At 38.0% G+C, this 138,008-nt stretch overlaps 15 protein-coding genes, 4 long non-coding RNA genes and 1 pseudogene across 43 annotated transcripts; 8 read left to right on the top strand and 12 right to left on the bottom strand.

Moving 5' to 3' along the window:
• Positions 1-3,546: 3,546 nt before the first annotated feature.
• On the bottom strand, positions 3,547-8,735 carry LOC112285703 (protein RETICULATA-RELATED 5, chloroplastic). The gene is made up of 10 exons (XM_024526714.3): positions 7,516-8,735; positions 7,212-7,339; positions 6,804-6,933; positions 6,460-6,669; positions 5,931-6,242; positions 5,673-5,780; positions 5,231-5,458; positions 4,786-5,103; positions 4,483-4,599; positions 3,547-4,333 (listed from the first exon to the last, which is right to left on the bottom strand). Exons 1-10 carry the CDS (start codon positions 8,272-8,274, stop codon positions 4,127-4,129), a joined length of 2,517 nt encoding a protein of 838 aa, XP_024382482.1. The 5' UTR covers positions 8,275-8,735; the 3' UTR covers positions 3,547-4,126.
• On the bottom strand, positions 8,466-11,103 carry LOC141045695 (uncharacterized). Of its 2 annotated transcripts, none has more exons than XR_012218040.2 (3): positions 10,980-11,103; positions 9,644-10,685; positions 8,466-8,882 (listed from the first exon to the last, which is right to left on the bottom strand). It is a non-coding gene; the product is annotated as an uncharacterized LOC141045695 (long non-coding RNA). The 2 variants fall into 2 exon arrangements; XR_016504355.1 differs by lacking the exon at positions 8,466-8,882 and adding an exon at positions 9,439-9,480.
• Positions 11,104-11,372: 269 nt separating this feature from the next.
• LOC112285706 (galactan beta-1,4-galactosyltransferase GALS1) lies at positions 11,373-13,248 on the top strand. 2 transcript variants are annotated; one of them, XM_024526722.3, is made up of 3 exons: positions 11,373-11,693; positions 11,773-12,683; positions 12,801-13,248. In XM_024526722.3, exons 1-3 carry the CDS (start codon positions 11,373-11,375, stop codon positions 13,150-13,152), a joined length of 1,584 nt encoding a protein of 527 aa, XP_024382490.1. In that variant the 3' UTR covers positions 13,153-13,248. The 2 variants fall into 2 exon arrangements, with proteins under 2 accessions (XP_024382490.1, XP_024382489.1); XM_024526721.3 differs by having other exon boundaries at positions 12,792-13,248.
• A 4,919-nt stretch (positions 13,249-18,167) lies between these two features.
• Positions 18,168-21,245, top strand: LOC112285705 (3-ketoacyl-CoA synthase 11). The gene is made up of 3 exons (XM_024526720.3): positions 18,168-19,776; positions 19,912-20,225; positions 20,379-21,245. The coding sequence occupies exons 1-3, from the start codon at positions 18,751-18,753 to the stop codon at positions 20,647-20,649; spliced, it is 1,611 nt and encodes a 536-aa protein (XP_024382488.1). The 5' UTR covers positions 18,168-18,750; the 3' UTR covers positions 20,650-21,245.
• A 233-nt stretch (positions 21,246-21,478) lies between these two features.
• On the bottom strand, positions 21,479-24,900 carry LOC112285704 (putative pectinesterase 14). The gene is made up of 7 exons (XM_024526719.3): positions 23,610-24,900; positions 23,428-23,476; positions 23,011-23,182; positions 22,629-22,835; positions 22,077-22,318; positions 21,836-21,868; positions 21,479-21,719 (listed from the first exon to the last, which is right to left on the bottom strand). Exons 1-7 carry the CDS (start codon positions 24,391-24,393, stop codon positions 21,566-21,568), a joined length of 1,641 nt encoding a protein of 546 aa, XP_024382487.1. The 5' UTR covers positions 24,394-24,900; the 3' UTR covers positions 21,479-21,565.
• A 149-nt stretch (positions 24,901-25,049) lies between these two features.
• LOC112285950 (uncharacterized) lies at positions 25,050-27,704 on the bottom strand. Its single transcript, XM_024527371.3, has 5 exons — positions 27,504-27,704; positions 26,744-26,892; positions 26,263-26,361; positions 25,791-25,916; positions 25,050-25,669 (listed from the first exon to the last, which is right to left on the bottom strand). The coding sequence occupies exons 1-5, from the start codon at positions 27,641-27,643 to the stop codon at positions 25,527-25,529; spliced, it is 657 nt and encodes a 218-aa protein (XP_024383139.2). The 5' UTR covers positions 27,644-27,704; the 3' UTR covers positions 25,050-25,526.
• A 2,122-nt stretch (positions 27,705-29,826) lies between these two features.
• LOC149988409 (uncharacterized) lies at positions 29,827-30,494 on the bottom strand. The gene is made up of 3 exons (XR_016504354.1): positions 30,437-30,494; positions 30,103-30,216; positions 29,827-29,959 (listed from the first exon to the last, which is right to left on the bottom strand). It is a non-coding gene; the product is annotated as an uncharacterized LOC149988409 (long non-coding RNA).
• A 157-nt stretch (positions 30,495-30,651) lies between these two features.
• On the bottom strand, positions 30,652-36,206 carry LOC112285318 (ATP-dependent (S)-NAD(P)H-hydrate dehydratase). Of its 7 annotated transcripts, none has more exons than XR_016504353.1 (13): positions 35,917-36,206; positions 34,434-34,822; positions 33,983-34,059; positions 33,589-33,698; positions 33,226-33,349; positions 32,892-32,954; positions 32,478-32,668; positions 32,199-32,320; positions 31,983-32,044; positions 31,751-31,817; positions 31,530-31,607; positions 31,228-31,359; positions 30,652-31,030 (listed from the first exon to the last, which is right to left on the bottom strand). XR_016504353.1 is itself a non-coding variant. In XM_090252277.1 (13 exons), the coding sequence occupies exons 3-13, from the start codon at positions 34,813-34,815 to the stop codon at positions 31,000-31,002; spliced, it is 1,317 nt and encodes a 438-aa protein (XP_090108403.1). In that variant the 5' UTR covers positions 34,816-34,822; positions 34,979-35,136; positions 35,917-36,049; the 3' UTR covers positions 30,652-30,999. The 7 variants fall into 7 exon arrangements, 6 of the variants coding, with proteins under 6 accessions (XP_090108403.1, XP_090108404.1, XP_073392044.1 ...); XM_090252277.1 differs by lacking the exon at positions 32,199-32,320 and adding an exon at positions 34,979-35,136 and having other exon boundaries at positions 35,917-36,049; XM_090252278.1 differs by lacking the exon at positions 32,199-32,320 and adding an exon at positions 34,979-35,136 and having other exon boundaries at positions 34,434-34,716; positions 35,917-36,049.
• Positions 36,207-37,891: 1,685 nt separating this feature from the next.
• LOC112285372 (prolycopene isomerase 1, chloroplastic) lies at positions 37,892-41,960 on the top strand. The gene is made up of 10 exons (XM_024526130.3): positions 37,892-38,025; positions 38,248-38,612; positions 38,815-39,038; positions 39,170-39,280; positions 39,442-39,495; positions 39,637-39,924; positions 40,129-40,320; positions 40,498-40,656; positions 40,823-41,059; positions 41,263-41,960. Exons 2-10 carry the CDS (start codon positions 38,363-38,365, stop codon positions 41,575-41,577), a joined length of 1,830 nt encoding a protein of 609 aa, XP_024381898.1. The 5' UTR covers positions 37,892-38,025; positions 38,248-38,362; the 3' UTR covers positions 41,578-41,960.
• Positions 41,961-52,174: 10,214 nt separating this feature from the next.
• LOC112286141 (uncharacterized) lies at positions 52,175-57,305 on the bottom strand. Of its 5 annotated transcripts, XR_016504351.1 has the most exons (9): positions 56,454-56,785; positions 55,467-55,539; positions 55,230-55,238; positions 54,934-55,027; positions 54,568-54,681; positions 54,287-54,344; positions 53,731-53,995; positions 52,712-52,874; positions 52,175-52,454 (listed from the first exon to the last, which is right to left on the bottom strand). XR_016504351.1 is itself a non-coding variant. In XM_090252276.1 (7 exons), exons 1-7 carry the CDS (start codon positions 56,484-56,486, stop codon positions 53,477-53,479), a joined length of 900 nt encoding a protein of 299 aa, XP_090108402.1. In that variant the 5' UTR covers positions 56,487-56,785; the 3' UTR covers positions 53,307-53,476. The 5 variants fall into 5 exon arrangements, 2 of the variants coding, with proteins under 2 accessions (XP_090108402.1, XP_073391965.1); XR_016504350.1 differs by lacking the exon at positions 55,230-55,238 and having other exon boundaries at positions 53,336-53,995; positions 56,454-57,276; XR_016504352.1 differs by lacking the exon at positions 55,230-55,238 and having other exon boundaries at positions 56,454-57,276.
• Positions 57,306-60,051: 2,746 nt separating this feature from the next.
• On the bottom strand, positions 60,052-61,590 carry LOC112286195 (uncharacterized). The gene has a single exon (XM_024527873.3). It carries the CDS (start codon positions 61,352-61,354, stop codon positions 60,299-60,301), a length of 1,056 nt encoding a protein of 351 aa, XP_024383641.1. The 5' UTR covers positions 61,355-61,590; the 3' UTR covers positions 60,052-60,298.
• Positions 61,591-64,877: 3,287 nt separating this feature from the next.
• On the top strand, positions 64,878-77,190 carry LOC112285858 (uncharacterized). Of its 6 annotated transcripts, none has more exons than XM_090252275.1 (25): positions 64,878-65,747; positions 66,562-66,642; positions 67,881-67,980; positions 68,164-68,248; positions 68,791-68,863; positions 69,047-69,112; positions 69,344-69,426; positions 69,823-69,882; positions 70,091-70,190; positions 70,694-70,771; positions 70,976-71,043; positions 71,275-71,343; positions 71,485-71,562; positions 71,708-71,803; positions 72,194-72,264; positions 72,575-72,652; positions 72,875-72,968; positions 73,301-73,393; positions 73,656-73,885; positions 74,133-74,247; positions 74,693-74,824; positions 75,311-75,418; positions 75,608-75,774; positions 75,880-75,987; positions 76,104-77,190. In XM_090252275.1, exons 4-25 carry the CDS (start codon positions 68,177-68,179, stop codon positions 77,146-77,148), a joined length of 3,084 nt encoding a protein of 1,027 aa, XP_090108401.1. In that variant the 5' UTR covers positions 64,878-65,747; positions 66,562-66,642; positions 67,881-67,980; positions 68,164-68,176; the 3' UTR covers positions 77,149-77,190. The 6 variants fall into 6 exon arrangements, with proteins under 6 accessions (XP_090108401.1, XP_024382927.1, XP_024382923.1 ...); XM_024527159.3 differs by having other exon boundaries at positions 64,907-65,747; positions 68,791-68,840; positions 76,187-77,190; XM_024527155.3 differs by having other exon boundaries at positions 64,907-65,747; positions 68,791-68,840.
• An 829-nt stretch (positions 77,191-78,019) lies between these two features.
• LOC112285619 (ABC transporter G family member 5-like) lies at positions 78,020-81,266 on the bottom strand (annotated as a pseudogene). Its single transcript, XR_016504349.1, has one exon. The product of XR_016504349.1 is annotated as an ABC transporter G family member 5-like (transcript).
• Positions 81,267-86,295: 5,029 nt separating this feature from the next.
• On the bottom strand, positions 86,296-87,557 carry LOC149988408 (uncharacterized). Its single transcript, XR_016504348.1, has 2 exons — positions 87,424-87,557; positions 86,296-87,324 (listed from the first exon to the last, which is right to left on the bottom strand). It is a non-coding gene; the product is annotated as an uncharacterized LOC149988408 (long non-coding RNA).
• On the top strand, positions 87,548-96,862 carry LOC112285388 (uncharacterized). Of its 3 annotated transcripts, none has more exons than XM_024526171.3 (26): positions 87,548-87,837; positions 88,620-88,745; positions 88,923-89,029; positions 89,139-89,267; positions 89,476-89,647; positions 89,861-90,289; positions 90,571-90,663; positions 90,834-90,902; positions 91,089-91,208; positions 91,350-91,583; positions 91,767-91,913; positions 92,043-92,157; positions 92,291-92,478; positions 92,678-92,797; positions 92,949-93,015; positions 93,143-93,273; positions 93,488-93,581; positions 93,708-93,766; positions 93,936-94,037; positions 94,194-94,326; positions 94,551-94,681; positions 94,795-94,987; positions 95,155-95,283; positions 95,701-95,729; positions 95,852-96,012; positions 96,236-96,862. In XM_024526171.3, the coding sequence occupies exons 2-26, from the start codon at positions 88,740-88,742 to the stop codon at positions 96,474-96,476; spliced, it is 3,399 nt and encodes a 1,132-aa protein (XP_024381939.1). In that variant the 5' UTR covers positions 87,548-87,837; positions 88,620-88,739; the 3' UTR covers positions 96,477-96,862. The 3 variants fall into 3 exon arrangements, with proteins under 3 accessions (XP_024381939.1, XP_073392057.1, XP_073392056.1); XM_073535956.2 differs by having other exon boundaries at positions 87,548-87,952; positions 89,185-89,267; XM_073535955.2 differs by having other exon boundaries at positions 87,548-87,952.
• Positions 96,863-98,816: 1,954 nt separating this feature from the next.
• LOC112285389 (peroxidase 57) lies at positions 98,817-101,170 on the top strand. 4 transcript variants are annotated; one of them, XM_024526174.3, is made up of 5 exons: positions 98,817-99,185; positions 99,293-99,582; positions 99,766-99,954; positions 100,149-100,308; positions 100,447-101,170. In XM_024526174.3, exons 2-5 carry the CDS (start codon positions 99,358-99,360, stop codon positions 100,854-100,856), a joined length of 984 nt encoding a protein of 327 aa, XP_024381942.1. In that variant the 5' UTR covers positions 98,817-99,185; positions 99,293-99,357; the 3' UTR covers positions 100,857-101,170. The 4 variants fall into 4 exon arrangements, with proteins under 4 accessions (XP_024381942.1, XP_024381943.1, XP_024381941.1 ...); XM_024526175.3 differs by having other exon boundaries at positions 98,969-99,185; positions 99,261-99,582; XM_024526173.3 differs by having other exon boundaries at positions 98,970-99,185; positions 99,288-99,582.
• Positions 101,171-105,078: 3,908 nt separating this feature from the next.
• On the bottom strand, positions 105,079-111,555 carry LOC112285982 (uncharacterized). 2 transcript variants are annotated; one of them, XM_024527423.3, is made up of 16 exons: positions 111,015-111,555; positions 110,302-110,572; positions 109,812-109,940; positions 109,294-109,501; positions 109,008-109,154; positions 108,700-108,774; positions 108,513-108,584; positions 108,172-108,246; positions 108,001-108,072; positions 107,760-107,831; positions 107,396-107,467; positions 107,066-107,137; positions 106,604-106,750; positions 106,417-106,488; positions 106,027-106,173; positions 105,079-105,853 (listed from the first exon to the last, which is right to left on the bottom strand). In XM_024527423.3, exons 2-16 carry the CDS (start codon positions 110,509-110,511, stop codon positions 105,669-105,671), a joined length of 1,755 nt encoding a protein of 584 aa, XP_024383191.1. In that variant the 5' UTR covers positions 110,512-110,572; positions 111,015-111,555; the 3' UTR covers positions 105,079-105,668. The 2 variants fall into 2 exon arrangements, with proteins under 2 accessions (XP_024383191.1, XP_090108399.1); XM_090252273.1 differs by having other exon boundaries at positions 110,302-110,775; positions 111,015-111,178.
• Positions 111,556-123,028: 11,473 nt separating this feature from the next.
• LOC112285424 (GDSL esterase/lipase At5g03820) lies at positions 123,029-126,050 on the top strand. Its single transcript, XM_024526244.2, has 6 exons — positions 123,029-123,151; positions 123,357-123,665; positions 124,325-124,452; positions 124,802-125,035; positions 125,199-125,454; positions 125,608-126,050. The coding sequence occupies exons 1-6, from the start codon at positions 123,091-123,093 to the stop codon at positions 125,811-125,813; spliced, it is 1,194 nt and encodes a 397-aa protein (XP_024382012.2). The 5' UTR covers positions 123,029-123,090; the 3' UTR covers positions 125,814-126,050.
• A 2,585-nt stretch (positions 126,051-128,635) lies between these two features.
• On the bottom strand, positions 128,636-131,229 carry LOC112285472 (putative pectinesterase 68). Its single transcript, XM_024526332.3, has 5 exons — positions 130,378-131,229; positions 130,038-130,227; positions 129,688-129,894; positions 129,332-129,576; positions 128,636-129,192 (listed from the first exon to the last, which is right to left on the bottom strand). The coding sequence occupies exons 1-5, from the start codon at positions 130,719-130,721 to the stop codon at positions 129,045-129,047; spliced, it is 1,134 nt and encodes a 377-aa protein (XP_024382100.1). The 5' UTR covers positions 130,722-131,229; the 3' UTR covers positions 128,636-129,044.
• Positions 130,430-132,671, top strand: LOC112285473 (uncharacterized). The gene is made up of 2 exons (XR_002970700.3): positions 130,430-130,562; positions 131,247-132,671. It is a non-coding gene; the product is annotated as an uncharacterized LOC112285473 (long non-coding RNA).
• Positions 132,672-138,008: the final 5,337 nt, after the last annotated feature.

Raw genomic sequence — 138,008 nt, 5'->3', positions numbered from 1 at the left:
CAACAAAGAAATAGAATGCTTGTATTTGAAGCACCAAAAATATTTATAATAAATCTTGATCCTAAAACATCTTTAGATAAAATTGAAATTGTTAAGATTTTGTATCTAAAACGGATTGCAGATGAAATACCTGATGGCTTTAGTGATGCACCTCGGATTACAAGAATTCTAATTAATGATGATTAGAATGAATCTAATTAAATTACAATACGACTAATCAATATACTTCAAGTTAAATCATCAAAAACTAAAAGGACTCATGGCCTAGATAAACAACCACAAAAGAAGAAGGCTATAAAATGTGGTGATTCTAGTATTATTTCTATGGATGTTTTTACTAAACCTATGGAACCATCAATCAATGATGATATGTCCATGCAAATTATACCTTTATCTCATACAATATAAAATCTTGAAATTAAGAAGAATAAAATTAAATTGAGTACAAAATTATTTGTTCTAAATTGTACTATAAATGTTATTTGGAATGGACCATCTGTTATAATAGATGAATCATTCCTATTTATGATTGCAAAAGATCTTTCTTATAAGAAAGAGGATCCTCAACCTCAACCTCAAATCATTGACGAAGCAATATATCACTCTAACTGGTTAAAATGGAAAACTACCATCAAAGAAGAATATACTTCTTTGCATAAGAAGAAAGTCTTTGGTCCAATTGTGGACACTCTTACTTCTTGCCTTGTAGAATATAAGATGGTATTAATATGCAAGCAAGATACTAACTGTCAAATAACCTACTATAAAGCTCGTCTTGTTGCCCAAGGATTTATCCAATAGTTTGGCATTGATTATGAATTCACATATTTTTTAGTCATAGATTCAATTAAATTCTAATAAATGATTAAAATGACAGTTCATACTATCCTTGAGATGAGTCTTATGGATGTGATAATTGCATATTTTTATAATTTTCTTGATGCAGATATTTATATGAAAGTTCCACCTGGTTTAGAAATAAGAATTCCAAATGCAATTTCTCTAGAACGATATTATGATATTAAATTATACAAGGCCTTATATGGTCTAAAACAATCTGGACACATTTGGTATCAACATCTTTAAATTTATTTAATTAAAAATAAATTTGTAAGTGATCCACTAATCTCTTATTTATTTATCAAATTAGATAAAACTGGTTTTGTAATCATTATTGTATATATTGATGATCTTAACTTACTGGATACTAGATCTACATGCATTGAAGCTACTCACCTACTTATTCTTGAGTTTGAGATGAAAATGCTAGAAAAACAACTTTTTGTATTAGTCTTCAGATTATACATTTCACAGATGGTAGCATGTTTCTTTACCAACTAATGTATATTAAACACATCTTTCTAAGTTTCAATATGATTGATGCTTATTTATTGTCAACACCAATAGTTGGATGTGGTCATAATAGTCATGATCTATATTATCTGTGTGAGGAAGAGGAAATATTGGAAGATCAATATCCATATCTTATAGGAATTGGAATACTTTTATATTTAGCTACATCTACCAGACCAAATATTACATTTGCAATTGGTGTTCTTCCAAAACATAATGCATGTCTAATACTATGACATTAGAATGGCATCAAATATTTATTATGTTATTTAAAAGATATTGAAGATTTGGAATTATACTACATACGATCTGTAAATCCAAAATTAGTTGGATATTGTAATGTAAGATAAAAATCTAATATTACAACAGTTAAATCTCAAATAGGCTATATATTCTTAAATCATGGAGTTGCAATATCATGGAAATCAATGAAACAAACTATAACTGCAACTTCATTCAACCATGCAAAATTATTACCTTATATAAAGCATTTCCAAAATATATTTGATTGCAATCAATTGATAAATTCATTCAGATAACTTATGGACTTTCATATGATGATTCTCCAACTATCTTATATGAAGATAATAGCACTTATATTATATAGATGTAAGTTGGTTTCATTAAAGGCGACATGACAAAGCATATTGATCCAAAATATTTTAGTTATATCCATGACTTAGTTACTAATGAAGCACTCAAGATCAAGAAAATTGAATTTGCAAATAACCTTGCTGATCTCCTCACCAAAGCTCTCCCTTTATGCAACCATTGATAATTTACTTAGCATTAGCATATGGCAACTTCCTTTTCTTGAGCAAGAAAGTTAATGAACTCTTAAAATGATGTTGTACTCTTTTCTCTTCATCTATGGTTTTGCCCTTGAATACAATAAGATTTTCCTAAATAAAGCTTTAATGAGGCAATAGCTATTGATCTTGCAAGTTTATAAAAAAGTATAAATTATAATTTTATACAAATTTTAAGTTATATAAATATTATGACAAGTAAGAAAGAGTGTTGAAAGCATTAAATGTAGCTGGCTCTCCATAATATTTACTATAGTTTATAGTAAATATTGTAGCTATAGTATTTGGAATGTAGTCGAGAGAAACTATTTATCTTCTTCCATTCTAAATTTTTAATACAAAAAAATTTAATACAAAATTTTTTTAGCATAATATTTTTTATATATGTATTTATTTTTATTTATTTTTATATTTGATAATAAACTTTATATGTGTCTTATTTTTTATTTTTTTAAAGGAGATCTATTTCTAAAAACTTTATACTTAAAATATTTATTGTGATAAATAATATATATTATTTTAAATATTTTATATTTTATACTTTTCTTTGTAATCTTAGTAAAACATATAGCATCATAAAATTACACTATATATGTTGTTTTTTTCTTAAATTATTTTTTCTAAAGCAATGCATCCAAATATGATTAGAATATTTTTGAAAAATTAAATTATTTTTTTATTTATCTAAAATTACGAAATAAAAATTAATTTATTGAAATTTTAGATTATTAATTACCATTTACAAGTATAAAATCATAAGATAAAAGTTATAGTTGATAACTTAAATTATCAATTAATTTTAGTTAAAATAATTTATAATTCATTTTATTTTTTTTACCACATAATGATTTATTAATCAAAAAAATATAACATTGTAGAAACATATGACATGATCAAACAAACATGAGGTAATTTAATTCTTGACAAGCCATTAATAACAAACGTAGAAGTGTCCATATCTTGCCACACCATGAAGTCACTAAGTAAAACTTTAAAATCAGTGTGACTAACAAACAAGGTAATATTGCCAACTATGGTTCAATCATAAAGATACATGCCTTTAATTTTCCTCCAGTTCATCTAGCAAAAAAATGCACGTTTCTTTTCAATGCCAAGAGTCACTTGCACAGGTGTAGATGCTCATGACCTTGTAGCAGGTGGCTCCCACTCCATTTTGAAAGAGAGAAGCATATTAAAGCATCATTCTAATAGTGTGTTTGGTGAAAGCTCCAGCGTTACAACACTTGGCTTGATCCCTTGTACTGTGTGATGTGGGTATGTACAACGCATGTCCTTAAGAAAAGTTAAAAATTCCTTCTAATAAGGAAGAGTGTCATAAAGGCAGGATTGAGGCTCTGGCAGACAGCCACGAAAAGAAGGAAAATAAAAAAGGAAACAAAATAGCGTTGAATTCTTCAAAACAATCCACTTGGCAGCCATCCTTTCAGTTCTGCATACTGGAACAAGCTCCAGTTTTTTTTTCTTGCTAACTTTTGCTCACAAAACAAAGTTGGTAAGTTTTCTTTCGATTCATAAACTACAACTCAAGGGGGTCTGTCTTAGACCTTCCTGATCGGTGGTTTGGCACTCCATATGTTCTCGTTTGCATGGAGTAAAATTTTGAGAGGCGAATTAATTTCGGTCGCCTTCCAGTTCTAAATCAGTGCCGACAGGCTAATCTACAGAGTGATGTATAATACTCTCAACAACGTTCCAATCTACATTAATTCGCTATGAACCATAATTGCAGCCACTCCACAAGTAGCTGTGCCTTAAAATACATGTGATTTCACAACAATCTTGCCCACTGACGGATGCGCCTCCTCAAACACTCAATCAGAACCACGGTGATTACAAGTTATCCGTAGCAAAAAAAAACGCACAGGGCAAGAAATAAAAACTACTCATTTGCGTCAAGAATGAGGAGGAATCTAATATGCCACAGCATACATATGCTGGTACCTCTAAGGGGCGCTTGTTGTTTCGACCTCTTGTTTCACTTCCACTCCATCTGTGCTCTCCAGTGGTGAGGAAGGTTGCTCCCAGGTCGATGACAAGTTGGCTTCAAGTGAGCCCTCAATCTTGGATTCCTGTCCCTCAATTGGAGATGGAGGTGGACCCTCGTCCTCTGTAGACTGGAGACCAGTTAAGCGAGCAAGGTCCACCCATTGCTGCATCATACAAATGATTCACATTAGGCCAGAAAAACTTAGATCATCTAAACTGCCAGATGATGACTCCAAGATAAACTATAGGAACTTTGCATTTGCTAGGACTTGAATGATCGACTTGAGGTTGGGAATCAAGAGCAGAAAAGTACCCCAGTTCCCCAGTAAGAATTTGCAATTCGTGCAGCAAACGATAGCACACTTCCTGCTAGTGGTTGAGCGGCCAAGAAGTAGTCTGCAATCCAGTGCTCAACGATTCCGGCAATTGCCTGCGTAATTCACAAGATTGTCTAAATTCTTGCAATACAACAAAAATCAGCAGCAGAATGAAAACCTCACGACAACCAGTATGAAAGCGTCCAGGAAGCAATCGGGGATACTGATATCAACTACTTGAGCTTCCTACAATCATTTTATTGAAGACTTGTCCATGGTATCAAGACTGATTAACCCACCTGATACCGCAGATTGGCGGAGAGGCCCAAAAAACTCCCATAAACGAATGCTGTCTTGAAAATTGGGGAGCGCTTAGCGGCGGGTTTTTGGGCTATTTCACGGTTAAGAGTTTTCCGGATGGCCCATACACCATTAGAAACCGAGAGTGTACCAATGCTTGATATAAAACCAACACCAAAGAGTTTTAAACCACCGAGTACGACAGCAAGTGCCCTAGCCTTCAAATCGTAACTTTCACCCACTCTTGCTCTTTGGAAAGCATTGTCGGGCACAGTGCCGAGCAATCCCGTCAACCCTTCAAAAAATCCTCCAGGAACCTGGACAAGGACGAGCATGTTAGTAACTGAATGATTTCAACCGGACCGAGTCTCCAAATATAATTTCTCACTTAATGAGAATAATTTTAGATAAATGTAAAAATGTAATGTGGCAATATTGGCTGACCTCAGCATCTAAAGATCGGAAGGACAGCGTGGGTGCCGGAAGCCAGACTGTGAAAAAATCCACCACCGCTCCCCGAACAGAGTCCGTGATGACATACTCAATCTCATTCCAAAAGCGGGGACCTCTGCGTTCGTATTGTGCTAGTAAAGTGGTTGTGATTGATATTGATTCTTCAATTGCAAGCCTTTGCAGAAACCGAGGGTCTGCAAGCCATCTCTCCCTCAAACCCTGCAACCAACATCCGCTCGTTCACATCGATAAAAACTGGTTTTCTTGACCTGACCTATACATGAATTGCAGCACTATGCCCATAGGTTCCTAAATAGAGCCCAAACAAGACGACTTCACGGAGAAGAAATTACAGATATGGAATACGACTAGATAGAAAAACTTATTTCTTCAAAATTTTCTTAAATCGTGGAATGTGGCAGCAGAAGGTAACCTGAAAGCGACGAGTCAGTTCTGCAATGATCGGATGCTCGTCTAATTCAAAGAAGCTCTTCAGCACTTCTGGGTCCACCAGCCCTCGCTCAAGTCCAGCTTGAATGTCCTGTTAGCCCACATACAATCAAAATCTGTATGAGTGACAAATTTTAGGAAAATAGTATTGCAGGTCTTCGAACAATGCGGACCCACTTCAAAGGAGGTTTGATAACTGTTATTGCTGCTAAGTCTGCCATTTTTCAGTTAATGAACTAACCTGGGGTAATGCATCACGACGTCTGCCTGCAGCATCCATAACACGAGCAACCTCAGCTCGGTCAAAGCAATTCCGGTTACATGCTCGGGCTGCAGAGTACCACAAGAAATCCGCCTCAGGTACATTGCCTTCCTTCCGTATCCGTTGTCGCTCCGGGTTCAGTAGCACTACTGCTTGGGTTCTCTTCGTCAACTTCTTTTGTACTCTAGCAGGCAGCCCTGTACCTCTCGAACCATATGCTACATGAGATGCTCCAGTAATTACGATTAATAGCCCAGTAGAACCTCCGTCCAGCATACCTTTCTCAACAACCTATGCAAAAACAGTGGAGAATTCAGTGTCCGGTGCAAAACAACGTCCATCCTTGTAAATTGATGTTATATTCCCTCATGTAAAAAGCTTGTGATGTATAGGTAAGGTTATGAAAGGTGACATCAAAGACATGTATAGAATCTCATGATTAATTAAAAGCCTGAAAACCTTCTAAAATTCACATGCCATTCATGAAATATGTGGCCTGAATGTGCACCTGACTCATCACATGATCAGCAACGATCCGCGCTTGAGAATACTGATAAGGACCAGAACCATAAGGGTTCGAAGCAACATCGGCAAGGGCTAGTTGGTCAATGAGTGGAATAGGAACACCTCCAAATCCACCTCCAACCGGAGGAACATAGGTCTTCTTCTCTTTTTCACTCAGGCCTTGAAACCCATTAGCTTGAATTTTGCGCAAAACCTAGGACAATGCACAGAACTGGATTAAAAACACCTTAGGAGAACAGGCCGCACCTTAATGTGTCGGCAAGCAACATGTTAATTGATTTCACACATTGAATTGTTGGTTCATGAGGTAAAGATTAAAACAATTACCTCTGCGGGGGTTCCACAAGCCAGAAGTCGAACACCACTTGCCCGACAATACTGCAGAATCGGAAAACATTCTTGCCATCTTCCATTCGGCCAAAATTCGACCATAGACTTCAGCTCAGCGTCGGATAATCTGTCATCAAATTGGGCAAGGAGAAATTAAAGTCCGTGCCGGTAATTGCTCTTCACAATACGGCATCGCTCACAAGCTCGAATCCAAGCAAACTGTTCAACGTGCTCGTCTAGTGCCATCTTCAACCTTCGCATCAATCTACGGTAACAAAAGCTCTACAATAGGATGGGAATTCGCGTGCGCAAGCAAGATCAGTCCTTCATGCAGGATTACGAGGGAGGGGAAAAACTACAATTCTGAGCTTATGCACAGGTATTTTTGAACGGTGCAACACTGACCTCTTACTCATATACTTATCCAGTGATTTTTGAAGCGTAACTGGGAAAATGTCAAGGGCCAAAGACACAGGACGTGCCTGCTCGAAACAAGCGTCACGAAGCTTACGCACAATCCCCATCTCCAATATCTGTCATCCAAATCAAACCACTTCAGCAAGCTGGATAAACATGTGCACTAGATGATTGGTGACCCTTGATCTACCTGCTCTAGAAAGATTGCGGGAGAGGAATACATACTCGGTCGGACCATCGTCAAACTCATTGAAAGTCGCAATTACCGATCAATCTAGAGATTGTTTGTTACCTTATCGTCAGGGTCTGGCACTCGCTCTGCTTCGCCGAGGTAAACAACTCGTGCCTGCAGCAACTTCTGCCATACTCTGCTTCTCTCGCCACCCACAGCGACAGGCTCTCCCAGCACTGTCGCATCATAAACCCTAGATCCTTTCCACTTATCTCGAATTTGTGGCCCCGCATTATCATTCTTCCCTTTCTCTGCACCTGATGCTCCACCCTTGGTTTTAGCTTTGTCACTCCCACTACTCTTCACTTCAGCCAGAGCTAATCCTGAATTATTGATACTACTAAGAGCTACTGCTGTGAGTACGGAACCAAGCAACATTCTCCGACCCAAATGCACATTAGAGAATTCTGCATCGTTACTTCTAGCGCTCCTAGATTGATTGGTTTGGTATGCTTCGGTTACTCCGTGGTCGTCAGACCCGAGTTGACATGCGCCTAATTCAGTAGCAACTACTGCATTTGTATCCACGTCCGAACCTTCATTGCAACGGAAAGAGCTCGCAACAGCGACATGTCTTCTTGGCAATTTCGCATTACTCGCAATCGACAGACGTTTACCTACGAGAAATCTAATCTTCTTAAGGGCGAATTGCGTCTCCGTGTGAGTCCTCTGCAACCTAGAATTTTGATGTGTGAACTTCACCACCTGCAATGAGAATTGTATCCTACTCGCGCCATCAGACAACCTGACTTGCTTCTGAGCTGAAACAACAGCAGAAGACTTAAGTAGGGGACTCGGAGTACCAATTCTTCCAGCCATAGCTGCGAAATCACCCAACACCTCCACACCTATCCGCACCAATCTGCCCTCACTTCTCAAGCTGAATCGCCCAACAGCTCAAATCCTGCAGGACCCAGAAGGAAAAAAAATTCGAAGGCGACTACGAAAATCAGACCCACAACTGGGTTCAATGCCAAGCTCACGAAACCAGCGCTGCACTCGACAGAAAGGCTTCCCCTGAATCAAGTCAGCAAGTTAATCTCGTGCTGCTCCATTGAAGTGCCCAACTGAATGTCATCACACACGCAAGCTGCGAGTGAGTGCTTTGTGGAGGTGGGAAGACCATCGCCTCTGCCTCCTCCACGTCCAGGCATATCCATGCGCTGCATGAAAGCTCAAGGGTGCTTTTCCTCGGCTATCCGAAGAGGCTGAGCGTGTGCCAGGGCTGCTCAAGCTCCGGCTAGGCACCTCGTCATTGAGTCAGAACAGTGTGAATGCCGCAGTCACTGGATAATGATGCACCACCCTTTTTCCCATCCTGAATTTACTCGTTCGGGAGATTGTTGTGTTGCAGATAGTTTGGCAGATTCTGTGCCCAGCTGAATTAGAAACTCAGGCTGCCGCAAGATCATCACCATTTACCTGCGCTGCGGGTGCAAATTTGTGAATCAGTTCAATAATTTTAAAGATTAGGTCAAGTTTGCAACAATCTCTGCTACAAGCTGTTTCCAATCTTCAGTTCTTTGGGGTTCACATTACATTTGAATGGGTTCATCTTCCAGTAGATATTGAAATAGGAAGTAAACACGGATGGTAAATTACTTTGGATTATTGTGTTAGGTTTTGGTGAGCTTGCTTTCGCTCTGACGTGTAGGAATATGGATTTGAATTTGTAAATTTCTTGTTGATGGTATTGTTGAATAACATTTTTAGGTATTAAAATGAGGATGCACACTTCGTACGCGTGAAAGATGGGCTCGATCTGACGTGGAGTTTTAGAGGATTGTGTGGTCATACTCATCTTAAGAAAGTCTGGGAAATTTTGTTAATGTTCCAGCTATGTCTACTGGTGATGGGGCAGACCACCGTAATCGATGTTGATCACGGAGAGCCACAAAAAGGTAGCAAGGTCCATTGACCACAAGGATAGAATGTGCATCCTATGCTACTTAGAATAATGACATGCAGGTGTAAAGATAATCCTTATCTCGTGCAAAGCCTTGCTTTATTGTCAGCCATGTCAACCTGGAATAGAATTACATGTTGGTGATATCTCTTTTGTCTCTGCCCAAAAACAAAAAAAAAAAAAGGAAAAAAAAAAAAACAAAAACAAAAACAAAAACAAACAAAAGTTTCTTTCTATCTTTGTGATGGATATAGTTCTGGATAGCTCAAGTTTTTTCGTTACCTGCGCTTCTACTGTCATTGAGGTTGTCGATTGCTGATGTCGACGGTGATGTGTTCTGCTGAAGTGCAAAATGATTTGTTGTCTCCTCACCAATGCTAGGGATTGCAGCCTTGTCTTCAAAGCGTTTCAGGATAATGGAGTGGTCTAGGATCAGAAACGGGTCGGGAAGAGTCAATAATAGAAAATTTCTGATGGCCACTGCAGCAGACAACTTTTGAAGCATCGAGTCATGTGGTCCATCTCTGCGAACTTGTTAAGCGTTCACTGGTTCCACGTACGTTGTTGGAACCAGTGGACGCTCAACACGTTCCTTCACTGGTTCCACGTAATTCAACTTCTTCGTATGTAAAGCCTTGGACAGTAATTTCCATTTTGAAGATCCTTCTCTACGAACATCCTTGTGCAACGGCCCCGGATGTGCCCACTAGCCTAGACCTTTCCATACTGGAATATAGGCTAGGGTCCAGATTTGAAGTTGCCCTGGAGACATAACTTCTTGGCACACATCTCGATTCAAGAATATTTTAGAATGTTCCCTGAGAATGATCCGAGTAGGAGAAGATGAGATTTCAAACAACAAATCATGTTTAAGGTCAAATAAGAATTTACCCCCGGGTTGGGTCAAGGGCTATATACGAAGTCGTGGCGCAGCAACATTGGTGTTCACAGGCACCAGCACCAGTGCACTATTCCATCCCTACATATATTCAAAAAATTCTGAGTGTTAGTGGTCAAGATACAGTGGCTCAGAAATCCATCCATTTCAGAAATTATGTAACCACGCAAGTCACTGATCAACTCCATAAATCGATGGACATTTATCAAATTCATTCAAGTGTGATCAATCAGTTGTTGAAGCAGTAATGGGAGCAGTCCCACTATGCGCGCTGGGGACTTCACAAGATCCTGGCCTCACAGCCTGCACCCCTTGACAGATCTTTTCAATTGTGTGTAAAGCCCATACGCTGGATAACTCGCTACAGCATTCGGTCGGGCTTCCCCTTCTAATAACTGAGAGGGATCAAGTCCATCGCCGAATGGGCTGCATCGAATGCATGGGGTCAGTAGATTAGGTGTGATGTCCGTGTAGAGGATGGTTAAGTCAGTCGTTCTCGGCGGTCCATGAACTCATCTTGAATTCGACATTCTATGCAACACCTAGATAACCACGCTGTAGAATTTCAGATATTTGTGAATCATTCCTTAAGGTTTTAAAATTACGAAAAGATTTGAAGTTAAAATCTATAGGAATTAATCTCCGCATGGCTTCAAGGGTTTACTAAATAACACTCAATAACGACAGAGCAGCAAACAAATGCCACAAGCATGATGGTACCTGCACAGATGAGACCGGCGACTGCTGGAAAGTGTGAGCAACCCACTCTTCACGGTCTGTAATTTGCATGACCTCCGCAATGTCAACCACTATAAAATGGAAGCCAAGAAGTACGAGATGATGAATGATTTGTTTAAGGTTTACTCGAGGTTCATGAATTCTACGAAAGGATTGAAGAGACATATGCCACCAGGTAGAGACAAATTCAACCATGATGTGGGGAAGGGTTTGCTGGTTTCGGTAGTGCCGTAGAACATGCTCGACCTTTATGACCTCTGCCGAGAGCATTGATCAATTTCCTTTCATATGACGTGAGAAGTAACAGAAAAAAAACAGAGTTAATCTTGATCAATCGAGCTTCTGCCGAGATAAAACGGAGTGATCCGAATTTCCATGGCGCGCCAGTGGCTGCGAAAATCAGAGCTCAACGAGAAGCTATGGAAAGGAGACAAAGGAGAAAGTCTACTGGATTCATCGGTGGCTGGAGTGAGGACAGCACTGAGTGCTGAATCGCTTGCTAAAATTCTCCTCCTCGTTGTGGTCAATTCCGTCTTTCTACTTGCAGCACTACATTTGTTAAATTCTAAGCGCGAGTTTGACAATCGTGGAGATCGAAGTAATTGCGTGACGAATTACCGTCTCAACAACGTGCATCCAATGTCCTTATCTCTGGATCAAAACAGGCTCATTCAATCCAGCGAATTCGCCCCGAAGGTACTCTCACCCCTCATATGTTGTTGCCGCTTGCACATGTGTACGTTGCACTCACATCCAATTGATAACACTCGTGCAGAATGAAAGCAATCAGGAAAATATTCGGCAATTCGACACGTTCGGTGTGGCAGTCCATCTCTTCATCAAGATGTCAGCCTACAGAGGAGGTTCAAATTCCTTCGCTATCATCGGCCTTGAGGCAAAGAACCCCGGGGAGCTTTACAACGATCCTCCCTACGAATGCGTCTGGATCCCTGGCCCTGACTCCCTTGTATGGGCGCCCCTGAAAGGATCGGCCATCAAGATGCTACCGGATACTGGCAATGTTTACAGTCGTCTGTACAGCGCCGTGATCATCAACTGCACATTTTCTCAAGATGTCGGCGTCGACAGAAAAGGTGGCCAGCTTGTGCTTTACGCCAGTTATGGAGACCAGTATCCTCGCAACCCTGAACGCATTGTTGCTCTAACAGAGCAACCAGACGAGTTTCCAGGCGTGGAGTTTTATGAATCTTCAGACATGAAATACGATTACGTCTACTGCGGTTCGCCGTTGTTCGGCAACTTGAGTCCACAAAAGATTCGAGAATGGATAGCTTATCACGCACATTTCTTCGGTCCAAGATCGCATTTCTTCCTCTACGATGCCGGCGGCGTGCATGACAACGTTCGCCGCATGATTGAACCTTGGATCAAGGCAGGGCGCGTCACTTTGGACAACATCCGAGAGCAGGAGAAATTCGATGGATACTATCACAATCAGTTTATGGTGGTGAACGATTGTTTCCACCGCGCACGGCACCTGGCGCGCTGGATCTTCTTCTTCGATGTGGACGAGTTCATCTGGGCTCCACCGAACGATAATTCCTTACCTGCTATTCTTGCGCGCTACGAAAATCAATCCCAGATCATCATCTGGCAGAAACCTATGTCAAAGAGCCTGTGCGCTCAGGAACAAGGAGAGGCAGGAAATGACAGCAGCTTTTCACGGTTCGCAACTTGCACCGCAATTGTTTGGTTCCTTATTTTACAGTGGCATTGGTTTTTGTTTTTTTTTTTTTTTTTTTTTTTTGGTTGGTTGGTCTAATTGTGTTGCAGTTTGCGCAGCAAATGGACTTTCGAGAAGCTTGTGTTCAAGAGCATAAAGTGGCGGGAGTCTCACGACTGCAAGTACGCCATCCAGGGCCAGAAGGCAATGGGCACGGGGATTCACCGCTCGGGACACCTCATCGGCGGCAATGCGACCACCTACGCGGATCCGCTGAACTACTACCACTACCACAACACCATCAACAAGCGAGATGAGGTTTGCGAGGACTTCATCGACAAGAGCGTGGTGTATGTCAATCCAAGGAACCGAACCGACATATACACTCACGACGATGGCCTGGCAGTGCTCGCCGATCACATCAAAGAGTTCGAGCGGGATGTCATCGGGCCGCAGTCCTTCATTCTCTGAAATCACAGCACTCACATCGATTAGCCTGCCATAGTGACAAAAACCTGTCACGATACCTCGTATCGTTTAAATCATCATTTTTTTTGGCCATGCTCATATCCGTTTGCTGCGCATGACCACTAATATCGTGGAGGAATCGATAGCCACAGCAAAGATAATGTGCTCGCATTCACTCTCCAAACTCAAGGCAATATCTACACCGAATTTCACAACTAGATAACTGTAACCCTTCCTCTTCCGAACACCAACTCACAATCAGAGCAACACACAATGTCCCCGTTACCTCGAGCATATCCGAGCCAAGTGTTGCCACCATTCACAACCTCGACGCTTGCACTACTTCGCCATTTCTTCACCTCCCCGCAGTATTTCTTCCTTCTCCATGCTCACCACCTCACGGAATCTCGGATCAAGCGCGATGTGCTCTTCTCCCACGCGACGTGAGGAATGTTGAATGTGGAATGTTCCAAAACATGAAGCGGCGCCGAATCCCACGGTCTTCTGTCCATGGTATAAGGGCCTTCGGAAGTACCCATGACCGCGACAATAAAATTACCCGGTACCAGATAATGGGACGTTCTGTTCTGTCCTGTACTGAAAGGAGAAAGTCCAATTCGAATGTTGACTTCCTTACTAATAAGTACAAAATATTTACTCCTGGGGGTAATTGGAACTTGGTCGAAGACCACGTGGGAATGCCACGTGGTGTAGTTGGATGACGTCGCAGTACCGAATAGGCCACGTAGGATGCACGAATCTCATCCTCGACAAGCGCAGAGGTGGTGACGGGGACAGGGGTAGGCCACCTGGCAGAAACGGCGAAGCTGGGGTGGCAGCGTCGGATGCATGGGCCTTTGAATGTCTGAATTGGAGAGCTCATTATTTGGGCGGGGAATTGTCCAAGTACTAGCACACCCCCCTGGTCTTCCGTAGAGCACGACTCGAAGGAAAGCCGGTGCCGAATACCCATCACTGGGGCCAGGCCGGGTCCCGGGGCACCTCGACCCCGCCCGTCCTCCCTCGACCTGACCCATAATACCGTCAACAAGGGGGGATGTGATTGTGTCCAGTCACGCTATAACATCCCCCTTCATTGAGCCAATCAGATCTTTCTTACTATGTCCTCGACCATATTTTCATAATACGATTTTTTTTTTTTTTTTTTGAGTTTTAAACTTTAGGGAGGAATTTTTTTAACATTGATTAAAATGCAATGTACACTATGTTATAGAATTTTATATTACAAAGAAGTGTCTATTCTAAATTAATGAATTTGAAGTATAATACAAGATTTATATGCAATTTAATACTTAAATTTGTATACTATGAATATTTAATATTTTATCCCAAATTATTTATCAAAAAAATTAAAATTTTAAAAAATATATATATTGTATATAAATTGCTAAGTACTGTATGCAAATTAAGTTATCATGTCAAGCTTAGCCATATTTTTAAATACATGCAATAGTAAGCTTGATTAATTTGGGCTATAGTTGAATCAAGCTCAATGTGGAGTTTAGTTCGATACACTTGTATGTCCACAATATTTGTATGTAATTAAATTAAATCTTTTTTTTTCTCTCTCTCTCTGTATATATATATATATATATATATATATATTATATATATATTTATATATGTGTATATATAAATGTTTTTTTTAAAGATTGGTGAATAAAAGATATTGCTCCAAAAACAGAATGTATTGCCTTTATTCGATTTATTTTTGCTTGTTTTAGACATATGATATAATTTACTCATAAAAATTAAATTATCTTTTAAAACACCTATTCAATAGATAACAAGTTGCCAACCAATTTCAATAGATCTATACAATGTCAAAGTTAATATAATTACCTTATTTCTTTTTAGAAAAATTTACACTTTCATCAAAAACTTTTTTTTGATGTGTAAACCTTTTTAATTTTTCTGTAATAATTGGTTTATAATAAATAGTCTTTACCACAACATCAACTATATATGTCATTTGGTACCATAGACCATAAAAAACAATTTATGGTACAAAAATTCATCTATACAAGGAAATATTTTAATATTTTTTTAATATAGATTTTTTTATATTAAAATACAACATAAATTCTTCTAAATTTTTATTATTAAATTTTATAATTATAATAAAATATTAATATGATATCATTATAAACTTTTCAGTCCAATTTTTAAAGAAAAACATGTTAGAACGTACTTGAATACTTCCAAAATTTTAATACTTAATTTTTAATTTTTAAATTTAATATTAAAATATTAATTTTTTTAACACAACTTTGAAATTATTATTTCATTATTTTCTTTTTTATAAGAAATTTAATATTTAAAGTATGTTTGTATAGATTTATCATTGTTGTGTTTTTTAGCAACATTTAACTGATCTTACTTTAAGAATTCTAATTGTATTGATGAATATTATGTTGTCTCAAAGTAGATATTAAAAATATTAAAATTTTAACATTCTTTTTTTCTTTTTTTCTTTTTTTTTCTAATGTTGCATAGTAACCTGAAATTTTGAATTATACTGCATATGCATAATATTTTGAGTAATTTGACAAAATGTGCATATACCCTTTGGGTACCAATTTATGTCTTATAATATATTTGGAGTTAAAAAGTAGGCTTAAGTTATGTAAAGATTATTATTGCTATTACATTCAAACAATTGATATATTGTTGTTGTAGTGCATACAAATTATTGAGAGTTTTGTAGCAATCTAATTTAAATATATTCAAATTGATTACAAGTTTTTTGATGCATTTTTAAAAAAATCTTCATTTTTTGGATCCATTCAAATTTTACGATCTAATATAGGATATTTTTAACTATCATAGGTGAGTTTTTTGACAATGCTATTATTGCACAAGAGAAGTGTATTTTAACAACACTAAAATATTCTAACAAGTCTATTTCAATCTAATTTATTAAAGCCATTGATTGTTGATATTTTTCATTTGTGAATTTTATTTTTTCTAATTTTAATTCAAAAATGAAATTTTATTATATTTAACCTGAAAGACTTTTAAGATAGCCTCAAAAAATTCACTTGAATATAAGTTTTAAACCCTTTGTGTTTTTTTATATTTTTCCATACTTTTGTATGTTTTTTTGTGTATACACATCAAACATTCAATCAAATCTACAACCAACTATTGTGTGAAAACATGTATTTATAACTTGAAGGTAATATCTTGTATTATTACGAATGTGATCAATATGAATTTTTATTAGATGAAGAAAAATAAAACTAATGTACCTGATTCAAATACAAAAAAATATTCAAAAATTTAATCATCATGAATGTTATACACTCATGTATAGCAGGAAAATACTGATAATGAAAAAGTAAAAGTAAAAGTAAAAACATAATAATAATAATAATAATAATAAGGGATTTAACAACAAGAAGGTTATTTGTACAAGAATTGTTGATATAAAACTGTTCAATCTTGGACTCAACCCAAGCTTCCAGTTGATAAATTTTAGCTTTTTAGAAAAATTCTAAAAGAATGTTCAATGTTACCACTGTGGAGATTTTATTTCATTTTATTTGTTTGTAAGATAGATATTTTACTAATACAACATTTTTTTAGATATCTATTTTTATTCTTAATTTTTGTTTTTGTGTCTCCAAGCTGAGTTTTCTGGCCTTCAATATCATCTCCCAGCAATGAAAGCAATAGAAAGGGGAAGAAGTGGATAACTTTGCATGGACTTTTGCATGAGATTCTCACCCCCACAAAACAAGGCCCATTTGTGGGGCCAGAATGTGTATGTGAAGTGCAATTTTCAGATCCCAAAATGGTACCAACCGAAGAATTGAGTTGTCCATTGAACCTGAATCTATGCTTTCGAACCATTGCCATCTATCATTCTGTGTACCTTCTCCACATAATTTCAGTAGCTATCTATCTATCTATCTATAAACTTAAGCGAGCAAGCAAGCAAATAAGTTTATCTATATATATATATATATAAAAAGTAAGCAGATTTACAAACAAAACTTATTCAAGGAGTTATAGAACCTTAGGAATCTACAAAGAGGAGGGGTTGGGCATGTGGGTACCATCGTCGGAGTGCAGGTTTTCAGCTGATCCAATCCAAAGCTCGACGGAGGCGGGTGAAAATTCAGTGCCAGAATGTTCAGTTCGGTGCAGTGCAGTGCAGATCAGAACTGATGTAAGGAAGCGGAAGAGGCGAGCTTTAGTGGAGTTAGTTCGACAGAATGGATTTTCATGGCATGACGTCGGTGACGTGTGGAACAGTGCGGAGTTCTGTCAATGCTGTGTTTGTTTAGTTGTTTAGTTATTTGTGTGAGGTGAGCACAGGAGCGATGATGGTCGTCGTCGACGGGTGTGCAGTCAAGCAACATCCTAACTCATCTTGCTAGATCTATTAAAGAGGTGGTTCTGCGGAATCGAAGCGAAACGTTTCCTCAGTGAAACGGTGTTTATTCCTACAGCCCAGAACTTACCATCCAGGACACACAACAAACCCCCCCGCCCCCCTTAAACGCTTCCTGGCTCGACGCCTGCACCCCATCAGTTTCCAAGGCAAGCATGAGCCCCTTACCTTGATGAATGGCATCATCGCAAAGTAGCTAGTCAGTTTAATCAAAGGTTAGATTAACTTATACAGAAGTACATGTGAATCAATTAAGCAGTGGCCTTGAGAGAGTCAGGGCTGCTGTAAGTTATGTCTTGCGAATACTTTAGTCGGGGGCCAACGCACAATCCTCCTCACCCGCACTACTGCTCTGGAAGACCAGGTCAAAATTCTAGCGGCAATCATGGCAGCTGTAATGGGGGCGGGGTGGGGGGGGGGGGGGGGGGGGAGCACGGTACTGTGGCCTGTAACCTGAAAATCTCATGACACACAAGGAATTATCATTGTTTATTAAATCAGTCAGCATCTCCTGCGGGAACCAAAGTGCGGCGTCTTTAAGAAGAGGCGCAGGTCGAGGAGACGTCTAAGGGACTGTCCTGAACACAGCCTTGAGTATAAAGGGTAGTGAATCTCCACCATTCGATGAGTCCGCACATTACGTGGCCTTGACCCGCTTGCGCACCCACTCTTTACAGCTTACAGCGTCATGCTACGACGTATCCCACGGCTCACATCAATTCTCAAGGTGGGTGAGACCTTCAGTTTTAATCTGCATTCCAGGGGAGGATCCTCTTCGCCCCGTCACTGCACTGCAGCAGCGTCGTGAGTCTAGCGGTTGTGTGAAGACTGTTCCCTCTCCGGCTATTGGATAATTTGAATGTGCATGTTGCGACGATTGTGATCAAATTTAGCACAGCATCCACTTCTCATGATCCGAGCCTTCAGAAAATTTGTGTGATTGATAGTTTTGAATCCTGATCACACTTGACCTGCTCGTGGGGTGGTGTATAGTTTTAGCGGCATTGTAACCGGATTCATCAGCGACGACTTTTGGCTTATTTTAGATTGACAAGATACTTGCTGTCAGCGCTGTGTTGTTGAGGATAGTCTTCCAGATTTCAACTCACTGAGTCTTGCATGATTGCGGATTCGAATTTCTGCTGATCGGCGAGGGTCAGTTTCCCATCGAACAGTAAACCATGAGTGCGGGGAGGGATGATGTCAGTGTTCGAGAGCGTGGAAAGGGGGGTCCCTTGATTGATATTAAGATCCGGAACGCGCTCCCTGACTTCCTGCAGTCAGTGAAGCTGAAGTACGTGCTCCGCGGATTGACTAACTTCTTCACGATGCATGCGCTCATTTGCTTGCTGCTTGTACCGCTGCTCATGCTGACCACGGCTGAAATCAACCGGCTCGGACACGGGGAAACTTTACAAGTGTTGTGGGACCAGCTGCAATACAACTTGTTCAGCGTGATAGCATGCTCCGGATTGTTCGTGTTCGCCATCACTCTGTACTTTCTGTGCAGCCCCCGCAGAGTGTACATGGTGGACTTTGCATGCTACCATCCCCACGAGGAGAACGCAATAAGCAAGCAGGAGCTGCTCGACTACGCCGCTTCGACTGGTTTGTACAACATTGAGAGCATTAACTTTCAGCGAAAAATGCTGGAGCGGTCCGGTCTGGGAGATTTCAGCTATGTCTCAAGGGCGACGATGACCCCGCCCTTGAACCGCTCCATAAAAGTAGCTCGCCATGAAGCCGCGACCAATATGTTCAGTTCACTCGACGAGCTGTTCTCGAAAACTGGTGTGAATCCCAAGGACGTGAAAGTCCTCGTCGTAAATTGCAGCTTGTTCAACCCCACGCCCTCGCTGTCCGCCATGATCGTGAACAGGTACAAAATGCGCGGCGACATCAAGAGCATCAACATCGGCGGCATGGGTTGCAGCGCTGGACTGATCGCCATCGACCTTGCCAAAGATCTCCTGCAAGTGCACCGAAATTCATACGCCATTGTGTGCAGCCAGGAAATCCTTGCGAGGTCGCCGTATTTTGGCAATGAACGGTCGAAGCTGGTGACCAATTGCTTGTTCCGAATGGGAGGCGCTGCTGTTTTGTTGTCGAATAAGAGCAGCGAGCGTCGCCGTGCCAAGTACGAGCTCATGCACACCGTGCGAACCCACAAGGGCGCCGACGACAGATGCTACCAATGCGTAATCGAGGTCAGCCCAAATGGCATTGTGCACATAGTTTCTTTACTTTCACGAACACATGTGTATATTTCTTTGTATAAGCTCTTAGACCTTTTTAAATTGTTTTTAACACAACAGTTTCGATTGAAAATCTTTGGTTGGCAGGAAGAGGATGACGAGGGCCACGTTGGGGTAACGCTCTCAAAGGACCTCATGAGCGTCGCTGGCGATGCCCTGAAGACGAACATCACAACACTGGGTCCTCTGGTACTCCCCATGACGGAGCAGATACAGTTCCTCGTCAGCTTGATGGCGAGAAAAGTGTTCAACATGAACAACAAGCCCTACATTCCAGATTTCAAAACTGCATTTGAGCATTTTTGCATCCATGCTGGGGGGCGAGCTGTTCTGGACGAAATCGAGCAAAACCTTAAGCTCACTCAATGGCACATGGAGCCTTCTCGAATGACCCTGTACAGGTAGCCATCCTCTCAAACACATCCCCTCTATTCCGCAGCTCGTCGGCGCTTGACAAATCTTAATCCTTGTACAGTAATATCCAACTCCGTGGATGTCCTACGCTTAATGTGACTGGATGTTAAAATCGACTTTCTGTGTGGTGATCGTTGAAGGTTTGGCAACACTTCTAGCAGCTCTTTATGGTACGAGCTGGCTTACTCCGAGGCCAAGGGCAGAGTGCAGAGAGGCGACCGAGTGTGGCAGATTGCCTTCGGCTCGGGATTCAAATGCAACAGCGCTGTGTGGAGGGCTATGCGCACAATTCAACCGCCGGCGCTAAACCCATGGAATGATGTCATAGATAAGCTCCCTGTTAAAGTCACGCAGTGCACATTGGTGCAGCCTCCCGTGCCAGCTAAACCTGCTGTGTCGGCTTCTTCGTGAAGGAAGCAGTTGTCACACAAACTGAAACTTGAAGCCCCATTCAGCCCCTGTTCATCAAGAGTGAGTGCGAGGTTTCCAGTCGTTAAGTGGAGAAAACTTTAAGTCACCTCAAAGAGAAGCTTATGAGTAGTTAGAATACTCGATATCACGTTGTTATCATGGTGGCTGTTGTTGAAATGTAGGCCATTGCTGTTGAAGTCCTCATGTGACAATCGCAAAAAACGAAACCTTTCGGATTGTGTGTAGATAAATTTCATGCAAAAAAATGATTGCTCGCTAATAAAATGCGGCCAATCTTTTAAAAAGAGAAAAAAAAGAGAAAAAAATCTTTCTATGGAATCAGCAGTCATCGTGAGTCCCAACTATCTTCTCCAAGAATTTCATTAGCTAGATATATATATATATATATATATATATATATAGTTTTATAGCTTTATATATATATATATATATATATAGTTTTCTTTTTCTTTTTCTACCCAGCTACGGTCCTCATCAGGCAGTCATAAACTGAACTGATGTGAATCAGTAGCCCGGTACCCATCATTTGAACTCACTTCACAATCTAATTTAGGACGTGATTTGCTTCAGCAGAATAGGGGAGACCAGAGTTCAGCAAGGACAGAGGTTTCTGATCATGGTGCCCAGAATATTTAAGGCTTGCTTTCCGCAAATACATGACGGTTACATATTCTGCGAATCATCTGAACACTGACGATTTCGTTATTGGAAGGTGTCTGCCCTGAGTCTAAAACGTGTCAAGATTATCAATGTGACACCGTTTTCAAGCCAATAATCATTGCACGCTCAAGTAAACATGAGCCAGATGGGAAAAGCCTCAGACATGTAAGATTATCATAAATGTAGCATACAAAGTGGTCAAGCATTATGTAACACAAGGATCACAAACGTCGGGTCATGTCTCCGAAGAGAGCCACAATGTTCCATCAATAAAGCTTAAGCTTGTGAGGTTGGCAACCTCGGCTTCGGACAAATTCAACATCCAACTAACTCGACCTGTTAAGTTTGCTCCTGGGCCTGTGTTTCCATATTCACCATATTGCTCATGCCTGCACATACCCATCGATTCATAACGTTTTCACGTAAGGAAGGTGGCTTGTCGAAATTCTACAGATCATGGCATAGTATGAAGTGAGAATATCAATGTGTGAGAATCTTGTCTAACCTGACGGTTGAATTGTCCAGAAGGCGACGCGACCTGCATTTGGGTACAAACCTTGCACTGTCAGTACACCTTCACAAACTAACCAGGATGCTTAGTCCGAAATTCTTTTTCGACATGTTTGAATTAGTTTCCATCCACTGTTAGTCCTGCTGAAGAGTACAGATATTAACAAGTCTACGAGAACTCATACAGGCACAGACAGACCATGGATATGGCCTTGGAGAAGAAGACAAATGCTTACCCTTTGGATACGTTCGACGTTGGCCAGTTGCTCCAACCCACTGGATTAATTATGTCTTCCATGTATGTGTCAATAAAGAAGACACGCGAGTACAGGCCATAAGCGCGGCCGAGGATATTCTTGCCGGTGCCGGTTATGGAGCCACCCACAAATGAAAAACCTGTGGTTTCGTTATCAGAATTACGACCCTGTGCCGTGATGCTCCCAGTGTTTTTTATTGCGGTCGACTGTATTTGCGTGTACTGGTAAAACCCGACGCGATTGTCAGCATGCGAAAATGAGATATTACATTGTCCTCCCGCACATTGCAAAGTATCACCGTCTCAAGTCTGAGTTTTGTCCTTGGCAAGCTCACAATTGTGAGTATTCACCAGAATTTGTCGACGGTATTAGTAGTGTTAAGCGCCAATGCTACTGTTGGTACTTCATTCTAACAGATTTCGGTTGTACGTTTTATTCCTCTGCTTGCAAACACTGTGGTTTCTTTATGCATTTCTAGATGTACAGATTCTAGTGAAAAGATGGAGCTATTCTGAAATCCGTAGTTAGTACCTCGTAAAGAGATTGCCCGTTACCCCAGATGATATCGATATTCCCCTCGATGTAGCAGTCTCGGAAATAATGCCGTCCTGCTTCATCGCATATGGTGTCCTGTGAGCTGATGAAACCGCAGCCATAGAAGGCTGCCATGTCTCCATCAACCCGCATAGCAACTGCTTGGGCACCAGTTTCCCCTGCACTAGCGTGTGGTGCTGAATTCTGTGCAATTAACGTTGCTAGATTTCAAAAAACATGTTTTGGAACGCCAAGGGCGACGACAAGATCTCGTCGCCGGAAATAGTCTAGACGTGATAAATACCGCACAAATTTAGTACCCACAGAATCGGTCTCAAGTATTACCTGCGTTACTGCATTGAAGGGAACTCAAACTTGCCTGGAAGGTGACGTTTCGTGCGGTAAAATTGGCAGCGAAGACGGAGAAAGTGGAGCTCTTCACTGTAGAATTAGTACTATTAGCAGTATCATTGTATGAGATTATTGTAGTATTCCTTCCAGCTCCTTGAAGTGTAATGAAAGGCTTTGTGGCTGGGATCGACACTTTCTCCCTGTCACAACACGCTAGTCAGCACATAACATGTACACTATATTGGCAGATTTTTGACCCCCACTGATGTACTCTTGGGACATCACAACCAAAGAAAACCGCAAAAAAAAAAAAAAAAAAAAAAAAAAAAATTGAAATCACAGCAACAAACCAACTGGAAATCCCGAGATAAGAACTTGCTCAGTAACGTATGTGGATATCAAAAGACTAGCTAAAACGAGGAGTATGAAGTTTAGAAATGCTCACAAGTACGTGCCGGAGAAAATTTCAATAGTGTAAAGTTCAGTGTTATTTTCTGCGGAGCATTGAAGGAGAAATTAGAAGGCATGGTGTCAAGATCTTCCGGACACAACCGCATGAAAACAGTACTGCCATCAACAAGAGTTCCAAGTTTCCTAGAAAAAATGGAGAAACGACAGGATGATCACCTGGAACTGCATCTATGGCATCCTGCACGGACGTGTAGATTGTCTCGAATCCGAAAGAAAATGAAGTTGACATCACAAAGAGAGTCGTGCTGTTAGTTGGACGGGGTGGTGGTGCGGTGGAAGGCGGAGGTGCTGGAGATGACGGAACACTGAAGGTGGGCGAAGGTGGCGTCGCAGGTGAGGTTGGGGTGCTTTGTGATGGCGGCGACGATGTCCAACTCGACAATGAGGGCGGAGATGCAGTAATCGTTGAGAATGTTGGCGAAGGCGGAGCAGCAGTCGATAAATCTGCTGACGATGAAGAGGGTGGGGTGGCTCCAAAACTTGAGAAACTCATGGATGGCGAAGGCGGAGCAGAAAATAAATCTGCCGACGATGAAGAGGGCGGGATGGCTCCAAAACTTGAAAAGCTCATGGATGGCGAAGGCGGAGCAGAAAATAAATCTGCCGACGATGAAGAGGGCGGGATGGCTCCAAAACTTGAGAAGCTCATGGATGGCGAAGGCGGGGCAGAAGTCAATAAATCTGCTGACGATGAAGAGGGCGGGATGGCTCCAAAACTTGGGAAGCTGATCGAAGGCGAAGTGACTGGAGCGGATGCCGAGCTGATTGAAGGTGCAGCAGCAGTCGATGAGTCCGTCAATGCAGAAGGCGGTGGAGGACTTGATCCCCATGACCACCATGACTGTCCGTGACAACGATCCATCATGCAGATAAGAACCATCACAATCACAGCACGATTAACATATTTGGAATTTGAAATTCGAGTGATGTTTTCTGTCATTGCACACGCTAAGATCGAGGTGGTAGACTACAGGATTTTGCCTGCTGTTTCTAACCACAAAAAGTTCATCTACACGATTGGCACTGGATTCTCGTCGTCTCGAAACAGTACCAATTTGTACTCTCGACACAGGGAATCGTGTTAACAAAGCAACAAACAATGCAAAACACTATTGACAACCTGAAACTCCCGTTGACAAAAAGAATTCACGAAGCTGGAGACGCAATCCTAAGGTCGTCGGACCCGGTTAAAGTGCACATTCAATCAGCGTGGCACTAATTGAGTGAGACCCAAAGCCAACTTTAATCAATGCAAGTCGACAAGACCGAAGATCGGCGGGCGAAGAAGCGCGAACTTAAAGAGAATCATGGCTCTGCCAGAAGGCTCGGATAGAAACATGAAGTTTCTCATTACAGTAAGCAAGATTTGTGTGAGGATAGCAGGAAAAAAAATGTAAATATGCTTTCATGATCACAGTTCACACAACAGCAATGTCCTCAAAATGCTCCAAAAAGTGAAGAACTCCTCCTGAGCTGACACTGAGGAGGAATTGAGCTTGTGTTGAAGTTTCCGAAACTCTGCTGGTGTGAAATTCTACAAATTCAACTCTTAATCATGTTGGTCAATGGTAGCAGACAAACAAGGTCTCCATGACATTGTGGGAAGTGTCAAGCGCCAGTGTTGAACTCAGGCAATCATGCCTTCACAAAAACAGTAAACAGTAGAGTTCATTGTCGAAGCTCATACTCCGAATACTAGGTGTTTTCAACGCATCATCCACTTATTACTTCACTCATTCCCCAGTTGGCAGGGTGAAATATACTACCATCTATGACAAGTATCCAATTGAACCTAGAAGAATACCTATATCACCATTCTAAATACAATCGATTACTAAGATCATCGCCATTCGCTGTCATGCGAACCGTGATTTCATTGCCTCAATCAGCGGATGAACTGTATGGGATCAATACGTGTAAGATGCTCCTACATTCTACAAAAATAATTTTACAATTGAGGCCCCACAGTTGCTCTCGTTCTTCACAGTTCTTGAACCAAAAAAATCGCTATCAGGGTTTAAATCGTCAATGAACCAAAATCCGCTAGGTAAGAGCCACATGGTAAATACATACCTATGACTTGTTAGTATTCCACTGGCCCAGCTTCACAAGCAAGGCAGAGCAGTGTTCTTGAGTGACATTGTCAGTTGTTGACTCTGACAGTGTATTTACCAAGAGACCACCTCCTGCCGTATGAATTGCCTCCACTGCGGGATCTGTAAGAACCCAAAAACTTTGTTAAGGTCATTGCTAGGCTAATTACTTCTTAGTTGAAAGGGAGATCCTTACAAATATTACGTGAAGTACAGACGATGCCACAAAAATAACAGCACGCACCATAATGTGCTAACATTGCCAATGCCGTCACAGCTTCTCTACGGGTGTCGTCATCTGCAGCTGTTTCAAGCATGCTCAAGAGTGCTTTCACGCCACCAGCATCCACTATTCTTTTCCGCTTATCATCTGCAACGAACCAAAATATTGGTCAGGTATTCCAACAACTTGCCAAGGTCGTCAACCTAAGGACTTTCCAAAAGACATTGCTCAAAAATACTATGGCATGTCAGCATAGGAACAATTAACAAGTTTAACAAAGGAAGTTGTAATGACATGAAAATAGATTTCAGCGAACGAAGAAACATATTTAATAATGAAGATTTTAAACTTCACGTGCAGCAAAAGTGACATTTAGAACTTCAATTTTAAATTCCTGATGTCTGAAAGAGAGGGGAATTAAGACACATGTTCATGAAGAATTTCAATCGTCATTGACACGATTAAACCCTGCTTTTGGTTCTTGGAAACTCACCATCCGTAGCAATCATGGCGAGACGCGAGGCGCCACTTCGTTTCATGAAAGGATCTTTCACTTTTACTAGCGAAACAGAATGTCGCACCATGTTTTCGCCTACAATTGAGCAAGACAAACATTCAAGAGAAACCCTGATATACTTTGCGATAACGACAACTCGATCGGCTAACCCTGCATTGATATTCTTACAAATTTTACTCGAAAAGGCAAAGCAGGAGATTCAAAATTTGCACGAATTTGGAAGAAGGAAAACAGAAACAAGAAATCACGCACACGGGCAGCGAAACTGTGGTGCGAACATATTCTACCACAGATACAAAATGAAAAGTAACATCTGAATTGCACTTGATTGAGTGTTGCTTAAGTCATTGCAATGCAGGACAAATCTGGGCTAAGAAGAGCTGCTAGAACCATCAAGAGGAAAATTAAGCAAGATCTTAAGCTTGTCCAACGTAGCATTAAGCGAGATTAATCATACCCATCATGGGCGCCACATTCATGCCGATGTAGGTCAACATCGCGAGGACTAGTCCTTTTACGACCCATGACCCTGGCATATCCTGGGCTTCCTCTTGAAATTCTGGCTGCTGCGCTTGCTGCAAGCTTTTCAAAGCTGCGTTTGTGTCCCTGAGGAGCACCACCAGCTTTACGTCAAATCCAAGCAATTCTACTCATGTAGACGCTGAATAATCCTCATCCGCAGTATATTGAATTCTCAGCCATTGTTTTGTACACTAAACGGAAAAATAAATAAATAAATAAACCCTAAACCCTAAGGTTTGAACCAAAGTCGCGTCTTACCGATAACAAGATAATCTCTCATACACGCTAGATCTAAGGCAAAACCTATCTACCGGATTGAAAGTCGCACGATAATTACTGCCAAGATTATTATGCAACAAAATCTACATGCTAGCGAAACCGCAATTAATCCATGAATGAAACACAGAGGGAACCTACAAACAAGCAGAATCGAAATTTCGAAGCAGAAACTCTGAGAGTGCAAGAATCAAACCATTCGAGTCATGCCAACACAACCTAAAACGCGCTCCCCAACCATGAGACAAACGATGAAACTAAAGCAGCCACCAGACCACTCAACAGATCTACGTAATAAGAACGATCACGTCACCTGATTGACCTATAATTGTATAAAAGAAAGAATTCGGAATGAAGAACAACAAAAATTGCATGTAATGCGCAGTTAGAGCAGATACAGGATTGAAAGATAGGCGCACCGGTCATGAGGGACTTGAACAGGCCTGCCCGTCACGGAGCGAGAGAACTGATGCGGGAAACTGCGAGGGGCGACGATTTTTTTCGCCGCAGTGGAAGTGGAGAGCAGGCGCCGCGCAGCCGACATCGCCAAGGTCGCCATTGCCAATTCGAGATCCTGCAGCGCAGCAAGCACCGCAACGAGCAGCGACAAGCAACTAAGGGCAGATTGGCTATGGTGGAAGAGACGCCATGGCCGCTTACCATAAGGGGGAGTGGGGTCCGAGACCTACATCCAATCCGATCTTGCCACGTGTCTGCCTCCTTGATATGTGCCTCCCGTAGTTATGGAACTTTAACTCCCAAGTTACTTTTTTTTATTTAATTTGAGTTGTTAAATTATTTAATTTAAGTTGTTAATTTTAATGTGAAAAGAAAAGAGTCTCATTTAATGTACAAGAATAAGTAACCAATTTTAGAATTTTTGAGTCTTGTAAAATCTTTAGTTATTAAAATACTTCGTACAAGTGTGTTTTTGGGAGAAAAAATTGTAGTTTATAGAATAAATAGTTGTATAATTTTGTAGTGTATCTTTAAATAAATCCACTTAAAATATAATATATATATATAGGAGAATATTAAATAGATCTAATTTTTTACTAAATCAATCTACCTATGATAAAAAAAAATATATGGTAACCCTAATGAATGTGGTTGGTTTTCATTTGTTTTGGATCCAAAGGTAGAGAAATGAATCAAGATGTCATTTTTTTTTGTCATGATAGTTGAGATGGATGGATCAATTTAGTAAAAGCATGGGTCTATTAAACATTCTTAAATATATATATATATATATATATATATATAAAGAATTATTTTTAATAAATTAATATTTATTTATTTTTAAAAAAATGAATTAAAAATAGTCTATTAATCCATATTTTACACAAGTAGAGATTAAATATATTTTAAAATAAAAAATATGATAAATATTTTAAATATTTATCATATTTAATAAAAATAATAAAAAAAGAACCATGAGTTTAAAATATGTATTAATATATTATGATTTTCTATTAAGCTACTTCATTGGTAATAAAAACAAATATTAGCATTTTATAAATAGGCATATTTGAATAATGAGATTATGTAGGAGTGAAGCACTAAATAATTAAATTAATAGCACAAGTACAATTTATACAAAATAATATGGTAGAATATCTAAAGTAAATCATAAACTTAGCTTTTTGCCTTTGAATTTATTTCTTTTAAGGCACTTTAGTTATGCATCTTGGTATAAGTGATATTTTAGTTCCTATAAATTTTGCCACTGTTGCAACCAATTTATTATTCTAAAAAATTCTAAATTCTCTTATCTACAAACAACCTTGTTTTATAAAAGTATTTCAATTATAAGATGTTTTAAAAAAAAACTTTTATTAATATAGGTTATTATGATGATAGAATTTGTTACAATTATCTAAGCATTCACTAAATACACTTATTTCTAATTGCTTCATTTTCAAAATTGATAAAGCTCTCTAATAATAATTTTGGCTATTAGAAATAATGTTGTATAAAAATCTTTGTAAACATAATAATTACTAATGTATTCCATTATATAATATGCTATACAAATCAATCTATTTCTAATTTTCTCATAAAAAACTTCTATTATAAACTAATTTATTTTATTCATAATTGATTTAATTTTACAATTAACAAAATTTTCTTATTTGGAGGATTTTTTCTTTGTTTTCTTTATTCCAAAAGTTTTAAAACATGCCATGATTATTAATATTTCATAGAAGGTTCTTTGTATTTTTTATAATTCTTCTCAAATTTTGTTTTTATTTAAATAAAAGATTAATCTTAAGTTATTTATTACAATAAAATTAATCTATAAATATGCTTACAAGTCTGAGATATTTTGATACTCTTTAATATGCCATAAATGACATTAAAAATTCTTCAATAAGTACTAATAAGTACCAATAAAATACTTAATTTAGTACCAATAAGTACAATATATAGTTTAATCCTTTAAAATTGTAATAGCTATTCAACAACCTTTTAATTTTTTATAACTTTTTTTATTATTAACTAAATTTAAGTTAAAAGAAATATTATGTTACTTCAATCACCACTTATACAAATTAAACACACAAGAGAAAAAATAGTTCAAATTCAACACCTAGTGTTGATTTTTTATGTATAAATATTAGATATGTTCAACTAAATCAATTATAAAAACACATAGCAAAATGTCTATAAGTTTACAATTAAAATCCCTTTAGATAAGACTAAGAAAATCCATCAAACCTCAATAAGTGATGCAATACATACCTACTTCTACAATGGCTTGATAGAAAAGAACCCAACTAATGTTTCAAAATTTTTATTTCATCCTTAAACACAAATAACAAAGAGCTCCCATACCAACCTTGGTTTTGCCTTGCCTATTGCCTATAAGCAATTGCTAGACAAAACCATAGTTAATACAAATAATGTGAGGTTGAAAGTTAAAGCCAACAATCAAAAAAACTAGTGTAATTTGTAGTAGATCAAAATGGTAATTAATTACAATAGTAGTGAGTTGGTACTAGGATTGATTTTGACCACCTATTTAAGAGACTATTTACACTAATATAATATTTTGGCCCTTTCTTCATATTCTCTGGTAGCTTCTCTATAAGCCTATGCCTTACCTCTCCCTTGGCCTTTGTTCACTTGTCCCTAAATTTTGATCTTAGTAGAAGAGCAAGAATATAAAAAAAATCTTCAAAATTGTCCAAAATCCATTTATAGAATAAGAAAAATTATTACTATAACAATTAACTATCTTTTATGTCTCTTCCACACACACGATTAACGATTTGATTTCAACAATAATAGCATCCGAAAATTCTGCATTCTCAACCTTTTCATAGTCAAATTCAATTAAGAAAACTTTCACCTTGGTTAGAAGAAGCTATTTCAGATTTGCAGTGTTCACAAAAGATGATGTATTCCTGCTTGGATATAACTCAGACCACATCGTCAGTCATTGAAAAGCTAATTTGAAATTCAGCTTCCACATGTGCGCAAATTCAGCAAGACATATCATTCACAACCTTATGTATAGAACCATAAAACATTCGGATGAAAACTCGTTCTGACACAACATTATGGTTTGCAGTGAACACGTCCGAAATGGACCCGACTTGCAACTCGTTGATCGAGAACGAGACATGGTTTCTACGCTTTGAGGGCAAGCGCAACAACCTGGCTTTATTCTGAACAATCATGAGAGGAACTTTACTTACTATGATAATTCAGATTACATTCTCCAGCAACAACGCATGCCAACCTACAAGACTGAACCTGGAAAGATTTAGTGCCCTTCTTCTTGCATATCACCAAAGCTTTACTTGTTCCTCGTAACGAGCAAGAATTATCAACATCAGCCACAAGCGCCGCCACTGGGGTTGGCGGGCAAAAATGACAGCTTCGCATCGATTTCCAGCCGCAAGAAGGAAGTTATTGAGGAAGAGGAAAAAGTTCGTCCATGCTGTTAATACCACATGAAAAACAACCTCACTTAAGCAAGGTATTATTCTCCCAAAATGATTACATATGTACGGAATAAACTACAGAAAATCAGGACATAAGAAATTGTATGATTCAGAGACGCACGAAGAGCTTCGAATATTCTTAAGGCATGGCATCAGAAACCTTCAGTAGAACCTCAGCATAAAGGTAAACAACCTGTGACCAAGATACTCAATGATGTTGGTCGTAGTAGTGGCTCGTTTGTGCTGAGCAAACGCGTTTGCAGCGGACTTCCGACATAGTAGAGATCCCGCCAGTGCGCCAACCATTGTTGGGTTATTAGAGACCCTGTTTAGTGCCATCAAAGCGTCCGTCCAGTTCTTATTATCGAAATAATTTCAAATTGTAGTTGACTTTAAACACTGAATTACAAGTTATCCACCTCATTGCTGGGCAGAAATTCCAGACCAACAAAGTAATGTAAACTATAGATCCACCACTCATCTACATGTTCCCACCTTTCTTCGACTTCCTTCTTGCCAGCAGCATTCTCATTGCTAAAATATTCTTTGGCCCAGGACACAAAAACGGCAGTGCTGCATCCAAGTTAGGCCAACATAGGTGAAGATCTGTCCAGATATTTGAAATAGAAGTTGTACATGATCCAATATCTTAACTAGTACAAATAAATAAATAGATAGATAAAATACCATACTTTTTTTCTTATAACAATTCTTACCTGCCAGAAAGCACATCACCTTGGCCACCACAACGTCGGGGAGAGCCATAATAATCCGAACTTAAAACTGCAACACATGAACTCTAAATTAGAATGCCTCACTCTAGGAGAAAAACAAAAAGAAGTCTGATACAGAAATTATGGTCGAGGATAGAAATTATGAAGCTCGTATCACAATTTAATTTCTAATAATAAGTACAAACTGGTTTAGGTATATGTCAGAGGTACGCACCTGTTTTACCATCACTAATGTAGTCCGTTTTGCCTTTCTGTAGAATAGTAACACCCTCCATCCTGTTCGGCAACAATAAGCTTCAGTCAGTGATAAGATGACGCGATAAAACCAATAGCAGGAGTATGTACTAAGAATGTACCAGAGCTCAAACATGAAGAAACTACTACATTCTAGGTATTAATGTTGCTTAATTTTTATCAAGTTAATAGTTACTTTTTAGCAAGTTCTTGCAGCTGACCGGGAACATCTTCATTCTTTGTTTCTTGGCTTTTTATTAAGGAAAATTTCTTAGCAAGTCCTATTAGCTCGCCAGAAATATCTTCATTCGATAACCTCTGCGGGTCAGCTAATGAAAACTTTTTAGCAAGTTCTATCAGCTGGCCAGGGACATCTTCATTCAATACTTCCTTCGGATTTTCAAGATCTTCATTCAATGCTTCCTTCGGATTTTTAAGATCTTCATTCAATACTACTTCCGGGTCTACTACTGACCTTTTCGCAAGGTCTTGCAGCTGGCCGGGAAGATCTTCATTGGATACCTCCGGATTTTGTGGAACATTCTGATCTCTTTCTCCAACAATCTTTGCGACGAGCCGCTTGTGCTCCATAACATTTGGAGTCAGAATTGCAAGAGGATACCCAATAATTAATTCAGGCTGGTTTGTCACCAAGAACAATCCGTCCTGCGTAAAAATGATTTGTCCATGAGATTTCTTTTGAACACAGACCATGAAAATCTCAATCATACAACATCTATTTAGAGGTCGATAATGAAAAACGACCCTTAAAAATATTCGTGAGGGAACATCCGCACTCTTGACATGATTGAACACGCTATGTCCCACAAACCCGTAATCATGGTGATGCGCATGGAACCAATTCGGATTAAAAGTCGTGAGAGGTTACCCCATCCAGCACAAGAGGAATGTTCTTGAATTTCGCTTCCTCAATAATAGCAGCGACACAGTCCTGTTTTCATTTTAAACACAACACACGCTTCATATTGCCGAAGATATTCAAGCCATTAAGGTTGTGCACAATGCAGCGGGACAACATGTCTACGAGATGGAAAGTCAAGAGCGGTAAAGGATGATGACCTTCTCAATTGACTTACTACAGATCTACCAATTATTTTGAACGTTTAATCATCTTCGTTTGAACATGAGTAATAATGTATTTCCTTCCAGACATGCAGACCACAAAGTATTTCTATGCATTGAGAGTTGCCCATGGAGTGTACCAGAAGTATGGGGTCACGACCAAGGCCAGGACCAATTACAATACAATCAAACCGTTGTAGCCACTTTCCAACTTCTGCAAGTACTTTATCTTTCAAACCACTAATCTCCTCCTCTCCAATTTCTCTGCACGGCAAAAGCATACAATTGAAGTCAGATTAGTAATGTTGAACCTTCGAGTCAAGTAGAATACTTTTAAGGTTTGCGAATGAGACCGATTTGTCTTGTAACACAGCCAATGACAATTCATTTAATAAAATTACCATTTTCCATAGAGCCAAGGAGGACGATTGTTTTCACGATTCCTTAGTTACTAATACTTGAATAATCAAGCCTTAACAACAGAGTTCAATGATGGAATTTACCCTACATCATACGATTCATGAAGAACGGGATGCACAATCAATTCAGGACTATAACTCTTAATAACAGTCGCAGCCCCAGATGTGCAGAATACATGTGCTAGATCTGCCCCCTGAACCCCACCAACCACTATCCGTGTTATTCAAACTTTACTTACAACATGGAAAGTACCACGTTATTCTCAGTTGCACATAAAATAAAATAAAATTAGAACCATCATGTTGATACTGAAATAAAAGATGATGCAAGCAACATAGAAAAATCATTATTTACTTGTTACATCGACGATAAAAAGCAAGTGCAACTACCAACAGCTCTCGTAAGACATAAACGTCAATATATTCTCAGCACCAAGTGCTCTCTGAAAACCAATTCAAAGGCGTACGATTAACTGACCATTTTCAAAGCTGATATAGCAGCAAAATATGGTGCCCCTGTGTACTCCCTGCAGCCTCCAATAACAGCAATTTTTCCTACAAACCCATTTTTTGGAAATAAGTAACGTCCGAGCGATTCGATTCTCAACGAAAAAGCCGTAAGATGTTTTCTCCTGAAATGAGTTGGAAGGTATTCGAAGAAAGTTTTGTATTTTGGAGTCCCTCAGCAAAGGAAATTTTTTTATACTGTGTCACATAGTGAAATAAAGAATAATCCCAACAGATTGAAAGGGCTCAACAATCTATGTGTGTCCGGGACCTAATATGACAATCCAAAAAAGCGTGGCCACTGGGATTGCACACTGCACCAATCAACATTAATTGCACATTCAGAACACTACAATTGTTCAAGTTTCTGGGCTTCAGACTGATTGGAAGTGCAGCACATGATCCTAAAAGTTTAAGCTTACCAGCTTGTCCTTTGTGGCGACCAGGGGCTAGAACAGGAACAACTTTCTCCAAAGCTGGTAATATCTTCTGAAGCTCAGTGGAATTGCCGCCCATCGCTGCGCCCACCTGCAGACTCCTTCTAGGCTCCGGATCCCTCGTCCGTGGAGTATGGCTGCTACGCGTGGAACTACCCGACGAGTAAGGAGATGACGATGAGGTTGATGATGAATCAGTTGAATACGCGTACTGTCGAGCTCGTCTAAGCTTCGGGCATTGCCTCTGCCCTGGGAGTGATCTCAACAACTGTGGAGGATGAAAAGAGAATTGAGTCACACAGCCTTGAGACGCCATTAAGCTGAAGTTCAGACGCGTGCGCAAAACTAAAAAGGAGGCACTCTGCATTCTCTCGCTGTGAAAGCAAGTGCTCACAACCACCGGTACAATTCAGAAAAGTCGTCATGTCATGAACATGGTCCCTCAAATAAACCAAAAAATTGTAAACAACGTTTCAGGAAGTAACGCCTAACGTGACTAACCTAATTACTATAATGTAGAGGAGAATTACCTCAATGGCCTCTATAAACTAATTCATGCTCGGATCTAGGTTTTAAAATCACGAACAAGACAGTTTGATCTCCAATGAAAACTCGAGGGGTCAAAGAATCTCAAAAGAAATCAATACGAAATCTTCGGAGAGAAGAATGCTTAGAAGCGCGCATGGATCTGTAAAATGAAAAGCTCATGTGCATAAACAAAAATTGCATAAACAGTTAAGGTTCTCCTGCTCATTGATGAGTAACATATTCCTGTCGTTATACTGATGCCTTCGCTTCAAAATTGCAGAACCTACTTTTAATCTTCAATGCTAAACAGAAGAATGAATGTGCTACATTCTCTTTCTCAAAATGTGCCGCAATCTACGGGACAAGCTCTGAATTAGTGAAATTGGGATACGTACGTGGTAGCGATTTTCTCAACGATAGACCTATCGAGTGAAGGAAAATTATTCGATACAAGCCCAAGGAACCAACCACTTGAACCTTAATCACCAGCGTCGAATCTAGATTAAAGGTCGAGCAAGATGATTATTCTGAAAAGATAGTGGTTATCAGGCACGGAACAAAACCTCATCAGCTACAACTTCCAATCGTGTTCCATCGAAACGACACGCAGCTCTCTCAAGTTCTTCTACTTCTCTCCGCTGCGCTAGTCGCTCATTGCTCATTACTTCCTCCGCTATCTCCTCTACACGTGAGAGCTGCGGTTCCTCCATACCCACGGATTCGCACCAAGTCGCCTCGATTCTTTATTAACAACCACTAGATGCAAGTTGGCCAGCCAGAGCAGACCCCGAGTCTCTCCGTTTCACGATCGGGAGGCACAACAACACTACCTACTCCCTCCATGCATTCAACATCAATTTCATGGCCGCGACCACCATCTGCCTCACCACAAACTAAAAAACTCCAACCTAATCGCAGCAGAAACTGGAAATTCACCCACCTGTAAGAATTGAGGTTTGTTCTAATCGAAACAATGGGTTGCAGACTCGCCTTTGCGGTGGAAAACACTGTGAATGTGAATGGGCGAGTCGATTGAGAGCTCAAATGTTGCCAGGTGATGAAGAGCAGCGGCCCTTCTGTGCATGACTGAAGACATGTGGACACTCGTTCCTTCGTCACCGTACGCTTGCTCGTTGGATTGATATCCTTTGTTGCCCGTTTTTGGATTGATACCCTGTGGTGTCCGTTGATGCATAGGTTTGACTTCCTTTCCATTTGATGCCCTGATGAGAGATCGGCAGGTTGGGATATATATCACATTACACATAGTTTACATACAATTTTATTTTATTTTTTTAAATCAAAAACTTGATTAAAAAAGGTCATGCATATCTCCACAAAGGATGTTTCAAAATTTGACAAAGAAACTAATACATTAGGATGGTGCCCATGTTAGTTACACCTTGATAAAAGTATGAAATTAAAAAGAGATAAAAACTAAAAATATTGGGATATTATAGCTAACTTCCCAAATGATTTCTATATGATAAAAAAGTAAGTGAGAAGTTAATGATTACCAAAAGTAATGGTGAATTGAAATAGTGCAATTGTGTAACATATCTCCACATGTGCCAAATCTTTGTATGTGAAATAGTTGTTTCACCACTTACATTTAAAAAAAATACAAGGGGCCATACATGAGAAGCAGAAAAAACAATTTGATTTTAGAGAATTTCATAAAAGCATTCCTTAAAAAACAAGATAAATTATATTTTAATGGATGATTTTTCTTTGAAACATAATCACTTTAAAATAAAATAAAAAAAATGTGTATGTATGTACGTATACACACACACACACACATATATATATATATATATATATATAGGTCGCTATTGTGTTTAATAAATATGCACAAATCCTTTCAATAGAACACATGTTGACAGGAATGTACAAGAAATCAAGAGACATTATTTATTTAATTAATTGACAAATAATTTTGAAATGAATTTTCCTTCAAAAGGTGTACAAAAGAATATAAAATTACAAGATGCAAATCAGTCGAAAATTACAGTGTAATATTTTTAAAAGAACTTAATGATGTTAAATGAAAGTTTATTTGATTCTATTGGAAACTAAATCTATGTTTGCTGCAATAAAGTTTTATGGTTGTCACAGAATAATTTTGGAAAAAATATTCAAACTGAAAGTTTATAAATAGTAAGTGGATAAAGCAAAAAATCCAAGTATTTTAAAATTATGAATTTCAGTGCTTTGTACATGGATTGTGTATATAAAAATTAATATAGAAGAATATTAAATAGATCCAAGTTTTTACTAAATCAACTCACCCACCTTAACCATCATGAAAAATGAAAAAATAAAATAAAATACTCTAGGTTCATTTCTCTACTATTGGAATTGCAACCAATGAAAACCAACCACACTCATGAGGATTACCATATTCTTCATAAAGGGTGGGTCAATTTAGTAAAAGCATGAATCTGTTTAACATTCCCCTAAATATGTATATGTAAATATGCATAACATAAATGAACATTTATGTACTATATTTTGTGCATTGGAAAACCTTCTTCTATGTCATTCATACTCACAAAAAAAAAAAAAAAAAAAAAAAAAAAACTAAAACTAAAACTAAACTAAATGAAAACACCTGCAGTTTTAAACACAATAAACCAAAACCTTTTACACATTCAAAAGTGCAACATATTACTTTTATACTAGGAACAAAGATATATAGAGGTTCGATGTCGTTGAATTAAACCTTGTATTCAACATAGCTCAGTTGAAACCATTAATGAACCATATTTAACCTCGCAGTTGGTATCACCATCGCTGTCAAAATCGCCGTCGATAGTAGTCGGACGGAGATTGCCGTCCAGGGCCAGGCGAACGGCGACGACGGCGCCAGACGCGAGACATGCGAGCAGGATTCGAAATAATGATGGCGGGGGGTTGGAGCGGCATTGCTGCGCGCTTTTCCAAAACCGTGAAGGCGTCGAAGTCTGAGGTGCAGGGCAACGCGACGTGGAAGCGCTTCTTTTCGCAGCGACGCCATGAATCCTCCCCTCCAATTCCCGAATACTCTGTAATTTCTCTCACTCGAACTCTGATTCTGGCGCGGTTTTATGTGAGATTGATGAGCAGTAATAGTCTATTTGGCATGAATTAGAGGTTGTTGCTGCCTTGTGTACCACTACACACCAATGTAATTCGTCGTTGACAGTGTTGTGATGGTGTCGCTGACGCGTTTTCGTTCCGCCTGTATTTGATCGGCATGACGATTGGTTGTATCTGGTGCGAATTATAGTGAGCGGATTTTTGCACTCCGTGCGTCGCTAGTGGAGAAAGTCACACTGGACCAGTCTTCGAGCTCGTGTTGAGGTGAATTTGCTGAACCTCATCCGAGGAGTTAGTCCTTTGCCATGGATATGGCGGCGTGTAGGGGAGTAGTAGTAGTAGCATCAGCAGCAGCAGCTTTGTCTGCCCCGAAGGCGCCTCTCTTCAGGTTTAATGAAGTTCAGCTGTTTGCAAGTGGACCAGCCGGTGCTGATTCGTCGCCTCTACGGAAGGGAAGACGTTTCGAAAGTAATGCCAGGCGGATTTCAAGGGGTGTGGTTGCAGCTATGATAGAAGAGAAGGCGCCTGGTGTAGCCATTCCGGACCCTGAAGCAGGTATGACTGACATTGCAGCTACAAACTAAGATATCTTTAGTTTTCATGAGGATCCACACAAGCTCGCAACCGTAGGCTTAATTCTTGGATATGTCACAGTAGTTACGAATTTGAGATTCAATTCAGCGTTACTGTTGAAATTAGCTGGGAATCGATTCACTGGTTGCGGAAACATCAGATTTTATAATTCATTATTCCGCAGAGAAGGTGGAAGCGGACATTGTAATCATTGGCAGCGGCGTCGGAGGCTTGTGCTGTGGCGGGCTACTTGCGCGTTACGGACAGGACGTACTTGTGTTGGAGAGCCATGACATCCCTGGAGGAGCTGCACATTCTTTTGACATCAAAGGATATCACTTCGATTCAGGGCCATCCCTGTTTTCGGGACTTTCATCTCGTGGACCGCAGGCTAACCCTTTAGCACAGGTTCGCCAACCCAATCTAATCTCTTGTCCGGTCTAGAAAACCTCGCAAATCCGTTGAATTGTGTATGCAAGAAAGCCAAATTTTAATGCGGACGAGCCGATTGGTAGTGGACATTGAATTCCGCATTGTAGGTGTTGGATGCCCTCGGGGAGCCAGTTGACTGCGTGCAATACAACTCATGGATGGTTCATGTTCCCGAAGGGCAGTTTCTTTCCCGGATTGGTCCCACTGAATTTTACAAGGTATCCTTAACAGCTCCTTCCTTTCCTCCACAGCTTGATACTTCACATGAATCTTTCCCAGGATGAAATGTGCTGAATTAGGTCAAAGACTGTCCAAGATAATACTTGTGCTCTAGATTTGAGTACATTAATTACATGATGTCTGTATGTTTACATTGCAGGATTTACTGCAAGTTGCTGGACCAGATGCTGTGGCAGACTGGCGCAAGCTTCAGGTTTAGTCAATTGCTTAAGTTCAAATATCTCATCAGAGCTCCCACTTGATTTTGCATCCATCGTGTTTTCAGAATTCTCACTTTCTGCGTCTTATAGTTTCGCAGAGATTTAACATGTGCATATGATGCTTATGAGTACAGGAAGCAGTTCTTCCTCTGTCGACAGCTGCTATGGCGCTTCCCCCAGCAGCCATACGCACTGACTGGGGGGCCCTAATCACTACCTTAGGGCGCTATGGACCTTCAGTGTTGAAAACTCTCTTACAATTGGGGCCACAAGGCTTAAGCGGAGCTGGGAAGTTGCTGGGGCCCTTTTCTGTGCTTGTGGACTCCCTCGAGATCCGCAATCCGTTCGTGCGTAATTGGGTAGATCTGCTGTCATTCCTCCTTTCTGGTGTGAAGGCGGACGGAACGCTCGCTGCAGAAGTGGTAACATTCCAGCTCTTACATCTCTGTTTTTGAAATATTCTGCATAGACTTGCCTCTTCTATCAAAGCACGTACAAAGACGATGTACTCTTCGAAATGTCTAGCATGGTACATCTCGCAACTTCTTACATCGTTTCATAACATCTGCAAACGTGGAAGATGGTTGATTTTATCGTTAATCGCATTTATGCTAATTCTTTCTCAGGTCTATATGTTTGGAGAGTGGTACAAACCAGGGTGTATGTTAGAGTATCCACGAGGTGGCACTGGGGCCATTATCGACGCCCTGGTGCGAGGCTTGAAGAAATACAAGGGTCGTCTCTCCCTCAACTCACATGTTGACACTATTCTCATTGAAAAAGGTCGTGCTGTAGGCGTAAAGCTCAGAAACGGACAGGTAGGCATTTTGCTACCGGCTCAGTGTAATCTCCCATTAGAAAATTGAATCAATTTTAGGAAACAGTTCAGCCTCCATTCAGAAAGTCTTACTATTATGCTGTAAGATCATGAATGAATGCATCCGCAAGATATGTTTGTATCCTCTCTAATGAGGTTTTGCTATGCTGTAATGAAGGTTATTCGTGCCCGCAAGGCAGTGATCAGCAATGCATCAACATGGGATACTGTTCCTATGATTCCTCCGAGAGACCTCCCTATGGAACTTCGGACTCGAGCTGAAAGTACACCCCAATGTGATTCTTTCATGCATCTCCATCTAGGGATTGATGCCAAGGTGATCAATCTTAATTCGAAAGAGACGATCTCTAGTCAGTTTTGTTGCCATTGATTTATTTTACAACTTTATTCTATTTTAATGTTTTTTTTACCAGCTTGTCAATCACTTACATTCTAGTGTCTTATCTTCGGGGTTGTAATAGAATATTTTCTCTTTTCCGCAGAACCTTCCAAGTGACCTACAAATTCACTATATTGTGGTGAACGATTGGACGCCTGGGGTGGACGCTCCGCAGAACGTTGTTCTCATCTCTATCCCAAGTGTACTCGACCCATCGCTGGCACCTCCAGGGAAACATGTATTACATGCTTACACACCCGGCACGGAGCCATATGCCTTATGGGAAGGTCTGGATCGCAAAAGCGAAGTTTACCGGCTGTTGAAAGCCCAGCGAGCTGAGGTTCTTTTTCTCCTTACTGCACCCGGAACATTGTCTTTCTGGTCTATTCCGAAATGGAAAGGTTGCGAATGGGCTTCAGCATCATTAAGTACTGCGCATACACAACCTTCAGAAAATGATACATTTTTTAGCTCACAAATATTTCATGAGTATTGTTTACAGAAATGTTGAGGTGAATGGTTTTCTCTGCGAATGTTGACCAGGTATTGTGGAAAGCTGTGGAGAAAGCACTTGGGCCAAGCTTTTCGCGCGACAGCTGTGAAGTAAAGCTTGTGGGAACACCGCTAACACATGAAAGATATCTTCGGCGTAAGCGAGGCACCTACGGGCCAGCCATCCGCGCTGGAAAAGGCCTGTTTCCGATGCCGGCAACTCCTATTGAAGGTCTCCTCTGTTGTGGGGACTCCATATTCCCAGGAATCGGAATCCCAGCTGTAGCCGCAAGCGGGCTCGTCACAGCGAACACTTTGGCAGACGTCTCGGACCACACTAAACTCCTGGAAGCCCTTGGGCTTTAAGTTTTTCTATATATTTATTTTTCACGATGATTCAGAATAGGTAACTCATTTGTCATCAATATTACGATTAATCTTTAGCAGACTGTAAGGTTAGCAGTGCATTTGCAGGACTGTAAATTGGCTCCTCGAATGCAACGAATTCTACATTTATGGAAGGGTTTGAATTGCGTTGCAAAAGTATTGAATCGCATCGACTGTTTAGCGCTCCGGAAACAGTTGAAACAATTCTCGAAGACTTTGAAAGCTCAAGCACCTTTGTAGTTGTAGATTCTCGATCATTTGATTTATGCTTGTAATTATGGTGTCTGTTGGAGCTATTCTTTAGTTTCGGCCTCCAACCGAATGACCATTGAATTCATATATCCTAGCTCGTATTCGGTGTAGCCACATGATTTAGAGTATGAAGACTGTTCTGTGAGTTGTTCAATTTTCTCTTAGTCTAAGTTGTTACATTGTGGGCACTTTATTTTAAGGGGGCAAGGTGAAAAGTATTAATTTTCAAACATTTTGATTAGTTATAATCAGGTGTCCTCATTGAACTTTTTGAGTTGCTTTTATATCCAGAAAAATAAGTTCAAAAGTTTTGAGATGAGAAGAGAGGGTTAAATACACTTTTTCTTTTTCTTACATTGCAGAAATAGTTATGCAACTCGGAATTTTTGTGGGATTTTTTACAAAGAGGTTGTTCTCAAAAAAAGAAAGAAAGAAAGAAAAAAGATACATCAAGAGATTCATTAATATGATCATTAAAAACAAGAAACTAATTTCTTAAAATTATTTCAATTAAGATATGGTCTAATTTATTTAGACTTGTAATAAAAATCATTTTGCCCATTTCATAGCCTCTTCTTATTGTTGTATCCATAAGCAAAGGCTTCTAATAGAGGGCTTTTTCCCACCAAGTAAGAGAATTTAGGGGAACTTTTGAACCATGGCTTTTTAAAATGAGCTTCTAGGTATAAAATGCCCCACAGACATTTTTCCTAAAAGAAAAGCATTACTATTTAATGCAAGCATGGACTAGTTAGTGATGATAGATTGAACAAGAAATATATAGGTAGAAATATTTTAAATTAATGTAGATTCTTTCTGTGGAGTTATTCTAATCTTTATTATGAATTAAATAAATAAAAACTAACCACTTGTTGTGATCAATGTCTCAAGACAAATTAGAGAACAATTATTAACTCTAATTCCTATTGTTTTTCTTCTTTTAATTGATCATCTATTAAACTATATTCAAAGACTGGATTATATTTTCCATTATAATTTTGTCCAAATGTATATAGTACAAACTTGATGGTTTTGGAATATTGATGTATTTAAATGAAGAACATATCTAACAATTTTGCGAAACATATATCTAGCTCGTTCTTCAAATTTTTTACCTCATATGTTTGTTATCCAAGTGTATCTACAAATAAAGATGTTGAAAAATTACCTAAAATATTGTGAGTAGCTCATTGATGAGTAACCAATTTTTAGAAGTTTCTTAAATATTAGTAAGAAGGGTGTAGGATGCCTACTTTGAGGTTTTAAGAAAAAAAAAAAAAAAAAAAAAAAAAAAAACTTCAAAAACTTCAAAAACTTACTTAAGATTATAGATTTAGAATTTATCAAAATATTGTAATGCAAGGAAATATTCAAACTATTTCTTCATCTAGTACCAAGTAATATCTAGATTCTTATTTAGCTATGGCCTACATCATGTAGTTTGATAGCACTATAGTTGTGTCAATAATTTTTTTGGTACAATCAAAAGAAAGTAAAAGGATAAATTATGTGACAATAAACAAAATATATGTAAAAGAACTATTTTTAAGGTTGATCTTGTTTACTTGTATCTACTATTAGCATAAGTTAGCCAATGTCTTACAATGACTAGTTTGGCAAGATCTTCCTTATAAGAGAATCTTACTTTCTTGAATTTTTAGATTTAAGATTTAGATATACTATATTATTGGAATTAAATATGCAAGGACGTTTAAACATTAAAATTGTATTGAAAACAATATATTGTCTAATCTCTTTGAAAAACTAAATTTAAGAAAATATTGTAGATTGATAATTTAATTGGAATATTAAAAAAGTTCACTTCTTTGAAAAAAAAAGTGATAGAAGTTGTTGCTCAAGGTTGACATAATTACCAAAAGAAGTGCAGAATTGTACATCTTTGACATCATTTAATCTAGCGGGTTGTTTGGATTTGACATAATTATTAGAAAAAATTAAAAAAATCTTATATCTTTGACAAAGCTTGATATAGATTGATTTTTGAATCTTATGTCATTATCAAATGAATTAGAAAGTCTTCCATCTTTAACAAAATTTAATATTCCAAGATAATCAAATTTGATATTATTGCTAAAAGAATTTGGAAGCCTAACATCTTTGGCAAGACTTTTTATGCATGGATGTTAAAGTTTATTCTCATTGCCAAATTAATTAAAAAATCTTACATCTTTGACATGGATTAATATTATTTAATATTCAAATTTAACCTTATTGATAATATTACCTAATAATTGGTAGCATGTGTTAATTCTAATTACTAACTTATTAATTTTCATAAGTTTTAAAATTTATTTTTAATGATTAATTATATAATATAAGTAATTCAATTAAAAAGATTTCAAGAATATAAAAAGACCTACATAGATATATCTTTTAAATTAACAATGAAATATGGCCATCTTTTATAATTAATAAAAAAATGATCTAATAATATGATTGATTATCAAGGAATTTAACCAATTTTTATTCATAATTAGGTTAACATAATTTCATATTGTTTGTAATTACATATATCAATAAAGATTCATCTTATTTTTTTACATTTTCTTTTAGCTAATTGAATATTTAAAATATCAAAAGAATAGGTATTCATAAAGAATTTAATACAAGAAATCTTAGATTTAAAAAACTATTAATTTATTTTACATAAAAATTCAAAAATATTTTAAATATATATGAAAGCCACACAAATGTCTTATAAATTGATCAAAAAAAAATTATTTTTTTAATAAGATATTTATTCTTAATTATATAAAAATATAATCCATTTCAAAGTTATTAATAAAATGTTTCTTAAAACAAATTATAACTTTTTTATTTTTTTAATTGATATAATAATTTAATAGACAACAAATTTGTTTCCAAAATAATAATATTGAAATTAGTTAATGAATTATTTGGATTTTCACAACTATAAGTTTTATCTTATCAAAATTTCATAAATTTTTTTTTAGAGATATTAGACATAAACAACAGTTTGAAAAACTTATCAATTATTTTTTTAGTATCAAATATATTCTTAAATATTTTTTAGAATTCGTAGTAAATATCATCTATTATACATATATATATATATATATATATATATATATGTATATATACATATTAGATTTTATCAATTTATAAATTAAGAGTTATTTTTAGTAATTTTTATAGAATTTATCTTTAAAAAAATTAATTATTAAAATGATAATGAACTATCTAAATTACTTAAATTTATAGAAATATGTAGAAGCAATAAGAAATATTTTGCATAGATAAAATCTCCTTTTTAAAACACTATATATTTTTATTTTTTTTGAAATGAGGAAATATTTATAATTATTATTAATACATCATATGAATCCAAAAGAAACTTAAAAATCTTTCTAAAAATGCTAGTCTTTGTTCAATTCATTTGAGTGGTATTGAACTTTTTTGTGCTCAAATATAATTTTGTTTGCTTTGCACTTAGTTTCCTTGGATTCTTGTAATAACTAATACACTGTCTATCTAGATACTATACTTTGTGTAAATATTGGCTATAAAGTGTATGGATTATTTTCATCAAATGTGGATATAGGTAGATCATAGACCATAAAATCAAGCATGATGTTTAACTAATTTAACAAAAACATGGCTTAAATTACAATAACAAACTTCAAGTTAGTACAAGAGAATTTTAGAATCAATGAACTATTATTTTTTAAAAGTCATTAAATAAAAAAATATCTTTAAGAATTTGAAAAATACTTTAATGGATATTGAGATTATATTTTTAGGTTAAGACTTTATACCATCAAAAATTATACAAATTTTTATAATAAAACTTGATAAAAGAACAAGCTACATTATTAAAATTTGTATTTATTAAATTAATTAAAATAATATATTTGTCACTATATTTGGAGATATATATTTTATTTAAGCTCAATAGAAATTTATCATTAATAAAAAATCACTTTACATCTTCTTGAGAATATTTTAACTGACAATTATTTAATTAATGATAAATTTAACTGATAATTATACTGATTTTTTTATATAAATTTCTATTTTTATTAATTATAAATTTAACTGAAAATTATACTAAATAATTTCCAATTTTAACAAATAAAATATCAAATTTGGGCCTATTTCTATACTTATACAAATTTTTCTTAAATAAAAAAATATGAATAATTACAACTTCTACTCACATCGTTAGATGGATTAATTACAAGAGAAAAGAAGGAATTATTGCTATAGAAGAAAAAAAATGATGTTAAAAACAATCAGCAAAAACCTTAAACATATAAGTTGTAATGATGATTAGAAATTAAGACCTCAGTTGAATGAAGATAAAAGAGGAAAAAGAGTTATTCTATTTCTTTTTATAAAAAAAATAGAACCAAGTACATAGCTCAAGTAAATTTAAATTAAAATAAATTTAAATCGATTTGATTAAGAATGTAACTATTGATTTTTAGAGCAAAAGGATTTAGAGCCATAAGTTGTTTTGCACCCTATCACATTAAAGTAAAATCAATTTTATATCATGTATACTTACTACTCTTTAGTATCTATATTTTAAATTGCTTAATATTAATAGCATTAAATATAAAATAAAAAATCTCCTACTTTTATATGTTATTATAAATAATTTATTTAATTTATTAACCTTATCACATATAAATTAGTATCTAGGATTAAAAACCATTTAAAATTATTTAAAGCAATTACTCAATGTCAATATAATATAAAGAAGAACCATTATATCAATTGATTAGAATGAAGGTACCTAAATTTCTAAAATATCTATTTTTGAGTATTTTACTACTACTATTAATCTTTTAATTTCTAAAATATCTATTCTACATTCTTATAAAATATAATTCAATTCTAAACCAATTATTATAGAAGTAGAAGTAGATAGAACATGTTAGATAGATAGAATATTCTTTAAGAAACTTTGAGGAGATTTTTTAGATACATTTTAGATCTTTACATTTCCAAAGATATACCACATGGCTAAAATAGGTTTTTCTATGAGTTTTTTAGAAAGTTGATTTAAAGCAATCTACAAATAAATGCTTAGGCTGTAAGCCTTGTGGCCCTTGAATGCTTTGTAGAAAGGCTTCTACAAAGCATTTTTGGTAGCTAGTGTATATAAAGATAATAGTGAGGCTATCATGAGTCTTGTTTATATTTTAGTCTTGCTATAAGACTATCTATTTTATTTATTTAACAAGTAAGTGTGGTATTATTTAGAATTTTGTATAAATTCATATTTCAATAATTTAGAGTTATTTATAAAAATATAAAATATAAAATTTTCCTAAATAGAATTAGATCTTACTCTAACTATAATCTAAAATCATTTGAATTTTTAAAAAATTGGATTATTTTTCATATCTTTCTATCAATTTTATATCTATAATTTTAATTCTTACTTTTTTTAATCATATTAAAAATATTTATGCTAATTTTATTTTTATTAGAAATAAAATAAAAATCTATATATTTTTAAATAAAAAATGATATTAAAATTTATTGATACTCTATATTATTTTAAATAAATATTAATAGTAATTATATTATATGTTTATATATCAATGCATACCTAGTAATTCAAAAAATAATAATTATAAAGTCTTGTATTTTAAATGGATTTATATCTCTATAAAAAAATTTAGTAATATTTTAAAAATTAAAATAAATATCAAGAAAATATATGTATTCTAATCTTATTATTTATAAAAATTAAATTTTTTGTAGCATAAAATAAGAAAAATATTGCAATTTTCTATATTTTTTTAGAAATAAAAAAATGTATATTTCTAAGTATTGTAAAAATTCCAATTAAAATTTGAGTTCAATCAAATGATTTGAAAGATATTGAAAAAAGATGGAATATGGTAGATGGAACATTGTGGTGGCCATAGCAAATATTATGGTGGTATTAGCAATATTCTATTTGAATTAATAAATTGATTACAAGTAATGTTCTCTCCAAAAGCCAATCCTTCAAAAACTAATAACCTCCATTAAATAATCAAAATTTTGGGAACTAACTCTATTTTATGATGTATAATTAATAACTTCTAACTTCTAATGATTAATTAATCTTGATTAATTTTGGTTAATTGACAAAAGGGGCCATGTGGCCCATAAAGCCTTGAGGCTATATGTAATTGTGGCTATATATTATTGGGCAAAACCATGTGTCTTCTAAGACAATAACAATGAGATTATATAATGAGGTCCTTACAAGGATGATTTCTATTCGACCTTCAATGTGCCATGTTTTATGATTATTAACAGAGAACATTGTATACATTTTTTTGTTTTGATATATGGATATATATTTATATATATATATATATATATATATATATATAATGTGTGTGATGAACTCTCCAACTTACGCAAGAATATACAACAAGTTCCAACACCTCTAACACTCTCCAGGAATCAAGGTCGACCTCGGTCAAGACGGCCCACCAGAGTCAAACTTGAGAATAAGAAAGAAAAATAAATAAACAAACCAATAAATGAATGAATGAATGAATGAATAGGAGCAAACACTGGCACGAAGCTTGAGAATGCACAGGGGCGAATTGCGATCTGATCTGCAGCGCGCTAACTGAGAAACTGAGCACTGGGTTCCGCTGTTTGCTCGACTGATATCGATGTGCCGGATGTTGGCGAGAGCAGCTCAGGATTCAATTTTAAGAATCGTTTCACATCCGCAACAAGATGACTCTTCCGTGTCACTAGTTCACAACTTCTGAATCGAAACCTGTGTTTGTTGATGATGATGTTGGACTTTTGGAGCAGAGATGGTGAGCGGTGGCACTGTTTTCGTGGCTTCGATGCTGTGGGTGTCGGTACTACGAAAGTGGCAACAAAGCCCATATCTGACATGGTTTCAGTTGTAAATCAAAGTGAAGTTACTAATCAGTGAAATATTGTGTTTGTGTGTGTGTGTGTTTCGATGCAAGGAAAGATAGGATTTACTTTGTTGGGAGACAAGTTACAAGGACATAAACAATTGACGTGAAATTAAAGAATATATATACAACATTATTTTTTCTTATTTAAAAATTAAAAAATATTAATTTTTCTTCAATTTTTCAAATCTTAATATGTGGATGCACCAAATTAGTGACACAACTTAATTATATGTACATGTATTCCTAAACATAGTTATAAATTGCAAAATTTCTTGTTGAATTCTATTATACTAATGTCCACTAAATAAAAAAGAAATAAAAGAAATAAATAAAAAAAGAAATAAAAGAAATAAATAAAAAAGACTATAGAATTTTTTTTAAGATAACAAAAAGGATCTAAAATTCATGTATTTCAAAGACATGCAGAATTCAATAGATTCAGATTAATCTGATTTGTGAACTTCTTAGTGATACATTGAAAAAAAAAACAAACAAAAAATTAAATGAGTATAAAAATTGACATGTTCATTAAGCTTTAAGCATTATTTAAGAATTTCATCCATCTATCAAGCCACCAAAACTATGGAAACAAAAAAATATTTAAAAACATAAATTTGTATAATTTCATTGCTTTGAGCCATATTCAAATATCATCACTTGCATCAAATACTTCCAAAAGAAGCATTCAAACAAAAAAAATAGTTGGGAGAAAATTACATCTAGACCATACATGGCTTAATTCTATTTCAGCAGATTGGACCTTGTTTTTGACACATGACACTTACCCTTCTATTAATACTTTAAAAGCAATCAACACACAATTCCAAATAGTAGCAATTTTAATATAACAACAACAACAACAAAACAAAAAAAAAAAAAAAAAAAAAAAAAAAGACAAAAAAAGACAAAAATGACAAAAATCAAACAACACTTTGTTAAAAAATAATCTTGAATTTTTTCTAAAGAAATATATATATATATATATATATATATATATATATAAAAATTAATCAAAATTAATTCAAATGTAATTGGACAAGGCAAGATTATGTGGCTATCATGGCAAAAACAAGTAGCTTGGATTATTTTGTGATCTTAGTTTACTCTATTATGTGAAAATATAGTTTATTCAAGTTTGTGTTGGATTTTGTGAAATGGATTTGATTTAGAAGTTATATCACTATAAATTCAGGTACAACATTGCTTGACATGCACCTCTTCTTTTCTCTTCTTTCCTTATTTTGTATCCTAAAACTACTTATGTTTACAGCATGAAGTCTATTTTCTTTACTTTTATTATTGTTCTAAGTATTGTAAGTATAAGGGGATTAACTTCGGGGGTGTTGCTAGATGACGCTTAGATCTGCATTTGATTAGTTGTTTATTTTTTTGCAAGTAACGTTGAAGAGAAGGTGTGAAGTGGTTTTGTATTTTTTTGCTTTTCTTTCAATGTTTCAGAATATATATCAATGTTGACAAATCACGTTGCATTTCAATTTGCAACTCAATAAGCTTCAAAATTAAGTAGAGTGTTATATTCTTGCATATTCATATTGACTTTACCAAAAGTAATAATTGTTAATTAACATATAGTGAAGCAACAATTGTTAATCCTTACCAAGCAACAAGGTTGGGAAGCATGCATCCTAACAAAGGGCCTTGCTCTAGAAATTTTGTGTCTAATTTGCAATAATCCAAGGACATTGATCCAATTTTTGTAAACAAACTAGCTTTCAGCTTTTTGAGTAGTAAAAGTAGCTCTCAACTTTATTTCTTAAAACGCCAATCTCAAATCAAGGCTTTTATTCATGAATCCAATAAATTGTCTTTTTCTTGAGTGGATTTTTTCACATGTCCATACTTTGGGGTGGACACATAGAATGTGGTAATCATCATCTTCTTTATTATTTTTTATCAAATGGATAGTTTATTTTTTCAATATTTTTTTAAATACAATATCCAAAAAATAAATGTTTTTGAAGAGGATGCATACATCTTAATATGTTTGATATAGTTTAATTTTTATTTTATTTTATTTATTTATGGATGCAATGTTTTGTATGTGAAGTCCATTCCGAAATATGTGGTATTGCATGATGCAGATTTGCCAAGAACAAATTGAATTTCATCTCTGATGAATCAAAGCTATTGTTGATTAAATACTTGGCTTTGCTGAATGTTGTGTTCTTCTTTTCATCAAAGCCAAATAGGAATAATGCTCTCAAGTCATTCTTTCCTCCAACTAAACCATTCAGCAAGGCTCACGAATATTGCACTGGAGAATGCAACACAAAATGCTTTTATTGAGTAGATAATTTATGCTTAGCCTCTTTCAAGGTTAGGATCTGCAAGGGCTTTGGACGATCAGATTTGCTCAAGTTTATGCGGTTCTTTGGAGTGAGCCCAGTGTCCCTGTAGAATGGGACTTGGAGTGCAATGAGGGTTGGTACTGGATATTGGAGCTAGTCTCGAATTTCAAATTCCTGAGATTCCATGACAACAGCACGGGTTCAGCCAGTATGTATATATATACATATTCTCCAACTATTTCACAAACGCACTCTCATCTTCCTTGTAACATTCTATAAACAGTTTTCATGGGTGGACTGTCTTTCTGTAATGACTGAGAACCAAAGAAAAGATCAGGAAAACCTCGATCTGAGGGAGACGAAGAATAGCAGAAAAGAAAGGATGAAGCGACAATGGAGAGCAGCGACAGAAACTCCTCGTGAAATCCTCTGATACGGCGAATGGGAGGAGAAACCAGCAATTTCTGGTCCACAGAGCCCGTGTGATTGTCAAGATGGGTTCGGTCCTTTTGCATCGGAGGAAATGGAGCGCCACGGTCCCCTCAGAGCTCGCACCCATTCTGACAAGGCACGACTGCGTCTCGGCCTCGCCGGCACCCAGTCAAAGATTCCAACGATGCTTTGGTTCACGGCACAAATGTGGACCATTCCTGCTACGTATGTAAGCTGTATGGCAACACGGACGTCACCGGAATGTTGATGAAGGAAAGGGTCGAGTGGAAGGAATCAACGAACCATATCCATAAGGAATGCTTTGCTCGGAAAGGAGACGGGAAAACCAGGGCGGGAAAACCAGGGCGGGAAAACCAGGGCGGGTGCTACTGGTGGTCTGAGAGGGATTGTCACAAAGTCAGGTAGGTGAACGATTGTTGAAAGCCACCCAACATTCTGTCTAAAAGGTTCCGATGTATCCTAAAGTTGTAAAACATGCTTCAATATGTGTCGAATCTTTCATCTGTAGCAGCTACATTCCACTTTTGTTGTTTTTGTTTGTTTTTTGTTTGTTTTTTGTTTTTTTTGGTATACAACTAAAACCTCTTCGGATTTTCGAACTGTACGTCATGCATAAAATAGAGAAGAAAAAAAGAAAAAAACCAGTACAATACAGCCTAGTTTTGGTGAAATAATACAGTTTTCTGTTTCTATTTTGACTTCTTGATGTATCAATCTACAGCCCAGGACAGCACCTGAGCAAATGGTCATAGTTCAAATGACACATTATATGAGTAGAGGACTGCAACTCATGTGGGTTGCTACATGAGACCCAAAAACCAGGAAGCTAACCAACCTCCCATCACTTCAGGCTGTATATTATTGTACTTATCTCCTCATCCTCTTCTACGCCAATGTAACTTGCACACTTGGCATCCATTCCAGTTTCAAAGCATCACAGACAACACATTTGTCACTGGGCAGCCCAAGCGGTGAACAACGGACACTCGCAAGAGACAACTGGTAAATGGAGCGAGGACAAGTGCCGGCAGCAAGATTATCTCATGATTTAATGAAAGGTCACTTACATACTAGGTTAGAAAGATCAATCTGAAAAGCAAGCTGTAAACCTTTCAACGAGTGCTAGTATTGCGTTTGAACTCAGAGTTAGGTATATATAAATACCTGACGATGACGATTGCGAAACCCAATGGAAGAATTAAGTTAGACTGAGCTGCCTCGCATCTCCTGTATTAGTCTTGTTGGCAATCCGTCTTCATCGCTACAAGACTTTTTGTTCGTGAAGTCCCCGAGGGAAGATGCTCGGCAAATTGGACTTATCAACACCCTGCATGTAACACTTTCTCGTAAAAAAAACTTGTTACAAGTGTTCGAATATCTACATACAAACTATGCATTAGAATAAACATTTTGCGTCAGTAACATGATTGAATGTCCGTCCAAGAGCTTCCTCCACTAATGATTCCGCAGTGCAACTCTGAAAACTTTCTAGATAGCCACTGCGCTGATTGTCATCATAGCTATCCGAATGCGTAACTGTGTACAGTTTCTAACGACAAGGCCCTGATGGAGAAACTTGTTGAGCTCTGGTCGCATCACAAAGTAGGCGATTGTAATCAAAGGCTGGAATGACAGTCTTAAAGCAATAGAGAAGTCCTCAATCACACCATGGAATCTGTTCTTCTCATATCGACGGTCTCATAGATCGAATCAGAGATATGAGAATTCTTTTCTCCTAATTAGAAGCAGAAACAAAGGCTTATGCAAGGAAGAAGAGTTCGTATTTACATTTGTAAAATGCGGCCGCAGGGGATGAATCAGCCCCGAGAGTTTCGATACAAGCAGTTAGTGCAGCCAATAAGCAGCAGCCACGAGAATCACACATGGCAGTCTCAAGAGAACGGCAAGCAGGTGGATCGAATCATCTAACTAACCATCGTCTTCACAATCATAGTCGTCCTCATCGGAATGCACGGAGGGGCAGAGTTCGCTCCTTTGTAAATGTAAAGTACACCCTAAGACATGCTCACTATCTACATCCAAATCCTGTGTCGGTACATTAGAAGGACCGTCAAGCTCTATTTCCTCCTCCTTAGCAGTCGCTTCATCAGCCCCAGCAGGTATTTCGCCATTCTCATCTAAATCCATATTTAAATCAAAATCAAGTACTTTTGGACTCTTACTCGGACCAGACGAAGTTGGACTCGGATTTGCGCTAACTGCCTCCTCCGGTTTGGGTATCGCTTTATGAACTATAGGGTCTAAAATAATATTTGCGCGATCAGGAGATGGTGAATATGTATCCATCTCAGCATCGTCAGAATCTTCTGCCTTCTCGACCCCGATAGTGCGTGTGCTCGGAGTTCCATTAGACCCTCTACCTCGACCTCGGCCTCGGCCTCTACCCCGCCCTCGGCCCCGACCTCTACCTGATGCTGACTGCTCCTCCTGCAAACAAAGGTCAAATTGTAAACATCTCCAAGTTGTGCATGCAGGTTGTAGACAGCAAGCACAACTTTCCAAACACCCTTCACTCATATTAACATGCCATTTCTATCAGATTGCTAGCGCCAACCACCGACATAATTGGGGCTAGAGAAACTTTCCAATCCAATTACTGGACAAAGTTCGGTAGCGCCACCAAGTAAATGAAGCTTAAGGGCCCTAGAATATATGTCCTGGAGAAAAGAAAAGAAAGAAGGGAATAAAAAAACGAATGATGAAGAGTAAAACGCATACCGACTTCGGTCGTTTCACTACCTCCTCTTCATCACTATCATCCCCATCTGATTGCTTTCTGCAGACAAAAATCAGCTCACGAAAATTATTATATGGCATCAAATATGAATCAGGTCGTACTTGTTTGTGACATACATAAAAAACTAGCTACTGTTACATATTGGAATTCCAGGTACAAATATGTTCCTACAAGGTGCAGATACCAAAGAAAGAATGCAAAATTTTCACAAAAGTCCACGATTCGAATGCGCAAGTACATATTGAACTTCAAAAACACCCACCTCCTCTTTCCACCATTCCTTTCATCGCAGGTCGTCTCTGTACCTAAATCTGGAACCTTTGAAACAATTTCTTGTAAAAAATCGAACACACTGTTTGTCTGTACACACTGCTTCCTGTAACAAGCACGAGTTAAAAATCAGAAAGCGAAGTACTGTAGTAGCTCAAAAGAGCACAGGTTCAAAAGAAACAATGATAGATTTTCACAGCAAAGAAAGTACCATTACATCTCTGTAAAAAAGTTTAGTGACCGATTTGCACATCACATAGTAGCGAAGCAATAGGCGAACAAATTCTGTCTTTAACGAGGTCATAACAGAATCTCAACAAACCCCCTTGCAACCGAAGACATTTGCGATGTCACTTACAAATGGAAAGAATTCATGGTCTTTGCACCCCTTCGGAGGGTTATTTCGTAAGTTTTGTCACACAGGTTCTGGAGAAAGAGCTCCAAAGCTTTGGCTGCAATAAACAAAAACACCATATATAAATGCACGAAAGAATAAACTGAGGACTGGTTTACAAGCTTAACGCTGTTGCATTAGCTGCGCACAACCCGTACAGGCACAAGAACTTTGAGTGCAGTCTTGACCTTATGACTTGTAAGTCACAAAGTCTTGGACCGTACATGAAGGCTGGAAACATAATGTACAGCAGTGACTACCTGCCACCACTGCCCACTGACTCCATCAGCTCCCCACGATGAATACATACCACAAATTGCCAAATTGCTCATAAGGTTGTAGTACGCCTTAAACGTAGCAATATAGCAGTAGCACGCCCGACAAATTTCAAGCATTCTGCTGTACGTACTAATAAGGACCAGAAGTCATTCCAGAGTAACCATCGTGAAGAAGGCGAGGTAAAATCCATAAATAGACACAAGGCTTAGAGGACGTACAGATCAACACCGGTGTCGCCATAGCGATCTTCCCCACTTCTTCATCGGCTTGCATTATCTTCTTTATTCGAGCCTGTGCCGAAGAGAGAAAAGCGAGTTCAGTACTAGCAAAGTAACAATACCTTCATCAGGAGCTTAAGAAAATGGTTTACTTGAAGTTCAATGCTAAAGGTAAGAAGGCAACTACGCACATATTGTGTAAAATATCAGGATTCTTGGAATTAAAAGGGTATGCCCATATCACAAAGTGATTGGGCAAGTCCCAAAAATTAGTTAATGCCATATGCATGAGGTAACACTTGAAGAGAGAAAGCAACACGAGCACAATAACAAGTATTCTCTTCACAAACCCCGATTAGGTACTACATCACCAAATATGATCGGCTTCTCTCCTAGTCTTTCAACATACACTCCCTCTACTGCTACATCTTCAACTCGTTGCTCCTGTCTAGCTCTAAACCACATTCCAAAACATATTAAAAATCGATTTGAACCATCTCGTGTCTCAATGTGCACCCGTCAATGAACTTATTTGTTTTCTTCCGTCTAGTGCTTCTTCAAAATGTTACAATGATAAAGTCGCTCACTGATTATTCCATTCGTTCACAAACAGTTTCTTCACTCCACAAGCGATATCTTTGAACTAAAATCATGAAGAAGACGTTCTTCAACACGGGAACCAAGCTATTGGGCCGTCTTAGCCAGTGTGACCGAGAGAGAGAAGAAAAAGAACTCGCTCCTTCAACGATTTCTGAACGCCAGTGTCATTTAGTACGGAACTTGTGACATAGCAATCCCAATAAAGCTCTATTCATGGTGTCCATGACGTTAGGATCACATCACCAGGTCTTTCCGTCTTTTTGGGTCCCTACTTGGCCTAAACCGCAACATAAGTGCACTGCCACTTTCCCTTCTAAGCTTCCCAGAATATGTTACTCTGACATAACAAAAACATTTAATACACAGAACTAGGGTTTGAGCACTTACAGCCGGGAAGCGTGTGTCCAGCTTCTTCTTCATCTTTGCAACTGATGGCGGCGCTGCCACTTCCTCTGCTGTTGAAGTGTGTCGGCACTTGGTCTCGTGCGCACTGAAATAAGTATCCTAGGATCCGCTCGTATAGAGTAAACTCGCCATAGCCATAGATTTTTTTTTTTTTTTTTCAAATCTTTCCAAGAATTGCACGCCTTGCGTGCACTGTGTTCACCTATGCCCTGATTGTGCCGAACCTGTTCGTTGCATGGAAAAAATCGACCCTGTACTTCTTCAATCTCCCTTTCAGCATATTTAGTTCGCGAGTCCAAAAGCCAAACCTCGCCCTCGGGAGAGAGCAACCAATCAAGCCTTAACAATTCCACGGAGACCCACACCAGACGAAAAACTCCAGCAAAAGAATAACGCCACACAGGAACTTGTTGAGAAGACCACGAAGCACTGCAGATGCAGAAATGCCAATGCATACATCTACAAAGAAAAGAAACCCCCCGATTCAGGCACCCCAGTTCAAGACCTCCGATGGAACTAACAATTCCGCGGGCAGTGCACACCCATGGAGGCTCTTTAAAGACATCTGTTAACTCCAGAAACGCATACAAATGCAACGAAAATGAAAAAACCAAGCTTCCCCAACCTCCAAAGTTAATACTCCTGGTTCCAGAATAGACTCCAAAAAAAAAAAAAAAAAAAAAAAAAGGGGGGCTAAAAACCAGAAATAAAAACAACTTAAGGAGCTCGTTGGAGAGAGAACGAGGCGACGGAAATGGTGAGAATGCAAGCGAAGAGAGAAGAGAACGAAAGAATGCGGGACGGGGTGCCGAAGTGGGGTAGAAATGGGCTATGGCGAGAGCTTCACCTCCTCCTGCGCGGTGCTCGCTGGCGTGAAGAAAGAGCCGCGCAACGAGGCAACCGAGAAACCTGGAAAATCCGGTCATGGTCCCGGACCAGCCGGTCCTCTCCGCCCCCGTTTTAGCAACCTACCTACACTGACTTGCTCTCTATCCGTTTTTTTTTTTACATTATACTCTCAACTCTCTGTTGTCTCCGCTCACGTCACCGAATCTCAACTCTTTTCCCCTTCCACTCAACCCAACTCACCTCTCGCAGACATTCCCTTTGCGATCGGAAGGCGATTCCGCGGAGACATCTCCGAGCTTTTGCCGCTTGAGGAAACTTAGACTGTGAATGCTTCAACAGGATTGCTGTGTGACACGGTTGAAGTGGAGAATACTGTTTGTTTTTCACTTCAAACTGATGTTCTGTCTGTCTCCAACGCCCCGCGATATCCACGTCCACGCAGAGACTGAGTTTGAAGGAACAAAGTGGAAGTGGTGGCGATGGAATTGAATTTTCGACCCTCCGAGCAAAGTGTCGACGCTGATCAAGAGCCCAGTAGAGACAACCCTACTCCGGTTTTGAACGAACGAACGAACGAACAAATAAACAAAAGGGCTTCGAGCGAGTCCAACGTTCGTCCATCAGGGCCACTTTTTGCATCATATGTTTTAACATTTACGGTTTAATATTTGTTTCCAAAATTTAATGGAATGCAAATAAATAGTAATTAATGAATACTAATCAACCCAATTTCTTTAGGATCCTGTTTCCTTCGTTTTCTTCTATATTATAAATCTGGGCACGTTTCCTGTTTATATTTGTCGATTTGCTACTCTATCCCACAATGGCACAGGTCGTTAATAGGCATGTTGTGGGTCCTATCATCACGCCTGGTTCGGGCCAGCTCTGAAGCGGTAATAGGACCCCTGCGCTTGGTTTGGGCTGGGGCCCATCACCAACCCCTTATCTCCCATTGTGGAGGTTACGGGTGAGTGATGGGCGGTGATAGGGTAAGGGTGCCTTATTCTTCACATCCTTCATTAATCATATTTTTCTTTTCATTCATATTTTGTGTGCTTGCGTTTCTAATTTCTTATATTTGTAAAACATTAATTGTGTAAGTAATAATATCTACTTGTGGAACAACTTGTTAGAATAAATATTACAAGTTAAAATTAGAACAGAATTGTTTTTTTTTATTTGGAAAAAAATCAAAATGTTAGTGTGCTTCTTTTTAGTTCATTATTTGTTACAATATTTCTACATAAGAAAAAACTTTATATGCATACTTGATTATTTCTTTTGTATTTTTTAAATATATAAAAAAATAAGTTGAGTATCTTTGTATATATCAATTAATCAATGAATATATTTCTACAAAATATCTTAATGTTTAAACGTATAACTATGATCTTAATATCCTTTTAGATGGTATTGTTGAGAAAATGCACTAACATGATTATTCATCTACACATTGTTTATTTCTTAACTTACTTTAATTATATGTTTTATCAATATGTTTTAGCTCGGAGTATATAGTATATTCTTTATTCTATTATCTATGAAATTACAACAACATAGCTCATACCATCAAACTAATATAGGATTTCGAAAACAATCCATTTTTTGGTACACCATCCAATTCTACTATGACTATATAATTAAATTACTAAATTTCAACCAAAATTTAACAATTGTTCTATCATTAACATCCAATCTTTTGTATGGTACCTCATTTAAATCCATTGATATATTCTGTATTAATATATAAAAATGTCACATTACCAATTATAAATATTTTATAAATATAAATATAAATACATTGTTGCTTTAAACGGTGAAACTATTTTCAAGTACTTATTTATAAATGTAAAATTGTCTAGAATCTTACATTAATCTACATCCTATTACTAAATTGGTTTTTTTATTCATGTCTTTCCGTTCCGATATCACAATGATATAATTATGATCAGACAATTTATTTTGTATTTCAAAATAATAAAACATCAAGTTTGCTAATAAAACTACAAGGATTCATTTACTAGAGTATACAAATTACAACCAAATCACAACCAAATTGTGCATATTTAATCAAATTACACCAAAAATTTCCAGTAACAAATGAAGCTATAATCGAGTTGTACACACCATTTATCAAAACTAAAGGTGATTTAAGCACAAAAACTTTTATTTCGTGAGATAATCGTAGCAAAACCTCCTCTAAATGTACAGTTAATTAATCAACAATTTTTTATTTGTAGATAATCTCTTTTGCAAAGAAGGGAGGAGCAAAACATCCATAGCAGTAAATTAATTCCCTCCCTTAACCTTCAGCAACTGCAAGCAGCCAATGGTTCCCATTATCATCACACATTACAGCTTCGATGGAGTTCGACAGCATAGCACATAAGTATAGTCATATGTGCATATAGGGGCAACATTCCAAACAATATCAGAAAAGAGCTATGTGAGCTCCTTCCTGTAGAAACATCAAAAGACCATCAAAAAAGAGCTAAGTGAGCTCCTTTCTGTAGAAACATCAGGACCTCGTCCGAAAATCACGAATTTAGTCCACAATGTATGATTTTGGAAGCAAAGCATTCTGGGGTTACATAAGCTTGTCATAGTTCCCAATGACCGAGCCTACCGCAAATTCCTGGTCGGACAATTCGGAGCAGTTCGACATTCAAAGTGGGAAACATATTCCTGAAGAAAAAAATACCACACAACATTCACAGATTTCGAGACCACATCATGTCAATGTAGGTTGCAAATGCAATACGAAATTATATCTTGTATAGTTACAGCAGCTCCTTGCAACGCAGAGACTTCTAACCTCTATTAGAACCTAGTAGGAATAGAAAATTGGTCACAGCAAACTACATTGCTACGACTGGAAATAACAAACTGACGCAATAGCGAGATTTCAGGATTTGATTTTTTTCTTTCCTGATTGATACAAGTCAAAATTGTGAAAGTTGGAGACCGGAAGAACGATACTAAGCTCCCGTTACGACCGCTGCCTTCCGGGGCACTTTCCGCTTGCCCCCCACAGCACTCTGCTTCCTCTTCTTTGGTTTTTCAGCTACTGCAGCCTCCTCAATCACATCCATTTTATCCTCGGCGTCATTGTCCAATGACATATCTGCATCCACCTTGTCATCTTCGACTGGCTTGGCTTTCATCTTCTTATCCTTCTTTGAAAATTTCAAACTTTTCTTGTCTTCCGGTTGCGACAGTCCTGGTAATTCAATCTTCAGTGGCATGTCAGGAAGAGACTGATACAGTGGAAGTGAGACAGAGTCCAATGTCTTCAGAAAAAATGATCGGACGTTGGCCCACTTCTTTGGAATCTGCTGAGCAATGCCTTCAATAACTGCGTTGACGTTCTGAACGATTTCATCTCGAGCCTGTGACATCCTAGCAACTTTGACAGCGCTGCAAGTACCACCGCTCATGTACAAGTAGGTCGAATTCAAAGCTGCCGAAATTTGGCCTGTCCACTGCGCTCGCGTAAGATTCACAGGAATAGGATGTTTCTTCTTCTTGAAGAAAGTCTTTCCAAGTAGCTTCGGCAACTCTCCTAAAATGCGATCATCTGCCAAAAATGTGTCGTACGACCCGCACAGCTTCCGCTTCGCCTCATGCGCGAAGTAATCAGTCTTTAATTTCGACAGCGGGATGACTTTCGAAATTTTCAACCCCTCTTTCTCAATCCGCGCCTTCGCCATCTGCTTATCTAACTTCTGCTTTGCATGCTCCCTGTCGCTGATGATCAAGCACACCTCGTGGTTCCCATCTGGCTGGTACAGAGGATGCGGAAGCTCTAAAACGTACGGGTTAGTTCTACCTTTGTCTGGTACCTTCTTCATCCCCACGACGACATACAACAACTGATCATCCTCGAGCAGCTGAGCTTTCTCCTTCTGCTTCTGCGCCGCGCACCACTTGACCAGCGCGTCCACAGCCCTCTCTACAAGCACAGCGTTCACCTTCCCAATTCCCTGCGGTGCTGGCGGCGCGCTACCTCCCTCCGCATCCACCATCACTGCCATCTCTCCAAATCCACTCTCACTCACTTCGAACTCTTCAAAAACAACACAAACAAAAAAATCTACAAGAACCTCCCGACACTATCCTCACAGTGTATTATTCACTGTCCACACAAACTTTGATCTCAACGTGTAAGAAATTCTGCTGCGTCTGAGGATCAAAAACACAAATCGCAGACTGCACGACGATGAATTCGGGTGACAATACCTTCAGCGGAAGTAGGCCAGCGGGGGCACAAGGGCGCCTCGTTTTAGGGTTTAAGCCCAATCTAGGAATTGTAAAATATCACAGTTCATTCATCCTGAACTATCACGTTCATCCAAATGGCAATACCAGTCGAGCAAGCCTAATTGGACTGTCTTCCTTCATCCGACTTGGATGTACAGAGAGCTACATCTTCATAACTGGTTATTTTAAATTGATTCATCCTCGTTATAGATGGTGCGCACCTTCATCCTCGTTATAGATGGTGCGCACCTTCATCCGTTCTCTGTTCATCCGTTTTTAGTGCATAGTCGTGGATGAATGTTTCACTTTGCTATTCTAATTCGAATTAAACGTTCATCCATTTCTGTTTCCCTTTGGTATTATTTCGAACGGAAATGATGTAATAACTATAGTAACTGCGAGCAATATGCCTAAAGTCACTCTTTGACATATGTTTTAAAAATAATTCATACATGACTTTTTGCAAGTGATCTTTAGTGGAGTTTTCCAAAACTTGCATAAAATATGGTTTCTAGCAACTCCAAAAATCAAATTGAGTTTGCTTAACCATTAAACCATTGCTTAATGTGCAGCTTTTGAATATGAACTTCTTTAATGTGTGTCTATATATATATATATATATATATATATATGTTGTTGGTCAAATACTAAAAAAATGAATAGCTAGAAGCTTTCTTCATGTGGAACATTTTTGAGAAACTAAAATTACAGCTTCTGAGCATTGAAAATACATATTGTGTAATGAAATTTATTTTTATTTGCTTAGCATATGGTATGTTACATAGTAGAAAAAATTGCATACTACTGCAAATAATAATATAATTTTATATGATATTCAAAATTTAGAATAAGTGTTTCTAAATAAAAGAAATATTAATTTAATTACATAATAACTTCTTTTTTGAGTAATATGTATATAGTTATTTTATTCAAGACAATTAATCAATCGTTTTTTTTTTTTTTTTTGTGTAAAGCTAATTAATCAATATTTTTTTAATTAGTCATTTCTATCCATTGTACAAATAAATGTAATTTTTTTATAAAAAATATTATTTATTATTTATTATTTAAAAAATATATGTGCAAAATAATTCTTAACTTTCATCCAAGTTTCAGATATTTAGTATCCAACATGTGAGAAATCTCTGATTTTTTAACAGCATATATAACCTTACTTAAAAGTAATTTAGAGATTCTATCTAATTTATAAATTATAGAATATATTATAGGAGAATATTAAATTGACTCATCTTAATCTTAAATCAATCCACTTCTATGGCACCTCAATCAATTAAGGCTCAAACACCTAAGGTTCATTTTGGTTGATGTGAACAACATGTAACAAATATGGGTGCCTTACTAACAAGAGGATGTCTTAGGTCTTAGGCATATAATCTTCTATTACAATGATGTTGAGGCTAAGCAAGAAGAGTTTTGGAGCAATTTTAAACCTCTAAGTCACTTGGTGGGTCAATTTAAGTTTTAGATAGATTGATTTAATATTCACCATAATATATAATATAGTTTGTAGTCACAATTGTTTTCTGTAGCTCATAATTTTTGTTTCTGGATTCTTATTAATAGCTACAAATGGTATTTTTCTTTTTACATTAGAACCTTGTATTAAAAAAAATATATATCTATATATATATAAATATATATCAATATGCCATAAGATCTAAACATTTTTGTAACATCTTATTTTGTGCTATAATTAGTCTTTAAATAGAGATAAATACTTATTTTTCAAAGAATACTAAAATTATATAATAAAAGCTATTATTAGATGCTAAATTTTCATGAAAATCTAAATCATGTAATTGTTGTGATAGAATATTTTTAATTAAAAGCTATTATAGTGTGGTGTACATATTTATATACAAAATATTTAGTTATATATGATATGTGAATATGAATAAGTAATTATAGAATTCTATTTGTAAAAATACTATTTATAAAAGTCTTGAAAGATATTTTCAATTTTTTTATGAGAATCGTTTCTATTAGAAAATAGTTACTCTAATCAAAACACAACAATTTGTTTTGATTTTTAATTAGCTTAGAAAAATGTATAGCTTAAGCCTTAAGTATTCAAAGACACAATGCTCATCTAGCTTATTTAGTACAAAGATATTGTAGTAAATATTTAGAAAACCCATACCAATTTAAATATTGATATTCATTGTATTCAATATGTGTCTTATAAGCATGAGCCAATTTTAGATAAGTTTTGGAACTACATGCTAGTAAAGGAAAGCTGACTTTAGGCTAATTTTTTATTATACAAGTTTACCTAGAACTTAAAAGATGGATACTACAAAAAGACCTTTTTGTAACAATAAACCTTTTTTCAAGAATAAATATTTTTAGAAATAATAGTTGTATTAGATCGGAAAAAGTTTTAAAATTTTAAAAAATAAATTTATCATCTAGAACTAAAACAATTCCCCAATATGACCTAATAGTCGACAACATTACAAAAGCAAAATGTAACTCAGTATTATAGTTAAATCTATTTTAATTTTATATTTTTTTGCTCTTATTATTGCCAGAAATTCAGGGTGTTAGGATATAAATAAATGTACTCTTTCATCACAACATTTTATCAAAGGATTGGGTTTACCCTGTTTTGAGTTGAAAAGGAATTAAAAAAAAAAAAAAAAAAAAAAAAAAAACTCACCTCGCATGCGTGAGGAGAAAAAGTGGAAGTTCATTTTAAAGTGTTGAGTTCATTCATGACACTGGTACCCTCTACACCAGTTTCTATATATAACAATCGAACAAGGGAGCAGAAGTCAAGAAGCTTTGTGTAGCGCCGGCTGCAGCCAGGTGGAAACCACGACTGGTCAAGAAAATTCCGTTCACACAGCGTTTAAAAGTTCGAGACAATTTCCGAGGGCGACACCCTGCCACGGACCCTCATAAGGGTAGATTCCGATGCTAATGAATGAAAGTCATACATCCACCATCCAAACACCCATCCCTGAGCCTGGTCCCTGGCTCCCGGGCCCTCCCTACCGTCCCCGCCCGTCCCGTCCCATCCAGGCCCTCCGTGCTCCGTCTCTCGCACCGCGTGAGTTTCGCTGTGCGATTTGGTGCTCTTCCTTTGTCCGCGAATGGAAAGGAATTTTGCGCTTCTAGGGTTACCACCAGCGGGAATGGTCGTTGGTATTGCGGAAAGGGCAGTGACGGAGCGGCAGTAGCGGGTGCTGCTTGCTGGACTGCGTGTCGGTGGGGCTTGTGGGAATAGTTCTGTCAAGGGGCGGGTGGGGTTGGTTGCTCGGGGTGTTCCCGCGTTTGAGGCGCGGGGAGGGGGGATGAAAATGTTGTCAGGAGTTCGGGATTACGAGCGCACGCTGTGAATTGGTTTCTCATGGTCGGAGGGGAGGTCCTGAAAGTTCCGTGGAAAGCGGGAAGAGGAGGATTCGGCGAGGTTGCCTTGCTCATGTGACGAGGAATTATTCATAGAATTCAGGGCGGTAGTCTTCTCGGTCGTTTGTGCTCTCTGAGTGAGAGAGTACTTGCATACTATTTTTTCTGAGGTTTATGAGTGGGGGGACGGAATGCAGTGCTGTTGCATTTAGACCGTTTTCAGCTGACTAAGAACCCTCCTGGTTCTGTTGTAACATATCAAGTCGAGAGATAAAGTGGTGGCCATGTGCATATCAATGCTTGCGAGTAAAGATTTCATGGAGGGTTGCGCTTTTTGGGTTCTGTTCGCCCAATTCCAAGTGAGATGACGCGAAGATCAATATTGACGGCAATGCATTCATCTGGATTCTTCGCCTTATGAGGTTGAAGCTTTAGTCACCATGGCAGTTCCTCGGAAGCGTGTTGAATATGCGCTGGGTTGGTCATAGCGGCAAGTGCCTGGGTGCTATTAATTGTAGAGTTTGGATAGATAGGTTAGGTTTCGGACTAGTCAGCGGGTAAAAGGAGCGCGTAAATGTGTAAATCTTTCTTTGAATTGTGTCTCAAAGAAAATGATATCATAAGTTTAGGAATCATGTGGTTTTAGAACCCCCAAGTTTGCAACTGCATTCTTCGTGTCTTGGGAGGAAATCAGTGCTTGTTCAAAAAGGAACACAGCTGGAGCCAAAACTGGGTGTACCATACATGACTGATTTAGCTGTGCGCCCGAATCACATGGAGTTCAACTACCTCCAGGTACTGCATTTCTCAGTGGGGGAGCTGTTACTGTCCCTCGATTTCTTGGGCGTTAGAATTTCTCCTCTCTCGGGTTGAAAGATTCTGACCTCAGATGACATTCTTGCATAGGGTATCGTATAATTATTATTTATTTCTGAGTGTTGTATGATTACTCTTAGCATACTGCTGAGAGAGAGAGAGAGAGAGAGAGAGAGAGAGAGAATTGGTATGAGGTTTCAAATGTGTGGTATGATTGTGACAAGGTCTTTGTAGAGGTTTGGGGAGAACGAATCCTGTCACCACTCAAACATAATAGCACATTTGCATATCATTGTGCTCGCTATCACACAGCGTTTGACTTGTTATTTCAAGATTCGACATTTTTATTTAATTTAATTTTTATTTTTTCCCCAATTGTTTGAATGTATAGTAGCTGGTTAGTGTAGACATCGCCGTTGTTGAACTTCGAAAGTAGCTACGTATTTCTTGCAGCGGCTGGTGCGCTTTTTATGGTGAATACATAATCGTCTGGCATCAGTTTTAATGCTTCCCTGACTGATTGGTTAAGAGGCAATAGCGATGCAGACATATATTTGATTGAATCAAAGAAATGATGGAATATTATTGCACATGCTATCTTGATATGAGTTATGATTAGGCACATTGGGACGGAACGTCAAACCGGCAAGATCTGCTTGAGTTTCATTTATTAGAAATTAACTTTGGGATAGTGTGTTTCAGCGATATACGCCAATGCAATTCCTTCTCTTGTGTCTTGTTTTTCTGGCGACTGTTTGCGAGGTAGGTATTCACATTGCTTCTTGTTCCGCAGCGAGGGAAGGTTTACCGTCTCAATGATGAAGGTAAATGGGACGACAAAGGAACAGGTCATGTGTCTGTTGAGTATTTAGAGGTATTTCCTCCTTAACCTTTATTCCGCAGATTATTCAAGTTGAACCTGCATTTATTGAAGTAATAGACGAAGTATGATTTAATTTCAGGAAATCGTTTTGTCAATCTTAGAATGTTTTAGTACGAATTTCAATGAGTGAAGTCAGGATAGGTATCACCTATATTCTCGTGTAGTCCGGTTCACGCTGGTGAATCTCATTTGGGAAGAAGGACAGTGAGTTGATACGCTATGGAATTGCTATTGGTTACACCCACTATCTAGCACGGTTACAGAGTCCCGTGAACTGGGCGGCTTTAGTATCTACATCCAATCAGTGATTGCTACCCGGTAATCACTAACTCTTGTAATAAAATCATGGTCAACCGTCTTCACCAGTGGTAGCGCATGAACCTTGATAGAGAATCATATACTGATGTGTCTGCAGCGCCAGAGCAAGTTCATTCGCTACTGTAGAAGCTGCAGTGGTGTGTGGAGTCGTTACTAGAGCTAAGCTTTGTCCAAGTGCACTGGGTTCAGATCAGACGTAGCTTTGTGACGGAGGCTCTAGAAGTAATGTGAACAGGTTTACTAGCTTTTGTTCATACCTTAATGACCCAATTTCGAATAGATCTCGAAGTTTATACTACCGTTCCTTTTTTGATATTCTCGTCCTTTCTTTAAGCTGTCGTTTTTTCAATTATATTGGAGGGTTAAATTTCTTAGTTGGATTTGAGCATAACCTCAAATTAAGCACCTGAAATGAACTGAGGCCTTTAGGATTCGGAAAACATGGAATTCGGCGGTATCAGAGCTTCGTGGCTTCGTTATTTTCTCTCGCAATCCTGTATTAGGGGATATTCCACTGAAACAAGAGATTCTATCAGGCCAGCACTGTCTCGCAGTTTTTAGCTCAGAAACTACTTAGTACAGGTCGTGGTTCCAATTTTGATTAGAGGATCTGAATAAGATCATAGACTACGGAATGAATTAGATTAGTGAAATTTAGATAGTAGTTTCCTGTTACCTGTGTGGTGCTTGCTGTCAGAGGCTCGTTCATTTAATTGTTAGGGGCTGGACAGTACTGTCACTTTATAAATTTTGATTTTGGCAGTAACACTAGCTCTGCCACTTGCATTTCTTTTATGCTTATACCTATTCGAGACAATGGTCTTATTTGGCCTGGAGTGCCTATCTTGAATGCATTATTCTCGTCTTGGCTTTGGATTCATGTTGATCATGCCGTTGTTTGGTTGGTGCAGCGCTCGGATGCAGTGGGTTTAGTGGTCATTGATGAGGAAGACAATCAAACTTTGTTGGTTCATCGGATATCAGCGGATGATATATACAGGCGCCAAGAGGGTATTGTCATGGATTTAACATGTAGATGGATCTAGTTCTTTTAGTCTTGATTGTTAGTACGGTGATTGTTTCTTGTTTAGTTTTCATTGAGATAGTCCAGAAGTTGTACATGGTGGGTGTAGTGTTTGTTCTGCTTCTTGTGATGTTTCTGAATTGCTTCTTATTCATCTATGGCTGGTGCAGACACCATCATTTCATGGACAGATCCAGAAGTGGCAACAGATTTGGCTCTCAGTTTTCAAGAGACAATGGGTTGTTCATTTATATGGTAAGTAGGAAGTACCGCTTGGATGTTTTTAAGCGATTAGGCTGATATGATCTAGTCACATTTCTTGCTTCCTTGTATGAAATGATTATTTGTGCCATTTTATTTCAAACAAATAAAATTGATTAAGAAATCATTTAGAAAAAAGGGTACACTTAATGTCATGGAACTCTGTAAAAGTGATCATCCATATCTGAAGACAGAACTGCCGCTTCGTTTTCACACTTCTTTACAGTGGTAGCAGCGAAGTTTTTGTGAAAAGTGGATCATGTTATGTGTACCTTTGAAGTTATTTGGTTCGGGTTTATGAATACACTTGGTTTGCGTGAGGCAAATTCCTTGAGGTTGCAATTGGCTGCGTCCAAGGTGAGCCAGTAAAAGGTCGTACCGTATTGAACGTAAATTGTGGTTTGGGCAGGTTGTTTCTGCTCAAGTCCAAGTTGCCACTTTCATAATCTAATAATATGGATAGCTGTGTCTACTTGATCTAATTTCTTTGGAGAGCGCTGTCCTGGATTTAATAGTAGCTGTTGTTCTTACTTCAGGGACCAAATATGCAGCGTGCAGCGCTCGATTCATTTTCCATCAGTGGGAGGCAAGTTTACAGGGATTGCACTTGTATGAGTTGCGTTTACAAACGTCGTAGGTGTAGTAGTCTTTCTGTGTTTGCTATTAGTATGTTTGGAACATACTCACCCTTGTATCCGTAATATTTTTTGAATTGTTTCTTTTATATATATATATATTCCTGAGTCACAATTATTTAATTTTAATTTCAAATATGTGTCATTGATGCTACAGCCATGGATGGGAGTGCACGCCCAGTTGGTGATGATTTGGATCATTCTGGTACATCGCAAGATGACGGTAATCCAATGGTTGTGGTTTTCGTGGGCTGTCGTTGAAGTTCAATCGTTGTTTCTGAAGTGTTCATGAGCATATTTAGCTACTTTGAAAGAAGAATATAATCTTCACAGGCACACTCGACTTTGAACTCGGTGATTCCTGTTTATTGACAGATGGAGATGAGCTCTACATGGATAGAGAGCTTGTTTTGACTCTGGACATCACTTGTTGTGATATGGTCTATTTTCGCAGATGATGCGTTTCGTGACTGTGGAGGCAGTGAAGTGGTTGAACTCCCGCCAGTGGAGCTTTCTACTCTCTCTCTCCTTGCTAAGGTTTGCACCAACTAGGACAAGAAAATTCTCATCCTTTTCTTTTTTCTTATACTTTGATTTGTTACTGGTTTACTAAGCTGGTAGCATTTCATGACTTGATTACCATTGTGCTTATCTAATGGGAACTTCTGTGCTTGTTCTTCTGCTCATCTATTCTATCTGACTTTTTGCGATTGAGTCTTTTCCGGATTTGAAGTTGTTGATTTACCTTCTCCCAAACTTCCATTACAATTCGAAACACAAATTTGAGGGCTCTGCCGAGGACAGATGGATTCAGTAGTAAACGTTAGAAAGAACAAAAGCTGCGGGCTGTCTTGCTAAAAGAGTGTGATATCTTCAATACCTCCATGTTCTTGCTAAACTGTTGTTAATTTCGCCGTTTTTAATGTATTGCAGACTGTCGCAGAAGTTATTCCTTTTGATCGTGATAGAGTGGCATCCATGATTGTCCGTGATGTAAGCAGAACAAGCGAGATGCTTAAATTACTTTATACTTTGACATACCTCTTCTTGGATTTCATCCATCAAGTTAGTCATGTAATCATCACTGTTGGTGGAAATCTGCTTATGATATTTTAGTGGTTATCACATTCCTTTCCTTAATGTCGCGGTTTTGCTATTGTAGAAATTTGCTGAAGTGGGCCTGTGGGCTCGTTTTGTCTAGCAAAATTACATACCCAAACTCCTACAGCTATTCCGCACTTGCGAAGACCTAGAGAATCTTGCTGGTTTGCAGTTGATTTTCAAGATTGTGAAAGGAATTAGTGAGTTACATCTACTCTTCTACTGTTTGGAATTTTTAATGCCTTTTGATGGGTTTCACCGCATTTATTTGTTCCAATTAGCCGTTCCTACTTCTATATCCATTTTATGCACTCAATGTGAGTGTCTTAAGTCAGTACTGTGGTGGTATGTGTTCGCACTGTGACTTGGGTTTTGCGGTCGACAGACATTGGGTTGAACTTGCCTTTTGATTTTTTGGATTTGACCAAGATGGAAGATTAGATGATGGTACTGTTTTTAGCTATGAACCATGGAGAAAACTGACATGTATTGAGGTTTGCCTATGATCTATTTCATGATTCAGTTTTATTTTTAGAGATGTGTTTATCTGCATATTTACACAGACCTTTAATCATACTTACGTGGATTCCTTCCATGTTCGCATGGAATCTTTGTGGTGAATTGGATGCACAACTAAAACTGTACATGGATTTCCGAAGACAAAGTTCTGAAGCAGTTTACCTTTTGTTATGTTTGTCTCCAGTTTCTCTGAATGATGGACACATCTTTGATATCATCTTTAGCGATGAGTACATAATGGATATTGTCGGGGCTTTGGAATGTGAGCATATTCTCCTTACCAGTTCTGTTGTGCTTTTACTTAGAATGATAGTAACCTGCCATTTAATCTCTTGCTCTGGCTTTTCATGTATGTTTTGTAGTGTGTGCTTTATGAACATTTATTAGAATTTTAGCTTCTTTTGCAACGTCTTTGTTTTGTATTCATGTTGATCCAATCTGTACATACTTCTTTGTCCGTGTATAGATGATTCTGATGTGACAAAATGCCACTGTCACCGCGCTTTCCTCAAGGAGCAAGCTGTTTTTAAGGAGGTAAGTAGGGCTGAAGTTTTTTGTTGCGTTATTGTATGTCCTCGAAGGTAATTTCAAAAGGATAATGGTTATTGTCAGGCCTCCTCTCTTGTGAGCTATTTATCTAATGTGATTATCTTTTCATATGCTGAATTTTCTGGGATTCTTTGTATTTCCATACAAGTTCATGGTCCATGTCTCAATTTTCAATGGAATAATTTTGGTTAAAAGTGAATTTTGCTTGAAAAGCAGGCTGTTCCTATTCGGGATCCAGTGATCTTGTCAAAGATCCACCAAACATATCGTATTGGCTATATAAAGGTCAGTGTGGTTTCTCACCCTTCAAATCTCTGTGTTTCTCTCATACAAAATGTACGCGAGATTGCTATTGAAACACGTATATTACTTTTGCTAGACTCGCTGTTGTCCTACCATCTGCTAAATCTCGGTTTGCCTCTCCAGGACGTCATATTATTTAGAGTGCTGGATGATCCAACGTTTGCCTCACTCAACTCCATTATACTCTTTAACAATGTTTCAGTAAGTTTCCTTGTGAAAAACTTCTTGGGACAGTCTCCTGTTATTGCAGTCTATCTCTCTTGTACGAGTCTCGATCTTTTCTGTATGTAAATTGCGTCCCCCTTTATTTGGATACAAATTTGTAATTTCCTTTTTCTTGATGCAGGTGGTGACTGCGCTTCAGAGCGATTCTGCTTTTCTGTCGGAACTTTTTTCAAGACTTCGCTCGCTCGAAACATCGGAAGGAAGAAGGCGGGACTTGGTGAGTTTCATGATCACTGGTATTTATAAGACTTATTTGCTGAACTGCCGCAGCTCACAGAACACGGTTTAGAACTAAATCACATTGAGCTTGCTGATTCATTCCTCGTATGGTGACAGAAAAATTTCAATCTTATTACACTAGCATTGAGTATTCTAAGAAGTTAGTTAGAAGTTCAGGGTCGTTAATTGTAAATAGCGGGACATGAGTGATTTTTATTGTTCAGTAGCTCCTTGTCAGTTATTATTGCTACATTCCTAGTTTTAGTCAGGTTTTTGTTGAAAATTTAAAGACCGACTTGTGAAGTGTATCACTGCCATCAATTCCATCTAGATACATAATTTTGTACACAGATTTCTTTTTCTGTGACTCAAAATGTGGTTGATGTAGGTGAATTTTGTTCAAGAGTTTTGCAACCTGAGCAAGCATCTTCAACCTCTTGTGCGAAACCAATTGTTTGGGTACAGTTTTGTACATTTTTGAGTCACCTAGTCTTCCTTTGCATGGAATTTTTGTTTCTGGATTCTATGGTTTTTTCATTTAAAAAATTTAAAATCTAATAAAAATAAATTTGCGTTGTTCTTCAAGATGCTGTGTTGGTGGCTTCATTTCCTTTATTTTTCGTATGCCATCAGTCCATAGCAGAGTATTTCTTGAGTCATTGATTGTGTAAGCGGATGTTTGTTCTTTTGAAATTATTGATGTTCTTGTCAATACTTTTGTCTCATGCCATGGTTTGTTTATTTACTTGCTCTGGTTGTTGTGTGGCAGTGCACTTGTTAAAGAAGGATTGCTCGAAATTGTGAAAGACATCCTTGCGGATGCAGATGAAGCTGTCCGACTCAGTGGGTCAGCATCTTTCTTCTGTTTTGATGTCGAATTTCATTTGTTTTCTATACAGAACAGCACTGTTTCTCGTGAACTTTTTAAGAGGCTCATCGTGCTAGCTTGTGTATCTGTCACATTACAGCTCAGTCATGTTTGTTTGATCACGTGCAGACTGGTACGCTTTTATTTTGTATGTACTATTGTTGGGGGCCTGATTTCATGAGTTGGGTGATCTGGTGCCAGGTGCGATATTTTAATTGCAGTTCTCAACCATGACCCAGCATTATTGCGTAGTTTTCTGGTGCACCAATCATCCCACACATTGTTCAATGAACTGGTGGGTAAATTGTGTGTTTTTTTTTTTTTTTTTTTTTTTTTTTTTTTTTTTTCATACACTCATGTATTCCCTCTCAACTGTTTATCTCATTTACAGCTTTGCCCTCTAAGTTCATTGAATGAAGGTTTGGCAGAGCTCTTTTGGAGATTGCATTCAGTGTAGAGTTTCGCATAATGGTATGCACTTTAGAGAGGACGTCGTGAGGCGATTCAAGAAGCAAAGCTTTGAGGATTATCTGAAAGGATTAATTAACCATCAAAGTGAAGTGAGAGAATATGAACCCCTGGCAATGAGAGTATTTTGATGTACTGATGAAGTTGTTAGGTTTTTAGGTGCAAGGAATGTTGATTCCTAGCGAAAGTGGAGTGCAAGCTCAACTTTTAGAAGTAATGCGCATGCTCCTGGATTCAGAGACAATAGATACCGTGAGTCCTTCACTCCTGTATGGTCTATGCGTATATCCCCCATTTTGGTTCAATCTTACAACCTTGCTGTATAATCAATAATATTTTTAACTTACAGTTTTAATTTACCAACATGAAGAAATTGAGTTGTTCTTGTTTATTAATTTTAAGTCTTTAACCCTTTGCACTGCTGCATGAAGTGTATTTTAATGGAATATTGGCACACGCTGTATCTATTTATAATCGAGTTTCTGACAGTGTGTTTGTCATTTATGCATTACAGCCAGCGGTTGAAAAAAGCACTTTTCTGGAAACCTTTTATGAAATATACATGGACCAAATGGTTCAACTTCTTACGGACGGTTGTCCACCAGAGCTAGGGAGCGTAGAGCCTGCTAATGATCCTTCTGTTGATGCTGGAAAAGGGATGAAGCGAACAGTTGCTCCAGAGATTCTTGGAAACATTTGCGAGCTAATGTGTTTTTGTGTTCAGCATCACCGATTCAGGATCAAGTAAGTTCAGTGTCACCTCTCCATAGTGTATCATGTGAAGTCTTGGTTGTGAACAACATCGATTTCTGCTGTTTAGTGTTCTGTTTGTTAGACTGCAAACTTTAACATATATAGAACTTTCATTTTTGACATCCTCAGGTTCAATGTTACTAGTTGACGGGTTTATCATTGGAGAGGTGAAACTCGATTCTCGTAAAATCGTTTTGTGCTGATAAGTTCTGCGCTTTGTCTGTGTGCACTCTCCCAGGTATTATGTGATGAGAAACCACGTCGTGGAGAAAGTTTTGAGGCTGATTCGCAGGAAAGAAAAGTATCTGGTTGTAGCTGCTGTGCGATTTCTAAGAACATGCATTTCTTTGAAGGTTGCTTCCGTTAGAACTGTATCTTGTTTGCATGCGTTATGCGTTGATTGGAAAAAGTCTTTCCATCTTTGTGTCAATTTGTTTTTTGTTTGTTGTATTTTCTTACATACGTGGTCGTCTATGGGGTACAGTATTATTCGCTCTGAAGTCTATTAGACGCATATTTAGGCATTGTCTGTTTGATCGAATTCATCTGAATTTTCTGAACTGATTAGAGTGAATAAATTCATCTTTGCTGACGGTGTATCTTAAGTGGTGTGCGCGGTCTGATAGTTGTAACCTTACTTTTTTGTACTGTGCGTAAATTCTATTTGATTTTAGCTGTCATTGTTTTGAGTGAGCATCTATGTTGCGGATTGAGTTGTGCATTTGAAGAGGAATGACTTATAGCAAGAATTTTAAGGCATCTTGTCTGACTTGGGTGTAATGTTTTGAAATGCTGCAGGATGAGTTTTACTTCCGGTACATAGTGAAGCACAATCTGTTTGAACCTATTATTGAAGCTTTTGTGGCTAACGGAAATCGCTACAATCTCCTCAATTCAGCTATATTGGAGCTCATTGATTTCATTCGCAAAGTACGTTTCTTGTTTGTATTGCCCCTAAATATCTTCAATCTGAACAGGTGGTATATTGCTGTAATTATTCATGTTTATCTCCTGGTTTGTCATTTCACCAAACGCATGAAACGCAGCTTTTCATAGGGCTGACTCTATTTTTGCTCGACCCAAGGCAGAAAATTCCCTATTTCTATGTCTTCACTTGTAAGAAATCAATGTATCTTAATGTAGGTTTTCCTGTGGTATGCAATCAAAGTGCACGTCCCTGATTTAGGTGATACGCCTACGACACAATGGCTAGATTACCTAGTGTCAACATTTCAGTCACTTAGTATCGGTTGTAATTCTTGCACTCTTAGGGGTTAGGGTAACGTGATTGAGTGAAGACTGCTGGCCATGTTGTGATGGTCAAAATACTCTTGCTCACTTTTACCAAATGAAATACATAGACCCTGAACCTGTGTCTACATGCCTTATCAAGATTTTGTATCGCAATATATGCAGGAGGGCCTCAAAACACTCGTAGTGCATCTAATTGAGAAGTTTTCTTCTAAATTGGAATGTATTGACTATGTGGACACTTATCGGGAACTGAAATTGAAATATGAGCAGGTGAGAGTATTTGTCTCGGGGTTTGGGGTTGTCGACATCTGCTTATGTATACATTGGAGCAGGAATCAATTGCTGTTTCCTGAATTTAGTGTTTTAGGCAGAATTAAAGTTTTAAGTAGTTTAGGAATGTTTGTTAAGGAATTGCTGAAGGCATTTTCTCCCACTTGTAATGTTCACTTCGTGCTGCAGATTTTGGAAGGTCCCCCACCTAGCGCAAGAGACGCAGGAGTTGCTGTTACAAGTAGCAGCCCTGATCATGGTTCACGCACAGGACGTGATAGGCTTGGCCAAAGAGGTCTTCTTGATAGCCGCCAACTGAAGGACAAAGTTGAGGATGACAGTTTCAACGAGGACAGGTATCTTCGCAATCTGGATGCGTCACTACGGTTTTACACCTTTTTGAAAAATTGCATGCAGAACACGCTCATGGGACTTACATAAGTTCATCTATATGTGGATAGTGATGATGAGGGGAATCCAGCAATTGCATGGGTGTGTACATCTTCACAGCCGCAAACAACAAAATCAGTTACTGTAAATGGCAGTGCTCCAAGTGGTGTACCCTCAGGGTAAGTATCTTACTATGCCACCCTCTTTCATTTATTTGGCGTTCCGGCTAGAGATACTTGTGAACCTGACATGGCATGTTTCTTATCCCTAGGCATCTGATACTTTGCTCTGACAGTGGAAGCGCCACTGGATCAGTGTACCATGAAGGTGAAGATGAAAACATGTCTACAGCATTAAACACTAATCGCAAAAAATCAGGTTGGGTGTTCGAAATGAAGCCAGAGAGTATACTTCCGGCGATCCCCTTCACAGGCCCTATTTGGCAAGAAGTAGAAGATGGACCTATTACTAAGCGAAAGACCCCTCTTGCCTCAAGCTTAGAACAAACTGATGCTACTGTGTTCAAGAGACAAAAGCCTGAGGATGATCATGCAGAGGACCAATCCAAAAACTATCCCAGTCTTTCTGCCGTAGTTGACCTCAGTGGCGCTGGATCTGCTGAAATGAGTTCTGAAGTTCCGGGGCTAGCAGAATCAATGATGTTAGATTCTACACTACCAGCGCAAGATATCATTACGAAGGTATGCAACACAGAAAATCCAAATGCAACGTCAGTTTACCAGCATGAGTCAGATGTTATATATCAGACCTCCAGCTCAGATCATAGCAGTCGGAGCAACACTGAAGCAACGCCGGACGTTGATGGAAAGTGTGCCTATGAAGATTTGGACACATCTCCCTTAGAGTCTGCCTCTATACCTCTCGGTGGGAATGCAGACTTGGTTGCTAGTAAATCACTGCTGTTTAATGATAGACTTGCAGACATTGCAACCACGAGAACATTTGTTATGATGGGAAAGGATTCTGCTTGTTTAGAGGAAAACCATCCTTATGATGGACTGGAAGCCGTGAGAGAGAAATGTGCAAATGGAGGTGAGAGTCCCACTAAGCCAGTGGACGTTGGTTGCTCCCTGGCCAGAGAGAGTCAAAACGGCATGGACAGTTCCGCAGTTGAAGACATTAATAGGTCTACATCCGAGAGCTCAGAGAGGATAGGGCTTGGTGCCATCCCCACCAAAGGCGTTAATGACAGCAACAGTAGTATTTCGCAACTACAGAACACGAGCTTAGGTAGTGAAGGCAACAGAATGACCAACTTAGGTACGGATATTATGAGGACTGTAACTCCGACGTCTCCTGGACCCTACACTGTTCGATAGTATGATTCTAATTTCTGAATGCATTGGTACATTACTCATGAAGCTCTTGTCTCACATTGGTAGCACCTTATCTGTCCTCTCAATTCAACGCATCGCTATCTTCTGCCAAATGTAAATTCAAAATGTTTCCCTGGATGACGTAAAGGGTCGTTGATTGAGACCATCTAGTATTTCATGGTTTTGTGGGAAGTGGAATGGTCATCTGAAATTTCTTTCACCTTGGTGACGTTTTGTTTGGGGTTTGAGTAGAGCCTGTGGCAAAGACGCTCTGAAGGACTATCAATAGCACAACTTGTTTCTTGTCCATAGCCATGGGGGGCCAGGGCTAGTTTGTATACCGTCAAGGGTGGAGCCTGCCCTCTCAAGCAATTTTTTGCTCCATTTTAGGCAGTTTTGAGCTCTGCTTTGTTTTTAGTTTAGCTCTAGGCATTTGTATACATACATACATACATACATACATACGATTGTTTTTACGACGTATAAAATCTATGTAAAATTTAAATCACTAAAATTAACATTTGTATCTTGTCCAATTCTTTACATGTTTTCATCCATATGTTCACAAAGCAAAAACGTATAATTGTAATTACTTCACTTCTTTGAATGCTATACTTGGCTAGATAAGTATGCTCTCACGTCGTTACTTATTTATTTATTAAAATTTATTTATTCAGTTTTGTTTTTGATGGGGTTGTTATTAGTTAGCCAAGCTGCTGCAATGTCGACAACTAAATGCTACGAACAAAAACATGCATTACAAACGCGAAAATTGAAGCAGAAATCTGGAGTCGAATGCAAATTTTTTCTGTTTAGAACTTCTTGAATGCTCTTCCGATGTTGGGAGTGAAGCTGACAAATGTGAGGGAGCAGGTTGAGAATGAAGAACAATCATCTGATGTTGCAGGTTTTATTTCTTTGAAGAAAATAAACAAGTTGGTGTCCCGAACATAGATTATTGACGACAGAATCCGACTACGGAGTGAGTACCCCCCCCCCCCCCCCCCCCTTGGGCAGAGCTCGTCTGGGATCCAATTAAGTACAATCTGAAATGTATGCTAATTCTAAGCGGTGCACACAATCTTGATATCCGATCGATCACTTTCGCCTCTTCACTTCCGTGTAATGTAGCGCGAAGAAGCTCAAGATCCGGTACACGACGGCAAATCCTGCCATGATTCCTACGTCTAACCATTTGTTTGCTTTGTCCAGAAACATATTCTCAAGTATATTCTGACCCGTCACAAAGCATTTGTCGCCATACACCGGGCCGAAGCATCGATCGGCGGTATGAGAATACTCGTTGATCAAGAGTGCATCTAGTGGGTACTTGAAAAGCGAGAGGTAATGCGCGAAGATCCAATACTTCGGCATGTAATCCTTGGCGATGAAGCAGCCGGAGAACAAGAAGAATGCTCCCATGACACCCGTAACGATTGTATTCCCCATGATGAAGTCCGACACAAGTGAGCGTGAAGGCGAGGAATTCCACCCGTTTCTGCATGCCCCGAGTGCCGTAGCCCATGTGGAGGTAGATGGTGCGCGCAGTCAGGAGCTGCTTTGTGCGGATGACGTTCCTGAGGAAGCGGTGAGACAGGATTGTGATCTCCTTATATTGTGAATTTGCGTAGCTCACCTCGTCGATCTCCCCGTCGCCGAATTGGGACGCTGAGTCGCTGCTGGTGGTGGTGTCATTATGGACCGGCGTTGCAGGGGGGTTGGGCCCAAGATCGAAGAGCTTCTGAAGAGAGAGGAGCAGGGGAGTTGTCACCTCCCCTACTGAAAAAACGCTACTGTTCTCGGTGGTATGGAGCATGTCGATGGAATCGACAGCATATTCTAGGACATTCACCTGCGCGGAGATGCGGTGTCCCGCAGCGCAGAGGCGCTGCGTGAGTACATCTAGACTGCCATGATGCATCACACAACCTTGCGCCAGGATTAGCTCGGCATGAAATTGCTGCAAAATTCGGTACCCCGGCTGATGGATGCTGAGAATAATGGTGCGGTTGCAAGTCTTGGCCATGGTCTTCAACATGATGCACACATGCAGCGCGGCGGTGGAGTCCAGCCCCGAAGTCGGCTCGTCGAGAATCAGAACAGCAGGGTCCTGGATCACGTCCACCCCGATCGAGACACGCCGTCTCTCGCCTCCTGATACCCCGCGGATGTTCTCATCTCCGATCCGTGATCCTGCGACATGGCTCAACCCGAGCTCAGTCATCAGAGCCTCAACCCGCGCCAGTTTTTCAGTGATCGGTACCACGGGTGGCAACCGCAGGCGCGCTGAGTAAAGCAGCGTCTCCTGCACCGTGAGCATGGGGAAGAGCGCGTCGTCTTGCATGACATAACCACTGATTCGGCGAAACTGTTGCCTGTCCATGGGCTGACCGTTCACGTGAATGCTCGTCAATGGCGAACTCGGCCTGATCTTCCCGGCCAACACCTCGAGCAGGGTAGATTTCCCCACTCCGCTGGGTCCCGCCACCGCCATCACCTCCCCAGGTCGAGCGTCAAATGTGATATGCTTGAGAATGTACTGCGACGTCGTTTTGCTTGAAGAGGCACCACCCATCTCTGATCCAGAGGCTTTGCAAGTTTTCTTTGTGTTGAGAATGTTGTAGGATAGGTCGCATAGCTTCAGAATGTAAGTTTTGTTGCTGGTGGGTGAAGGTGAATGTGACGGAACAATGGCCACCTGGGAAGCTTTGACATAGAGCTTGTCTTCGTCACTGCTGTTCTCGATTTCTGCGCATGTTTCACTGCCACAACAAACTATGTGACTGTGATTAGGGCCTTTTCTCCTCTCGAGATCGACCATGGTGCTGCGAGCGGCAAAATTTCGGATGTCCCACTGCTCTCCCAAAACTTCTGTAATGCTGAATTAATTTCAGATGTGGTCGTGTGCAACGAAGGAGTTTTTATTTCATTTTAAATTTTCAATATAAAAGTATCTGGGAATTCCCAATTGCAATTGCAACTGTCATTGACATGTGATATTACACAGTAACTTGAATGCTTGGAAACTTCTGCAGTAGTCGACTGTATCAACTCCAATGTCGTGGCCATAGCTGGTCTTCTTGAATGGCTACGATTCACATGATCACGGCCTAAATGGGAAGATCTGAACGTGCTGATGGTAATTTTTCCCCTTATCTTCTTCCGCATTTCCCACTTTAATCACAGACTTGCATGTCCAGCTTGTGAAGCATACAGCTCTTCAGCGCAAGCAGAGCGTAATTTTCTTCCCAATTCCATCGAGAAAGACAGCAATGGTAGATGAGATGTCAGTATAAACAAGCTGCACAACATGGAGACTAACGCACGTAAGTTCATCGCAATGTGATGCAGTTGAAATAGCATCTGTCACGAAGTTCAAAGTACAGATCATGTAAGCGGAGGCAAGCTTGGAACTCGGTACATTCCATAGACTTCTAGACTTCCAGGGAATGGAAAATGTAATAACGCCTTTCTGGGCTCATCAGCTACTGAACATTACACACTAGCATTGAACACAGTTGAAGAACGAAGCAAGGATTGCGGTGGCACGCATGCATGCGCACGCACTCCAAACTCATCCCTCCAGAGAACTTGAGCGATATCTATTGAGGAAATCTAGAGCCTTATCTTCAAGCGCCTGCTGCAGAAAGACAATGGGTGGTTTAACCACTTCTCAGCGATGGCGGTCAGCTGCTCGTGGCTCCATAAAGCTGCAGGGTACAATGCGCCAAGGAAAGTTGCCACAGAAAACTGTGGCGAGCCGTCTCTACTCCCCATGAGCTACTACACTCACACCGACCTCCCATCAATTCATTTTTTTGCATCCAGATTTGACGCAACCATCACTTGATCTTGTGTACTGCGCATGGATTCTCGATAAAAATCATAATAAAACAGCAGGCCATGCGGCTGGATAAAGCTGTCCAATTTTTTTTTTCTCCTCCACGAGCGTCCCGCTCGCTAGTCCCCCATCACTCAGTTGCAGCTTTGCAATGGTCCTGACCTGCACCTGTAGCCATCACGAGCTTACCCAAAAGCACCCGTCTGTTCTCCAGCAGCAGCGCCTCATTGCTACCACAACAGCCATCAACTCACGTGGCAATACATTGACCCCCCCCCCCTCCCTTTCAAACAATCAAATCAAAGAGAGTAATGCTCCCCATCAGTACTCTGTCCGTCTGTAGCATGTGAGTGTGTCAACACAGTACAAGACCCAACTCCAAACGAGCAAGAGGGACACTCTCATTTGCAACGAGTTTATTGCACATCCTCCTTCAAAACCACCATTTTATTCATAATCACGTCATAAAGAACACGCTGTAATCCGCAAAGTGAAACTCTCTGCAGACTGACCCAAATGTGTAAAGAACAATGTTCAATCACCAAGCAACGAGCTGATCATGAGAGTGACGCAAGGTACAATGGCATGATAAACGGATAGGCATGGGGAGGGTGATCGCCCCACCCCACCTAATTAATAAATAAAAAAAACCAGTAAAGGAAATGCAAAGTAGGTGGGTAAAATTATCACGGGTCGGTTTCAGCGAACGAACGAGTGTGAGAGAGAGAGAATTGGAAGGGGTTCAGTTTCTCTGACAGTTCTCATTACAATACAACAGCCTGCTTTCATTGCATGACCCGGTGCCGCTCTCTCTCAACCAGTCCTGCAATGAAGCCACAAACTCTCTAGGTACACACACATACACACACACACACTGCAACACATTATGAGCTCTCTCTCCCCCTCCTATCGACTTATGCTGGTGACCAGCTCCAGCAACGCCCATCGCTCTTGCTGTTCCTCATTGCTGGTGTAGTGTGGGTTTGTTTGTTCATCTGTTTATCTGTTAGTTTGTGTGCATGTTTGTGTGATTGTATGTATGTTTGTTTTGTGAGGCTGAGTGGAAGTGTTGCAATAGTGTGCGTGAGTGTGAGGTTGCTGTTGTTGTTGCAGAGACCATTTTCTTCTGGATCCATGGCATCAAGGCTCTTGTTACCCAGGGACTTGCAAAGTGCCCCTCACCATAGCTCTCTATTCAATTGTTGCTCACATGTCCCATTTTGCTTCTACATTGCTCCTGTTTGTTTCTCGGCAAAATTCATCGGATTTGTGATTTCATAGCTGGGATTTTAGCTGACTATCTTTTGATGTGTTTTGTAAATTTGTGTTATTTTGGTGTGTTAGATGGTGAAGGATTCTATCACATGTTTGTTGAGCATGTTATGATAGATATTGTGATATTGGCCTCTCTTTATCACACACTAATCATGTTATATTTTGTGTTTACAAGAAAGAAAGAGTTAGATTTATGAAGGATTAAGATAATTATTTGTTTTAAATGTCTCAATTGTTTTTTTTGCAGACCTTGTTAATGTAGTATAAAATTTTGACCAATGTAAAGTGATTGTTTATGGGTTATTTTTTATTTGTTTTATTTTTTTTATTATTTTTTTTGGTTAATTTCTTTGCAAATTTTACCTTCAATTGTTAAAAATTTAGGTGGAAGATAAAGAGAATGAAAGATTAGTTCTAATATAGTTTTACTAACTAAGAGTTTTTATACTTGTATATATATATATATATATATATATATATCTATATATCCATTTTAAAATTTTTAAATTACTACTTTTTTAGTTTTAAAACACAAATTAATTATGTATTCTATTCTCTATAGCTAAGATAGGAAATAATTAAATTTTTTTCTCAATTATCAACTAAATTATTTTACTTTCGATAAGTTTATAAACTTTGTATTTTGATCTTTTTAATATACAATTAAATAAAAATCCAAGAATATTCTTGGTATTTTTAATTTGTAGCACATACATAATAAATCTACCAACTAAAAGTATATATATTTTTTAAACTATAAAAAAAATCAAAGACAAAATAGTTTTAATATATTTAGATGTATAGAAAATAAAAATATTGTGATAAATTCAATAATCTCCAAAGATTATTTTTAAAATATTATAATATAAGATCTAAAAAAAATATCAAAATTAAAAAAAATTCTTTGTAAAAAATATTTCAAAACATTTTGTAATTTAATATATATCATAAAATATTCAAATTATAAGTAAATCCAACTTAATTGTTAAAGTATATCATTAAAAAATATCAGAATTTAAGTTTACTATTATTTAATTAGTTAAAAGAAAAACCATCTTGCCACAAAACTGAGAATGCTATTTTCTTAAAAGTTAATAAATAATATAGATACATTGTTATATAAAGTTTATGATTAAATTTTATTGATTTATTTATTTCTATTTACTTGCATAATAAAAAATTCTTTAATTTCGAATAAATTTAAAATATAATTTAAAAAAATTATCATGCTTAAAATACCAATATCATTATTATTTGCTATATGTGATATTTAAAATGCTTAAGAAGCATACACCATCCCTTCAATACATTTTTTCAATGATTTGCTCAAGTGTTTGATTTGCAATTTTTTATGTATTTGAATTTCTTATTTATCTTTTAGCAGATTATTTTTTAAAAAATCATATACAAATTCACGATTCATTTACTGTGACTATTGTGAAAAGAATTCTCAACTTCAATTGAGCATTAGTAAATCTTAGAGGACGTTCTTAGACTTTTAGTAACTAGAATTTATGTAATAATTTTTGCAATCCACCTGTATATTTATTTTTATATAGAAATAAGTGAGAATGTTTAAAATATGATTCTATGTATGTTGTATAATATGTTATCCAAACCTAGAATATAAAAATAAAGCAAAAATAAAGAAAAAATACAAAAAATAATATTTGCACTAATAAAAAAAATTAATTGCAAATAACTTAATTTTTTATTTTTTCATAGTATAATTAATTAGCTTATAATAAGAGGATCTATCTTCTACTATATTTTTTGGTTAGAAATCATTGAGTTTATCTTATTAGATATAGATTTTTATAAGCAAAAAAATCAAAGATGCACTTTAATCTTGTTTTAATCTTTGAGTAAATATTAAGTTGATATAATTAATAAAATTAGAAAGAAATAGTTGAATCATCAAAATGTTCTTCATTTACTCATGATATACTTTGGATAATTGAAATTCTAGTTTTTTATCAGATAAATCATAATAATATATAGAATAAAAAATACAATATATATTTATACCATATTTTTTTTAAATAATCAAACTCTACTAATTCAAAATTAAAAGATAAAAAATATAATTTTAAAAAGTAATAAATAAAAAATAGATGTATTCAGAATAAAAATTCTATATGTATAACATCAAAAAATACTTGTAAGTCATCTATAATAAGTTTTGAAATTGAATTTTTTTTATAGAATGTGTTATATGAGAAAACACAACAATTTAGGAATAAAAAAACTAGGTAGGATACATAACTTTAATTATGTATATGTGTATGAAAAAAAATAAAAATTAAATTTTCTAACTTTGAATATGATAGAGAGCTCTATGAAACTTTTAGTATATACTTTAAGTTTAACAAATAATTTTACCAAAATTAGTGTGATTTTAAAGATAAATTTAAATTCTACAAAGTATAAATAATATTTTTATTTTTAAAATTAATTTTTTTATAGCAAGTGTGTAATTATATGCATCTAAATTTACAAAATACATAACTTTAAACAATTATTTTAATTTTAGTAACTTAATAGATGTTTTAATTTTTAATTTTAACATAAATATTTTAAGCCTATAAACTCTCTTCTAAATCTTATTTATAAAACTACAAACTGAATTTTTTTTGAATGATCAATGTCATTTAAAATACATTAAAAAAATATCTATATAAAATTTTAAGGAGTATTTCTATAATTTGTTAAAGAACAAATCATAATATCCTTTAATAAACTAAACTATGATTATGTAGATTAATTCCTAGTTCAAATCAGTTAATTATTCTGAGAAAATATTATACAGCTGAAAACATTTTACTAGATGGAGATAAGTTTTTAGAATTTAGACTTTTTATCAATTTTATTTATTTATTTATTTATTTTATTTAAAATTTCATAAAATAAAATAATCTAATACAATATTTTAGGATTTTTGAACAATATTATAGTATTACCAATAATCTTAACATTGTTTAAAATTATTTAGCACTTGAATACCATTAGAAAATAACTAATAATTATTTTATTATATATTTTGTTAATTTGATGAGGCTTTAAATTACAATTCTAAATTAATTATATATAAATAATTCACTTATCTTTTTTACAACTATCAACCATTTTATTGTATAGTTTTTGCTTTATTTTAGCTATTATATTTTAAGTATGCTAATAATTTTTAAAATTATAATATAGATAGATATTTGTATCAGAGATAGATTAAAAAAATATTCTTTTTGATTTTGTAAAATTTTACATATAATAATACCAAATTACAATCTATTATCTTATGCATATGATTTTTTTCATAAATTCAAATTTTATTATATTATTTTAATTTTACTTTAAAATAAAATTTTGAATTGTATTTCAAGCTTATATTTATAAAATATTCTAAATAATAAATTTTCAATATCATAATTATTTTTAAAATTTTATGATTAATTAATTACTTAATTAATTATATATCCATCATCATATCAAATACCTACCCCAATAAATAAACATTGATTAAAGTTTGAATGATTTAAAATATTAAAATAATAATTCTTAAAAAGTATTCATGTTATGTACTATTTGAAGGATTTTATTTCAGATTAAATTTAAATAATAGAGCTAAAGAACAAAAATCTATACTTATAATTTCAAAAGTTATCTTAATCATTAAAAACATTATTTCAATCAATTACATTACAATCTCTTATATGATATTATAATCATATGACCTAAACTTAAAAGTTAAAATAATAATGAAAATGTAATCATATTGGTAAAAATATATGCTAAACAATTATAGCATAAAATATAATATGATATTTTTGTCTAAGTTATACTTTTTTTATGTTTAAAAAATGTGAGTGGTATTGCAAAACATTCTAAAATTATGCTTTATTTTAATATAGAAATATTATTTTTTTTAGTAATTTTTAGATTTTAGAGGATTTACATTTTTTAAATTTATTATAAATTTTCACAACTTAAGAATATTTTTAATGAATTTATCTAAATTTTTAATATGCATGGATATATATATATATATATATATATATGGTCAAGCAACCCATATTATAGTCAACTTCTTGAGACCAAAGAAAAAATTGACTATATAGTGTAACATAGTATAGATCGTGTAAATTGGGACTGGAAAGAGGTTATTTATAACAACGGTTGATTTTTACATAGATTTGATATTTTAAAGTCAAAAAAATTTAAAAATAATATATATTTTTAAGTATAAAAATGATTTAAGTATATAAAGCATTTTCTAAGCTAATCTCAACTTTACCAAATCATTCACTAGATTGAATGAATTCCAACACTCTTCATGCATCCTATTCTCCAAAATACAGAAACATCAAAACGAGAAGTTTCTTTAGCATCCTGAGGATAAGCATGTCGAAGCCAAATCTAAAGAAATCTTCATACAATGAAAATTCTTACTTTTACATCAAGCTTAATATTTAATCTAATTGTAGGCATGCAATGAAGCAAAGAATTAAGGGTTGAACTTATACTACCCATGAACACAAACTCATGTAGAAACATCACACTTTTCGACACAACCATGACTGCAAAGTCCCACTATTCTACACAATCATAGCGGGTTCTCTGAAACAACGCATCACAGTAACAAGTCTCATGGTAGTCGTAGTCAAAAAGAGCTAAAGAAAAGCAGAAAAAACTCGACAAATTCAGAAATGAATGCTTGAAGTGGTACCGACAAGGTTTGGTGTGGGTAGCTCGGCAGAGTTTGCTATGCAGATTAGTGCCGTCACGCGACGGCAGCCGTCGTTTGGTGACAGCCAGAGCCGCAAATGAAATCATTTTCGCTGAATCACATCAAGTGTTTTTTCAAGCCTGGTGCCAAGTTTCATAGCCACTGCCGCAGTTCATCGTCTCCGAGGAAGGAAAGTCCATCAGCCGCACACATCTCCCCTTTGCCATGCTCACAGTGATTCCACATTGTTTCTGTGAACTGGGTTGTGTATTCTGTCGTTGTTCGGTAAGCTTTGCACTAGTGGGAATGTCGATGAAGCTCACACGCTTAAATCCAACACCTGAGGGAGAGGCAGGAGCTTAGCTTAATCAGTGAGTTCTCTGTCGCCGTGCTCTGGAATGATCATGCGACTGTGCGGTGTAAAGAATGGAGTTCAAACCTTTTGATGCCGCCATTGATGGTGGCCTGACACTCTCATAAATGACGCATTCGGTACACATCCTTTACACTCATCTGTCGAGGATTCGATGCACACACACACACACACACGCACACACTCTCTCTCTCTGTGTTTCTGCTAGTGCTCTGTCTCGCTCTCGCCTTCTGTATCATCTCCGCTGGCTTAAAAACAGTATGTCGTCTCCTCCGTACTGTAGCGTCGTTGCCTGATCCAATCTGGGATGATTGGCCAAGCGTGCCTTGGCAGTTGTAGGACCCGTCAGTACCCATTCTCCGGTGGAGGTTGTAGCTGCTGCGGGTGCATTCTGGAAGTTCATGGCTGTGTCTACCTTGCCGACCTCAAGTTTGTCACGGCCGTGGTAATGCCGTGCTGCATGATGACAGCTTGTTGTTGGTGAGGAGCTAGAACTTAATCTGAGTAATATATCCTGGTTGCATGTGACATCGTATGGCAGATTCCAATGTCTCCCGCTTTCTTCTTTAATATCCGGAGCTTCGATCCATGTGAGGTATTTCTCATTGTGGACTGTTGTAGTATTCTAAAACACTTTTATTTAATTATTCATTTATTTTATTAGTTGGACTGCTCTTCACAGCTCACAGAAAATTTCTAAAGAAACCTTTGTAGACCTGCTGCTCCGAGGTGGAGCGTCCATGCAAGACAGGGTCTTTGTAAAGCTTGCGACCAGGCTTCAGGGTTACAGAGCTCGGAAACACGCACTTTAATGATCTGCAGTGAAGCAACTTGTTAAAGTCTGCAGGAATGAGATAGGGGTCTTCGTCAAGGTTGTTGCTATTCCGTCTGGTTGTAGCTGGTTGCCTTCTCTCTTCTAACGCGATGGCCACTATTCACTCGTGGTGGAAGGTTTTAGAACGGTTTTCAACTGCATAATTTCTTCACATTGATGAGGAGTACACCAGTACTTTCAGCTCGGTCACAAACACGGTGTTATTCATGTCGTGGAAGTTAAGTAGTAACTGTTAATTGTGCCGGAACAATAACCAGAAAAATAGCATCATGATACTTCGCTTTAACAGTATTCAAACTCCGAGCTGCTTCAAAACATACTTGTAATCTGGACTGAAAGCTTACACATCTCTACAAAGAAGATTAATCATCCCAAGTTCAGAAAGCTTCTTTGTACGAGGTTTTAAGAGTTTTCTGTGCTGTGGCAGGTGGAAAAAATGTGGCGCACCAACTGTAGTTAAGGAACTGCAATCAAACTGATAATCAACAGACAAAGTAGTTTTCTTTTATTTATTTTTTGTTTACTTAGAAGGGTACGACAAGAAACCATGGGGGTAAGCGGTACCCTCTACTCTCACTAAAATCTTACTCATCTTCAGAGCACGTGGTTTCAAGTTTGAAGTAATCAAATGTTGAAAGAAATACTCCACATTCATCCGAGAAAATTGCTTTGAAGCTGTGAAGCTCCTCATTCGCACTGAATTGCACGAATTGTGCTTTGTTGCGTGCAGCTTCTGGATGGGTATCGGAGGTCTTTGTACCGGTACCATCTGGTCATGAATGATCTCTTCTCTGGCTATGGCTCATTCGTTGCTCGGAAGCCCTGGATACCCTTCATGTAAGGCTTTCAACTCAACCAGATTTCAATGAATGTGCCTATTGATATGGATTATTGAACATCGCCACAAATGGTTTACACTAATGGTTCTTCCTCTCTGATATATTAGACTCGGAGTCCTACTTTTGGGAGGGTTGACGGTTGGCTTGGTGCAGCGAACCACTGAGACAGACTTGGAAAAGCTCTGGGTAGAGCACAATTCCCGTGTTGTGGAGGAACGCTTGTATTTCAATAAGAGGTTGGTGCACTTCTCATTCTTCATATTATCAAAAGGAACTCACAAGTTGAGCCTGACATCGACAATGTTGTTAAACTGTGGTGAATGATTTAATTTCCTCGTGAGCCTCGAAGTCAAAATACTTAACAACATTTGCTAACGTGAGCCCATATATTGAATGGACTTCGCTACTGTCCATCATGGATCGACATACTTGCTGGCACTACAGGTTTGGTGGAATTCCACGCAAGGAGTCTGTCACAGTGACATCGCGGTCTTCGCCAGACGCTCAGATTGATTTGAAACGATCAATGGATGCATTGGCTCTGGCTGTTGGACCACTCTACGACAACTTGAATATGGAGACAACTTTGGGAGGTGCAAAGCAGCAGTTGGGCAATGTAAGCACCCTTAAGCCTATCCAGAACCTTACTACTTGAAGTTTGACGTTTGCAGAAAACAAACAAAAAACAATAACAAAAACAAAAACAAATCGATCTCAGTTGTACTCGAACTATGCGCCAACTTAAACTACTTCGAGACGGAAGATACAACAGTGTTAGGGTATGTTGCTGTCTTAACACTTGCTTGCAATTCGTTTTTCTTTATGATAGGTCGACTTCTGTGAGAGGCCAATCGTTCCTACTTCACTGAAGCCTGGAAAGTACCCCATGAGAGATAACAACTGGGTAGCATGGGGACTACAATACATGTCCACTTGTTCTGTGTTCTGGGCGTACACTGGAAGAGTGCCTGCTTCAGCGGCACTTCCCGAAGGCTGGGGAATAACAAGGTTTCCATGCACCAAGCTCACACCATTGGATTGTTTTAAGGAAGGTGGTGACTTCGATTACCCAGTAGAGCTGAAGCTTCTGGAAAGGCCCGTTCCTGATCTTGGGCAATTCACAAATCTCACCCTTGTTGATCTTATGCTTGGAGTATACCAAATGACGAGTGCGCCTGTGAAATGCGTCAACCTCTTGCGAACAAACATCACCACGCAGTTTAAGGGAAGTGGGAGACCCACTGCTGAAGTTGAGCCGGTAGAAATTCCAGCCACGACGTCGTCCTATTTGCAATTTTCTAAGGAATTAGCATTGCTTTTTTTTGTGCTTCGTTTTGGGACGGTTGAGGTTGTTGTGATTTTCGAAGACTATTATGAGTTGAGGATTGCCTTAATCTAGAATTCAATTGTACCAAAAAGAGGTCATTAACCTACACTGCAACCATATTCTATTTCGGTGTGGTTGTTCCCAAGCAGTTAACGGCAGCTCGTAGAAGTGAATCTTTTTGTAGAAAACTAATAGCACGTGTGTCTGGACAGATCATCAACGATATCATAACAACAATGAAGTTTGCCTTCGTTTGGGGTTACCGCTGGCGCAAATCCTATTCTGAAATGAAGTCCAATGAAGAAGTAAGAACGCAAATGGGTATAAATCCGGAGGGATGCAGATTGATTGGAAAGCATGGAGTGCAAAAAACCTGGTCCAACAAATTACATTTAAACAATTTTTCAACCTCTGCTCATTGATAAGTACTATGTGGTTGCAAAATGCTTGCTGATGTTGCTTGGTTTCGCGGCAGATATTGGACCATATCAATATGGCTGTGGAGAACAGTCGTCATAGAAGCTCTGATGTTGGAACACCACAGGTGGAGTGCTCCATTTTCCGGGGACTAATATTAAAAAAGTGTGGAGCTCGTCCTGTCCAATGTCACATGATACCATATTGATGAAGCTCCACACCTTCTATGTGAGCTATTCTATATCAGTTGTTACATCAATCTGAAGAATATCCTGAATGCTGCAGTTGTGAATAAATGCATGGTTGGTTGCAGATTACGGATTGTATCCTTCAGAAGTTGCCCTGTTGCATGACCTGGTTTGGGGCGCACACACCCATTCTGACAGCCCTTGGAAGCGTAGAGTATGACGCCTCAAGGAAGAACATTACCAAGGCATTTCCCCTTCGTTCCTCTTCCACTGAATCAAAACCTTCCAATTTTTTTTTTGAAACTTCTCGTCACATTTGTAGATTCAACTACAACTGATTAACAACTGTGAGCTGGGATTTGTTGTGGCAAAATTCTCTCGCACAGATTGGGGGCGTGCGCTGGGGATCCAACAATTATCACCACGATCACCCTCTGTTCACTGAATACATTAGCAACAGATTAGGAGTGAATACTGACTCGAGAGAAAGGGAGGGCCTGGTTAAAGCCTGGGAGGATTTTATGATTCACAACTTAAACCCCTTGAGACGGCATGCTACGAACACTTCCTTTGGAGGTGGAGAAAAATACGAAGACCTTCAGGTCGAATTCAACATGTGGGTATGTATGGCTTTAATACTGAACCACCCACCAGGCAGAGCAGAACTTGTCCATCTCTTCTTTTCTTCTAGTTTCTCCTTTGAAAGAGTATATATATGTCCTTACAAGGACCACTAGGGGCTTCTATGATCAAGCCCAGGTGATGGATTTACGTCTTGATCTGGTGCTTGTTATTGGATGTAGAGATCAACCCGGGACATTATTGCAGAAGCAAGCGAAGCTCCTCTGTGGCAAATTATCCTCGGCGTAGTGCTCGTCTCCATTTATGGGTTTATAGCATTCCTCAACGTCCGGAATCCTGTGCATTCACATACCACTCTGGCAGGCCTGGTAAGAGTTGGTGCGTAGGATCTTGTTGTAGCTAGTCTCAAATTATCGCAAGCCTTGTCGTGAAGCATCATTTTCTTCTAGAATCCGTGGAATGAAGTTAAATAAGGTGAATCAAACGTCCTCATGCAGGGAATGGTGGTGGTGTCTTTTTCTGTGCTGGCTGGATTCGGCCTCACTGCCATTTGTGGCATTGCATTTTCTCCATTAGCAGGCTCGGTGGTGCCCTTTCTTGCGCTTGGTTTAGGTGAGTCTGAGCTTCGATCAAGTTGAGCAATGTGCAGAATGAATTGGCGGCAGACAAAGCAGTTGAAATTAACGAGGTTGAATTTCAATTAAGTTCACTTTGATCTTTGATCTTTTAATGATGTTGTGTGCAGGTATCGATGACGTTTTTGTTCTGGTGAACACTTTGCGAAACTACTTGGAGGATCCAAAATTGCAAGCACTAAGCACTGCTAATGACCCAACTCCTGACCGTGAAATGAGACTGACATTAGCACTTGCTGGGCCCTCTGTCGTCCTCACAACATTTTCTGTTCTGGCGGCATTTTTCATTTCTTCTATAGTTAAGACTTTCTCCCTGAACAACAATTTGACTTTTCTTATCTATTGTGAACTGTTCGCAGAGGGAACAAATGCACTTCGGACGTGACCGTAATATAAATTCCATTCTGCACAAATTGGATATGGTTTCCTATTTAAAAGCAACAAATTTCTGTTGACGTTCTGGGAGAATCTGATTGTGTTGAAACGTTGTGAAACAGAATCCAATGCCGGTAGCGCAGTGGTTTTGTTGGCAAATGGGATTGACTGCTACTGTGCACACGCTTGGAATGATTCTCATCTTCATGCCTATCATGGCTATTGATGCCCGGAGAGTGAAGGTATCGTATATTAATTTTTTAAAATTCTTGAAACGTTTTTTTTCTGGTGACGTAAAAAGCTAGTAAAAATATAATCATGATCAGGATACAGCTTTTAAGTTCATAATCCTATTGCGAATGTTGAGCTAAGACACAGATTGACCCTAATCAGGCTCATTACAACGACCCGAACTTATGGCTTTTCTGCGGCATTCGAAACATGAGCTATAAACCAGAAGGTTAGAATTTCTTACAACTCGTCAGTCTAATCTCTCTTGACGTGGAAGAAATGACATTCAGATGCATGTATTAACTCTTGGCAAGAAGAATCAGGTGCAAAGTTTGACGTTGGAGTATTGGTTACAGCTTCAAATGGAGACCACTTCGATGCGTCGGATCCATCGTTCCAGAACAGCTCGGGCAGCTCTGCAATATCTCGTTGGGTGGCGACACACTACGCACCGCTGTTCGAAAGCAATTACTTCAAAGTTTGTGTGGTAAGCTCCACAAACATCCTCTGAATGAAAGCCTCATCGGCTACCTATTCCATTTTTCAAGCAAACACGTTACATCCAGTTTCATGTTGTTTTCGAAGGGGAAAATACACAAATCTGTTGAATCTTGAGTCCTTTGTTGCATTCTTCCAAACATTTCCAAGGAGTTGTGTTGATATCGGCAAGTGAGTTCTTGCTTTGCTGGTTCTCTTTGCAGGTGGTTGTCTTTGCATTATTGCTTGTGTCCATGACATATCTGGGTTTTGAGAGGGTGGAGCATGGACTCAAGCTTTCAGACGTCACCTTGACTGGTATCTATTGATTCCTCACCAAAGGGATGATTCAATTTCTCTGGAATTGATTTGACATACGATATCTTAAAGCTCACGAACGATACTAAAACTCTGATGTCTAATAGGCGTGTGTTGACACTGTAGGTTCTTATCAGAATACATTTGCCAGAACAACCGAGGAGAGATTTACAAGTTACGATGTTGTAAGTTTTCTCTGGTTTAACAGGATCTGACAAGGCTTGAAGTGGCCCAATCTATTCTTTTTTCAGTAGAAGGCTGATGTTAAGTAATTGTCTTGATTGAACTTTTTTACTGGTAAACTTCAATCGACTATAATGCATTCATGCATTGATTATTTGGGTGCGGTTGTAGTGGATAGTTACAAGGGATGTGGATTACATGAAGCACCAAAGCAATCTGATTGAGATTTATCGCGCTCTTGAGAACACAAGCTGGAACCCACCATTACCAGGAGTACGTGTGTCATTCTCCTGCCTCCAGACTCTCAGAAATGAATGTGCTTCAAGTGATAAGCGTTCAGCTTCCGCAGATTTTGTTCATATCTTGATCGTGAGAGATAAAATAATCCTCAGAAGCTTCTGTGCTCATGCTTATGTTTTACTGGGGCAGATACTTGATTCTTCACCGCTTGGAAACTTCTATCTGTGGAACAAGATTGCTTTTAATCTCAGCTGGCCACTTCCTTCAGACAATAGAACAGAGTTTGACGAATACAACAGAAACTGGGCGTCTGGACCACTGGGTTTGTCTCCTTTTCCCTCTTCGAAGGAGATATGAAAAGTCCCTGCTTAAATTGCAATTAATTTGTACCACAATCTGTAGTCGTAAGCCTGAGGCTTTGAAAGTATGTCACTGCGTAGATCTATAACAAACTTTACTCTTTTCACAAGGAACATATCGGATGTCTTTTACTGCTTTCCTGCCAAATAATGCGGTCATAAAATCATGAAATCTTCCTGTAAACAGGAGTTATTTCCCTGCAAGATCTATATTGCGAGGACAACGCGACAGGTCAACAGCTCAGCTGTTTTCAGGATACATATGCTTCCAGCTACAAGCCAAACCCCAACTTCCGCATAGCTGCAAGCAAAGCTGGGGTACGTCTCTCCAGGAAAGCTGTTGCTGCTCACACACCACCAGGTTTCACATCGGAGAGGTTTGTTGGTGTTTCTATAATTGGCTGATTGATATGCCTATTTGATCCTTGCAGATGTTTGCGCTGCACTTGGGTGCTAAGACTTCATCCAACCTTGCCATGATCAAGCAAACTAGAGCGGTCGTAGATGAGTTGAACACAAAATTCGGTGGAGATGTTGCCTTCATGTATGGATTTCCTTTCCTCTTCTTCGAGCAATACTTGCACAGCTACCGGGATCTTAACCTCGTCGTGGGCCTGGCCTTGGGTGAGTGCATCTTGGCATTGCTACATTCCTCTTTTATAGTTCATGAACTCTGGTATGTATACGGTGACACTTGTTCGTGCCTTCGTCTCCTTGGGTTTCCTCAATTTCAAGATCCACTCTTTGAGGTGTATCTACATCGTCTACTAACGTTATTGTGACTGGAACAGTGGGTGTGCTTGTTGCGGTGATCATCTTCCAGTTCAGCATAACCATGTCCGTGATCATCGTCGGTGTATTGCTAATGGTTGATCTCGAAGTGTATGGATTCGTTTACTTGATCGGGGCTAAACTGAATTGTGAGTTCACCTGCAACTTTCATTATCCCTCTTCTACACAATTACCAAACGAGTTTTAAGCACTGACATAAAAGCACGAATTATGAAGGATTGGAATTTGTAATGTGTGTTGATACAGAAATGATAACCTTCTGTAGCTACTGTTTCCTTGGAAAAAAGAATTAAAATTAAAAACATAATGTCTTTTATGGGTGATGTTCGGACCGTTTTGTTGGTTCTGATCGTGACTTTTTGGAATTTAATAATGTTTATCAGTGGTTTCGGCCACTGATTCTTCGGGAAAATGGTTTGTAGTACTTCGTGGTGCACCGCAAGAGACCATCATAAGTCATCTCTCACTTCCTAAATTTGATGTCTCACCAAAACAAGAAATATTGAAGGATTTCACTGAATTGTTGTTGGATTGCACCTTCGCAGCTTTGTCGCTTGTGAATCTCGGCATCGTCGTAAGTATCTTGCCCTTCTTGCCTCCTGAACCCTTCAGAAGTTTGGTTATCCCACCTTAGTTACCCAGAATGGATTAGGAAAGCAGTGGCAAATTCTTGCTAATCCAATTCAATGCTTTCAGATTGGAATGTCGTCTGAGTTCACCTACTTGGGGAGATCATTCTTGGTGGTGGATGGCACTCGCAACTACCGAGTAAGAAAAGCATTGGAGTGGACGTTTGAGCCTCTTCTCCACGGCTTCGGCACTCAAATAGCGGCCACTATTCCTCTGATTTTCGTGAAGTGAGGCTCTGATCCTCCTAACCACTTGTTCCAATTTTCTTCTTCCTACCTCAAATTTTTCTTTTACACCCGTCCGATGATGTTAGCTGTGTCTGAGCATAACACACACACACACATATATATATATATATATATATAGATAGATAGATAGATAGATATAGATATGTATGTCTTTAAACTTTACACGATGGTTAAACTCAGTCTTGTTGCTGCTGATTTGAAGGTACCATGCGTTCCGGCTCTACTACTTCGCCATGTTCACCATTATGGGCATCTTAGGCTTCTTGAACGGCTTTGTGTTGCTGCCCGTGATTCTGTCGTGGGTTGGACCTCCCCCTCTCCCCCACATCAAGAGCGTGAACCGGAAGGGAGTACTCGCAGACAAACACAACCGAGCCAGCCCTCACCATGCTGGCGACACGCCCATGTTCAGCCACAACAGTGCGCCTAATCCAACACTATAATTGGACAGAAAACTATTTCCCTCTCGCACTGAATAATGATTCCAATTCATGCATTGCGAAACTGATTCCCGAGTGGAACGGATGCTTCGCTCGCACTTAGCCGAGACAGGGGACACAAAAGGAGGATTCTAATAAGTGAGGGTGTGACTTTGGTGGCGTGTGACCCTATTATTACGCAACGAATTATTCGGCAGTGTTGCAGAAGTAGGGCATTCGCATTGTAGATTACTGGAGATTTGTGGTATTGCTAGAAGTAAATGACTGTTGCAACTTGCAATGTAGACACGTGCTGGGCTTCTTCTGATCGTGTCCAATGCGCATTGTGCGCATTTTGTGTGAATTGACAATGTCCACACCCATGCTCTCCAGGAGGTTTTTTGTCCCCAGATGCGGCAGATGTGAAGCCGTTTCGCCGAGATAGCCTCACAAGTCATTTCCTCGAAAACTTAGCAAACCTGAATCCCACACACGGTCAAATCCTAGTTGGTCAAATCTACAATAGATCCGGTTCAGGTGAGAGATTATACCCCATACAAGACAATCCCTGATATAAAATCTACTCCGCCGAAGACCATTCAGCTCAACACAGGAGGCTGTCATGAAACACACTTGAACTTGAGCTGAAAAGCCTGGGTTGACAACTTCATGGTCCAAACGCAGATCTTTGAGAAGGGACCCACAAGCTCTGAGTCAGCAACAGTTGACAAATAAGTCCACCAGTTGTGCTGAAGCTCATCAGTCCACGCCATGCCCCACATCAAAGTCAACCAAATGCCCACATTCGGCAACTGGGTATAAGCATCCCTTTAATAGCAAGCCTCGGGATAAGCGAGACCTTCTCATCGCTTATATAATTTATTCTTTTTGATTGTTATGCTTTGTCCTCCACTCTGATCAAAGTCCAACACTTGCTCGTTGACAATATGGACTCACTGGTCCGCTGTGATAAAGCAGCCATGCGGGGCTGTTTCCAGCGCACTAATGCGGCCATGGCAATGGAGCTTTGCGAGCTTGCAAGTGTGTTGCATAGCAACTGTGGTTCTTCAGCAAAGCGGTTGACTCCTTGGGCTCCGTTCATCCATTTTCCCGTTTTTCATTCGTTGGTTGGAGTGTAATAAGTTTTATACAACAATTTGATTTAATAAGATCTAAGTTTAAAATATTTTTTGACTAAGCTAGATTTAATATTAAACTTCAATTGCTCTATGCACCATGAGGAATTGAGGATGTGAACATTTACATAATATGTTATTCAAAATTTTAAAAATACTTTAAAAATAAGTATTGATCCTTATACAAAAAAATAATGTATAAAATAAAATAATAATGAATTACTGTATAAATTTTAACTTTAAAATAAAAATATCAAACTTTGGTACTATAAAATGCTGAGAAAATCCTTATCAAAAGTATACCATAAGATTTCAAAATGCACATAAGAAACATTAAATGTATATTAGAATGAATTAAATGTAACTTTTTTTAAAAAAATGTATTATAAATATAAAATAATATATATATATATATATATATATATACATATGTGTTATTCATCCATTTATTTATTACGGTATATTGGTAGATACAATAAAACTCATCAATGAACATTTATCAGTCTTGGTCTAATTTCTTGACAAAATAAATGATGTTAAGTTTAGGTTAATTCTATTTTTACAACAATGACAGCATTTTACCAACACATAATCTGACAAAACACTTAATATCACATGATATGATATATCAACACCTTTCTTAAGTGATATGCATACACATATATTTTGAGGCTCCTGAGACCTCTTGAGGTAACCGTTTTAGCATCTTAACACACTTCAATACACTGTTCAATCCAAGTTAGTGCTCTAATCCTCTGCTCAACTAATTACTAATCTATATGCCAAACACCATCAAGTTGACTGTAAAACCAGAGCAAATCACTTCTCACATTGGCAACGGAATCCACTTCTACTTTCCCTAACCAATAATATTTATACATAAACACACACATAAATATATATATATATATATATATATATACGTTAACATATGTTCCGAGCAAGGAAGCGCCGCAGTGCCAGACACAGCGAGATCTCAATGACGAGGAGGGAGGAGTGGCTTTGATCCTCCATCTCCTCCACCTCGGAAGTCCACTCCGCCAGTTTTTACCCTTCTTCTGTTTTAATCCTGCTCCGAAATCACTCTCTGCAGCTTTGAGATGCTGCTACGCTGAGTTGGGTAGCAGCAGCATCATTGAGGAAGAATCCAGCACTAGTTGACAGGGAGAAGGAGAGAGGGAGGAAGGGAGGGAGGTTGCGTCCAAGTCAGGACATCGCGAATCCACACTGGGACGCGGGTACCAAACGAGGAGGATCAGAGATCGGCTGGAAAAGTCACGCAAGCTGATGCCACTCGAAGTCGGGAACACAAAGTCAATCGATCAGTTGTTATCCTGCTTCTTCACCAGCTGGGGTCTATAAAAGCACCGCCCTGGACTCATCGTGGAATCATTGCAGTCTACCGGCGTTGTGATTTGCATATCTTTCGCTCAGAGTTTGCCTGCGTTCGACGAGAGGCCGGTTGATGAGGGTCGGAAACGACGGCATCTGTGACCTGAAGTTTTTAAGTGGATTGGCTGCTTGGTGAGTGCGAGTTTTGCGGTGGGTGGGTATTCGCAGAGCTGGCTGCATTGTCGCTCACCCAGGTCTAAACTAGGTGAGCTGATAAATGCCTCTCCAGCTGCTCGCTACAGTGGTTGAACTCATTTATGAAGTGTGCTGGAGCTTGAAGTGGGCATTGAATTCTGGATTTGTGTAGATCAGTCCGAGGGATCAAAGCATTGTGTCAAGTTCGAGATTGGAGTGTCGAAGGAATTGGGGTGAGACTAATGGCAGCGCAACGAGGACGAGGAGGAGCTTTCCATTTACTGCTGCTGCTGGTGAGTTTGATGTGCGTGTTCCATGGCACGCAAGGATTGAGGGTGGGGTTCTACACGAACACCTGCCCCAATGCGGAAACCATCGTCACGCAGACCGTGCAGAACAGGTTCAGAAGAGACAAGACCATCACACCTGCTCTGCTGCGCCTCTTCTTCCACGACTGCTTTGTCGTGGTACATGCCCGAACCTGTTGGAATTCTAGTTATCTTTCCGGTGTGTCGAGTGTGAAATTTTCGAGTACATGATAAGGTGATGTTTTTTTAACTGTGAGTTACAAGGTGTGGTTGTTCATGAGAAGCTGGCTTGCCCCACGACTAAGCTTCTGTTCATTTGAATTGCGATGTCCACATCGGCAGGGATGTGATGCTTCGTTGTTAATAAACAGCACACCCAAAAATTCAGCAGAGAAAGATGCAGGGGCCAACTTAACTGTTCGCGGCTACGACCTCATTGACGCCGCGAAAGCAGCGGTGGAGAAGGCCTGCCCTGGGAAGGTGTCTTGTGCGGATATCATCGCATTGGCTACCCGAGACGTCATTGCTCTGGTATGTATCGTTGTAACTTTCCCACACCACCGTCATTACCCTCCACAGAGTCATTTCAAGCCCTACATTCATCAAACGTTATGGCGAATCCTGTGAATTTGGCAACCTCATGGCACATTGATATTTAAGGAAGCCTCTGTGTGAATTTATCTTCTGAGACAGATTCTGAAAAAAAACATTGTGATTTATTGCAGTCTGGAGGGCCGAAATTCGCAATGCCGACCGGTCGTCGAGACGGGCGCGTCTCCAAAGCTTCCAATGTGAACTTGCCAGGCCCTTCACTGAGCGTGGCCGACGCGACCAGGGCTTTCACTGCCCAAGGCATGACCCAGAACGACATGGTTACCCTTCTCGGTAAGCCACCAGTAATGCTCCCACCAGCTGCATCGAGCTGAATTGAGCAAGAACTGGACTAAGTTAACGAAAATTTTAGAAAAGTTTGTGCCCACCATCGGCCACTGATATGATTGCCGTGGTGGTTTTTGGTTGCAGGAGCTCACACTGTGGGCATCACACACTGCAGCTTCTTTGACGATCGGCTGTGGAACTTCCAGGGAACTGGCCGTGCCGATCCATCCATGGACGCCAACCTTGTGAAGCAGCTCAAGTCAGTGTGCCCGCAACGGGGTGTTGGACTGGGAAGACCAGTGAACTTGGACCAGGGCACGCCCAACATCGTCGACAAGGTGTTCTATAGCCAGTTGCTTGCTAAGAAGGGCATCCTTCAGCTTGACCAACGGCTGGCCACCGACAGGGCCACTTCCCAAAGAACCAGAACCCTGGCAGGGCCTACGTCCCCTTTCACCAAAGATTTTGTGGCCGCGATCATCAAGCTCGGCAACGTCAAGGTGTTGGAAGGAACCAAAGGAGAGATCCGCAAGATTTGCAGCAGAATTAACTGATCTAGCTCCGCGGTGTCGAATTTAACAGTGAGATTAGTTCACAGCGTTGCAGTCCAATTGTGCAATCGAACTTGTGACTTCGATTTCTGAAACCGAGTGAGAATCGTGATACCTGTGTGCTCAGTTAGGCTCGTGTGTGAAGACATTAAGATCTGGACTAGATTGATTAATTACGAAGGTGATAGTTACCAAATAAAACGAGGCTGGTGACATCAAGTCCAACGTTGTATGTGCGTTTTAGTTTCAAGCTGAACTAAAATTTCGGATGTTTCTGCAAATGGGTGAATGCAAAAATTGGGTTACCTTTCGAAGTACGATATTCCTTCACAAAATAAGGATGTCTACTACTGTTTTTTTCTCCCCTACTCCTCCCACATTACCAATATGGGCATGAAGAAAAGAAAGCTTGAGGACCTTAACCTCAGACTGTGTTTGTGTACTATATTGTGAATGTTGAGTAAATGGTCTACAATTAAGCATTTCAGTCGAGCAATCCTTCCTTAGCTTGTAGTTTCCAGAATTACCTGCAATTGATGTGCGCTTTAATGCACAAGTTCAGGTTGGCTATGCTACTGTTATCTCCTTTCCGAGGACTCACTTTGCAGCTTCGCAAGCTAATTGCTCTTTAAAATGAATCCAGGAGTTGTTGGTAAGGCCCCACAATCAACGAGACTGTGGAACACAAAGTCCAAATAGCTGCACAGAGGCCCTGGTTGTGATTGACTTTGAAGTCACAATTGACATAGAATTTAAATAGCATTGGAATGTGCGCAAGCTGCAGAATACTGAATGTCAGATTAAGGATGGAACTTGCAGTAGCAGTCAGAGTGTTTCTCTGGCTCAGGTTTATGTCACCTTTGCTTTTGTTGTGTATCTCTACCTATTCTTTCTGCCTTTTTGTTTTTCCACAAACTGTTTTCTTCTCAGACGCTTCTCTGTCGTTATGAGACAAGGAAGTGATTTCCTATTCGTTGTAACGTGATGTCTCGTGTTTGCAGTTTGATTGATTGGTGGGGAAGCTTCAATCTACCCATCAAATTTGGAATCCTGGGATTTACTGGCCCTAAAAGTATGATGTAAATTTGGATTTTCACGGTTGGCTCTATTTCATAGTTAGAAATCAACTAAAGAGACCGACTTATATTGTACAAAATTTATCAGGCTTATATATTCTTAAAGAGTAATAAAAAATAACAAATTTATGCACATCAAATTCAATTAATAGTATAAAATGCTTCAACCACAGGCTCTTTTAATATACAAAAGCAATTACCACCAAGGCAAATATAATAAGAGTATTGAAGAACAAAGATGCAGGTTTGTAAGACTATATTTAACCAATTTTTAAAGAAAATACTTTGAAGAAAAACCTCTTTCAAAAACTAAATCTAGCATATATATATATATATATATATATATATATTTGGATCCAAGGCTTATGTTTTAATTTAGCAATAAGATCCAAGATAGGATTTCAAATCAATTGTAATTTTTAATAAAAATTTATATATATATTAAAACCACACCAAATATGGCTATCTAATAACAATCAAGTTGTAAATATAAGAAATATTAGATACAATAAAAATATCCTTAATCTTCTGCAATGCTCATCTATTAATAAAACTTTATCCTATTGAGGTTTATCTTTATCTATCTCATCACTTTCCAAAATAGAAAGTTTAAAAATAATTTCATTTGACAATAAAATATCGATTTTTTAATATAAATTATTACTCTAAATATACCATAAATACAATAACATGATTACTTATAAATCACAATTTTTATCTTAATCAATGCCAATTCGATACTTGCAAATAATAACCACACTTCCAAACTACAGTTTTGACAATCAATTAAAATCAATCATCAAAATCAAATAATCATAACAATGATAATGAATTTTAAGCATTCATGTATATGATTCAAAGATTTTATGATTTTTTAAAACAATTGTACATATGTATGGATGTATAGATGTATGTATGTATGTATATCCATTTATATCTATATATATACATATGTATACAAATTTTAACTTATATATGTATATATATATATACGTACTTATTTTAACTTGAAAATATATATATATATATATATATATATATATATATTCAAGTATAAAATATAGTTAAAAAAATAAGATTTTATTAAAATCATTCAAAGACAAAAATATTCTAAAACCATTTAAATATGTTGACTTATAATAACTATAATAAAAAACTATTAAATAAGAAAAGTAAAAGAGAAATATAAATAGAATCCAATTTAAATGTATGTAATTTCTTCCTAATGGCTAAGTAATAGTTAAGATCCAAATTCAAAAATCAAAATCAAAATATTTCTATGCAAATAAGTTGTTTAAATCTTTATGGCTCTTTATTTAAATAAAGATTAATAACTATTCTTTTCTAGTATAAAAAGATGATATTTCTAATAAAGCCACTAAAGATACTATGTACATAGAGATACCAAAAATCAAATTGAGAATAGTTGAGATATATTAAAGATTTGTAGGTTTCAAAAGCCATCATATGATTTGAAAAAAGGACTCCACAATTTTAGCCCAAGAAATGTTATTCATTCATTATTGAAAAATCACAATTATATGTAGAAGTTAATAATAATTTTTTCTATATTTTAATACTACCAATGTTATAATTTTATCATTCTAAAACAACAACTTATTGACTATAGAATTTTTATTATTGAAAATTATTTAAAGAAGAATTTAAATTGATCAACTCAAGACTACTCTATTATATATATATATATATATATATATATATACATATATTTAATCTCTTTATGTGGTAAAAGAATATATTTTAACTTATAGTGAAAAACTCGAATTGCACAATTGCACCACAAAAGTATTCAAAAACAAGAAATAGACTAGCAAAAATAATTTTCTTCTACTTGATACTAAAACACATCAATAAATTGTTGATATGTTTATTCAAGTACTAAATACATGATCAAATAATTCATTGGGTTGTTAAAAAGACTTATGCATTAGCCAAAAGTACTACAAGAAACAATTTAGATGAGAATCTTCATTATTAGGATCTAAAGAAAAACTTAAATCCAATCAATAAATATTTTAACAAACTAAGTCATCTAGAATGAAAACAAAAGATTAAATTATACAGATTTGCGGCTGCAACATGTAAAAAAGAACCCAATTATTAACAATCTAAATATGATATATATATATATATATATATATATATGTAGAAAAAATAACTGAAATCTTTCAAAACTATTATATAAGCAACATTTTACTATAATGTGAAGAATTATGTAGACATAATTAGAACACATTGTAAAAAAATGATAAATAAATAAATAAAAACATCAACAACAAAAGAGAAAATTAAACTAATCAAATACCAATATACAGTTCACTTTATTTTTTTTCCTAATTTTGAAACTACATACTTCTAATCTATATATTCTTTAGTGCTATCTCATAATCTTTTAACTTCTACAATTAATACTACAATTAGCAGGCAAACTAAATATTTAGAACTTCAACTCAGGATGATTTCTAAAAAATAGGTGTGATAAAAACAAAGCTTTCATAACACCTTCAATAAACAGTAAAAATAGTCGAAAGAATTTGATCTTGCTTATTGTAAGAATTTCAAAACAAAAAATAAAAAAGAGAAGGTGTATGTTTAGCGATCAAACAAATAAACAAAAAAGAAAATGAAAATAAAACATTGTAATCATTTATTTGTGTTGAAAATACACAAACATGTGTCTTGTATAAGAACTATTCTAAACTCAACAGATCTTACATTTTGATTTTATCTAAATGGTTCTTAAGTGTTTTATAATCCAAATTGAGCCATTCTTGATTTAAATGTTTACAAGCATTTTCAGCTAGTAATTTTATGGACTTTGTTTTAACCAACTTATATCATAAAAAAATCTATTTGAAACACATAATCTTTCAATCATTTTGATATGAGGTGTTTGACCCTTATACACTATCAACATGGTTTTACATATGTTTGCTATATATTATTGACAAAAAATATCTTTCGTTTAATTTATATATTTAAAATATTTCCAATAGCTCGTGAATGAATAATTTTTTTTAGAAGAGACGCCATTTCACATGTAACGTGGCAAAGTAAAGTAAACAAAAATTGGTGATATTGCACCATCGTTACGAAATCAACCTTCAACGCATCTTCACAAGCAGAGCTATTTTAAAAAGTGATTGATCATCAGAACCCAGTGAAATACAAGTGTGCTTCAGATATCATTCTATCTCAGTATCTCAATTCCTCTGGCGCAAAGAGCATCGAGTCTATTAGCCCTGAGATAATTCCAACAGAAAAGAGGCTCCACACAAAATACGCATCAAAACTTTAAGAAACGGATTCAAGGATGTGATGTAAAGAAACTTAGTACATCGATACCCCACATTATTGCAACACCAAACAGTAACGAGTATTTAGAGCACGAACGTTCTGCTACCTGGGAAAGAGCATTCCACAATCCCTGTGTTGATCTGCAAATGGCATCAGTGTAATGTATAATTTGTACAAATGGAAACACTGCCACGCAGACTGCTGTGCAATTAAAACACAAGGTTCATGAGCCCAGTACTGATGAGGGCCGCTGCCGAGTCCAAGAATTAGCGCAGGAGGGATGGACGCAGCTATGCAGAGTCTCTCTCCCTCCGAATTGAAGTGGGGATATTTGTCCACTCGATGTGGCCACAGTAGCAGGCACAGCCAGCACGAGTTAAGTTCTGTACATAACATCCACATTCTTTTTATACAAATGCCGCTAAGGAAGGCGGATGACGGTGAGACTGGGCAGGTAGGTGGCCTGCAGGCGTTCCACTGCTGGAAGGGTCACTTTGCAGTCTTGCAATGCCAAGGAAGTCAAGTTCGTCAATGGTCTTAGATGCTGAAGGCCAGCGTTTGTCACTCTGGAATTCGCCAAGTTCAAGGATACAAGATTTTTCATCCCTGCATCACCAACCACATCACAATGTCAGGTGACGAACAATACGGCTTGACTTCCAAATTAAATCGCAATTTTTTTTCAATTAATTCTCATATGAGATATACAAGTTCCATTAATCACTACCATTTAAGTGTAAAAGGTTTCGAGTGAGAGAAAAATAGCACAAGCCTCTAACCAGAGAGATATTGCAGCGAATTGTCTGTAAGGCGCATGTTCTGTGACAGGTTGAGAGAGGTAAGTGATGTCAGGTCCTTGATACTCCTCACCCCTGCATCTGTGATACCACCGCCACAAAGCTCCAGAGTTTGCAGTTTCTTAAAATCTATAACATAAAAGCCCCTGGGTCAGCTGTAGACAGAAATCGCATCACAGAATGTGACAATTAACAGCTGCAAAGCAGAGACCGCTAGTGCCCATATCAAAAATTAATACGAATAAGAGCATTGTAAATCAGTTATAGTGAAGACATGTAATATGAATAAGTTGAAATATGAGAGAAAAACATATGTAACGTTTTCAACGCAGTTAAAACATTAAAAAAACAAGATCAGAGAAGTGGCCTTACGTCGAAGGCAAGCCATGCCATAATCGGTGATCCTTGCACCAAATAGATCCAGAGTTTTAAGACCCGTCAAACCTACAGAATCAGTTGCACGACTGTAAGTACATGCAGCTCCCGGTGCCTGAACATAAATAAACAAGAAGGAAAGAAACTTCCAACACGGCGTTCTTATGAGTTTCATCACTCTTACCTGTCAGTGCAGCGAGGCCTGTATCAGTGATCTGTTTCGAGTCGAGATTCAGAGACGTCAGTGACGTTATGGTTGCAATTGTGCGCAGACCACTGTCCGCAATCCCTCCTGTAAAGGAAAGGTTCAAGCTCTCCAAGTTCTTCAAGCCTGGCATCCACCGCAAAGATTTATCAACACCCAGACCTACGACTGAAGGCTCCAATATTTTAAAATTGCATCTGGAAACTGAAACACTGATAAATACTACGGAAGAAAATTAATTTTAACAAAAAAAAAAAAAAAAAAAAAAAAAAATGGAGAGAGAGAGAGAGACTTGAGGCCGATAGTGTATCCAAAGTCTCAATTAAAGTCTTACAAAATATAAAATCATAAGCTTCTTAAACTGATGTTGAGTTCAAATCCAAGTGCAACAAATCAGGCTTCAAAAGGATTTGTTAGTATCAGTTTAGCTCAAAGATTAACCTGTGAGAAAGCGCAAACCGGCACTCTCAATCTCCGTGTCTGAAAGATCAAGCATTTTTAAGTTCACAAGACCTGTAATCAATGATTCACGGCACAGTCAACATCCTTTTGATTTTATTACTGTGAGACTTCTCGTGTACTTTGAATGTGACCCAATGATTATACGCACCATTCACCTCATGGAAGGAAAATATTCCAGAGTGTTCACAGCTTTCACAGTCGAGCAAATGGTTCTGGAAAGGCTAAATACTCAACATTATACTGGAAAGAAATCACCACTATAGATCCAGAGTAAACGCACACTGCTGAAGATGTGATCACTATTATTACCTTTGACATTTTCAATCCCGTGGTCACCGATTTTGCACGAGTCAAGATTTAACCGCTCCAAGTTGGTCAACCCTGCATTGTTCACGAACTCGCTACGTAAAAGCGTTCACAATTTCCTTTATATCTTAGGCTGTGCTCTCAAATTGGATCCAGAAATTATATTTGCAAAACCACGAGCTACATGTCATTATCTAACACAACCTTAAATTCGGTAGTGCATGTACATTCAAGCATCCACACAGACCCCATCAGGAACAGCGACATTCGTAAATTGAAGGGTTTTCCGAATGATTTAGTGGCTACTGTTAATAGCCCGTTGCAATTTTCACTAAAAAGGAAGAAGCTGATGAATCATGGCAACAACCTTTCAGAAAGCCCATGCCGGAATTCGAGACATTGTTATAACCCATGTTTAGGGTGCGGAGGTTAATGAGACCTGCGTTACAGAGAGCACAATCAAACCACGGAAAAAAACGTTAGTGCTGCATACCACGTCCATCACAAAATTTTGCAAACCACCTTCTAAGCGCACTATTTCAACCTATAAATTTCTAGCCGTCCACACTTTGCGTGACGCAATAGGAGATAAGAAACCATGGACTAACCTTCCAGCTTCTGAAAACCAGAGTCGTGTAAGAAACAAGAGTTGACGTTCAAATGCCACACCCCAGTCAGACCTGTGCAAATGGCCACAATGTTGAACAAACCATGCGATTCATGTTGTAAAGTTCAACATGAAAATGCGCAGTTATCAAGAGTGCCAAGTACAGACGTACCTCCAATGCTTTCCATGCCTTTAGAAGTAACAGCCTGACAGCCTTCCATACTAAGGCTCCGAAGCTTTGTCAGTCCTACCAATCAAAAAATGACATTCATCAAGTTACATCCTCAGGCTGTACAACAGAGAGTGTCATGACTGTGCAACTTCAAAGCCGTTCAGTGATCGACATGTCGAACAAAACCAAGATATCATCTAAGCAAATATATGAAAAACAATTCTGAAAATGCATGACAAACTAAACTATCAAGAACTGGGTAGCAGTAAGCCCAAAAGACCTTTGCAAACCCCTAAAAGGCTTATGGAAAATGAACAGTAAAAATGAGCAGAAACACTCACCAGTCAAGGATGCAAGACCAGAATCGCTTACTTTACTTCTGGAGATTTGGAGCTCCTTTAAATTCACAAGCCCTGGCATTTATCAGTGAAGAAAAGTCTCAGCACTCTGACATAACCCCCAAGACTGACATCATGACATTTTTTACAGTAGCGAATTGGCACCAGAAAATGCTCAAAAAGTTCGTACCAGAGAGATGCTTGATATCTGAGTTACGCACACCAATGCACCATCCCACGTTCAACTTCTCCAAGGTAGTGAGACCTGAAAATGGTGACAAAAGGACGTTAGTGTCACTTCTAACGACCAAAATGCACTTCTTATATTCAAGAACAAGTCTGGCTTCTTATATTCTTGAGCGCCAGGAAACAGCTCCAAAACAACCTTGAGGCGATGTTATAAAATTTAAGCGAAATAATCAGAGCGCAAGTCTTCTCATAGCATGAACCATCCTTCTTAAAGGAATCTGTGCAACTAGACATTTGGCAGGACCTCACCTTTCAGGTACACGAAGCCACCCTGAATACTTGGACAACGCTGCAGATCGAGGTTCTTGAGGCTGACCAGATGGGTGAAGTTTTGCATTCCAGCTGCAGTAATCATGTTATTGCTGCGGAGACTTAGTGTTGTGAGATTTGATAATCCTGGAGAAAAAACAAAGTTTCAAGGTCAGGAGAGGTAAACTTTGCTTCAAAATCAAATATTAATCAACTCGGTGGCGTTTACAGTGACCAATTCCTGTTAATTTTTCTCAATGATCAAGTTGAGTAGTGCGAGAAATACCTGACAATGAAGTGAGACCCTCGTCAGCGATGGATTCACACGCATTCAAGATTAATGACTGTAGGTTAGTACACGATTCAAGAAAAGAGAGCCCTTCATCCGTAACTGTTGAGCTGGAGATGTCAAGTGCCAGAAGTGACTCGCCCTGAGATCCTATGACCTGCAACCAAGAATCCTCCACCCCAGGGTAATCTGGGAGTAGAACATCCTGCAAAATCCACCCGTGTTTCAGAAAGAATGATAGAGGTGGTAGCTAACTAGCGATCAATTAAGGCGAAATAATGATAATTTACAATTTTCATTTTTATCTCCACTGCAACAGTCTCCATTTCCACGGATATTACAAGAGTTAACGTTGCCTCAATCAACCCTCATTTCACTCACAATTCTCAATCTCTCAAAACCTGGTTACAATTTATGAGTCTAGTGACTTAAATGTCCTAATGAAGCCGCTGCAGATCCTCGGGAGGCCTCTACAAATATTCTCTTGAACGGATCGGAGTGAATAGAAATTACACCTGCAGTGAACAGTCTGAGAAGAGCTCAAGCGTCGTGGGAGAGAGAAGCTGCCTCCTCACGAGTTCATCCAACACTAGCTGTATCAAGTCACGTGGTACTCTGGCTAAGCTTTTATGCTTTCCAATATTCTGCAGAGAATCTCATTCACAACTTTGAGTCAAAATATTCAATTCTGAACACAAAAGACATGGCAATGCATGATTCGGATTCTTTCAATTTGACTCTACCGATAAGTTACTCCAAAAAATAATTGTCCAGTCTCATCAATTGGCAAAATTCCTCTGATGTTCAAATTGGAGATTTCATTCAAAATAAATATACAAATTAATTGAATTAACTTAAAACATATTTTTATTTTGTTGTGAATTATTTTAAAAGCCTCGGAAAACGACTGAAAACCAGGGTAAATGAAAGGTTAAACCCTAAATTTCTCCACCACCATGGCAAACATACTGTTGTGGAAAGAGGGCAACAGTGCAGATACCGCACCTTGACAATCTCTCGGACACAGATATCGAGCAGAGTGGGCGCAGTCTTGCACTCATGGGGAGTGGACGCAAGAGTTTCAAGAGCTTTCGGAGGTTTAACAGGCCATCGCAAGCTAACACTACGACTCAATCTTCCACTGCGGCTGCTTCCGCTTCTATCATCTGCTTCTACAGTTTGATGGTCCCTCCTGCGAGAACACGCACCCCCCATGATTTTTGCCGCCTGATTACTTCTACAGCTGGTCTGCTCCTTGCCCCCGATCTGTTTTCATCTGCACACTCCGACCCCGCTTCACAAATTCAGACACCTAACTCGAAGTGAACAACAGAATTCTGCTAAGATTCTCATACGAATCCCATCTTCAATTACGCCGTGCATGGACGAATTTCCCAAGAACAAGGTCAGGAGTGCGACAGGATTATCTGCAGACGATTCTAACAATGAAAAAAGAGATTCCGGTGGCCATCATACTGCCTACAGCACCCAATTCAACACAACCAATTCAGGTCAACACAGAATTCCGATCATCTAACCCAACCCGCAAGTAGAGGATTGACCCACTCAAAAGCACCAATTAAGGATGAACCACTCGGACAACACCATCCTGTAACACAACACAACACAACACCACACTCCGCATCTCTCACACTCCGCCATCAAAAGCAACCAGAATTACAGAGCTCAATGACCACCAGGGTAAACCAGGAACCCACCTCCACCACGTCCAAACAGAGAGTGCTTGCGGGATTTCGCATGGACATGAGAGTCAGGAGAGCGTAAAGGGGAAGGAAGGCGGAATTGGTGAAGGGAGTGGCGGCAGCAGCCATGCCCTGCGGGGGAAGGGGACTTCACTCGATGGCGTCCTCGCTCAGGAAAAAACGTCTTGCACTCATCTCTCTCTCTGGCTCGCTCGCTTTCTCGCCCCGTCCTCGACTTGCCTCAACCTGCCAGACCGCGCCGGACCTACGTGAACCTAAGATTCCAGTGGGCTCGTCGTCGTACATGGATACATCATAGATACATCGCGCGGGGGTGGGGGTGCTGCTGTTCCTACCCGCCCGCCCGGGCGCCGTCGCAACCCCGCCGCGGGCCCGGTGTGGAAGAGTCGTAGTCCCGCCCCTCCTCTTCCTGCTGCGTTTGATTCCTTGTTGCGTCTGGCGCTGAGCTCGGTCCTCTCTCTCTTGCTCCAACCTCGAGCACTTGCAATGCCTCTCCTCTTCCTCCTCCCCGTTCCGTCTCGTAGCGACTTTGGGAAAGTCAATTCGCAATTAGAGGGGTGCTTTTGGGAGGAATCCAAATGCAATTCGTGAGACTCCTTTTCGCCGCTTTGCATGGGAAAGGCGATGCCACCCCTTCAACACTTGGCGGCTGCATCGTCTCCGTCTTTCTGTGCTCTCTTGTTTCTCTCCGTCTTTTTGTCTTTCTCCCTCTCTTCCCTTCCTTCTTTTCTCCCTCCTAGACGCTTTCATTCTCCCATTTTGAATGAATGCGTTCTCTGTTGTGTTGTGGGTTCTCCTTCTGTCTTGTTCTCTGTGTTCATTTGCTTCTTCTTTTCTTTTTCTATTTTTGTCGTTTTCGATGGACATCGCCATGACCCAGCAACAATGTTTTTGTGGGGAATCGAGCGTTGGCACGTCCAAGTGCTTTTCCATGACGATGCTCAGATAGACACATAGATATATCTATTTATAGAGCAATAGAATAGATAGAAGGGACAGAATAGAATAGGGTGCTTGTTAGGCCAGGTGTGAGAGAGATAGCAGCGACAACCTCGGTCTTAGGCCTCCTCTCGCCGGGCTTAGGCCCCGACTCCGAATACACTGGATGCCTTTTCCTGAAAAGCAAAAGGCACGTCCTCCGAAATAAAAGTTTGGCACAAAATGGATGAAATGGGGACCATTCATTGTTGTGAGAAAGCGGGTTTGCTTGACTAACTTGGCTTCGAATGCCGGCTCATACACTTTTGATGATGAATGATCTTTGTGGTTGGAGCATTCCTGTTGCCCTTTCGTTTAATCAACTAAACTATTACCAAATTTGTATTCTCTCCATTATTATCATTTGTAACTATTTCTTGTTTGAAAACCAAAACTTTGATCTTGTACATTGCTAAAGATTGGCACTTTGTGTGTATCTATGTATGTATGTATATATATATATATATATATATAGTACTTCTTCTTTTTCCAAATACTTTTTGTGCTTGTGTAAAAAAACCATGGTGAGTCTAAATCATAATTTCAATATTTATCTTTTACTATTCATATATATATATATATATATATATATATATTTCCATAAAATGCACCATACTTCAAGCAATTTTAAAATTAAAAATTGTTTGAAGCAACTTAGAAAACCTATGTCCCAATCCCAAGGCACTTGAAGCTTGAAACTTGAATCATTTATTTTAAGACTGTGCATTTTAGAAATGGACATGTAGTGTAGGAAAGTACATGCTCATGCATTAGTAGGCCACATTGTGAAACTGTTGAACTCCACAAGATGTTTGTGCCAAATCTCATCTCTACAATTTAAATTTTAATATGCAAAAGTATTTGTGTGCATAGGTGAACAGTATGGATTATTTTAAAATTTAATCGTTATAAAATAAAGAATTTTTCCAACCAAGAATTTGTCTTATAAATTCTATGTATTATTACAGGTATATAATAATATTCTTAGCACATTAGAACAATATAAACGTTCTTATGAGTAATCATTAGTATGGGCATAAGATTCTTATGAGTATTCACACACTGCATAGATTCAAGATTTATTCCAAAATAATTTTTGATAAAAAAACATAGTGTACGGAAAAAAATATTTTTTAAATATATATGACGTAATATAAAAATCTCAATTTAATTAAAATTCTAAAATATCAATCAAATGCAATTCCATTGTGAAACATTTCTAATTCCAAAAACAAAAAGAAAAAGAATGGTAAAAAGGATAATTTAATTACAATGTCATTTAAAGACGTGACAAATATGTGGTGAAGTTGATAGTAATAGTAATACAAATCCTAATGCAATGAGTACAAAATACACAAAGTAAATTCTATTAATATATTACACTAATAAAGCCAATATCTAAAAAATTGGTAGAAAAAGCCTCATGTCCATTCCAAATTCACATACAAGACACCATCCTTAACCCTACACCCTATGGTTATGTGCATGAGGCGGTGATAGGTTAGGGAACGGCTTCAGGTCCCCCACGGTGAGGAGGAACCCGACAAGATCCAAGTTCTGGGTGGATTAAATCGCGGCTGATGCAGCGGGCCCGGGAAAAGGGCTCCGTCACCCATCAGGAATGCCGCAAACCCGCGATGACGTGTCGAACCAGGTGTCCGCTTCAATGAGCAGCACGCCAGCCGGCCATCGTACTCGGCTGAGCTGGACCCCGCCACTTAGGGACACATAAAATGTCCAGCTCTTCAAATTTAGCGTCCATTGGTCGCCGACTCCTCGGACCCAAATTTGTCCGTGGCGGCCGACATGAAGGGCGATTATTGTTTTCATCGTCTTCGTTTGGTGCGATGAAGTTTCTATTTAGAGCACGAAGCCTCCTTCGGACCTGTCTGTCGCCTTGTGGATTTGTGGGTCATGGAGGGAGAAAAGCGAAGAAGGGGTGGGCGAGGAAAGGTTGTTTTTTTGTATGTGTGTGGAGCAGCGTTGCAGTGGATAGAGGTTACCGGACGCCAGGTCTTTTGGTGTGGTGGGGCTGTGACTTTCGTCGCACAATCCCCTGTGAATCATGCTCATTTGCATCTCAAACCAGGCTTCGGCCCCTTTTCGTCTCCCCTCTCTTTCCTTCCATTCTACTCCTGCTCTAGCCTGTCATATTCTCACGCAGATTCCATGCCCAGACGTGCTACTAGTCTCCGATTCATACTCTTCCTTAGCTTATTTTTGTTTACGGATTTGTTTATTTATTATGAGTTGATAACGAGGAAGTCATTCTAACAACAAAATGGGTCCACTAGATAGATTCCTCGATGTGAACAACGGGTTGGATTATTGTGCCAAACAAAGTTCCGATTTAATTTTGGTTCTGCGCAGTTTAAATGTACCCGGAATGCTCATTTTGAGAATGTCCCAATGGTGATTATTTCTCACTCGCATGTCGTGCAAGGTTCCAAAATATTGCTGTTTTCTCAAAATTAGACATCTTTTTTCTTTCTAAAACTGCTTCTTTGTAGGTCAACTTGGTTATGACTTTCCATGTGTGTGTGTGTGTCCAGATTCCGATTATGCTGATTAACCAAAACGTTGGACGGAAAAAAAACTTCTCATGAGAAAAAGGCACAAGCAACATTCTTGAGGTGGAATTCACGCTAGATTCATGCTAGCAGGAGATCCACGGACATGAACGAACGAAAACTCGGATGAAGGAGTTGGCTGTGTGAGGGGCAGGTCTGGTTTCTCTTCCACTCTGCTGGGAGCAAGTTGCCATGAATTTGCAAGTTCACACTGGCTGTTCACTCTGCCACTCATCTTCATGGCCAGCAACGCACACAATCCAGGGTTCAGGTAGAAATCTTCATACACCACCGGTGTCCATCATGTGGGTGATCTCAGTGTAGAGACCTGCAGTGAGCGAGAACGCAATCGCAACTGCGGTGTGTTCAACGAAATCCAGGTCTTGTACGCATGATCTCTCATCGACATGAGTTCTAGTGCCCAGCCCGTGCCGATGGATCGAAGAAGATACCAGTCCAGATGCGTCACCCAACTGCACGAGATTCAACAGACAACTAGGTGATGCCGTAAGCTGTGTGTATGTGTGTGTGTGTATGCCATTCGTCAAGATTCAAACCTCGGCGAATCGAACTCATTCACTTCTTCCTGGACGACACGAGCGGATGCATCGATCAGGACAATCGCATCGCCGTATTGACAAGATTCTTCGGCGTTGAGGGTGAAAAAAAAGAAAAAAGAAAGAAAAACTGGAGCTCAAGATTTGAAGTCCCAATTTCGAACTTATCATCGCCAATAGTTCCCAGCACTTGTGAATGAGCAACACCGATGAGGGCAAATTGTGCAGGATTGTACAACAGAATGCACAGACATGACTTTGATGTAACTGCATATCACCATGATAACATCGTGAATTTATCACTGTCTTGGTTTTATGTTGTGAAACGACTGTAGATATGCTTCAAAATTGGGATGCTTGTAATGTGTTGATGGAATGAGAGTTGTGTGTTGGTTTTCTTACACAAAGTAATTCAAAATGAAAATATCAAATAGGATGGAATAAACTTACAAAGCTTTAAAACAATAATGATCTGAAGTGTGTATACGCATGTATGCGTGCAAACAAATGTGTGAATACATATTTTTGTATATATATATATATATATATATCTATATAAACATAAGGAAATGTTAAAATGATCCACTTTTATTTAATCAACCCACCCACCCTATTGTAACCATCATTAGAAAAATGAATTATTTCCAAAAACCATCATTAGAATCATTGCCCTCATCCCATTAGAAGCATTATCCAAACTTCCCTTTCCATTCCTAGCCTCTGCTCCCTCCATTTCCAACCTTCATTCCAACCTCATTCTTGTATATATAACATGTATTAAAAACTAAACATCATGTTGATTCTAATATATATATATATATATGTATTTATTTAAATTTTTCCTTAAAAAAATCATACCAAAATAGAAGGGTAGTTACAAGGATTGCATTTCTTATGTTTTTAGAACATATAGCCATCACAATATAAGTTGTATACTATAAAGTTGATTGATAGTGATTTAAAAAGCAATTATTCATGTATTGTGAGTTATTGCAGAGAATTTACTATTTGTGAGATTTGATTAGAATTGGTTTGTCCTCCAAAATAGGCATTTTGATTTATAAGGAAAGATATCTATGCCTTGTTGTTTATTTGCATTCCTTGGAATGAGTGATTGGATAGTAATGGTTGATTCAGATCTATACGTGGTGCTTTGGTGCTCAAAGATTGCTTTTGCACGTAGCTTGTAGAATTTGCAAATTAAGTTGTAATAGTCTTTGAATGTACTATATACATATTCTTACTATTTATATAAAGATGTGGTCATGATGAAGATTGAGAGTAGAGGCTAGAATAGAAGGGGTTGAAATGAAGATTAGGAATAAGAAGGACATGTGTTGAGAACAAGGGGAATTAGAATGAAGACTAGCAACAAGGGAGGTCCATGTGAGGGCCATCATTCTAATAATGGTTTTTGAAGATAATCCATTTTTTTTTAATGATAGTTATAATATGTGGGTTAATTTAGTAAAACAGTGAGTCATTTTAACATTGTCTTATATATATATATATATATATATATATGATAGATTGAAATTGATAGACTAAGATTGTTTGGATTTTAGATACCACAATAACATAGATTGCATTATTTTTGAAATAATTGTGTGATAACATTCATTTTTTTTTTTTATATTTTTTAATTTGTAAAATATATATATATATATATATACACACACATTAAGTATAAAAAAGAGACTAAATAATATTATGATTTATAAATTTGCTTAGAATATATATTTTTGAGTGATTCTTATATTTTTATATTATAAAAATCTATTTTCAAATAGACTATTCTTCAAAGTAACACTTTTTGTTCTGTTTTAATATAATAGAAAAAAATATTTTTCTAATATATTATTATTATTTTGTTGATTTATTTCAATTCATACTTTGATAAATGATATCCTAAAATACTTTATACAAATGCAATAAATATTTTCTAACATAATAATGAAATATTTTACTGTGGCTATTTTTCTTACCTTCTAAGAAGTAAATTTAGTATACTTTAAAATATCAATTTTTTTTACAGACTATGATTAATGCGTGTTTTGATAAAGATTTTATTTAATAATTTAAAAATCATGTAGTTCATTCAATTCAGAAATATAACTTGATTAAGAATCTTAAATTTTTTGTATTTTTACAGTTGGTATAGTTTTAAAAAATCTTAAATTCAACACAAATTAGATCATTGGCGTAAAAATATATTTAATAAATGTTATAAATTATGATAATACTATATATTAAATACAGTTATTTATTTATAATTAAAATATTTTAAAAAATTAATATAATTATAAATTTAAAATAGTTATAAACACATAAATAAGAATTTATTATTCAGTTATAAAAAAAATATTTACTATACTATCAAAAAACATTTTAAATTTTATTATTAAAAATAAATTAGTGATGTATATAAAACATTATTAATACTATATCTCAAATTTGTATTGCTACACCCTATATAGCCTATTACTGCATATTCGGCATCCAAATTGTTAATCTCAATATCAACCTAAAAATAAAATAAATCCAAAAATAATTTTTTAAAATTTTTAGTTGAATAAAAAAGTAAAATTTTAAATTAGATAATTTTGAAGACAAATATACATATTTTTTTATTTTAAAAGAACTTGCAATCTATTTTTTCATAAAATATTCATTTTCTCCCTTTCAACAACCTCCCTTTTATGGAGCAAAGAAAATAAAAATGTGCAAATAAAATAGACATATTATGAGCTAGTTGTCTACAAAGAGGTCAAGTGGGATACAGCAATATTATTTGGGGATGTAGCATATATATATATATATATATATATAATTTTATAATGTTTCAATACAAGAATATATTGTTACAAAGTTTACATCAATGACATATTTAATAATATTTCTAATTATACACATACTGAATTTATGTATTTAATTTTTTATGTCTTTGGTTTTTTTTTTTTTTTTTTTTTTTTTTTTTAAGGTTTTTCAAAATAATAAATGCTAATAAAAATATAATAGCCAAACAGACAAAGCCTGTTTTCTTTAAATTTCACTATTTGTGTTGTATTGAAGAAAAGTAAAAATGAGAAACTCAAAAAAAAATTGATAAACAAGTTGTAACCATTCAAATAAAATCCTTATAAATTGTTGAAGTAATAGAAATATTTTACTTGTAAAAATAAAAAAAAAACATATAAATTTTCAATAAAAGAAACATTGTATTGTTAACTAGGCTAGCTAGAATAACCACACAAAGATCCATTAGTAATTGTAAATTAAACATATGAGAAAAATGTATTATTTTTAGTTGTGAATTTTTATTTCTTAAGATTTGATTACATAAAATTACAAACCTGAACTTTAAAAATAGTTCAACATATATTGAAATTTGAATATAGAATTTTTTTTTATTGAAATATTTTTTGCCTTGTTTTATTATTAAATTATAAATTTAATGAAAATTTTATAATCTAATAAGTATTTTAGCTTCTAGCACAAAATTCTAAATCTAAGGTCAACTTAATTCTAAATAGTTTTTAATCCTGATTTAAAAATTTGAACCTGAGTTAATTCTAAACGCAAACATTTATATATAACTTCTAAAATGAAATTCAATGTGGTTAAAATTCAAATCCTGCAATCTCACACAAATTATAAGACTAATTACAAATACAACATTCGAGCACCAAATATAAACTCACTCAATTTTATTTAACTCAGTTTTCCACAAAATAGAATTACTGATCTTAAATAGATGAACATTGAGTTTACGAGGTTGGGTAGATAAAAATATGGTTAAATAAAGTTAATCAACACAACTTACAATAATCACAATTAAAAAATAAAAAGTATATCATATAATATAATTGTACCTAGTACTCTAGTAATAAATAAAGACAATCGTTGTCAAAATAGAACAGAATTTGACTTGGTCTTCTATTATTGTTCTTGTGTAAATATTTTTGTTGTTCCCTGCATCATTATGTGCCACCACCCCTGATGGCAGTCATTGGAGACTGGAATCATATGTAGAGAGAGAAAAATAAAATTAAAAATAAAAAAAATAACCAACAAACAAACAAGTGCAATTTATGGACTTGCAAGCGGACCTGCAAAAACTAAAGCTGAGCCACGAGAACTCCATGTTAAGCTATCCCTCAATTAAAAACTGAAGAAGGCAAAGAAAGCAAGGAAAAAAAGTAAAAAAGTAAAAAAAAAAAAAAAAAAAAAAAAAAGGGTTCAATTTTGGACTGTGATCCACAACGCTATTCAAAAGACCCAAAATATAAATAGAAGAAAAATTTAAGCCCTTTCAAAAAGCACACAGAAAGAGGGGAGTCAACACTTTTAAATGTAGCAAAGTTTATAAATTATACACAACCATCTTGTAATTATAGTAATGCTTTTGAATCAAATTGTACTAAACTTGGTTCTTATTTTAATACCAATATATTAATATATTATTGTAACAAAAATATAAGTATTTTTTTCTATTTTTTAATAAATTTTATTAATTTATATCTCTTCATTTAAAAATATATAAAAATATTTTTTAAAATAGAAAAATAGCAAAATTTTAAATTAAAATAAATTCATGGAGATTTGGCTGCATCATCCTGAGCTCCACTCCATGAACATGACTGTGGGCAACTTGGAGCTTCTCATACCCAGAGAGAGAGAGAGAGAGAGAGAGAGAGAGCTGTAAGCTCTTCACTAACATGCAATGCACTGCCAATGCATTGCTGATGGTACCATCAGTTTCCAGGTTGCTTTTTACTCATTCCTCATTCACTCTCTCTAGGCAATTTCTTAACTAAGTTTATGTTACAATCATGTTAACCTAGAGCATTCAGAAGAGCAAGGAAATCATGCACTACCCATTTACTTAAACTCAATTATTGTATCAACAATTAATAGGATTCTGTCCTATCTGCATTGAGTGTGAAGCATGGATATAAGTCCCAGATAAGAGGGTAGAGAGCATCACTTCAGATCCAACAGACATCCTACTCTTGGACGACACATACAACTGTTTTTTTCTGCTTTTCTAGGAAAATAATTCCTCTTTTTTTCTTTTTTTTCAAAATTCTCATTGATGGGTATGGACGATGGTTGTTCTTCAAGGGTAGAGAGCTGCACTATTCTATTCCCCACATTTATGGTGCTAAAATGGATTGGCACCTAGTGAACTCCCTACAACCACCCACACAACACTATCAACTTCTTATCAACATGTTGCTGGGCTAAAGGGATAGGAAACTAGCTTTTTTCTGAAGATCTTAACAGACTGCGTCAGAGCTACTTGCCCTGCTATGAATGATAAGCGAGCGTGATTGATCCTGCCATCTGAGCGCTGTACTAGTCCAACATTAAAAACTCTCACTTACAGTGAGTGAATGAGCCAGTGGCACAGTGCTAGCTTTCCCTGCCAGTGAGGATTTGCCAAGTTATATGGACACGGGGGATCATGCAATGGTGACCTGTGCGGGTTTTGGTAAGTTAGACCGAAGCCCAGGCACTTTTGTAAGCATCACTCTGAAGTAAAGGTTATAAATTCATGCCGTCTGCAAACTGCCACGTTGGTCCTTATCTGCTGGATTCTCAGTGCAGTTAACGCAACTGACATAAAGTTAACTGTTCCCGTTCCAGTCTTTTTGGGGCTTTGTTTTAAGACGATTAATTTTAAGGCTTTTATTCACAAGTTTTGTGGACACTGCCAAGCTGCAACGAGATTCACTGCCGGGCACCGGGTTCTTGTCCAGAATCCTGTTTTTATTAAGTCGAGCATCCGCAAGCATCTCTTGTTAATCTATCTTACTGGCAACACTGAACTTCTGCAATTTCTGTGGATTGAAGCTTCCATTGTTCGGTCATGCTTCCAATTCAAGCGGCTTCATTATTGGAAATCAGGAACTAATCATCGAAGATAGTACGCGAGATGATCAGAAGGTGACTGAATAAAGTACCTCATTCATGATAACAAGGTTTGAAGGGAATTTTGTGACAAGAAGAAGCGACTGATGCGATGAGATTGAACTGCGGGTTTATGTTACGTTTTTTTTTTTCTTTTGTTGTTGTCCAGGTATGTGCTTGAAGGGCAACGGGAAGAGGGAAACACGAATGGATTTGAAGGTAACACCACGCATTTTACAGGGTTTTCTTGTACACATGATCATTCCCTTAGAAAGATACAAAGGACGTAGCGAAGAACATCCAAAACCATTTTTCTAAGAATTGTGAAGATAATGTAATGAACCGTTGCGTAAAACACACTTGCAGAATATCCACCATCCCTTGTGACCACTGGTGGAGGTTGTGCGCCTCATTTGGGATGTGCAAGGCTAAATGGTCTCTGTCCTAAAGCAGAAGTTCGTGTTGTAATCAATGCAATATATTGATGATTTCTTTAACTGTCACACTAATACTCCTTTTCCCCCTGCAAAATGCCTGCACTGCCAGGAATTCTAGAATGCAGGGAAACGTTAAAACTTTTTTCTGCACTTAAACGTTTCAAGGTTCTAATTCGTGTGGATTCAGTATCGATTCTTTCAGACTCCCTTCAGAAGAGCCCATACTCAGGGAAGCTGACGCATTATAGAACCATCAAACCGAACAATAAATTACCCAAGTCAGAACTGAAGAACGCTGATGGATGGCTGTGGTGTCCATATTCGCAATTGCGAAACTTCGCTGTCAGTGTATCATTATGAATATAGAAAGCAGGTTGACAGTTTTTATCTAGCACAACATACCTACTGAAGTTAGTGTTACTCTTGCTCCATCACCCTCACGGTTACCAATTTAGTAGTTATCAGGAAAATATATATATATATATATCTATATCTATATATATATACAAATTTGTTTCCATGGAAAATTAATTCAAATCATGGCCACTCCCGGGTAGCCACACACTGAAAGTGCAGACAAATTTGACAAAAGATGCAGTGTTCAAAAAAACCATCACTGGGGCTGTACATCTTCGGAAACGATTCTCGCCATGAAAAATGATGCCTTAGAGGGTTTTGAGATTGCACACCATGACCGGAAGGGGCGTTGACAGTAGCAGAGTGGCACAGATTCATGCTTTCGTTGTGACACTTGCATTGCAAAAGAAGCAGTAGGAGTCTTAAGTGATTAATCAATAAGAATTAGCTTCTGTAATGCACAGGACAAGGCCACCAACCTCGGTCAAAACAAAGCGAAGCAGTTGCACGTCATGGGAATTAGCACTGCACCGGGCTCATAAGGCCAGCCATTGCTGTGGAGCTAGTCAGGTGACATTCATGAACGCAATCCACTGCACTCAAGACTGCCATACGCACCAGTGAATTATTGCCCAAAAACCCACATCTAAGGAATGCGATTCAAACCATGCACAAGATGTTTGCTGCGACACGATAATGGACCGCACTACACCAGCCTAGCTCAAGCACTAACTACATCATCAAACAAAAGCACCCTCCAGCTGGCACCTGCAGTTGTTCCCTTTTCGGTCTGACGGTTTAAACTTTGTCACAACAGATGTAATTTCATGAGTGGCGAATTTAGCATGCACTGGAGTCTGGAATGGAGTCGCTACTTTTCCTTTGTTATTGTTTTTATTTTTATTTTTACACAGTGGGTTCATGCGGCTGGCAATCATGTTGCGGAGATGCAGTTAGCGTCGAAGACCGCGGCGGGGTGCATCGTCGGGAAGGAGGTGAAGCTACTCCTGTCTGGAGTTGTCATCGCCCATTCAACAGCATTTACGCCCCCGGTCAGCTCCCAGTAATACTGTTGGTGAAAACTTGATTAAAATTGGGTTCAAACTTGGATATGCCGGAACCCATTTGGCCTGGGAGCGACAAGGGTGTGCTACTATATGTAGGATGCTTCCTGCAGAGTCAGGACAGCTATCAACTGCCTAACACAGAAGGCAGGCTGCGTTTGGCATCGGTCACGTCGCTGGCATGCGATCCGTGGATGATCAAGTTTATGCAGAGGGTAGTACGACTTCAAGGGTCATCCCTGACTCGCTATCCAGGCAAGTCAAGAACAGTCACCACCGTTGTCAAGGTGTTGCCAATCGTCCCCGAGCTTGGAAGTCTCCTCCCGGAGAGGAACTTCGGGGACTGATATCACACCAATCCGCACGCTTGGGTGTCGGAAGTACACGGTTTGAGCTGAGAGGGGGTGTTGTCGAGACCTGGCTGAAGTGTACCGTGCTGCTGCACCCTTGGATTTTGCAGAAGCAAAGGTGGAGGAGATGGCGAATTCAGTTGGTTTTCTAGCTTGTTGCATTGTGCTTTTGATGAGCAATGCAGCTACGGGAGTATTGGGGACGCGCAACCTCGACTTGAAGGGATCGAAAGACCAGCTTTTGGATAGAGAGGTGGTTCCAGCATTGGTTGTATTTGGGGATTCTACAGTGGATGCTGGCAACAACAATTACATTACCACCATCGTCAAGGCTGACTTCGCACCTTACGGCAAGAATTTTATGGGGCATGTACCTACCGGCCGCTTCACTGATGGGCTGCTTGTGACGGATTATATTTGTAAGTCCCCTTCGCACGCGCAAGGATTTTTGTGTTTCACTTTGAGTTTCGTTTCGAACCAGACTGGCAATATTTTTGTTTTCAACGTAGGGTACTTGTTTATAAGATGAAGGGATTGGAAAACTCAGTGGTTTCTCCAGAAGCTCCATGTCTCGTTATCCTTCAGGTTCCTCAGAGGCTCTCAGCCTCACGGTTTCCTAAGCTGTTGAATTTTGCAATCCTTCAACGTGTTTCTCTTTATGCTAATTGTAGCGAAAACAAGCGTAACTCATTCGAATGATGTTCTGGTCGAGTGACTCGCACTTAGCTTCAGTGTTTGGCACATTCTCTGGTGTGGCTCGATAAATGGTAGTACAAGTACTTTCCTTAGTGATGCAGTTGAAAAACTTCCGAATGCAATCCAGCTGCTTGCCCAGTTACTGAAGTAGTTATGAATCGCCAATTGTGTAACCTCGCAAGCATTTTCATTCAATCCATTCGACGAAATGAAAATCAATCTATGGTTTAGTTATACTTCGCAGAGCAAGTGATTCCCGGGAGCTCAAAATTCGAAACTTTTCCTTCTTCTTACTCTTCCTCCAATTATTCTTATACACACGTTTTGATCTGTCACTGAAAGGCAATTACAACCAATTGAGCACTTTGTGAGATGCTTGCAGCTCTAAAGCTTGGGATCCCACTTCAGCTCCCATACTTGTCACCGGCAGCACACGGAGAAAGCATTCTCACCGGCGTCAATTTTGCTTCCTCAGCATCCGGATGGTTCGACAACACTGCTACACACTTTGTACGTGACTTCTCCAAGCTCAACCCTTGGCGTTTCTGTGAATACCATCATACTAATCAAAATCAAGTGACTATATGAACGCCTTGGAGCTTCTCCGATCAAGACGTCGTGGCCAAAACTTATTTGTTGTAGCTTCCATCACTATGTACCATAGATCCACACATACGTATTTATTGAACTCCCAACAAACAAGGATTATTCCATTACTCCTGACAGTACAATGGTACCGTAGCCCATGAAACACTGCACACGGAAGCTGCAAAACCACTTAACCATTATGTTCGTGACCCAGCTACTACAAGACAATTGTACCGTGGTTTTAATGAGGCTGCTCGTTTTGTGTGGACAGAATGTGGTGGGATTAACTAAACAGTTCGAGTGGTTCAAAAGTTGGAAGGCGGAGGTTCTCAGTCTCGCAGGGCCCAAGAGGGGTAACTTCATCATCAGTAACGCATTGTACGCGTTCAGCACCGGCTCGAATGATTGGGTTAACAATTACTACATCAACCCTCCCCTCATGAAGAAGTACACGCCTCAAGCATATACCACTCTCCTGCTCGGCTTCGTCGAACAGTATACAATGGTAGGTGTCTCAAGAATCACGAGTCTCCAATTGCTTAGAGAAATGATTAAAAAAGAAAAACTGATAAAAGATGTGAATCTTCAGAATTTTCAGGTTACCGTTTCTGTTAGACCAATTCTGAGGAAGTTGTTGTTGATGTTGTGTGACGTGGTTAAATTGGCAGGAGCTCTACTCATTGGGCGGTCGCAACATCGCTATTCTAAACTTGCCACCCCTAGGCTGCCTTCCAGCTCAAATCACGCTCCACGGCCACGGAAACCAGACATGTGTACAGAGTCTCAACGACGTTGCCCTAGGCTTCAACCAGCAGCTTCCCGGCGTAGTCGACGCGATGAATAAGAAGACCCCCGGAGCTCGGCTCATCATCCTCGACATCTACAACCCAATCTACAACGCCTGGCAAGACCCCCAGAAATTCGGTAAATTGTCCAGCTCAGTCTTCTTCTCCATCATCGAACGCAAGTTTCAAGCTCCACACACTTGTTGGTAAACACTAGAGAATCGATTCGCACTCACTGGTTTTCCCCAGCAACTTACAACTTTCGGCAACTGCTCGGTTGTGTTTCTTTCAGGGTTCAAGTACGCCAGAGTCGGGTGTTGCGGTACCGGAGACCTGGAGGTGTCGGTGCTGTGCAACAGAGCGGTCCCCGCTTGCTCCAATGCAGACGAGCACATCTTCTTCGACAGCTTCCACCCCACGGGCCACTTCTACAGCCAATTGGCCGACTACATGTACAGTTACGCTAAGCCCATTCTGCTGGCACCGCCCAATCCCTAGAAGAATGAAGAACCTCATTGATCGACATACATGCATGGTTGCAAGGAGGGACCATTCATGAAAGATTCTTTCAGTACCACTCTCGTGTGGCTGTCGGACAATTCGATTAGCAACCTCAGCTATAGTTCCACGATTCTCTGTTCGAAATTCTAGATATCTAGAGAAGTAGACGTAAACCATCTATTTGTACTGCGTTGCACTCTGAAATAACTATTATTTGCTGAATCTCTACATCAACTTCGAGTGCGCTTGTGGGAATGATGAATTTTGGATCATCTTTTGTTAGTGCAAGGGCGTCTACTGGCTTCAGTCTGAGCGAAACCAGCACCGCCGACTGCATTGAACCCGGTTTCTAGCTGAGCTTCTAGTAATTCGGCCTCAAACTTTCGACGTGTTCTTGCAAGTATCAATTTTCAAAGGAAAAAAATTGAGGCATAAAACATGGATTCGAACTGTCCAGATTTAGGAAACTGAGTTGCAAATCTAGATTTAGAACTGTCTGTCTGTCTGTCTGTCTGTCTGTGCTCAGGCTCCTTTCTCACATAGACTCAAGGCAGCATAATAGACTCGGCCAATGAAGAGTTGGACTTGCTAGATTTGTTGAGAGCTTTGGAGTTCGGTCTCAGATGTCTAGATTAAGAATTAAGGTCAAACTTCAAAGCAATATACAGTTTAATGCGTTGTTTTTAATCTTATACAAAAAAGAAGAATGAAAGTTACAGATGTATGTATTATCAATAAATTCAAGTCACTTTCAACAATACAGACATAGTTACTATTCAAAACATCTAGATTTTGTGGGTACAAAGCAAGAAATTGTTGTGTGGTTTTATTTTTTTGAATCTGTTAATTTAAAAGAGTGGTTGATACTCGAATTGATAATAGATGTTGGAAAGAGTTTTATTTTTGGAGGAAGAAGCAATTTTATTTGGATATGAAGGAGGATAAAAGATAGAAACAAAATCAAATTGATGGCACCTTCAAAAGATTTTAAAGCTTATCTTTACTCAAATAAGTTTGTTGCCTATTTATATCGCATTAATCTATTGTGGCTAGTAATTTTGCATATTAATTTAAAATTTTAATTTTTTTTTTATAATGTCAACCCCAAACTTTGAACCAACTTAAACCACAATATTCTAAGACAACAAGCCAAATTGAAAAAAAAAAAAAAAAAAAAAAAAAAAAACTATATTTGAGGTTGATAATCGAATTGTCTGACAGCAATATCTGAGGTTGTATGCAATTAAGAATTTTTTTAACATATTTTTTACATAAAATAACAACCAGCATTCTATTTAATATTTTCCAAGTAACCAAATTCACAGATGGATGAGCACAAGTTCATGGCTATGATTCTAGTTAACAAACTTTGGATGTAGGATCTAAGCTCAATTGGGTTGATGTGGATTTTTCCACAACTTGTTGTAAATGAAATGAGGACTCTTAGATGGCTGTGCAGCAACATTCAATCTTTAAGGTCATGTATAGTTTTCAACCGATTAGGGAAAGAGAAAATCATAAAACTTTAAAATTTTAAATAAAAAACCCCACAGTAAGCAAGCATGTGCACATCAAAGACCAACACACATATACCAATGCTGCAAAAAACATTCCCATTCTCACTGGCAGCAGGCTGCTGCGAGTGAGCATGATGCTGGTGATGGGGTGGTATCTCAGTGGTGGAGGGTGTAAAGGCAATAGCATGCCAAAACATTAAGTGAGACCAAAACACTGAAAAGGGAATTGAATGAAGCACGGACATCATCATCATCATGCATAGGAGGAACCAGGGGACAGGGACTGTGGCAAGGAGAGATATGAATGCCAGTGAGAATGGGTCTCAACCTGGAACTGGAGGCCTTGCATGCACCTCACACTCTCGCTCACTGTGCAGAAGAGAGAGAGAGCCTCTGCACCAGGACAGGGCTAGGCAAGGCCCATGCATGCCCTGTGTTACTACTACTACTACTACAACACTGCCTGCACAAGTGAGTGAAGGATTAGTAATTGATATATATATATATATATATATATATATTTGTATACACACATGTATAAAAATGAGGTGGTTTTGAACTATAATATTAATGAAAAAATTCATGGAACTACATTTTTGTATGCAAATCAAGCAGTTATATATATGTATGTTCTTATTGCTGTGCACAGGAGATCATACCTAAGGTTCAATAGGTTTGTAATATAAATGCACATATATATATATATATATATATATGTGAAAAATACACAAATGACAGAACTAATTAAGTAAGTGAATGTATTAGAATGTATTAGAATGTACTGACTGGATGGTAAAAAAATAAATATCAAATGCTTTGGTATCTAAGTATTGTTGTCTTTGTAATGAGAAAAATGTAGTTCTTTTGACAGTGAAGATGAAATCTGACATTGGAAAAGTCTTCTTATGTTGAAAATGTATCAAAATTTAATCTAAACAAATAATTCTAAGTTTACCAAATTTTGATTACAATAAAAAAGTAACTAATTCATCATGTACATCTTCTTCCAAATTATATTCTTCAAAATTCAACAACCATTTGAACATTTTAAATATTTTTAGGAATTATTTTTATGATAACTAAAGTAATCATGTCATCTTAGAAGTAAAAAAAGTAGTGCTATTAGCAGATTAAATAAGAAATCAGGAGGTAAAACAGAATTTAAAATTAATCATAATAAATAAATTTTATATACACAACCACTAAATGTTTTATTTTGTTTTTATTAAATAAGAAATTTTCAAATAGAACCAAAACTGCCTGTTTGATGGTGATTCACAAACAGTGATCAATACAAAATAATTCTCCGTTCAAAATTGAAGTTTTTATTGATATCTAAAATACCAAACTCATTCCAACACCTAATTCTAGCATCACCTTTTTTAAAGCTACAAAAAAGCTTCAAAAATATTTCTTTTTTTAGTTAGTTAAAATCAAAAACATCATCTCACAATAGCCTCTAAAAATAATTATAATTTAATAGGCGATGCCAATAATATGTATTAAAAAAAACAAACAAAAAAAACGGCACACTATGGTGATTGCAATTGGAGGTCTCCATCAAATTCTTTCCTTGGGCATGTGTAAATGTGGGGGGGGGTCCATAGACCTCTCAAATTTGGCGGGCTTTATACAGGCCACGGTATAGATACCAAGAAACTTAGCGGGGCCGGTATGGCGACGAGGTGGCGGTGTCGGCGCGCGAGACTTCTTAATGCTCGAGGAGCCACTCTTGACCATCAATGAATTCTAGCGACGTGAAGGCTATGGCTTCGACTTGGGTCATGGTGTTCCCCCACGCTTGTCCCGACGTCGCAACTCCAGGGCCCCAGCATTCATATATTCCATAAGTCACCGTCCTGTGAATGAATCACCACAACCACCACCAGTTCATCAAACACCGAAACCTGCAGCCTGGAAGAATGTCGCAATAGTTAAGCAGGAAGAATTCGATGGGAGAGAGAGACAAAGGATTGTTGGGGGGCTGTTACTACTCACTGGTCTCGATTTTTGCCGTCGTGGTTCCATTCCGTGTCCCACAGTTGCGGCAGAATGATGTCTTCTATATAGCATTCAGAGTACACGATACGAGAGTACTTCCCCATGGCTCTCCCCAGGTAGTTGCTCCCGGTACCTGTGATTTGGCAGCCCACAAAGGAGAAGCCGCTGGTGTCGTCGGGATTGTCCCTGTCCTGGGCCGCAATAGACCCGGTGCTGGTCGCAATAGAATGAAAAGTGGATCCCTGGTTACATACTCACAGTGAATGCTCGATAAAGGGGGGCGGGGGGGTTAAACGTGAGATAGTGAACTGGATTGATGAGTTAGGAGTGGAGGTGGCGATGGAGTCTTGTACCGTGTACATGGACTGACCGTTGCCGAAGACGAAATCTATGGAGCCTTGGACATAGCAGTTTTTGAAGTAATGGCGTCCTGTGTCATCACAAAGTGTGTCTTGACCGCCGTAGAAAGCGCAGTTGTAGAAGGCCGCTTTGTCTCCTGCAATTCGGAACGCTGCCCCTTGCCGCCCGGTCGCGCCGGGTGGCGGCACCTCGGCAGTGTTCTACACATAATTGCAGCAGCTCTGTGAGAAGTGGGTGGGTGTTTATGTATGTGAAGGAGTGAGTGAGATGTGATTGGAAGTCCGAGTGGGCTGTGGTCAAGGAGGTAAAGAGTGCGAGAGGAAGAAGAGGTTTTTTCAATCACCCTGAAAGAAATGTCTCTGGCGATGAAGTTGGAGGCGAACACCATGACGGTAGCACTGTTGAATGATCCGAGCTGTTTGCCGTCAGGGCCAACGTCACTCGCAATGTTGTTCCAGGAGATTGAGGTTGTGGCTGCGCCTGCTCCTTGGAACGTAAGATATGGCAGCGTTCTCGGCACCTGTACCTTTTCCCTGTTGCAATTTATAAGAACATCGGAAGACAGCTGAGTATCAACCCACGTTATTGCAGCTCACCAAACATTGGCGCCGGCGTCGTAGAGGCTCGCCTCTTTCGAATTCTCGCAACTTTTACATTGGTGGTTTAGAGTTTAAATGTCTTACTCATAGTTGCCTGCATTAATTCGAATGACAACTCGAAGCGGGTTTTCTGCAGGAACAGCGTCCACAGCAGCTTGCACACTCAAGAAATCGCCTAATCCGTTAGCATCCACTACGATTTGGCGCAATGTCATGGAACTCCCAGATGAAGGTATATCAGTGGCGGGATTTTCTTGCAACAGATTCCGGTAAGTGAAACCCTGCTCTTGTGGTTCAATTCTCGCCTCGGTTTCCCTTCCTTGGAAGAATATGAAAATGCTAAATAGGACGGTCATTGCAAGCTTCCTACATCTCAGGTCGCCGCCGCCGCCGCCGCCCCCGCCGTCGGCAGGTATTAGAATCTTCATGACTGTCGCGTAGAGTCGATCAATGAAGTCAATATTGCTACAATTTGATCTCGATTACATCTACCACGTATTTTGGCCAGCTCCTCTACCCTTTTCACAGTCAGCGCCAGTCATGTTAAACCTCTTCACCAGTTGCTACGCACACTTCAACTCCTTCAATAATGTCTATGAAACTCATATCTGAACTAACATCCTTCTCGCACTCTCACATTGCGAGAATGGAGTGTATCCTCTACAAATCTGTCAGCATTGCTACACTATAACCTAGAAATCACGATTCGTGATTCAAAGTTCAAGGCACGAATCCCCACGAAGTTAGTACTCGCAAAGGAAAATTCCTTTTATTGATCTGCTTTCACGGGGCCACTTCAGAATCACATTGCAGCTGTAGTTATGGCAAGGTTTGTCTGCACCGGGTAGTGTAGTACATCTTATAACGGTCCCGTGTATGCAATGACATCCACCCAGCCATTGTTGCAGCATGTGATCACAGAGCTTTAGAATTGATGGCCACTGTTGCTCCAGTTTGAAGGAAACGGCATGAAGCAGAAGGGAGAGTTGGAAGACGCTCGTTGGGCTTTCAACGGCAGGCAGGGAGTGCCATCAATCAAAAGGACCGTTTGTCAGTTACGCAGCGTCCTTTCCCCAGCGCTGTTCACAGATTCGTCCACATACAACCATCACCAGCACACACTTGTCCTGCTCTGAAGCTAACGTAGAGTTTGACAATCCATCCCTGCAGCTCAACGTGTGGTTGTTTAGAATCGTTAGCCTCGTTTTACAGCCACTGCGGTGGTGATTTTCCACTCGTATGATAACGATTCATTGAGGAGGAGGAGGAGATCCTGATTGGATCAGCAATTGACTTGAATCCTCAAACAGACCAATCTTGTGGTTCGTCCTCTTGGTTTAGATTGAGGTCCGCCACAGAATACCCGCCTTCACACAAAATGCCGAGTGTAGGGATAACAATGAGCATTGGGTAGTAATTGCTGTCTGCAAGAGTGACTATGAAGACGAAGGATAAACCTCCTTCCAGAAGAAGAGAAAGAAGATAGTCGACCAAAGTGGTGTGGAGTAAAACCTCGTACGCTGTTGAAATGTGTTCCAGGGTGGCTTTCGAGGTCCACTGTAGTTTTCATATGACAGCAACGTTGGAATTTAGAAGTCCGGGAGCGAGGCGAAAGTGTTACTGCAGGTTATTATGTTGATGATGGTAGTTGGGTGCAATCGGAATCGGAGCGTAAGAGGAGTTTGATAAACGATTTGATGGCAGTTTCCAGCTGCTTGAGTTGCCATTGGCGTTTCAGACAGGAAGGGGGATGGTTTGTTCAATGGTACAGAAAAATTGAGCTGCGGGTGGAGAGGAGATCAGGATGTTCGAGGGACAAAGTGTTCGTGGAATTAGGGTTAGGGCTCCACGGATGTACTTGTCAGGCAGCTGAGAACTACGAACCTGGATACAAGCGGAGTGCTCTCATTGAGGCGGATTTCGAGAAACAGGGAGAGTAAAGCTATATTGCTGAAGCTTGTGACGATGAGAGACATGCGTGGAATGCCTGGCAAGCGCCGAAGAATGTGGTGAGTTGCCTCAGAGTTAGTTGGAGTTCGTTTAACAAGTCATTACACACCTTCAACTTGTTTTCTACTGCTTCTCTTGCACGGTGTGCCGAATTTTTTCTGTTTCTGCTCCAGCGTGAAGAATCGGAGTGTCTGTTTCTAGTGCGGGTCACGAATCGAAAGTGCTGCGATAGTTTATGATCAAGCAGTGTGTTACAATATAAGCTTAGGCCGGGTGCGTAAGCCTTGAGATCCTTTGGTTGGAGATCGCTGAGAGTTTTGGTTTGCAGACACCTGAGTGATACTAGCAAATCACTCAGGAATCTCACTATCTGAATTATTGTTAACCTTAATCCACTTCTCCCATGGCAGCATTTATGTTGATTACAATTTTTGGTTTTTATGTGTTTTTTTGTGGCAAAAAAACTTCAATTGATGTTGATGATATAACACCAGTGAAATTGTTGAAGCCATAAAACTGGATCCATTCTAGACGAATCAGGGACAGTTGCTCTTACGGCTTGTCCCCAAATCGAATGGTCACAAATCGCAAACGCTCTCAATCAAACTAAATGTCCATTTAACCTCTGCAAACATCAAAAGTTTATTTATTTATTTATTTATTTTCTATTTGCACCCATCCCAGGATTAGTAAGATGATTGTCTAGTGCAAATAGGCAGTACCAGTGAGGAGCAATATTTTCTCTTATTTCTCTAGATATGAGAGGTGTCTGGTATTTATGCTGTTTTGCAATGGACAGTATGGTCCAATTATTGTTTAGCTCCAGTCATACACTTGAATCATGTATATTGAAGACTTTCGGGTGGGGTCAAAGTTCCTTGCTCTTCTATTAATTTTCAGTGCATGCAGGACCCTACTAATTTTGGAAACCGAATTCTGTTTAAGTGTGATAGAGGAGTTCTCAACTTCTCACAAAGATCCTGTCTTGTAGGTTCTTGTTCTGCTATGTTTCATTGTAAGAGGTGTGGCGAGTCGTGCGGGGGGCACGGTCGGTGGGCTGGACTAGTAGTGCGATGTGTGCGTGCGGTGCATCGGGGGTGGTGGATTAGGAAGTCGTCCGCATCCATTATAGACTAGATGGTTAGGAGAGTTAAGAAGAGCGAGAGCAAAGGAGCTGCGGAGGTAGAGTGGGAGCGATGGCGGCGACACAATTGCGAATAGGTTTGGTTTAGCAGCGCTCTAATCTTTGCTTAATGTAGTATTAGCAACTGGTTACGAATATCTAGTTTACAGAACTAGGGCTTGAGTACACCCTTGCCTCATACAACCAAAGTGCAATGACCATTTTTGCATGAACATGAGGCACTAAAGTCAATAACCAAGGGTGTTGCTCCTCCAATGGCGAAGCAGCGCCTCCATATTAGGTCACACCTCATCGACCCGGAAAAAGCAAGAGCACCTTTTTCTGGGTCACTCCTCATCTAAAGATTATGGTATCTAGGCACAACAAAGTATTGTTTATCCAGGAAGAGTCCTTCTATGCATGTTAGATTGCAAGCCTTAGGATTAAGATAATTATCAATGACATTTTCAAGGTGCCAGACATGATTGATCTTCTAGGTCCAATCCAAATACTATACTTAACTACAAAGTTATTGCCCCTAGACATTCCAATTAATGCATGAAGTACAAAGGCCTAGGCCACATATCCATAGAATGCAAAAGGCCCTACTTACAACAAACAATACAAAGGAATAGAGGATAGTGATAACAATTCAGACCACCACAAAGTCAATCAATACATGGCCGATCTGGATATTAATAAGGATGGAATAATTGAGCATATAATCCTCATCACACTCCATCAAAATATAAATCTCCTCTCCTTCCTCTAGTAATAGAACAACCATTATCAATAGAATATAACTTAATTACTCCACCACTTGGCCACTCATCAAATAAGCCAAGCAAGAGGCTAGAGACAATCTCCTCTACGCTACTATTTTCTAAGCTAAAATCAATAATTAGAGAAGATGGAGCCTTACCACTATAGGAAAATATAGTATTCAATGCTATACTACCAATAACACTATTCTAGCTATAGAAGAAACACCATGTACACCAAACCATACAAAGAGCAAGGGGCAATCTTCAATTACCATATTGGCCAATGAAACATCATCTTTTTATTGATTACTTTCACAAAATAAATTCTTTCTAGAAATAGCACAACTAATAGCAGAACAAGTAATAATCAAAGACTCTACCACTTTGTCAAACAACATGTCAAATTTTCAATTCATATAGAAGAAGAGATTAGCGAGGAATATATAGAATCAATCAAAAAGCCTTGAGCTAAGCTCCATAGATCCAAATAGTAATAAGAAAGGGGATCGTACTTTAACGCTATTAGACTCTTTTTTACATGTAATTCTCCTAATAATAGCCATCAATATCCAAACTTATAAATGTAAAGTATTCTTGTTATTACTCACTATGGAAAGCCCATATTATTATAACATGCTAGCATAGCTTAGCATGATTGATAGACAATTTGTGGCATACCACTAGGTTATCATATTCAAAGAAATAAATTGCATGGTGATTCAAGCAAGGCCCAAATACTCCTTTTCAATGAAATAGCAGAAGCCTTCCTTGAGGTTATTGTGAAGACCTACAACAACAAGAATTTCTTTTAGAGATGGAAAGACATAGTATGGGATTACAAATAGAAACAAGATAAAGACAAAATTGTCCACTATATTTGCATAGCATTTATATAAGCCCCTTCTCCTCCCCTCTTTTCTTAGATATCAACCTTTAGAAATGAGATAGACATCTTTAGATTTGATTAGTCCCAACTTCTTGCAACTTTATTTCTATGGAGTTCCTAGAAACAATCCATCTTCTTTTAATCTTAGCAGCTTAATCCATACATGAACTACTAGATACAAGAGAATTTGTCCACAATCCTTCATCAAAGAGACTTAATTGGAAGAAGCCAAATCCATTCTCTTTATAAATAGAACAAGTCGTAAGTTGCAAAACTAATAGCCTAGAAGAAGAAGAATACAAAGCTCTTACTACCATATCATGTATGTAATGAGAATGACTATATAACATTATATTGGCTTTAATGAATATGGAATTTCTTAGACACAACATTCACAAGATAAGGAAAAGTACCAAGATTAGGAACTTCTTTAAAAAAATAGATATACAACTTGAAATTATTCTTCTATAGAAACATTACTATAGCATAGATGAATGCTTGTATTAAATCAATCAATTCTAATTCAAAAGAAAATCCAATTTTTGAAACAATACAACATATGTATTAGATAAAGAATGATTTTCTAAAAGCACAACTATTTCCATCTTCTACAGCTTAGCCCTAAAAGTAATTGCTTATGAATTAATTATAGACTTAAAAATTCAATATATTATCTTAGATGTAAATGGCACACACACATGAATAATCAACTTGTATGCTCTAAATATAATATGACAAAGAATTCAATTATAAAATATAATTTTTCAATAACTTTTCACCTCAAACTTTAGATCCTAGTGAGGGATTTTAATATGATAGAATTTCTTAAAGGTAGAAGTAATAGAATGAAGCTTAAGAATATAGGAAGATGGGAACAATCAACATAGACAAACTTTGTCATTAAATTAGAGATTATGGATACATCCTATATTGACTTGTTTCAACATATAGGCAAGAAATATTTCATATGGAGATAATAGAACTCCATGCTATGTTGGTCAAGAATTGATTGATTCTATATAAGTGAAGATCTACAATAATTTGGAGGTACTTACAATATATGGCTACATTTGTTATACCTTTCAGACCATGTGACAATCTTCTTCTTAATGAGGTATAGAATAATTAAAAATAAGAAATAACCACACTTCAATAGGACTCTTATACATGACATTGAGGCTTAAGCAAATTCTATCTAAGAATAAAAAGATGCCATGAATAACAAAGAAATCATAGATATCAGATGTCAAATAGTCATAGCTTTAGAATAAGTAAAGAAAATTAGCATGTTATTATCTCAGGACAAAAAATAACCACATTAATAACTTTATAATGAATAATTTCAAGAAATAAAAGAGTGAGAACTTAAGCTATAAGAACATTGGTCCAACTTAAGAATATGGAAGAGAATTAATAATGTATAAGCCAAAATTGAGGCCATCAAAATAAGCAAGTTAGAAAAAACCAAGAATAATACAACACCAAAGTGGATAAGGATAGGCAACCAATGCTCCAAGAGTTTTTTGAATTCTACTAAGAAAAACATAATTACATGGAAATTCAAGAATTACCCAATAAAGATTGTAGCTTTGTTATATAAGAAGAAATAGCAATGTATATTCAAATTTTTATACCTCTCTATATATTAATAACATATAAGTAAAAAATATCAAATTAAGAGAGATATCTACCTAAATAATATCCAAAAATATATTATGATAATACAAAATATTCATTTTTATTCTACAATCACTATTAAAGAAGTACAAAAGGCCACAAAAAAACTCTCTAAAAGCAAGGTTGTAGGAGATGATACTAATTCTACAAAATTCTTCAATGAAATATGAAGTGTGGTGGAAAAAAATATCATCAAATGTTTTAATCTTTTCCTTAAGGCCAAAACTTTGTATCATACTTTGAAATAAAGTTTATTCAATTTGGACCCTAAAAAAAGATCTATAAGTAATATTAAGAATTACCACTCCATCACAATATTTTCAACCACATATAAGCTAGTTGCTAAAATTCTAGCTAATTGCCTTCAATCATTATTATTAATATACATTTGTCCAACCCAAATAAGATTTGTGAAACATAGATATATTATAGATAACATCTTATTAGTCTATAAATCAATTTATTGTACTAGAGAGAGTAACCAAGATCTAATAATCTTTCTTCTTGACTTCAAAAAAGTATTTGACAAAGTCAATTGGATCTTCTTATCACAAACAATGAACAAATTAGGCTTCTCATTGAGTGGATTAAATAGATAGCTATTATGTACTAGGAAGCCCAATTAATAGTATTAGTGAATAGACATTTGAGCAAAAAATTTAACATTCAGAGGCCAATGAGATTGAGATGCTCTCTAGTACCTTATTTCTAATCTATTTGTTTTGGATGTGCTATCATACATGATAAATGACATATAATATATGATAGAAGGCTTACAGATGTTAAATGGATAAGTTCTTTGTGACCATTGTTTTGTAGATGTTATTAATTTCTTTTTCAAATACATCTCTAAAAATTTGCAAAATACATTTTAGATATTAGAAACATTCTATAAAGCATTGAGTGCTTTCATCAATTAGAATAAGTTTAAGATGTTATGGATCAATAATCTATACAAAAACACACTACATTGGATTCATTTTTTAGTGTACAACTTTATTTAGATGACAGATTTGGATAAAAGGGCACTCGCTAGAGTTACTTGAAACACAACTATCATACCAATTATAAAAGGTAGTATGAGCTAAAATAAATTTCCACTATTTGGAAGTCTAATTCAATTTAGAAAAATTATAATTGTCTAAATTTTCTAACAAAAATCCTATTAACATTTGATTTATGTCAAATACTTTTAATAATTATTCTATTGTGAGTTAGATACAACTCTCAAATAAGAAAACTTCTTTAGCTTATAACTACTACTTGTAAATTAATTAGCTAAAAAATCCTTTTATTTCTTAATTCAAAATAATTA

This window comes from Physcomitrium patens, chromosome 8, assembly GCF_059467195.1.
Source record: "Physcomitrium patens ecotype Gransden chromosome 8, ASM5946719v1, whole genome shotgun sequence".
Lineage (NCBI taxonomy): Eukaryota > Viridiplantae > Streptophyta > Bryopsida > Funariales > Funariaceae > Physcomitrium > Physcomitrium patens.
This window is presented reverse-complemented; position numbering and strand designations above follow the sequence as displayed.

What these genes read in the sequence shown, in the direction of transcription:
- LOC112285388 (XM_024526171.3), top strand. An exon ending in TTGATGCCCGGAGAGTGAAG is followed by an intron (nt 92,798 to 92,948) that starts GTATCGTATATT and finishes GACCCTAATCAG; the next exon opens with GCTCATTACAACGACCCGAA. An exon ending in TTCAGACGTCACCTTGACTG is followed by an intron (nt 93,582 to 93,707) that starts GTATCTATTGAT and finishes TTGACACTGTAG; the next exon opens with GTTCTTATCAGAATACATTT.
- LOC112285858 (XM_024527154.3), top strand. Translation starts at nt 65,697, where the DNA reads ATGACTGATTTAGCTGTGCGCCCGAATCACATGGAGTTCAACTACCTC. An exon ending in ATGGGTTGTTCATTTATATG is followed by an intron (nt 68,249 to 68,790) that starts GTAAGTAGGAAG and finishes TTCTTACTTCAG; the next exon opens with GGACCAAATATGCAGCGTGC. An exon ending in CTCTCTCTCTCCTTGCTAAG is followed by an intron (nt 69,427 to 69,822) that starts GTTTGCACCAAC and finishes AATGTATTGCAG; the next exon opens with ACTGTCGCAGAAGTTATTCC.
- LOC112285950 (XM_024527371.3), bottom strand. Translation starts at nt 27,643, where the DNA reads ATGGCGACCTTGGCGATGTCGGCTGCGCGGCGCCTGCTCTCCACTTCC. An exon ending in GAATGTGGCGCCCATGATGG is followed by an intron (nt 26,362 to 26,743) that starts GTATGATTAATC and finishes GCTCAATTGTAG; the next exon opens with GCGAAAACATGGTGCGACAT. An exon ending in CGCCATGATTGCTACGGATG is followed by an intron (nt 25,917 to 26,262) that starts GTGAGTTTCCAA and finishes GGTTCGTTGCAG; the next exon opens with ATGATAAGCGGAAAAGAATA.
- LOC112285389 (XM_024526174.3), top strand. Translation starts at nt 99,358, where the DNA reads ATGGCAGCGCAACGAGGACGAGGAGGAGCTTTCCATTTACTGCTGCTG. An exon ending in TCCACGACTGCTTTGTCGTG is followed by an intron (nt 99,583 to 99,765) that starts GTACATGCCCGA and finishes CCACATCGGCAG; the next exon opens with GGATGTGATGCTTCGTTGTT. An exon ending in CGACATGGTTACCCTTCTCG is followed by an intron (nt 100,309 to 100,446) that starts GTAAGCCACCAG and finishes TTTTGGTTGCAG; the next exon opens with GAGCTCACACTGTGGGCATC.
- LOC112285318 (XM_073535943.1), bottom strand. Translation starts at nt 36,191, where the DNA reads ATGGAAAGGAAGTCAAACCTATGCATCAACGGACACCACAGGGTATCA. An exon ending in ACAAACCTCAATTCTTACAG is followed by an intron (nt 34,823 to 35,916) that starts GTGGGTGAATTT and finishes TTGCTTTCACAG; the next exon opens with CGAGAGAATGCAGAGTGCCT. An exon ending in CTATATCAGCTTTGAAAATG is followed by an intron (nt 33,699 to 33,982) that starts GTCAGTTAATCG and finishes GGTGGGGTTCAG; the next exon opens with GGGGCAGATCTAGCACATGT.
- LOC112285372 (XM_024526130.3), top strand. Translation starts at nt 38,363, where the DNA reads ATGGATATGGCGGCGTGTAGGGGAGTAGTAGTAGTAGCATCAGCAGCA. An exon ending in GTCCCACTGAATTTTACAAG is followed by an intron (nt 39,281 to 39,441) that starts GTATCCTTAACA and finishes TTTACATTGCAG; the next exon opens with GATTTACTGCAAGTTGCTGG. An exon ending in GAACGCTCGCTGCAGAAGTG is followed by an intron (nt 39,925 to 40,128) that starts GTAACATTCCAG and finishes ATTCTTTCTCAG; the next exon opens with GTCTATATGTTTGGAGAGTG.
- LOC112285706 (XM_024526721.3), top strand. Translation starts at nt 11,373, where the DNA reads ATGGCGCGCCAGTGGCTGCGAAAATCAGAGCTCAACGAGAAGCTATGG. An exon ending in CCAGCGAATTCGCCCCGAAG is followed by an intron (nt 11,694 to 11,772) that starts GTACTCTCACCC and finishes ACACTCGTGCAG; the next exon opens with AATGAAAGCAATCAGGAAAA. An exon ending in AATGACAGCAGCTTTTCACG is followed by an intron (nt 12,684 to 12,791) that starts GTTCGCAACTTG and finishes ATTGTGTTGCAG; the next exon opens with TTTGCGCAGCAAATGGACTT.
- LOC112286141 (XM_090252276.1), bottom strand. Translation starts at nt 56,486, where the DNA reads ATGAAGAAGAAGCTGGACACACGCTTCCCGGCT. An exon ending in TGGACACACGCTTCCCGGCT is followed by an intron (nt 55,540 to 56,453) that starts GTAAGTGCTCAA and finishes TCTTCGGCACAG; the next exon opens with GCTCGAATAAAGAAGATAAT. An exon ending in AGGAATGGTGGAAAGAGGAG is followed by an intron (nt 54,345 to 54,567) that starts GTGGGTGTTTTT and finishes TTTTGTCTGCAG; the next exon opens with AAAGCAATCAGATGGGGATG.
- LOC112285703 (XM_024526714.3), bottom strand. Translation starts at nt 8,274, where the DNA reads ATGGCTGGAAGAATTGGTACTCCGAGTCCCCTACTTAAGTCTTCTGCT. An exon ending in GTCGTGATGCATTACCCCAG is followed by an intron (nt 5,781 to 5,930) that starts GTTAGTTCATTA and finishes GTGGGCTAACAG; the next exon opens with GACATTCAAGCTGGACTTGA. An exon ending in CCGCCAATCTGCGGTATCAG is followed by an intron (nt 4,600 to 4,785) that starts GTGGGTTAATCA and finishes TGAATTACGCAG; the next exon opens with GCAATTGCCGGAATCGTTGA.
- LOC112285705 (XM_024526720.3), top strand. Translation starts at nt 18,751, where the DNA reads ATGAGTGCGGGGAGGGATGATGTCAGTGTTCGAGAGCGTGGAAAGGGG. An exon ending in GCTACCAATGCGTAATCGAG is followed by an intron (nt 19,777 to 19,911) that starts GTCAGCCCAAAT and finishes TTTGGTTGGCAG; the next exon opens with GAAGAGGATGACGAGGGCCA. An exon ending in TCTCGAATGACCCTGTACAG is followed by an intron (nt 20,226 to 20,378) that starts GTAGCCATCCTC and finishes TGATCGTTGAAG; the next exon opens with GTTTGGCAACACTTCTAGCA.
- LOC112286195 (XM_024527873.3), bottom strand. Translation starts at nt 61,354, where the DNA reads ATGGCAGTGATGGTGGATGCGGAGGGAGGTAGCGCGCCGCCAGCACCG.
- LOC112285472 (XM_024526332.3), bottom strand. Translation starts at nt 130,721, where the DNA reads ATGAAGATTCTAATACCTGCCGACGGCGGGGGCGGCGGCGGCGGCGGC. An exon ending in ACGGTCAGTCCATGTACACG is followed by an intron (nt 129,577 to 129,687) that starts GTACAAGACTCC and finishes GTATGTAACCAG; the next exon opens with GGATCCACTTTTCATTCTAT. An exon ending in GACGGCAAAAATCGAGACCA is followed by an intron (nt 129,193 to 129,331) that starts GTGAGTAGTAAC and finishes ATTCATTCACAG; the next exon opens with GACGGTGACTTATGGAATAT.
- LOC112285424 (XM_024526244.2), top strand. Translation starts at nt 123,091, where the DNA reads ATGATCAAGTTTATGCAGAGGGTAGTACGACTTCAAGGGTCATCCCTG. An exon ending in ACAACACTGCTACACACTTT is followed by an intron (nt 124,453 to 124,801) that starts GTACGTGACTTC and finishes TTGTGTGGACAG; the next exon opens with AATGTGGTGGGATTAACTAA. An exon ending in GCAAGACCCCCAGAAATTCG is followed by an intron (nt 125,455 to 125,607) that starts GTAAATTGTCCA and finishes TGTTTCTTTCAG; the next exon opens with GGTTCAAGTACGCCAGAGTC.
- LOC112285982 (XM_024527423.3), bottom strand. Translation starts at nt 110,511, where the DNA reads ATGGGGGGTGCGTGTTCTCGCAGGAGGGACCATCAAACTGTAGAAGCA. An exon ending in AGATATCAAGCATCTCTCTG is followed by an intron (nt 108,585 to 108,699) that starts GTACGAACTTTT and finishes GATAAATGCCAG; the next exon opens with GGCTTGTGAATTTAAAGGAG. An exon ending in AGGCCTCGCTGCACTGACAG is followed by an intron (nt 106,489 to 106,603) that starts GTAAGAGTGATG and finishes CTGATTCTGTAG; the next exon opens with GTTTGACGGGTCTTAAAACT.
- LOC112285704 (XM_024526719.3), bottom strand. Translation starts at nt 24,393, where the DNA reads ATGACAGAAAACATCACTCGAATTTCAAATTCCAAATATGTTAATCGT. An exon ending in CACGAAACGTCACCTTCCAG is followed by an intron (nt 22,836 to 23,010) that starts GCAAGTTTGAGT and finishes TTAATTGCACAG; the next exon opens with AATTCAGCACCACACGCTAG. An exon ending in ACGGGCAATCTCTTTACGAG is followed by an intron (nt 22,319 to 22,628) that starts GTACTAACTACG and finishes GGGTTTTACCAG; the next exon opens with TACACGCAAATACAGTCGAC.